Raw genomic sequence first — 144,179 nt, 5'->3', positions numbered from 1 at the left:
AAAGAATAACATGCAAGTACTCTCATGTTCTGCCCTGGGCCCTATTCAAACACATTACCTTCCCTCTCTTTAACATGGAAACTGCTAAGGTCATCCAAGTCTAGTTGGCTATGATCAGAGAAGATAGTTTCTAGTCAAGTTGGTCCTACAACATACGCAACAGGTAAAAATGTTTCTTGGCATTCCAGCACAGAAAAACCAAAGTCACAAAGAAAAGGGGAAATAAGGTGTAGTAAATTGCTACATTGCCAAAACCTAGGTTTTAAGATTCTGCTTCCAACCCTGGAGAACTGCCACGTTCATTTACAACACAGTGTTTTCCTTGGTATTTTGCTTTCCTACTACCAGGTGCTAAACGGGATAGGCTTCACATTTGCCTCTCACACAAAAATCTTGGATCTTTGAAATAATAATGCATGTGTTCAGATGTTGCACAAATAACCGTGTTGTGTTTGCCAATTATTCTCTGCTTGTCTGTTGTTAACAAACCACACAATTTCTAGTTTCCTGTGATAAATTTAAGTGTAATTATCTTTCCATCTTACAGGTATAAATGTAATTAAACCAGGGAAACAAAGTAGTAATTACCAGGTAGATACCCAACACACTAAGTTGATCCCAAGTGCTTCTGTATGACACCAATCATTTCACATGGTATTTTTATTTCTTTTATACTTCCCTTAATATCTCTGAGAACAGCCATGTGAAACTGATTATCTTGTACATTATTTACTGGGGCCTTCAACTTAAATTGACTTTGCAGCTTGCAAGGCCATCACAAATCTTGCATGGTGGCAGAGATGTGACAATTTTATTCCTAGATAACAATGCAGATGTGAGACTAAGCTCTGAATAACAATTATAGTCACTCACACCAAAGTAGATGCATGTTAAATTGCATTGCTTGGTGAATTTTTTGTAGCAGAGATTCCTATGCCCTGCATTGACTTCCTGACAGGAAACATCATCTGCCAAACTTCCTGCTTGCCACAGTGGGGAAGAAGACAATAAGCATTTTCTTTACTAGGGCCATTGCATGGCACAGGACACCTGTGGGGAACTTCTCCCAGATGAGCAGGAAGAACAGTGAACAAACAGCAAAAGGGGGTCAAAAGAGGCAAGTACAGGGAGGAGGACAAGTTCAAAACATGTGGGACCTCTGAAAACAATTCACCTGGACATCCCTTCCTTTCCTAACATAGTATGAAACTGAAACCAACGTGATTTTGTGGGTATCCTTGTACTTTCCGAAGACGTAGGACAGTTCAACAAATAATAGTTTTTAAAGCCCACAGAAGTACCCATATTTTACAGGAAAAATAGGGACTTACAAAACATATCCTGAGATACAGTAGTAACATGTCTTCCTAATAGGCAAAGCCAAAATGTCAGAGCTGTTAGGTCACATAGACTTCTCTATAGCGAAAGGACAGAAGATAAAGGCCTAGTGCATCAAACAGCTATTGCTGATGCAAACACACATATGAAAGCAGCAGTTTTGTCTAACTGTTAACAGAAGCTCTGCTGGCTTTTCTTCTCCCTGGAGCTCTTTCCCACTTCATCTGCTAATATAGCAAGTTACACTGAATTGATTCTCTTCAAAGTTTGTTGATGAGGATCCAGACTTTCAAGCTGGCAGCAAGCCTTGAGTATGGATTTGTCACAATCATAAGCAAGGCTGGGATATTTTGAATAAACATAGGCTCCCCTGGTGCAGTACCAATTTGTCATCTGAATATGAGAAGTATAGTTATGGGTAGTAAATGCCAGGATACTAAAAGCTTGGAGACTTCTGAAAACTGTACTGTGAGTCAGCTCCCCTATCCTGTGAGCCTAAGCAAAGCAAAGGAGAGAAAAGTGCTGGATGGTATTTGCATTTCAAAAGCATTTGCATTTAATTTAATAATATTTGTAATGGATTCAGTGAATAAGCTGCAGTGAATTTCAACAAACCCTTTTATACCTAAGCAAACCTGGGCTCCCAAAGGGGCTACCAGCTCAAGTTAAAGGCCCAAGAAAAGCAGACATTTACATGGGGAGCAGACTGCTGCTGGGGCAATGACATGGGCCTGTTGCCCACCATTTGCAATGCCAGGCTGCTGCCTGCTGCTGCCCACAGGATAAGAGAGCTCCACATGAATGGGGCAGCTGTAACTGCTGTCTGGGAAGATTCAAAGGAGGATGACTCCTTTTTCAGAAGTAGCCACCCTCTCACGCTTCCAGGTTGAGAAGGGAAAGCAATCCTGGCTTTCAGAGACTCACCTTTGCATCCTCCCCTGTCTGTGTACCCCATGGCACCTCTCCCAGGCCTTGGTGTCTCACCTCCAGGGCAGCAGAATTCACTGCTACCTGAGCAGCCAAACAGGAGGACATCTGTTTAAAGGTTAAATGCCCTCACACTGGTAATAGGTGCTATTTGTATAGCCATACAAATAAAAGTGAGCCTATAGAGTCAGTGAGGATTGCATTGGGTTCTGGTTGTTTTGTTGGCAGACAACTGGTTTTTGAAGGACAGCAGATGCCATGGCAGCATGGCTGATGCAGCGTCTGAGGTAAGGCCAGAAACAGGGCTCTTCAGCTAGCCAGTGTTTCTCCTTCTGTGTTGGCACTGACGAGCCAGTGCCTGAACCCCAGCCAGCCACTGACACACACACAGCACCTCCTGTAAGTACCAGCTGCAGTAAAATGTCTCTGTGTACCATGGGGTGCGTAGGGTCCACCATCACCCAGAGCCTGGAACAGGATGCACCCCCTACCCCAATGGCAGTGAGCAGTAGTTTATGCCCAAGGTTATCATCAAACCTGGGAGATGCCAGGCACACAGTAGAGGAGGCTGAACACCTCACACTTGACAGTGCCTTGCCCATTAGCAGCTTTCTGCGAACACCCCAGATACGAAAAACCTGTGTGACTTTTTCTGAAAACCCAGCTTCATTTCTTACCTTCTTCAAGGCATCACAATGTGCATATTTCAGTGCTTAACCTCTGACAAGACCCAGCAGCATGGGGGATCCTCTTTGGGCCCTTGACTTCCACAGGATTCCCTCCTGCCCTGAGCACAGTTGCAGGTGCCTCATCCCTTCATGGCTCACCAGAGCTCCAGAACTGAGCTCTTCCACTCTGTATGTGCACAAAACCTAGATTTACCTAGTAACGGCCTGAGAATTTTCTCATGTGTAGGCACACCATTTAGACTCCCACAAAAAAAACCCCACCTTGCTCCCAAGAGCAAGGTTTACCTGCTCTAGTTAGCTAAGAGAAATGACTTCTCCTTAGTGAGAGGAAAGAAGTGACTTTCCTTAGGAGAAGGGGCAGCAGAGAACAAACCTGGCTTGGTACAAGATTTCCTGTGAGGTTTTGCTGTTGCTGCTAATCCCTCTTCTCTTGCTGCCTCCCACAGGTAACTGCTTTTTGTCAGGATTGGCAACAATCTCATCTTCTAAACAGTGAGTGCTGGACAAAGGATTCATTTGCCTGGGGAAAGTGAGGATATGTGACCATTCGTCAATCCTAGGGGATAACTTAGTGAAGCTAAGCTACGGAGCCATCAGCTGCTGCTTTCACAGCACCTCAGGCCTGGATCTACAATGCAAGTCCCTGACTGATGATCTCTAATGAGACTGATTTGACTGATGTCTCTGATCCTAGTTCCCTTTCTTTCCTGACATCTAACCTATCCAAACCGTGAAGTTTCATCCTCCATTGCCTCACCTTGCTACAGCCTTCACAGGCTTGGCCCAAAACAGCCTTGTGCTTCTTGATCCAAGATTACAGGCTGGTCTGTCACCTTGACTCAGGATGAGATTTCTGCAGTATCCTCAAAGTGGTTACTCTTGCTCTTCCTTCCCATGTAGGGAAAGGCTAGCTCTCCCCAGCACTTCAAAAGTTCATTTATTAAGTTTATTGAATAGTGAGCTGCAATAGGAATAAAAACCTGCACTATGAACTTTCAGTAACATAATGGAATTCTTTCTATCAGTAACCAGCCATACCTAAAGCGCACCATGTTCCCCATGGTCATAACGCACAAACTGCTCTCTGCTGCGAGGTAAAGTCTTGGTTCAATTTGAACAAAATCCTTCCTCACTTCTAGTATGAGACTCTCCAGAGGAGAAGAGGCAGAGCTTTTTTCTGATGCAGAACAGCTGCTTCAACTCATTGATTCACGTGGGACACCCAGAAACCTGCACAACTCTGCTTTGTTACAGATGCTGTAACACAGAATGTAAAAAGCAGTTGCAACACTGCATTAGCACCTCAAAGTTTCTACCAGAACCAGGAGAGTGTAGTGAGGAGGCTGGTAAAAATCACATCACAGGATAAACTCTTCACTGGTCAAATGACAAACTAAACATGAAAGGCAGACATTATATTGAGTTATTTTGATGTTTAACTAGAGGACAACTGAGGTGGAGTGAAGAAAATTTTCCACAGCAATGCACACAATGCATTTCATTGCATGTACATGGGTCTTCAGTTAATGTATACCGATGCAGTTCTTGTGAATTAGATGCAAGATGCAAGCCTACTTTTACCTGAAAAAGGAGCATATGGAACAAAACCTGTCTTCAAGCACTGTAACTGAATGTTGCTACCGTGTAATCCCCAACTTCAATGCTATACCAAGCATGGGCAGCTCACACGTAGCTGATGCCACTGCCTCATGTGTATTCAAAGAGAGAAATTAAGCCTTAAGTAGAAAGGTCTGTGTACCACTTAAGCCCTCAAAAGACACTTTAGCTGGTCCATATATCTAATGAATGAATTGCACTCCAAGACAGAGTGTATCAGCACCAAAGCCTCGATCTAACAACTTCATTCCTCCAAAGGAACCCCAAAACCCAAGATGTCAAGAAGCAGCTTTTATTCTTGGCTAGAACATGATGATAAATCTAAATCCTGATGAAAAATTGCCAGAGGCCCATAAAGCTGCCAAAGTACAGTAGGCAGGCTTTCACATAATTGCAAGTCTTATTTTCTCAAATGCCCAACCTGATTGACCAATTAAAGTGTTTAATTCTCTGAGAAAGAGTCTATCATTAACTGCAATTTGTTATAGTCTCACTGGTCCTTTCATGGCTGCCCTCTGGAGAAAGACCCGTTATGTATTATCTCAATCTCCATATTATAATGTGGATTTTTTTGATAGTTTGCTATAAATAGGGATTGATTCATAAGGAGAATAATGAATTCATTGCTAGTCCTCTACCAGCTACTTAATGACTGTCAAGATACATTAAACATCCTTAGCCCTACACTGGGACCTGAGCTTATACTTGGCTAATATATCTGACTGTATTCTGCACTTAGGGCATTAATGTTAAGTGAAAAATAGTCTCAGCGACTATGAATAAATTTTAGAGTGCTTCATTTTGTCATAAATATTGACACTGATCATTATAAATGCCTTCCAAAATAGGTGATCATATTGACTAGATAATCTATCATCCTTAAAAAGAAAGAGAAAAAAAAATGCAACCAAAAAAACCCTAAGCCCCCAAGCCATTTCAACATATCATATTCTCACCACGCTCTCCTGGTTATTCTTATGTGAAAAAGCTTGTCACCATGCTAGATGCTGTTCAAGTTAAAGGTGCTTTTCAAGCTGTACTACTTGCTGGCTGATTAGCAAGATAGTACAAATCCATTTGTATCTTTACTTTTCTCAGACCTCACTTCCCTGCAACAGTGTAATTACCAAAGTGCATTGAATACCACATTTAACTTCAGTTGCTCAAGGGTCACACCTTGTGAAGTTAAAGACCATATTCCTTGCTCTTGCCCTGTCCCTCCTTGCAAAACAGAATGCAAAGATTGAGCCTGGAGTCTGAGAGGACACACAAACTCCTCGATCTTCTCTGCTGTACAGGTGCTTCCTTATGGTAGGCTCATGGGTCTACAGGGAAAGGTGCTGCAAAGGTGTCCAAAAAAAAGCCTAAGATCTGCCCATTGCAATAGGGAAAGCAAAGGGGACAGAAAAATGTTGTTGAAGGTTGTGTGTCTCTTATTACAGTGTTCATTTCCAGATCTTGCATTTACAAGGCCCAAGGAGTATCTGTTATACTACAACACCATAAATCCATAGTACGCATTTTTAAAGAAAACAGAGTAGAGCTAGGCAATATGGTCTACAGGGAAGGTCTATGATGTACAATTACCCTACAGAACATTAGCCTGCATAACGTATATTGGTACTGGGAAAAACCTGGAGGCTTGTCTGTGATTGTTTATGAATTCAGCATGAGACCTCATTATTTGTTATGCGCACTGGGTACATACAGGAGCTGAGGGACTTAGGCACAAGTTACTGAAAGTAGCTTGGGAAGTGATTGCTGCAGCCAGGCAACTGCTCCAGGAAATTTTGCTTTGACCATTCCTGTCTTTTCTCACAGGGCCAGTGCCAGCTCTACCTGACCTGCCTCCTATCTGCTCACGCTCAAACAGGGTACTCTCTGACCTGTACCTCCTTTTCTGGGAGCTAATCGCTTGCCCAGTTCCTAACAACACACAGTGGAACCTGGCTCCTTACATTTCTTCTAAGGTCTCTCCTCATCAGGTCATAACAGCATCAGATTTGGGCAAAGAAGAACATCTGTCTGTGACTTCCACATACTCTTGCTAATGCCCACAATACACTTTCTGCTACGGTACTTTTTCTCCTACTGATCTGATCAATGTCAAATTAAATGTATTCTTGCAATATTTAATGAAATTCATCCGTGACATTTGAACATGGTACAGACAGCCAAAGCTTTACTTTGCTTAGTTCTTCGATATATCATGAAAAGATGGAAATAATAAACCTTGTAACCTGGAGAAAAGACATATACCATTTACCAGTCAAAGAGAAAGGAAAGTCTTTAGTCAATATTCCTGAGGCAAAAGCATTAAAAATATATATTACCTTGTGTATATTGTATTTTACACAACAAGGAGCTGACACAGCTTGCTGGCAAGTAGCACTAGAAACATGCGTGTTAAGAGCTACTGTCTCAGTTTATTGAAGCACTCGTCCTTTCCTAGATATAGTCACTAACCATTAATAAGCCAAGAACTGTAATCCTAGTAAAAGCCACAGTTTGTTAAATTGGAGAGTATCACATTCAAAATATATTCTTTTGTAGCTGTAACAGGCCCCATATCCTACAAAAGCCGCTTGCATATACCAGCAGTACAAATAGGAAGAAAAGATTGGAAATCAAAGTATTCAAATCTGATTCAAATGAGGCTGAGGAAGGCACAGTAATTAATTATCTCAAAGCACAAAATGCACTTTTATAGAAAATCTGGAGTAGGTAAAGAAGCAGCAGATAGTGTGAAAACAGATCCTTCCTGGTGCCCCTCAAAGTGGAAATTTATACAACAGACAGATAGGGTCTAATGTTTACACAGGCACTGAAACATGATGTATTCCAGCAAAGCTCATTTAAAATGTCCAGAGACTGTTACTGTAACAAAGATTCTGATTGCTAAATGCCATTTATCTGACAGGGGGATACGCAGGCTTCAATAACGTCATTTGCATTTCCCTCTCCTTTCTATGACTTCTTAAAGGCAGTGTTCAGTACACAGTAGCAGAAGAAAGATATATGACCCCAAATAATACTCCTCACAATTGCAATGCCTCAGTTTGCAGCAGTATCTTTCCAGAGGAGGCTTAAATCCAAAAAATATCAGCATTTATCAGCGGATATGCTATTATCAGGTGAAATGTCTATTCTGTTCCAAGAATAAAGACTATTCCCAATATTGGAGCTGTCTCAGGAGCACTGATGAATGTCTTTTTTCCTGCAGAGGGGTGGGAATGGACAACAAGCTCAAGCATGAGAGTGGATGCCAGGCAGCAGGGCTCTTCTGGGCTCTGCCACCAGCCTACTGGGGCACGCAGGGCTAATCACTTCATTTGTCTGAACCTCAGGTGCCTTAATGATATGACAGAGCTAAGAATTAGAACTGCCTGAAAGCTGATGAAGAAAAAAAATTTAAAAAAAAGAAAAGAAAAAAGCCTTGGGTAGAACAGATGCTGTTTGCAAGAAAATTCCTATTTTTGTATAAATGTTTTGGCTGTTTATAATAAAAAAACATCACACAAGCCAGTTTGTTGGGCTTTTTTTTTTCTTCCAATTTTTGGCAATGAAAATCTAAAGCTTTTCAATGAAGACCAGGGGAAAAATAAAACCTATTTTCCTTCCCTAAAATTTTTAATTCTGTGAAAAAAAAAAAAAGACAACAATAAGAAAGTAAATCTTTGACTGGCCTTAATGAATCTTGCTCATCATAGAAAAACACTGGCTGAAAGGCAGCCAAATAAGAGCCAAATACTGTTGCAGGTCAACAGTCTCTTGACTGTATAGTTATGCTCAAGTTGCGGTCCATCTGACAGCATCCTGACTTTCACAGGTCATGTTGGTCACACAGGTGGAGAAAAGGTCAAGTTGTGTTGAAAGTACATTAAAGTCCCATGTTCAACCATTTTGCTCCCACTTAGACAAGATTAAACTGAGCTGTGTCAAGGTTAAATCACTATTTTGTTTGAGTCAGTGACTCAGACATCAAATAAAATGGAGAGATGATGATACCTAAAGCCTCTTTTTCATGATGCCAGACCCCTGCTTATTAAGTACTTGTTTAAACACCGTTGTCACTAGCTTCAGTTTCAGGCACAGTGAAGGCTTCTAAAGGAGCAAAGAACCCAAGCCTGTCTCAACAGACCATTAAAACCAAACATAATCATGTCTTAAACTGCTTTCCTCTTCCAACACAGAAAAGTAGCCTTACTGAATGAAATACTACAGCAATGGCTACAGCTACACAACATTGTTTGCATGTTCAGACACCCAGCAGCACTGAAAACCTATTATTAGCACTGGGGAGGAGAGTCAAAGGGGTCCTCAGACATGAACACATATTTCATAGCACTTTCCCCCAAACAGTTTTAATGGACGTGGTGGTTAGATGTTCTTCCGCCCCAGGGATTTCATTTGGATTGCCCAGAGTAAATGAATCTGATAATGAGGGTAAATGATTCTGATAATGTTTCCTCTGCTTTTGGTGGTTTCTAATAGAGCTATTATTTCCAAATAGAATTTCCAAATAACAGTGGAGATGAGAGCCCATCAAACAAACATCTGCTGTAAGCCTCGGGGATGCTAACTGGAAACAGTATCAGAGGCATTGTTCAAATAGGCAGTCAAGAAAATACCTATTTTGATAAATGTACAGGCATTAGTCTCAATCATAACTTCCTTCCAAAACAAAGGTCTTGGAAACTAAGCACTTGAACCCAGCTGTATACACTGCTTTGGACCTGCTCATAATGTCTCTTTCAAAACAGATCTTGCTGGGCTACTTTCTTTGACCTGTCCAGAAGAATGGACAATAATCTGAAGTATCCTAAAGGCAGATAATTGCTCTAAACTGTATCTAGGCACAGAACAGCAACAAAAGGTATTTCTCTTTCCCAGTAGAAATCAGCTACAGGAATTATTCATGTAGGGGAGAAAAAAGTGTTGGTCATTTAACATAAATAAGTTGCCTTTGATATTTGCAAAACAGCTGAAGAGCATAACTTATGAGCAGACTGAAATTACAGCTGAATAAATTTATAAACTTGTTTTCATTCATTTTAAAATGGGATTGTAATGTCTAAAAGCAATCAACTGCTGGGTTTGGTCCACTTCTACCTAATCACTGCTTCAATTGATGCATCTCCTAAAAATACTTGAAATTGAAACGGTCAGATGTTAACAGTATCTCTTTTTCTGCCATTAGATAATATCGAATCAGTGATTAGGGGCAGCAAAGAAGCTTCTTAATTCAATGACTGCACACCATCTATCTTTCCCATTTTGCTGACTGAAGACCTGTTTCTGGTTTATATCAGTGCACTCCAAAGATTGGCAAGTATAGCTAAAAAGCTAAAAATAGGAACACTCTGAATCCCACATCAGTCACCCTTTTGTAGTACAAGAATTTCAGAAAGTTCTTGAACGGGACAGAAATACAGAATGAGATTTATTTTTAATACGCAGTAGACACACTGATAACTGCTGTTATACATTTTCTCCAAGTGACAAAAAATGACACCCTTATTGGTGGATGGGTTGATCCTTGGGTTACTTTGCCTCCAAAGGAATTATCCTGTACAGGGAGATTCTTTAATCCTTCTGCAATCTTCAAGCCAATACCTGCCTCAAAGTGGTTTAGGATGCTGTCCATGGAAACAAACAGGTCAGCAGGTTTCTTTCCCTCTGTCATAGCTTCTTCTGTAAGGCTATGTTCACTGTGAAAATTTAAATTAATAAAGTAGATGGGAAACTCACATCAGAGAGAACAGGTTCACATTGATTGATACTGAGATCTGTGCCTTTCTTGATGAGAAAAGTGGTGACACACACCACATCAAAGCTTAGGTAATAATTTCTGTAACCAAAGAGTCTTCCTACTCTATGGATCTCACTGGTGGGATGGCATAAAGATGAGTTAGTACATGTTGAGCAACCTGATCTAGTGGAAGGTGTTCTTGCTCATGGCAGGGAGGATGGAATTAGATAATCTATTAAGGTCCCTTCCAATCCAAACCATTCTATAATTCTATGATTCTATGTAGGTTTCAAAATGACTGTACAGCAAAATCAACTCAGAGTTAAGTAGGCCTGATATGAGTAAAACAAACGTTATTAACTTTAAAATATCTTAAAGAAGCGTTTGAGCACTGACTTGCAAGAGCTGAGAACTGTTTTATCCACGGTGTATGCATGACAACTCTGCACACTGTATTAACTCAAGGCAGTTTGTTTCAATCACTGTTATTTTTAGATGTCTGTAAATAGGGCTACTTGAAGCAGTGGCTGTGATTACTTTATGCATTTATTCAGCGTTTATGTGGTATGCTAAGTTCTGATGGCACATGTGCTCCTAAATCACCATGTTCATCCATGAACAGCCACCACAGAGTATTTGTGTTGGTACATAAGTTCATGTACAATGAATACAAACCTGAAGACCTGACCAAATCAATTTTTGTTAGGTCTCTGAGGGCACTGCCAGCCATGACAGCCCCTGCACAGCCTCCCTCGAGTCTCCCATAAGCCTGCCCAGGTCCACATTTCAGCCCAGCTTGAGGCCATCATTCCCTGCCCCAGTGATACCAGAGCAGTGCCACCACCCCTGCTGCCCCTGGTAGTTTTATAATGGGACATTTTGATGCTGTCAAAAGGAGGGCACACAATATCATGGGCAATGCTCCACAGCATGGTCCTCAACATAGGGGCTACAGGAGGCACAGCATTAGAGACTATGAGTGCAGTGTTGATGCCTCTTCCACTTTTCTGAGTACAGGCATTCCTCTAAATCTATCTGTAAGTCAAAGAAGCTGCTCTGATTTATGGCACACTGCTAGCAGCTTTTCTGGGGTACAGGTTTCTGGTCCGTAGTGTGCTCAGGTCATTCCCTCTCTTCCTCAGTGAGAAAGCAGTGTGGAAAGCTGATATGTGCTTTTAGGTGGGGAGATCCTCCTAGGTTCTTCCAACCTAGGTTCTTCCAACCTCCTTTCTGCTATAAACAGAGACCAAAAGGGCTACAGTCTAGCCTAAGGTACTTTATCTGACTTGTCTCTTAATAAATACCACAGTCCCAATAGCAAATTCTTCCAGAGAACTATTTATGGTCAATTCACAGCCTGAAGAATAAATGCCATTACAGAATTAAAATGCTTTTGAATTACAAAGCTGAAGAAATTGTGTTCTGCTTTCAGGGAGGCCACAGAAACAAACAGAACAAAAGAAGCTGCCTTCATCACACAGCCTTTACTTGCAAACTCCTCTGAGGGAGAAGGAAAAGCAACACCAGTTCTGCTCCCAGGGATCTGCTACAGGATCTGCCAGGTCAACGGGGTCCATAGGGCCCCCAGAGCCTGCCTGGGAGCACTTACACTTCCCAGAACTTGCTTCTGCCTAAACTGGCTTCAGTCACTTCTGTGCCTGTTGTTTGTCTCTTGTGGCTGGTTTTCCTTCTTCAATCCCTGCTGGGTGTGGATTTACTACCAGGAGCAATAATACTGAGCAAGGAATGTAGCCCAACATTTTATTGCACTGTGTATGTTTGTGCACACAGATGGATTGTCAGCTCAATCTCCTTTTATTTGTATTGGTTTCCCACCCTGAGAACTCAGGATATGATTTGGGTAGGACTGTCATACCTGCATTCCCTGGATGTGACCAGATTTTCTAGCCAGAAATTTTATCTCACAGGTTAAAAGCAGAGATCAGTCATATTCCTAGGATCTCTTTCCTTTCCTAGGAATGAGTCAGAACAGCATCTGTTTCTGTCCTGATAGTCTAACTTGACTATGCTGCATAGTTGGTCACTGTGCATGTACAGGTACACTCTATAGCACATTACTAGTGGGCTCTGCACATCTTGATTATATCAGAAATACTGTGCATGCACAAACCCTCCATGTAATGGATGTGCAGTGCCTTCAGCACCTCTACAACATGCTGGAGTCTCCACATGTATGCAGCCCTACACAAATGCTTACTAATGAATACTTATTCAGAAAATACCAGAAAACAATATAATAGCCCCCTCCCCGCCCCAAAAAAAAATCAGAATAAATTTGGAATATATTTAAAACTATCTGAATGCAAGTCCAGAGTGTGGATCTATATTTCCCTTTAAGTCTAGCATTCTTGGGTATTCATCTAGCATATTGGCACTCAGACGGCTAACACGATCTACCTATTAGTCTCTGTCCCAAGGACTGTGTGGCATGCAGAAATATGCGAGAAACCAGCACTGAAACTAGGATGACCGAAATATGGCAGCTCCAATTCCCAGAGATCTGTGGGGCCCTCTTCACTCGTCTCAAAACTATGGTAAAAATAGATCTGAAATAACTGAATTTACCTGGTTTCCATAGCATGGCTAAAGGACTATCTTCATTGTTAAGTTATGTTGTAGGGAAACAGTTCCCCCATATGAAGGAAAGCCATGTTTACTTGTGCTACAAAAAGATGAGTTCTCAGTACTAGGATGACCAAATGTGAAATTGGTATTTTCTGAATTGGATAGAAGGGTTAAAGCTGCTTTAGCTCTGCCTGCTTCCTTGAATACCTGTTACACAGCAAAGTCCCTCTGTCCTAGGCTCAGGTTTTCCCTAGGTCCATGACACTGATCAGTCCAGGTCTAGATGCTAGATGTATACTCTACATCTGCTAGACACAAGTGTTTTTCTCCATTCCAGCCATATTTGAATCCTTCACATGGAACCATATGAAGCTTTGTGCACTCATAAATTAGCCTTTGCTCAGATGAGATTTTCCTCAATTATTAAATGTGCTTTTGTTTTCCCCTCCCTTTTTGATTCTTTTCTGTCTTTATGCTCCAGGGAGATTTTCAGAGGTCTTGTGTGAGGATTACAAAGGCAATAAGCGGATTATGGAAAAGTAGCTTTTTGATGTACCCAGCATAATACAAATTAGAATTGTTTGTAACTTTATTCCTTTATCAGTTATTACTGACTGTATGCTGATGTACTGTGAGGTCTCTAAATAAACCAAAAGGGCCAAAGGTAACTGACTTGTTTTAACTGGCACATAACTGAACACACTTGCTGAAGAAGAGACCATGTGTACACTATTGCTAATAAGCAAAGTTTGTCTTATTATCAAAAGAATCTCCAGAAAAAGGGGCACTCCGTGTAGAAGGACACAGGACTAAATTATCTGTTTGTGAAAACAGGACTGTCCCTGTCTTTGATGGCTTTCTGGGGTTTTTTAGGTTGTAAACTCTTTAGAGCAAGGAGTACCTTCTCACCTAGCCCAGCAGAGTGAGATATGAGCTTTTTGGAGACCTCCAAATATTCACCCTTTGTTAATTAAGAATAATATTGTTTAGCATTTCTCCCTCTATCTGTTGGGAAATCTATTGTTTATATTCACTTCATAGTACATCTAAATAACAATAAAAATTCTCCATCCTATCACCAGGAAGTCCAAAGAATGCAAACATGGGCATTTTATTTTAGACTATTCTCCTTTTGCCTCTGCAGTACCTGCTATGTTCAGCGAGGATGTTGGTGCCCAGACCTACCAAATGATAGACCAGAGGATGCAGAACCTACTCAGTTCCTCTGACTTCAGGCATTCCTGTATCTTTCACATATGTGTAAAGAGAGAGGGGTGGAAATTAAAACTTAATTGCTCTGTTGATGGAATGAATATATACGCTGGTGTTTGATTGCCCAGAGGAAGTGGTCAGGCAATTATTCTGCAGCGGTATTCACATTTCTGAGAATGTCAATAACAAGGTGCAGTGTACTGCAGTGTTGGTTTTACTAACGAATTGACAAGAGAATTATTTTTAGATTGTGGATAAGTGTGAGAAAGTGAACTCTAAAGCTGTTCAGGGGAGAAAAAACAACACCATTTTCAGGTTTACTGGCACTGGATGCCATTCCCCTATCTCCTGATAAAAAATACAAGTGTAAATGTCAAGCCAAGCCAGTGATGACCTCTGACTTCTTTGAAGATGCTGTGATTCTTTCAAAAGAGCACTAGGAGAACAGGCTGAATGACTAAGTGGTAGATCGTGCCCTCTGGAAAATCCTAAAAATGGTGTTGAAATTGCTGAAATTCCCCAAGGGCGGGCTGAGTTGTACTGAGCAGAGATGCTGGGATGTGCGCAACAACAGCTCTGCCTCGCTCTATCACCACAACAGGGTCCTTCTCTCTATCTGACACTCAGGGGAGGAAAGGAATGAAGAAAAATCATCCTCTTTGGCTTTCTGCTCCTTGAAACCTGAGCTGATTTTGAAGCGTATGTCCATGTTTTCCCTTCTTTTCCTCTCTGCTCCTTGTTTCCAAGGGCACAGGTGTTAGCACAGGGGCAGCTGCTGAAATCCACTGTCCTGACCTAGGAAAACATTTTGGGTTGGGAGGGTCAGAATCCATAATCCCTTTGCTGACACCCAGCCTCAGAGACTGCTGCACTTTTTTAGACCCTCTCTGTGGGAGGCAGCAACTGGTCCACGGATAAGGCTTACAAATGAATGCAATTCTGTGTGCATTCCTGTCCATCATCTTGCAGCTTCATTTCACTGTGGCGTGATGGGGCAGAAAGTGTTCCTAGATGAGACTGGAGAGAGCACTTTATGCATATCAAGGATTACTTGGCACAAATATCAAGAATGAGACATGGTTTCTCAATGCAAATATACAAATAGCACACCCACCTATACATATACTATAAATAGATAAACATCTCATCTCCTGTCAAGGTATTTAAGGTTTTACGTAAGAAGTCAGCAATAATAACATTAAAATATACTATAATTCAGGCTGTTAGAAAGGCTGACTGTGACATTTCCACTCCTGCAGATTTTTCAACCAGAAGAAATCTTGCTGAGGACTGCAAGGCAGGCTGTCCAGTGTTAACGACTGGCTTCCTCTCTACTCCCTCAGCTGAGACGCACCTCAAATGAGGAACCTCCTGGTCATTAGCTTCCAAATTGGCTTAGTGTCTCTTTCTGCTCTAAGTGACAATGACTGAGGTCTAGCCAAGCTGGAGAAGACTTCTGTCACACCCTGCAGACATTACTAAATATTTACTATCTATCTGGAAGCCCCTACAGGTTAAGTCTTCCTGATGCCAGGAATTCTCTGCTGAACATCCATGTAGTAATAACCATATAACCTCCATCCCTGCGGCTCGCTTGGGCAGATTTGTTGTTGGTTGCTAAAGGCAACTAGCTCTGATTGATGGTTTCCATGAACTTTCCACCAGCAGGGTGGGGCCTGGGCTATCGTGTTTCCAGGGCTTGGCAGATCGAGAGAGGCAGTAGGAGAAAAATATGGAAACTGGAAAATGATAAAGGTACCTGCCCTAATGGTTCAAGTTCTTGTGAGTGGCTTGTAACCACTGCAGTGAAGGGTGACAAAGATTCAGTGTGGAAGTTTGTAAGTGATACTCATTGCACGCTGAATAAAGTAAAACAAAGCAGTTTGTAAAGCTCTTTCAAACACATGAATATTAAATCCCTGTTCTTTTCACTTTCCCATACTAAAGTCATCCTCGTAAGACAAATCTCCTCTTAAATATTTATCAGAAGAAAAGAGAAACAGTATGAAAGAGATTTGCTCAAACCTTGTTTATCAGTACTGGGTGTGCGAGCTTATCTATCAGCCCTTCCGTGACTCTTGGCGTAGCTCTCCCTGTCTAGCTCATATACTTCAGGTGATATGAAAGGATTTCAGTGTGCTCTTGAAACATTTTTCTTCAGATTTATTCGACTGGCATTTTTCTTTAACATGCTTATTTGTCTTTTTTAAGGTCTGCTTTACATTACGTAGCCTCAGACTCTTTGTACTCTGTGCAGATGAAAAGCACATGCGTTTCCACTCCTCCCTCCTTATAATGCTGCTTTTTGAAGAAAAGCATCTCCTGTTCTAAAAAAAAAGGCTGTTATTACAAAGTTTTTAAAAACCTGTTGATGACTCATTGGGAAATAGTGAACACCACAATTTTCCCAGCTTTGCCTTATGCCCATTCAATCTCAGATCTTTCTGCCAAAAGGGTGCAAACTGCTTCTTGTAGGTGGGGCTGGCAGCTCTATTGTTAAGATTGCTTAAGTACATTAACCAAACATTAGATATTTTAGCTAAAATTTCCACTCTGAATAGTTACTTAAACCTGAATTACATGGGAAACTTCAGCCAGAAGTTTATCTCTAAAACCAGAGCTAGGGTATATTTTACCTTGGCAAAATATTCAGGCAATCTTTCTCAGAAAGGCTTTAATGCCCTTAGCCGTTGAAAAAGGGAACACGAAATTTGCCTCTGTGAAAGCCTGCCCCAATTTAGCCACATTATGAGGCTTTGAAAAACTGCAGGCACCATCTGACCAGATCCAGCAACCACACCTCTCTGACCAAGAGGCTCCAGATTAACAGAATGGGGAGGTCCCTGCTTGCTCCTTCTCCAGGCCAGATTGTCTCAGCCCTCTCCACATGTCACTTCTCACTCTTATCACACCCCTCCGTGGGTTTCCCTAACTCAGCACCCTAATCCCATGGACAGTGACTGGATTAGCTTTCTGCCAGTGATCAGAGGTAGTCCTGAGGGACACAAGAGCCAGTGAAAGATAAATGGTGGCAGCAGACCCTCTCAAAGAGGAGGCAGGGAGACCTCGCACTTGCTGGCAGTGATTTGTTAGATCAACATACCTAGGCTTGTAAAACCCAGCCTCAGTAAAGCTGCACAGCTTGCTTTTCTAAAGTTCTACTAAAGCTCATCTGACCATCAACTGGCATCCTAGGGGCAAGCAGGCCTTTAGTTGCAGTTCTGGCTCCTCTAGTCTGTGGATGGGGCACAGGGGAACTCTTTCCCTCCTGCTTTCTCAGGTTCTCTCTGCTTCCAAACATACTCCATGAAGTAGGAAACTACCGAACTGTACAGTGATGTGAGAAGGAAGATGGGGAACAAGAGGAGGAGATTGGACTGTGAGACAATACTTGGGGCAGAGGACAGAGATTTGAGGCTTACAGAGATTGGACAGGTGGTTAGGATAGCAAGAGGGGACATGGACATGACATGGGGAACAGGACATGGGACGAGAGTCTGGTTGTCAGACTGAGATTTGGGAAGAAAAAAGATGCTATGACTGGATGAGAAGTTGAGGAAGGGTCCACGGCATGGGCAGGTGGGCTACACCACCAATGATTATATAGAGAAGAAAGATGGCTAGCAGAATGATAACTGGTGTGAGGAAAAGACAGGACTACATGTACATATATACTGCACACACTATTTCCATTGCCATTAAGGAAATCAGGAGTCCGCTGATTTTCTGCTGTCAGCAAATACCTGATCCAAAGTGCATCGTGCCTCTCCAGTGGCAAGTTCATAGTCATTCTTGGCATTCCATAAGCCCAAATAGCAGAAATGCTTGAGCAGAGGAGAGGATCCCCCTCCTGCTGCTGATCACTCAGGACAGTCATGTGGCACTCTGTTAGCAAGGCTTGGAGGGACAAGGGAAATGCTAATCCAGTGTAAAAATAGGCATTTGAAATTCAGAAAACTCCATTTCTCAGTATATATACATAAATAATCTTATTTCATGTTCTTTATGCATATTACAAGGTTCATTAGAGTAAAAGCTTTTCATTTCTGTCCTTGTGACCCTTAGTACACAGAGAATGGGTGTGATATAGGGACCAGTTTGTTCAGGTTTATTTAAAGAGGCCATTGCTTTTCTACAGAAAAAGAAGTACAAGGTCATGGAGGTAAAGATGTGGTCAGAGTGGCTGTGAACAAGGGACCAGATAAACGTTTCAGTGACTGTGCATCTATGGCCTTTCCTGGCACTTAAGAAATTGTCTTTTCTGCGTGGAAACGATCTTTAATGGTTTGTTTAATGTTTGTGCTCAGTCACACTGTTATGCCATACTGCCATATGACCAGTCCCCAAAGGCTTAAAAGCAAACCTGACCCCTAAACTGCCATGTTGGCTGCAAGTTCCCAAGATTTCCCTTAATTTCGTGGCCATGAAATGCTGTTTAAACTAAGCCATGGGACTAACCACTGAAACAAATGAACAGATGAAACAAGTGCTTATATGACCTGTTCCAGCAGTTCTGCTTACCTTGCTACATTTCAGCTGTAATACATCAGCAGGGCTGCAGAGTAGATTAATTCAATCATTTTCAAAACTGACCAAATTGGTGCAAATCAAAGGGCAGACCTCACCTGAGGAAGCTAAGCTAACTTTGTGTAGGCTACCAAGCATTTTCCAAGACATGGCAACTTTGGGTTTTTCCTCATCTGGAGCTGGGTTTAATCTGTGATTCAGAATTGGAAGTCTCTGTTCCATATTATTAACATCCTCAGCTATTTAACATTGGAGAAGTCTGTTTTTCCAAACTGCAACAATTAACAACTTCTTTCCAATGCCAAAATGTATATGTAGGCCTGTCTTTCTGCTCACCTAACCAGACAATGAACCCTCCAGCCACTTCAATTAATATTGTCCTCAGTTAAGGCTTTATTTAGAAGAACCAAACTAAAGGAAACAGAACAACCCAAGCCATTAGAAAAACAGCAAGGTCAGGTATTACCAACGCTTGGTGAATTTGGGGCTGAGGAAGAACAGAAAAACACTGAATTATTTTGAGCACTCCCTAGAGGCTGGATGTAGTTTAAATTAAACACCTAAATAATGCCCCTCACTTACCCCTCTGCCACTCTGTTTCAGGAAGGCCCTTGCTGCTTTCCTAAGTCCCTAAAACTTGTTACTGACTGCTACTGCAGTGTGTGACCATGGTGACGTTAGCCCTGTTGTGGCCAACCTGTCCACGGTGGAGTGACAACTCTTGACATGTGATTTTCAGTTCCCATATTCCAGCTGGAATATACTGCAATTTTAAAGAGATTTTTGTGGTGTTCTGTCTCTTTGCTTCAAACAGATCATTATCACTATCATCTGCTGCTCTTGACGATCCTATGAAGACTATTTCTCTTATGATCATGTCAAGCACAGATTTGGCACTCCAAAGCCCCTCAGTCATTGACTTCCATTACCTGCCAGGCATCCTCAAGGCTGATGCCTTCAGCCTTTGCCCTGGACCACCTCCCTTCATTACATAGCTCACCAAATCCTTCCTTCACATTTTTCTCAGCAGCCCATCAACTGCTCAGTGGCCATACAAACCATTTTTTGTGTTATGTTTTATTAGCTAATATATCATGCTGTAGCTATAATATGCAGAGTAGCATTTCATTGACTGCATAATTTCAAAACTGGATGCATCCATCTTTTCCCCAGTCACAGATCAGTAAGCTCCTCTGAATGGCTGGTTAGTGAGTCAAGAAGTTTATATTATAAGACGACATACCAAGGTAAAAGCTATAAACACAAAACAAATCGCTTATGGCCATTGTTCTTTCTGGTACCAAGAATAATACAACTTTTAAAGATGTGTTTGATGGCCTGTTCCTGGCTCACTCCAGTCTCCTCAGATAGTCATTCCTGTAGGCTTCAACAGAAAGCAGAGATGAGTTCAAATTTGCTGTAACAAAGTATGTCCAAGAGGTAAGCATGGATCTGGATCTCAAGTTTGCATATGTCTCTGCATTATTTTATAACGGTACATTTTGATTGTCCCGGACAGACTGCTGCCCCAGGTTTTCTATGGCACTTAGCAGGGAATTAGCAGGATGAATGCACCAGCTCCCCATATTTTAATGCAAAAATACATTTTTAATATTGAGCTTACAATTCAGAGAAGACCAACGTAAGACATGTAGAATCAGGGGAAAAGTCAGGTATGAACCATTACCAACACTGAACATTCAAACCCTGTAAGCTAGAGCTTAAAAAAGCATGTTATAAATAAAAGTAAATACTAAACATTAAAAGTTGTGTTCAGCTTTTTCTGAGCACAAGGAGTAGATGCTGCCTTTTGTGTACCGTTTGACTCCAGGACCAAGGGCTCTAGAGAAAACAATAGATATTTTGATATATGGCAAAGTTACAGTTTTTAACCTGCAACCTGTGTGTTCAAGGGGTGTTTTTAAGGGGTCTGCAGAGGGTGACTAAGAAAAGCATACCCATTTTCTGCAGTATGTCATCACTATACAGGAACTGACACAGCCATTGGAATAAAAAAGAAGTTTTAAGGTGCAGCAAATTGTAAAAGGTTAAGCATGTTTCTGGTGATTCTGACTCAAGCTTTCAAATTTAAGTGATGTGAGGGCCCCAGTTCTACCAAAGTTAACTGGGATTTGTTGTAAATCCCACAGGTACTTCAGAAAAGTTCAAACCTGAGTTTCTGGATGAGTGGTTTCAACTGTGTATAATGTGCAGAGCTCTAAACTTTTTCCTTTTCCCTTTCTATTTTTTTTCTTTTTTTTTTCTCCAGTGGAGGTGTAAATCCCTGCATATAGAATTTAAACCAATGCATAGCAAGCTAGCATTTTTTGATTACTTTCCGCAGACCCCTTCCTGATAGTCCAAAGCCTTGGCATTTCCAATTATACAGACTGCCTCAGCTTTTAGCGACTTGCTCCTGTCCTTCAGCTAATATTTCTGGAATGGATTTCAGTGATCTTTTTTGGCTTGGGAGTAGTTAGTTAAACTGTCAAGGAAATGATGAATGGAATCTGCACCCATGTGTTACCACAAAGATGCCTTGCAGACATTTCCTCAGAGTTTAAGGCATCTGGCTAGGACTTTCTTACGTCACCAAATACAATAGAAGAATAGTAATGATTAGCAGTTGTATAACAGTATACTTCTCCAAGGCCTTTTTGCTTGGATGTTTATAAAGCTCTGCGGGAAGGAAAACAATAATTCAAATGGGAAAACTAGGGAAGAGGTGAAATTGAAGTTGCTCATTTAAGCCACAAATCCATCTCAAGACAGAGCCCAAAACACAATTCTGATTCTGTGCTTGGATCAAAACTTCACAATAGAGGCAATTTTATTTAGAAATTGGGAAAAGATACTTTCGTTCCAAAGCCCCAAAAATTTTTTTGACAATAACACTGAAAAGAACACATTTGGTTCCTCCAAAAGCAATCTTACAAATCAGAAACTATAAGTATTAATTTTCCTGTGTGTCTTTCTCACATTAAAAGTGACTAGACACCAGAAGATAAGGATGTGAAACAGTCAGGCTCATCCCTAAACCAAAGCAAACCAAAACAAACTTGCGCAAAAGGAAAGCAATACAAATGATTTCTTGGTGTTCCTTTTCAGCTCTTACGCCTAAGGCCAAATCACTCCTTTCAAGGAAACATCCACAGGAAGGGCAAGGTTGCTCACCCTCTGAGTCAGGGTCTGGGGCTGAGTTGCTGCTGGCTAGCTGCCCAAATCCTGCCTCTCTGCTCCTCCTGCTCCTAGGCGGGGCAGGAGGCGGCTGGGTGTAACTCATAGTGTAGGATGATGGAGTCTTGAGTATGTCCTGCAGGAAAATATCCTTGCTCCAGCTTCTGGGACATGCCTTTCACGCCCCATAGCATTCCAGCTCTCGGTTCACAGTGATGGCTCCTGCGAGTAATCAAAACCAGAGTGGTTGTGGCTGTCCCTGGCAGTGTTCAAGGACAGGTTGGATGGGGCTTTAAGCAGCCTGGTCTAGTGGAAGGTGTCCCTGCCCATGGCAGGGTGTTGGAACTACATGGCCTTGAAGGCTCCTTCTAATCCAAACCATTCTATGGTTCTATGACACTATAGGAGCTTCCCAGCCCCTCTCAGGGGTTAAAAACAGAGAATATTTGGGGAAAAGGTTTGTGCTGATGATGCTTGTTACAAGCCAAAGATCTGGAAATGATTTGTGGTCTCAAAACAGTGGACATCAGGTAGGGCATTTAATGCTGAACTTTACGAATGTTATTTTTAAATTCTTTGGACTGATTTGGAAATGCAATAATTAACAAAATAATTTCAGCATAAAGCATGTTTTTGTCATGTTCCTTATCTCATCCTTCTCCCTCTAGCCTAGTTTGGCGTTCACATAAGGGAAATCATTGTGTGGATTACCCAGCCGTAAGAGAAACTCAGCCTTTACAACGATAGTGTCCCCTCCAGCCCCCAGCTCCACCTCCCTCCCCAGCCCTGGAGCGAGCCGTTGGCAGAACTTCCCTGCTTACACAATTTTGCTGATACATACGCCAAGTTCAAAACAAGACAAACTTCCAGGGCTTCTCATGCTGCCGTCACATCATCAGGCTTTGCTCTTTCCTCCTTACTCTTAGCCATAGGTTTTCTATCACAATTGTCTCTATTCAGGTCCTTCCTTTACTGCTGCAGCAATCTCTTCAATTCAGTGTTAATTCCAAAGGGGATCTTTCCCCCTCCTCGTGCTGTTTAACAGCTCTGCTCTCAGAGTTTCTTGGTGAAAGCAATGGACCTGCAGGGATAATCCCAGCACACTCAGCAAGGCTAAGGGACCAGCCTTCCTCCAACTCACATCCCTCACCATGCCTCTGCTGACGCTGCTGCTTTCCTGTGTGTTGTTTCTCCAGGGCCTGTTACACTTGAAGCACCTCACTCCCCAGACAAGTCACTAGCCTCAGTGTCTCATCGTCTCACTGATGGTAGCCTGTGTAGCCTTCAGGTTTGACTTCTGAAACTGCTGCTCACACATTTTCTTTGCTGATGTCACACGGGCTGGGAACACGGCCACTCTCCCCTACCACAGCCACTGTGATCAGGGCACTTCCATGTTTTCACGGGATCATTTCAATGGCAAGCATTCATCAAGAAATAACTTAGGAAAGGCTTACATTGCGAGCCTTCTCCAGGTCTCCTGACAGGCTAGTTACTTGATGGGGCATCCACACTCGCTTTTTGCACATTGTGATTGGGAAAGCTTGTTGATACAAGAACTTTTTATTTGCACATGGCTGGACAGCATTTGGCACATGCTAAGTGAAGTTAGCGGCTGCTTTTGTGATATGTTGCAATGCTACCCAGCAAATAAGGTTTGATGCATTTCCTTTTCTCTGTGTAGGCTCCACTGCTGTGTCTCTCCATGCTACCTTCCCAAACAATTATTGCCGCCACACTGCACCCCTTTTCCTTGGTGAACAGGCAGGTCCATTAATGCAGCTGCCTTACCATATGCTGTTATCAACTTGACTCATCACAGCAAGACCTCTAAAGCCTCCCTGGAATTTCTGGCAGATATTATCTCTTCCTAGATGTAATACATTACCTTTTAATAAATTAGTATGTGCCTAACTTTAATGACCCAGGAAAACGTAATCTCTAAATTGATGGTTTCCTTTTAAAAGAACTTAACCAAAGATATGTCTTATGTAAATTGCACAGGGTATTATAGTTACATCCACCTTGAAATGACTGAATGGTCTGCCTCCAGCTTAGAGGAAATTTACAATTTTTAAAGATACAGCATAGAGAACAACAGTTCCAACTTTCCCCTCTCATTGCTTCATACACTGTAAGGGGGTGCTTGTGTTCACGTCACCTCTCTGGGCTAATGTGCTGCTACATAGTTAAATAATGTAATTTTGGAGTTATGTACTGTAAATTCACTCAGCCATTCTCACTGCTGCACTAACAGCACTGCCCATTTAGGGGCCATAAAACTGCCCTCAGTCACAGTGTGTGACTCACGTGAGTCCCACTTCTGGCACCGTATTGCCCTGATCGTGCTACGAGCTGCAGGAAACTCGTAACAGATCCCATTCCGTGTATTGATATAAATTTGTCAACCAGTAACTGGTATAATGGTGTTTGAGGAACATACCGTTCATTTGTTAGGTCTGTTTAGTTTGCTGGAGTCAATGAAGGAGTTTAATTTTTCATACCCTTCATTAAAAGAGACCACAGGGAGGAGAAATGAGTAAGTAGTACCACAAATACATTACAGATGTGTGGAGTTTTCTTTGGGGACTCTAGTAAGAAATCATTTGGCCAGAGCTGTCTAAACTTGCACTACTTCTCCTGTGTTGTAGCCGTTACACAGAGGGATTTCTCTGTTACATGGAGGTAAGGTCACAAAGGGTGCATGTACAAGGCAGATGTGAAGGGTACCTGATTGTACCAGCAGACTTTGCTAGTACCAGAAGAAAGCAGGTATTTTCTCTCAACAGCTTTGAAAAATAATACTGGTCTTGGGGGTTTCTGTGTCTACACAAATTAGGAAGATGGAAACATACAAATTCACTCAGCAGAAAGCACACGGTTTTGCTGGCACTCTAGGAATTCTCATGACACTGAGTGAAAAATATTTCCTTGACATCCCAGATGACGCCCTGCATTATCCTGCCATGTAACAAAACGAATCATCACATGCTTGGGCTCTGAAACTACAGCCAAACCCTGAAAAAAGAGTAGAAAAGGTGAAACTGCCCCCTTCATTTCCCAAAGACCAACGTGATAATTGTACGCTGCGTAAGCCCTCAGATAATGAGGCCTATCAATTGTCACACATTGAACATGAGACTCGCAGACTGGCCACTGCTTCACACCCCTCAGCCCCTTGGCTTCTTTCTCATGCATTTTTACCATAGGTCCTTGGCCTTTCTTCTTTTTTGGGACCATGCCAGGCATAGCTGTTTGCCCAGATGTATGATCCCAGCTGAGCTGTACCTGCTCCAAGGGGTCGTGGATCGGGGTGATGAACTACAGGACACCTACGGAGACTTCACAGGGACAACAGCCGTGCCCTGAGGCACGCTTTGTGTCTGCACAGATAGATAGACTACAATCTTCAGTTGTAGTCTGTCTGTGTAGGCATCTCTCATGGGATGATCAATAGCAGCACTCTTTCACCCACTTGGAAAGCAAACAGCAATGGTGAGAAAACAAATTAAAAAGGAATACCTGCCAGATATGCAACCCACCCTACAGCAACACACACATGAGGCTCTACTGAGAACTCTTTACACTTCATTTTTTTCCATGGAAGAGATGCCAGGCTAGTCCTGAGGGGACACTGGGTCTTGTGAGTATCTACAAGCTGCTTGTGCGGCGAAAAGTGGGTAGGGAAAAGAATAAAACAAAATAAAAACCATCCCAGATGCTTCACTGTAGCAGTTCTAACATAAAGCATTGATTTTTCAAAGCAGTGTCTGGTTTAGTAATTTTTTTCCAAGGTTATTATTCCTTTGAAGTATACAAGCACTTAATACTGGAAGAGAGAAAAACACCCCTCATTTGTCCCAAAATTATTTAGATCCTTGTTTTCATGGTGAGCTTCTTTGGCACAGCTTATGAAAGATGAAATATTCACACACTGCTAACCATAAATAGGTGCACGACTCTGCCAAACTTTCCCAAAACATTTGGTGTGAAACAGGGATGGGAACATTGGTTTAGGAAGAGTGCCTTCGGATGAAAAAAAGTAAGCCCTCAAAACACAAAAGCAATTTTCACAGCAGGGCATTACTGGCAAATACAAACAGAATCATCTTCATAACCCTCTCACTCTTAAGAAACAAAACTCTGCCTAAACCAGATTTCTTTACAGTTAGCCTGTCTCTCTGTGTTCCAAGTAACAAGGCCCTATTATTACTTTCTTTCATTTTATAGCCTACAGAAACTATTCTTGCTTGCCCAAAGTGCCTCTGACTTCAATGCCAGCCTGTTTAAGGGAAGCTGAGATGGAGCAGACCCCCAGCTTCTATAATTGGAGGCAGCCAAGAAGGTATTGATTAATAGGAAAGACTTGGGGGTGTTTGTCAGAAAATTTCTGTTAGTCTCAAAATGCATGTTTCAATATAACTTCTGTCAATGCTCCTCAGGTGTGGCATGCTTAAAATCAGAGAATTCCAAAGCTGGAGAGTGGGGATTCAGAGCAAGTTTAAAATGTTCTCTCTTATTTAAAGTGCAGAAGCAAAACAGGGCATTGGCCCCTTGGTGTCCCTCTCACTGATCTGAGCCAGCCTGCTCGCTTGGCAGGGAAATGGGGCCAGGCTGAGATGAGAGGGAACTAACCGCACCCCTGCAGACAAATGATGGGCAGAGTAAGAAAGACCCCAAGCTGCATTCCTGCTCTGAAACAAAAGGAGCAAGGAGTTTTAATCTGCCCTCCTTGTCCTTTGCCAAGGAGTGGGAAAGTGCAGCCCACAATTCATGTTATACGTTTCACTAGGCTGTAGCAGAAAGAATTTGTTGACATTTCTAAAATACTGACCTATTTCTAAAATATTTCCCACCTGAAACTAGGAAGAGCCTCTTTTGAGTCAGGAGATCTACACAGCATCTCAGAGAGATGCCTGGATCAGCTGTGTTATCCAAGTGCAAAGGGCTTATCATTAATTTACAAGCAGCATTTGTACAGCACAAATAAACAGAATGATTATCTTTATAGCAGCTTGACTCTTCCTTTGTTTCTCTCTTTGGCTGAAAGGCTGGCTAATTCACTGAGAAACCCTCTTCTGCTACAATACCTAAAAAATAAAAAGTCAATCTTATTCAAGACCTTCTGTTTTTCAGCTTTGCTTAGTATTATGATCCTTAAAACTCTGCTATCTGTAAGTGCAATTCATAGAAAACAAATTAAAAGTGACCAAGAACAAAAGATCATTCAATCTCTTTATTTAGGCATGACACAAACTGAGTGACATGAAAAAGCAAACAAACAGCAGAAGAAGTCAGGGACAGGTCAGCAAAACAGAGAGCTTTGATGTTACTTGCTATTGCTTGAAAGAATAAGAACTGGCCTAAATCAATTTACTGCGTATTTACTGCTTTCCTGCTTGGCACGCTGTTTACTTCTCTTTACTGACCAGACCCTTGAAAGCAGCTTGGAGCTGATTTTACAGCAATGAAGAAAAGTACATCCAGTATTGATCCAGTTCCTGTCAGAGGGCTGTACTCATATACTTACACCTCCAATGCTTACATTTCAATATAAAGTTTTAGTACACAAAATAAATGATGCCTTTGAAAATTTCTACACTGAATTTCCACCATGTCACAAAATAGAGTCCTTTTACAGTTGAGTGCTTTAGAAAAACATCAATAATTTAACAAAACTATTTTTCTGGGGTTTGACCACCTATACTTAATACTACTTTCTTTCCTGCCATTTAGCATTACAGCTCTTTTTCTGCTTTTGCACCCCTTTCATTCTCTCTTGAGGCGCTACGCTGGTGGGCTGTCTGACTAAAGATATAATAATAAAAAAAAGGTACATCAATAATCAGATTTCAATGAAATTCACTTATGTAGCAGACTGCCAAGCAAATGTAGGTACTTAAAAAAACAAACAGAGCCATTCTCTCTAAAGCTATTACTTTCTCTCTTCCTCCGCTTCCTGTAATAAGAAATTAAAATCCATCATGTTCAGGACATTGGAATATTCATCATTCTGTTCACTAGAGGGTTGTGCTGCAGGCTATAAGGAGCAGTGGGGAAAAAAACTGAAACCAGTGCTCACTTTTACTTAGTATAGAAAACCATAGATCACTTTAGGTCTTTTTGGATCAATGTTGGGAATGCAGCCCTGGACCCAAAATTTAAATTAAAATTACCCTTCTCCAGTCACTACACTTATGTGCATGGACATTTTCAGAGTTTTTGTAGTTATATTTTCACATATGAGCATCATATTTTCTCTTGGGAAAAAAAAAAAGTTACCGTAGATCTGAACTCTCTTGTGGATTTATATTCAGCAGAAGGTGCCACTTGCCCTTAACCACCAGCAGATGGTCTGAGTTTCCTCTGACCAGGTCTCTGCTCTTCCTTCCTCTAGGAAGGCCCCAGAAGACTTGTGTGCTCTGACATGAAGCCCTACCTCGTTGCAATAGGGGTGCACAGTCCCTACGGCAAAGGAATGCTAGGTGGGTGTTTAGATGACCACCACCGTGACGCAATAAAATAGTAACAACCCCCCTTCTGATAGCTTTGTGCAGTTTACAGATCCTTCCCAGCTACAAAATGATGCAGCTTTGTGAAGCTGCAGAGTGTGAACTGGCTGGGCAGAATGGGCTTGCTACTCAGCAATAGAGCTGGAGTTTAAAATAACTGCCCTAAAACAATTAGTATAGAAAAGAGCACATTATGTTCAGCTTATTTCCCAGAAAGGTAAATTAGCTTGCCCTGGTCTCAAGTCAGACCTCACCTTACAACAACACTGTTACAGCTATTCTGTAATGGCTTGGGTATCTCCCTACTGTACTTCAGCCTCTTGCATGAGCAAATCCATACCTTCAATTGGACTGAGGCTTTCTGCCTTATATTGGGATACTGGAAAATGCACTTTTCTTATGCTCCCATGAGACTAAGTGTTGGCTGCACAGAAAAGAGACTGTGGGCAGAAGGACCTCTGTGAAGTCAAGCCAAGCTTTGGCAGGCATTGGCCTTCAGTTGTGTCTAGAGCTGTAACTCTAGCTGTAGTTATGCTGACTGTAGAGCAGCCCAGTGCTGTGTAGCAGTGAGAGCACACGATTTCAGAGCCTGAAGCTGAGCTGCCAAACTTTGCTATTGACTAGCTGAGTGATTTTTAACCAGTCAAATGGTATTTTCAAACACTTGATCCAAGAGAAACCCAGATCTTAGAACTGGCCTGCTCATGTTATGGGTATAGTTCCACCCATCTGTAAAACTATTACGAAGTCCTAAGCAGTTTGAAGGCTTTACCTCATTTATAGTCTCCAAGATCATCTGATCTGCTGAAGTGAAGGCTGGGGAAACAGATCTACACTTCGTTACCCCTGGCAGCCCATTTGGTAGCTATCAACAGAGCTCTCTACTCCCTCCTGGGCCAGGAAGCATCAGCCCAGATGTGGGTTATGCAAAAGTACTATCTCTCCAGCCTGTGTGTGGCATTAAGAGGGAGGGTTGCACTGGAAAACCTCCACATGGAGCACTCTGGGAATCCTGCATGGCACAGCCTCTCCTAGGTGCGGTTCCATATGCTACTGCAAGACTGATCAGATCCATCAGTGCTCCCAATATAGGGTACCCCAAGGAGGACAAGGAATTAGGGTATTGCGCAACAAATTTGCAAGATTTGTGAGCTGGGGGAAAAACATGAGGCATGAACCAACAGTGAGAATCTCCCACCTTGATTCAGCAATAAACTAGGTACTTGCAGTAAATTTAAGAAGCCAATGCCCTTAAAGTTCACATAACTTTTGAAGATTTTGGACTTAAAAAGACACCATGTAAAAGGAAGAAGAGAAAGGACAAGAAAAGCAGCAGGAACAAAATTGTAAGCACAATAACAACCAGTTTATAATGCACACATCTTAAACCTTCTCACAAACCTGCTTTTGTTATTATCTTTGCTCTTTTTCAATTGTGTCTGAAGCAGGCAAAAATTAAACTTCTCAAAACCAAAGTCCTCGATGAGAGGTAACTACAGGTAAAGCCAGGAAAGACCTTTTCACAGCTCTGATCTCCAATAACTTACTTGTAAGGCATCGAACTATCCAATTATACTGAAATAGTCATCCAATTTGTTTCTCTGTGGGGAAGCTTGGTGCGCTCAGGTCACAAGGATCAGGAAATTAGTTCTTTGTTGAAAGTGCGTATCTTGCCTTCTCATGTTTCCCAACTAACACACCACAAAAGCAAGGAATGATACTGAGAAAAAGCCTTTACAAAACAACAGGGAAACTGATTTCAACAAAGAAATTAATCTGCTGAATTTGTGTTAAATACAGAGCTTGCAAAACAAAGCACCGATTTCTGCTGCAACAGATTTGCTAGGATGGCCTAAAACATCTATTATAAAGCTTTGAAGAGCTGTTGTACAGTGATGTTTTAGTTTTTATTCCCAAGCTTTTCCAAAAATCCATGAGAAGGAAAAAACTCTTCTTTTTTTCCCATGCAAACTTCTTAATATGGAAACCTCAGCAGCAGCAATACTTTGTTCTGGGGTTAGGGTTTTTTCCCTTCTCCATTTTGATGTGTACTTTTGAAAGCCCTCTAGGCATCTATTTGCATCTTCCAAAAGCTTTGGAAATCTGGCCCTAACTTACTTATGGAAATGGGGCCTAAACTCTGGAATTACTGAAGCGTTTTTGAAATTCTGAACTCTTTGTATGTTAAAGTATATTAGATTTGATTTTGCTGCTTCAGGGGACAGGTAATTTCCATCATTTTTGATGGAGATGAAGTACTGTGTAGGAGGGAAAATAGAGGTTTTAGAATTTATTGACAAGGGGGTTAGTATTTCTTTTCATGTGCATGATAGAAATCTTTAGTCTTTTGGCATACTTTTGCTAGCTTTATACAAAAAATAACAAAACTGTGTTTTATAAACAGAAAATGAATATAGTTATAAATGTATTTAAATATATTTAAGTATTTTCCTTATAAAGCTCTATCTTACACTGAAAATGAGAATTGTACTAAATCATAAGCAATAGTACCATGATAGGCCCTTCAAACACTGTTTTGTGAGCTTCATGGAGGGACATCCTAGTACATTAAAGCTTTGTATAGTACCTGGGGAGAGAGGGGATTCCTCTATGTTTTACAGAAAAAAAAAAAAACAAATAAAAAACCAAACATTTGAATCACAAAGATTTTAAAGCCTTTCTGTGTATTATAAAAGAATATTCTTGTCTAAATGTCCTTGCTGGGAGAAGGGCACTGATTTCCTGACATCAAGCAAATTAACTCCTGCACTAAATATACTTGTTTCAGGGGCATTCTTCAGGTTTCCAAATTAAAATATTTTTCTTGTTATTCATTCCTAGTTAAGTCAACTATTTTTGTCCCATCATTGGATTATTATTTCTTTTGTAAGGTGTGAGGTTTGTTCTATACTAAACCAGCTCTTCAACAGATGACACATTTTAGGTAGCTCGATTTTCAGATGGTTTCTCAGTCCTTGGTTAGTGTAGTGGTACTGTCACCATTCATCTTTTCTAGGGAAGACAGATGTGAGTTCCCATTGGTTTGTTTAGTTGTTACAGCTGATATCTGCCCATACTTTATCAGAGCTATAGTGAGTCATTTTCTCTCTTCTGAACTGCTTGAGATTTACAGTGATACTTCTTGCCAGGATTTGGCAAAAAAGATGATGCATAAAACTTAATAGGCAAAGCATTTAATTGTCATTCACATTAAAATCAAATGTCTAAAGACTGATATTGGCATCCTCTCACCCTACATCATATGACATTTATATTTCTTATTATTTGCATGTGGGTTTTGGAACTGTCAAGGTTCATACCTTTCTTGTTTTTCTTTATGATCACAACAACTACAAGCTTATTTTTTTTCCCGATGATCTATGGAAGACAGAAAAATATTTCCAATATCATGGTTTACAACTGATCATGCCAGATAATTATTGATTTAAACATCCAGTGAAAACTTTAAAACCTGGTTCACAGGCAGTCATCTGGATATTATAATCTCATGGCCAACGCACAGGGGTGAGATCCTCTAGTAACGTTTCATTTCTCTGAAACCACATCCCCCCCGCCCCTAGACTTCAGCATATTCCTGTGAACTGAGCTCTCTCTGAAGGAAGGAGACGACTTTCTACTAATCAAGGAAAAACAGAGAAGAGACATTTATTGATTAACAGAACCAGGCTTACCTGATTCCCATTCCTGTTCATTAAGCAGAAGATCGACATTCAGGAGTAATGAATATCTTGCCTGCCAGAACTGTAACTAACCCTGAATATACGCACACTGTGCTTAGGGTGGAACCATAAACTGGAAGAGTTACTGGGTATTACTGCTGCAACTGACAACAAAAATAAATATGAGTATGGGATTGCCCCTTTTACTTATTCGAGGCTAGCTCCCCAGTTAATGTGAGTTAACATATGTGGCCAGGTCAGGAAGAAGGGGAGGAATTTGACTGAGATTTTTTGTTTGTTTGAGATAATTTGGATTTCTTCCATGGAACTGTGTCTTGAAACACGCAAGTCTCTGGAAGCATCCAGAGTCTGCTGTGTAAAATGAAAATCAAACATATTTCGCATCTTGGAATACAAGTCTTTTGGATTTCAACCATTTTAAGACACAGATTGCATTTTTCTGTATATCTAACACAGCATGTCACTCAGACCCAATAAACAGCAAATAACAAGGCAAGATCTAGAAAACCCAGAGGAGAACCAACCAGGAATTACTGTCCTTCAGGCTCCACAAAACCAGGAAGAAAGAGCTTATAGAATACGCTTAAATTCTAATCTGATGTTTGTTTGCTTCCCTGAATTTCAGACACCAGCTCTCTTTCTTTTTTTCTTTCCAGAAAAAAAAAAAAGGCTCTTGAAATGTTCATTTTATAGTTAAGCAAATACACTGCGGGACATACATTAACCCCAATCCAAATCAGCTTGTTTTTCTGCTTGTTAAGTACCAGTTCAGATTTATTTGTTATGGACCAAATTCAACAAAGTACTTAAGCACATGCATAATTTTTATCATGCAAGCAGCCCAATTGAGACTATTCACATGCTTAAATATATGTACACAGCTAGATAATTTGCTAAATCCAGACCCACTTTATTTTTTCTCAAGTAAGCGTTTGCAGAGACAAAGTTGTTTTATTCCAGCCATGAAGAGTTCACTGCAAATACATGATACTGAAAGCTGTGTTGATAACTTGAAACTGGTCACACAGAGCTGCTTCTGTTCTCGGTGAGCCTGATTTTATAGTCTGGATTAAATTTAAAGAGCCCACCGAGACACTGGATTTCTCAAGGTGAAATGACAGTGAAAAGGGCAGCAGTAGCTGAAGACAGATCAAGGAGAGGAGGAAATTAAGGAACCCCAGAAATATTCTCTTCCTGGTTTTGGTCAAAAAGGCATAATTCTTGGAAAATTTACACAACCAAAAGGCATGCGGGCCTATTCTCTCATTTTTGTCCTCATTAAGAACATATGTGTAAGACTCTGTGTGTGTGTGGCTGTGTGGTGTAAGGAATTCCCTGTGCAGTGCTCTGTGCTTGCATCAAAAGGGTGTCTATCCCTAGGATACTTTAACTACCTCTTTGGCAAAAATGGAGCAGGATCTATATGGGAAATTTGCCTCCCAAAACATCCAACAGTGATACAGATCTTAAAACATCTCTGGCTATATCTTCAAGATTCCACGTAAGTGCAAGGCTGTGCTTAAATGCTCTACTGAATGCGTGAAGGAAGAATTGACTGAAGGCTAATGAAACACTTAGGATTACATATAATGTAACTAAATTAGGAAGCGATTGGAGTGGGCACAGAGAGCAAGGAACTGTCACAGCAGAGGCATCCTACAACAGCACAAGATGTATCCTTTGCAGGCACAATTTAGCATCACTCCAGAATATCTTCCAAACCAATTTTCTGGGGCAACAAGGCATCTTGTTCTTTCAGTACGGGTCAAAGAGCAAACAGGCTGCTATGCTACAGAAGGCAGGTATCTGTACAACTTTAGTCGCATTTTATGGCTGGATTTGAGCATAATTTCCCTCCTTTTTTTTCTTAAATGACCATTATCATCTTTCCTGTTGGAGATAGCCTTGGTCAAATTCTGCATGTTTCTGCAACCCCAGCAACAGATTTGATCTTCTCTTTTTGCCACCACCTCATGTTCTCAAAGAGTTCAATTTTTTATGTGAAAAACCACTCTTGAAAATTTATTTGATGCCCTCTCTGGACATACTGGCTTATCATCCTGTGCAAAAATTACTCTGAGAATTTCACATTCAGTATTTTGAAGCAGCAGAAATGTGTTGTCTTCAGTGCCTTCTTAACTAAAACAGAAAAGTGAAAAAGGAAACAGGCAATGCTAGAATATTAGAAGTGCCAAAGTACAAAAGCTCTGTCACAGCCAACAAGAAAATATCACTCCAATATGTTGCATAAACATTTTAGGCCTTGTTATGCATGTTCTGAACATCCAGAAATCTCTTTAATCATGACCATTAATTTAAAGGGTGATTTTCATTCACTAATGTAAACTTTCAAAGCCGAAATTGTATAGCAATTATATTCCTTGGGTTTGAGAAACTAATTGGCAGGCTAGCTAGCTTTCAATAGAAACTGTGGTGGTTGATCTTCTGGCCCCCAGTTCTGCTGAACACCTGGAGAGGTAAACATTTCAGACTCAATGACTTATCAAGTACCTGTTTTCAGTAAACCATTAACTCCTTGAAAAAGGTTTTTCACCTTCTAACAATAATTTCCCTGGGCATATAGTTTCAATAGTATCCCAGATAACTCATTTCACGTGAATCCCTGAGAAGCCTGGATTTTGAGAAAAGATCTTCAATGAGTTTTATAGCTCCTGATGTGTTTACAAGCTTCATGAAAACAAGAGGAAGCAGTGGTATTTGCAGCACAGTACTGCTCAGGATCTTTACAGGAATATTTGATTAACTATTTGCAACATACAATATACCTGGAAAGCACGCCCTTTTTTTCCTGCTTTTGTCTGCTGACACTCTTGAAAGTCATTGTAAAAAAATACTCAGTGCAAACAAATCTCAGCCAGTAGGTCGCTGCAGAACTGGTCATTGGCACCATTCCTTAATCCCAGATATCCCTTCAGTGTTGGGTTTTTTAAAGTCTCTTAAAGTGTGTATGCAGGTAGCTGACTATGTGAACCATGTGCTCCACAACAGATTCACCTAACTGCCATTTCTTCCTAATCATACCTAGTTTCATGCTGTGCTTAAGGTCATTCTCACAGATTGCTCAGCATCGCTTCCTGTCTAAAAAAAACCACAAACATAAAAAGGCACAGCAGATACAGGTCAGAACTGGAAGAGGCATCCTTCTATATCCATAAGATTTCTTCAGAGGCAACTTTACACCTCCCCAGGTGTGCTTATGGAAAATATCCTCAATTGTATAAAGGCATGGATCATAAAACAAGATCCAGACCTACTAGAAATACTTGCAGAAACATCCCCAAACCCCAATCTGTGAATATTTATATGCTTGCATTTCAATTGAAGCATCTGTATGCTCTTGAAAATATTCTTCATGTAGCATCGATAGAGAGTCACACAGAGGCAGAGTCCTGCTCTCATCTAAAGGCTCAGGACTTAAAACCCCAAGGAAAGCGTACCAAACTCAAAAGTCCACAGGAGGAACGGTAGAGGAATATTGTTAAAAATGAGGAGGACACAAACAACAAAATAAAGTTCTCTTGATTAGACTCTTCTTTAAATGACCAGCATTTCCTGATCTCTGGCCATGGAACACCGTCAGATTGGGAAAGGCTACCAGCTCAGGGAGGAGCTATGAGTGACGGCTGCTGCTGGCAGCTGAGGGTAGCCCCAGCACAGATGTTTGTAGCAGTGAAAAACGCCCGTGAATCACAGCTCTGAAGTTCATTTTCAAATAGGCTGGTTAGTTATTTTTTTTTTAACGGTTATTTTTCCTATTCCAAGTTTCATGACGACAAAGCTGATTAAAACTTCTTATTCAAAACTTTCTGCCCAAAATAGCCGTCTGCTTCAGAGTCTTTGCTGCTCTGAGGTTTATTTCTCTTCCCTCTCCCCCCACCCCGTCCCCTCGGGGAGTTTTCCATCACCAAAATCCAAAGCAGGAACAACAGAAAAAAACACTTGACTGCCGGCTTTGCACAATTCAGTTTAAATAAGCACCAAAGGCATTCCTACTTTTTCCAGAAACAACAGAAAAATTTCAGGGAAAACAACTAAAAAAACCCTTAACTATGCCTATGTCACAGCCGGGGGTCTCACTGTTGTCTTCCTTTGGGACCGGAGCTCTCCTCCAGCTCCCGCCCGGGATGCGGGCTCCTTGCCCAGCCCCAGCGGGTGCGGGCGGCCCCACGGTCCGCCTTGAGCTCCCACCGGCAGCGACAACAGCACCCGCTGCCCTCACGCTCCTCCTCGGCCCGTCCCGGGGACCCCGCCGAGGGAATATTTTTAGGCAAGGCTGTAGCGCCTCTTCTTTAAGAGGCTGCTGCTGCTGCTGCTGCTGCTGCTGCCGCCGCCACTGCTGCCAGTGCCAGTGCCACTGCCTGCCCGCCCCGCTGGCAGGGGCACACGCACCCTCGCCTGAGCCCGCGGCGGGGATCAGCGGCGGCGCTAGCGGCGGGGGGCATGGGGAGGCTGCGGCTTTAAGAGCTCCCACAATGCCGTGCTGGCGCCCCAGTTCCGTTACATGTCTCTCCCGGTGAAGGGGAGCGACTGAGAGGCAGGAAGGAGGCGGGGGTGGCTGCTTCGGGTGGAGGACACCCACTCGTAGTCGGGCGAGAGGCGGCGGTGGCTCGGTGGGGCCGGGGGAGGAGCAGGAGGAGCAGCAGCCGCAGCAGCAGCAGCAGCAGCAGCAGCGGGGCGCCGCGGAGGGCAGAGCTGAGCCGCGCTGAGCCGAGCCCCGGGGCGCTGCGTCGCGGGCCGTGTGCGCGCCGCCCCCCGCGGGGCGCGAGGCGGAGCCGGCGGCCGTTGGGGCCGTTGGCGCTGCCCGTGGAGCCGCCGCCGGCGGAGCGGTAAGTGCGCGGCCAAGTCCGCCACGGGCTCGTCCCGCCGGAGCCCGACCTCTTCCCCCTTTCCCTTTCCCCCTCTTCGGCTGCCGCTGCCCCGCTCCGTCCCTCCCTCTCCCGCAGCCCACCCGGCTGCTGCTGCCCCGCTCCTCCCTGGCGTCTTTCGGCTCGTCCCCGCTGCGGGGTTTGTGACCCTTCGCTGCCGCCTCCCCCTGCTGCCCCCGTCTCCCCTCTCCCAACTTTCCCATCTTTGTTGCCCGTTCCTCACTCCCCTCGGATTTACGATTTTAAGGATTTTGGGGGGCATTCTCACCTCTCCCGTTCCCCTTACGCGTCTCCCCTGCCCGATCGCACTTATTCCTGTCCTTTCGCCTGTTCCTTCGCTACTTCCCTGACTTCCTCCGGCTTTTCCTCTCTCCTGGCATTTTGTCTTTCTCCTTCGCGCGTCGTGTGGAAAAGTAAGGGTAATTCCTGTGTGTCCTTGAGGAGGGGAGTTCAGAGGCGGCTTTTCTGACACTGGGAAATCTTTGTAGTAGTTTCGTTTTTTTTTCCTCCTCTCTCTTACTACCCCCGAAAGGAAAATTAAACCCATTTTACTTTTTTTTCCTTTTTTTTTTTTTCCCCCCTTTCGAAGTGGACTGTTTCGGTCTCTCCTCCCCCCCCAGTTAATCTCATGTATTCCTTCCCCAACCCCTCCCTCTCTTTTTCCTCCCCTAGTAAGGAAAAAGATTAAAAGAAAATCTGTTTTGCCAGCAGACAGTAAGAGATTTCGGGGAGGAAGGGGGGGTGGGTACTGGATGGGATAAGAGAGTATTGATGAGAAAAGCTTAAGCAAGTACAGTAAATACAGTATGATGGGACGTTACAGTGGCGTGAACTTTAAAGGGTAAGAAAATGGATTCTTCTCCGTGGAAGGGCTGATCCAGGGTCCAGTTTGGGGTTGTAGCAGTCCGGTGTGTGCCAGCCTGTTTTCTCTTCAGCAAAGCGGTGTTTTAAGATGCCAACAGAATGGTGTGCTAAATCCCAGTTCATTACTGCTCATGGGTTTCATCAGTGTGGATGATCAGGAGGGAGGGAAGGCTATAGATTTCAGTGTCCCCTTTAAAATGACACCTGTCACGCTTTCCAGTCCGTAGCTGCAGATGTATCAGAGGTTGACACATTATCTGAATCGCCGGAAACTGTTTACATCCATGTCAAAAAGTGCTGTCGTGTGGTTTATGAAAGTCTGTTTTGGACCTCGCAAGCTTCTGCCTTGGGTTTAGCCAGCATCACGCGTTAAAATTGTGTGCTGGGCTGTGGAGAGCAAGTAAATCAATTGCCTAATGACTTCTGCAAAGACACCTGTTTAAGGATTTTCCAGCTCCCAGTTAATTGTGTTTGGTAGTGGTGTGATTGTGTTAAGTGTTGTAGAGGAGCTGTGTCTTTTTCTATAAAGAATATGCAGTTCATGACTAAAATGTCAGCTCCTAGGGTCAGAAGGAACCAGTGTGGGTCTAGGTTGTGTTACATTACCTCTTTTGAGAGATAGCATTTCAGAAGACCCCAAGTTTATGTGGCTAAGCAGAAAATAAAGTAAGCCCTACTTTTTATTTTTCCCCTTTCTTTCTTTAAAGAGAAAATACCATTTCTGATTGACTTCTGTTTGATGGTATCTAATTAGAAAGTAGGCTTGATAACTGAACTAGAAGTACTTCTCAGTATTTTACAGCAAAAACTTATTTGACATGTGATGAGTTGCTGAGGGAACTGAAATGACTGCTGGGTGTTACAATGATCAGTTGTATGCCATTTATGCCATTTAGGACAACTGACAGAGTTAGCAGTGGTTTGCTTCTTACACTTAAGTGATCTCCCTGGCCTTCTCCTTCCCCACTCCCAGAAGCCCAACAGGATTTGGTCAGGTGTATGATTTTATTTTTTTTTTTTTTAATCTTTCCTAGAAATTAACAACTTTGGGATAGAGGGAAATAAAAGGAGAAAAATAAGTCAGATTATCAGAAGTCTTTTAAAATTACCCAGAACTGTTTCTGGAAATGCCACCGATAATTCCGAAGAGCCAAATGAAGGTGATTAGCATCACTTTTTCAAATCCTTTTGAGGAAAGCCCTGCAAATGAACATGTTAGAAATAAGGAGGTTTGCTGCTGAAAGTGCGGAGTTGAGCACTGAGGATGGTGGGTTCTGTTCCTGTGTCTGCCATCGCATGGCAGTATGACCTCTGCCTAAACTGCCTTATGCCTGCACCTCACAGGATATGGAGATTTTCATGGATCTCTGTTAAGTGCTTTTACACGCAATTTTAAGAATGATTGTGTGTAATCGTATTGCTCCTTGTTTAGTTGTGGGTTTGAATGCTGGTTGGGTAGTAGTTCTGCTTGTGCAAATATTCATTCTTTGAAAGTTGTGGAGTAGAACTCTTGATCACCACCATTTATTTTGATAGGAGCGTAAGATTTTTGCATTGCTGTAATGGTTTTGACACTAGAGTTATTTTTATCCCCTGACAAAGTCGGTGCATGCTTCTTCCATGGTACCTTAACAGTCTGCCTCAAGCTGAATTTGAAGGGCACTGCGGCCTCCCCAGAAAGAAACTGTTAAATTGAATTGCAGGGTGGAAAACTGTCCTCTGGGCTGAGGACCCCCATATCGTGATGCATGCAGTACCTGCTATTTTGTTCTTTTTTGTGAGGTCTGTAATTATGAGATTGGCTTAGTACATGGGGGTTTTGTTTGCTTTCTAATTTAAGTTTTTTGTCTGTGTTTTTAAGTCTGTAAGATTTCTATCTTGAAATTAAATGTAAATGATGTGTGGTATTTTTTTTTTTTTTTTTAGAGCTTTTTTGAAAGTTCAGGTTTTCCTGTAATTTTTTTTTTTCATGCAGGGGTTGGGATTTTACAGTGTAATGGGACTTTTATAATCTCAGTGCCTGCCTTCCTGGAACATGTTGGACATGTAAGCTTTGTAAATGCAAGGCTGTACCCTGTTGGAGGTAGTTCTCTCTCTTCACTGAAAATGAGAGCCTTGATTCTGTGGAAACCTGCTATTAGGCAGCAGTGTCAGTTTTGTGTTATATCTTACTGACCTCTTGCATATGCACATAGCTAGCTCTGTGCTTCTGAATCTGGATGGTTAGTCTAGTTTCAAATTCAGTTTCATAAATAACTAATTCTTTCTGTCCTTCCTAACCCACTTCAAAGTGTGTGGTGATCTTACAGCTTTGACAAGAATAGTTTTCCTGTCTGATGAGAGGATGTTTGTTTTCTCCTGTTACTGTTCTGAGGGCTCTGTCGTCTTTGTACTGATAAACTATGGGGAGGGCAAGACTGGTCAGTGTGTGCCGAGCAGTGCTGTGCTGCTTCTCTCTCCAGTTAGTTACCTGTGAAGTTGAGACCGGGGAACTTGTGCTGCTTGGAAAAGGAAGGTGGGTTTGAGCTGTAGCTCACATGGGCTTGTTGTATCTGCCATGGGAACTGCAGACTGGACCCCTCTCTGTAAGCATCTAATTATCTGTGAGATAACGTAAGTGCGGAGAGCGCTGAATGTACCTCAGAGGACTTGAGGAGATAGGCAATGTAAGCTTTCAGACTGGAGGCACTTGAGAAATCCATTTAATTCACCTTTTTACTTTAGAGTTACTACTTAAAGAGGGGAGGAATCTGTTTACTTTCTTGTTGTGCTTGGAAAAAGATCTTACCCACAACAAAAGACACTGTAATGCTTTCTATAGTCCAGGATTATTGAACAAAAGTGTCTTGCTGTGCAGTGTTGTTGCTGCACTCAGTGTTGTATGATAACACATGTTACTCAGCTGTTGTTGATTCCTCAGTGGCACAGACTTCAAAGGAATGTGCTGAAAGAGAGCCGAGGCCAGAGAAAAAATGAGTTTTGTTCCAGTGGCCTGTACCATCCATCTGTTTAAATACTTTGCTGAACTATTCCAGAGTGTTCAGGCATCCAGTTAGGGCTGACAAGCAATTACAGCTGGGAATAGAGCCTACTGCAAAGAGACCACCTAGTGAAGGCTTAAAGGCTACCTCCCCTCCATGGGTCAGAGCCCCCCTGCTGTCCCAGCCACCAAGAAGAGATAAGGCTTGTCATTTAGGCTGTCTTTCAACATGACATTGTCTAATTCCTAATGCTATTGAGGATTTATTTATTTTTACTCTCTACGCTATCTTTAGCACAAGGAGAGAAGAACAGTAAAGAGGACAGTCATCTCTGTATTCTCCTCTTTGTATGCAACAATCTAGGTCTGTAATTTAAATGAGTAAATATTTATAGAAAAATAAGTGATTTTTTTTTATTATTGTTATTTATTTTTATTTTTTCTAAGATGCATGGGATAGTTAACAGCACTAGAGTGTCTGCCAAGGTAGCAATATACATTACCAAATTAGTTTTAGTTCCAAAACATTACTAATAAAGTTAAAATTGGAGCCAATTATACTGTGCTGTTTCAGATTGAGTTTGGGGAAACACTCCACAACTTAATCCACAGTAACAAATGAAAATCCCGTGTGTACTCATGCATTATGTTACACTAGGATTTTGACAATTCCAAGTATTACAATGTATGTTTTTACTTAAATTCTGATATTGGAATCCACTGTGCAAGACACGTCTCAACTTTTGATTGCCAACTGAATCTTCAAATCACAGCCTGTGTGCTCTCTGTAGCCCCACATACTGGAATTTGGTGGGGCAGGGGTGGGGAATATCAACAGGGAGACTACAAGTAAACTGTTGGTAACCTGTGCAGATCCTTGATGGTTTTCTGTATGGGACTGACATTCATTTTGAGGATTGGGGTGAGTACTGTAGATAAGAGTGATATGTGTTTCAGTTAAGAGGGCTTAACCATTCTTTATGAATGGAAAATGATCATGCAAATACACTAAAAGATATTTGAGCTTTGAAGAATTGTGGGGCAGTCCAGGATTTGGTTTTCACTTGCAAGCAAGCAGCACAACTCTAAAAGTAAGCTTGCATGTTGTACTATGTTGTAGTATTACTCCTGCCTTTGTACTGCACTGTGACATTTATGCCTTTGAAAGGATGGCTCTTTCTCCCTGTGTTGTGATGCCTTTTTGGTATTTTGGGACGTCAGGTTTTAATACCTTACTACCTCTTTGAGCGGAAAGGGGAGGGAAACTTCTAGAAACATGTAGTGTAACTGATTTCCATCCGGCTTCTGCCCTTGCGCTGGGGTTGACATTGTAGTTTGAATTTGTTTACTTGCTTTGAAAACCGTACTAGGTGTAACCTTGAGTCTTGCTTCCCTTATTGCAACAGTACCTGATGTGTTTCCAGCGTGCACCTCGCTGTATCTCTAGATCATCCAGTTTTAAAATGGTGAGGCTGTGTTCTTTTTGTTGTATGCTTCCCTTAAATCCTAAGATCTATAACTTCATTTTATTTCAACTGAACGGAAAGGGATTTTGCTAAAAAATTTTTGGACTCCTGAAGTGTTTGTCAGTGTTTTCAAGCCGTTATTCAAAGGAGTTTTGGAGTTTCCGGAACAGTCTTTTGAAACTTTACATTTTATTGTCAGTCAGCAGTTTTGTGAGCACTGCTAAGTAAAGGCTGTAATTCCACTAGGCAGCCAGATGTTTTGCGTCTGTGCCAAAAGTGCAGAGACAGTGTGGCTTTAGGAGTTGGAGGGTCTGTTGTTCCTGTCACTGGGCTGTTCGGGGATCTTCAACAGATCCTATCTGCTTTCTCTCCTCCGCCTTCCCCTCCCTCCTGCCATGCTTGTAATGATTGTGACCACCTCCTTCTAAGTAAAATGAGATTGAGACCAAAGCATTCTTTGTGGCTTTTTGAAAAGTAGACATTTTTGTTGTCAGCTGGTGTTTCTTTAATATTAAGTTTAAAGCCATAGAGAGGCTGCATGTAATTTGGCAATTAGTAAATTTATAGCTGTTATCCAGTAGATTAATAATGAATGTTAACTCTGACTAGTGTGGCATTAAATGAATAATATAAAGAAAGTGCTTCGAAATGCAAAGTGAGGGGAGAGTACTTTTAGACACAAATCCCCCAGTTCTGTAATATATTGCACTTTTCTGTTTGGCCAGTACTTCTTACAGACTTGTAAGATCCTTGGTGATCCTTGTCTTGATTCTCCTGCTTCTATGTGACATACAGTGGAAAGAAAGGAACTCATCAGGTGTCTGCACATGTCAAACTTTTCCTGGAGGAGAAAGTAGGAAGATGCTACAGCTAATAATATTTTAAAGTTGATTCTGGGAATGAAAATGCTAAATGCTCAAATGTGCTTTTGCACATTTATTAATATTGCCAGTATTAATATTGGCAATGTTAGCTAGTGCTTGGGATAAGTGACATCTAGAGAGAAACATGGCAGTATGGAACACCCTTGTCCTTGCCCATCAGAAAGTGATTTTGTTTTTTAGTTTATTTGCTGTGTTTGATTTTTAAACATGTTCTTGCTCATCAGAGCTGCTCCTTCTGTGATACGTGTGTATGTGCGTGTGCTTTGCATTTCATCTATGCTGCCACGTCAAAGTCTTTGCACTGGTTTCCTTGGGAGCAAGGACAGAAACTTCTAATGAATAAGCTGTGTGTTTGATACTATGTATTTCAAGTAGTGGAATCAGCACTGATGAGCAACAGGACTAACAAAGAACAGTCACTGAATACAATGCAGTGTTTTCATGCTCTTAATGGGATTGGAATTGGTAACTTGATACTCCAAAGAGATAACAAAGGCTATTTATCATACAAGAGAGCATTGATTTTCTTATTTTTTTTCTTTCTTTTTTTTTTTTTTTTTAAGGCATTGCTCAATAGCATAGTAAAATCTTCCACCAGAACTCATTCTGGTGAACGAGGTCTGACAGAAAATGACTGAATTAACAAGAATTTACACCATAGTCTGAGTAGGAAAGTAATCTTCTGTCTTATTACCAGTGTTCTTTCACTGCAATTCCTACGTTTGCTTACCAGTTTACCTGCTTTCCTCATGTCCTGTGAATTTAGCATTTGCTTCAAACTGAGACATACATAAAGTGTTTGGGTTTTTCTTCTTTTTCCAAGAATAGAAGACTTAAGGGGATGACGAAAGGGAATGTTCAAAGTTGACATAACCAATACAGTAAGTGACTGTTCCATTGTTTTCCAGGAACAGACCAAAAGGCAACAAAATACAGAATACCGTAAAGGTACATGGAATTAAGTGTGAGACTAGAGAAATCTTTGTATGCCTTTTTAATAGACATAGGACGGACATCTACAAGGGTGATCTGGTGCAAGGAAAGTCAATCTGACCTCATAAGAATTAAGATAATATTCTACCTTAGGCCCTGTGCTTACTAGCAGGAAAAGCTGACTACTTACCTCCACTGTGTTTTACTTAAGCAGAGGAACTTGCAGTCTCTGCAGGAAAGGCCAGAAGGTAAAGGGAGCATACCTATAAGAGGTGATGTATGCTGTAGGAGGAGGCTTGATTGTGAGCTTGCTGTTGGTGAACTAAAGTTCTGTGCGCAATGGGTTGGTCATGTTCTGTAGGAAGGATCACTTTCTGTGTAGGATCACCTTCCTACACAGGGTGGAGGGAGCTGGGGTCTCACCAGCAGCCAAGAGTCACACTTTAAAAAGCACTCAACTGGAGGCTTTTCTTTTACTCTATTTTCTTCTCTCCCCCATCCCCCCCCCCCCCCCCCCCATTTTTTTACATCTTCTTGTGGCTGGAATGGGTGGCTGGAGAGTGTTGGTGGGAGAGCTGTACCATAGTGTGAGTCTGCAGCCTTCCAGACCAGTGTCCTGCTTGGAGGCCACCTGTCTGTCATCTGTGGGTGTCTCTGTGGTCCAGAATATCCTCTCCTGGTCTCAGTTGCCAGATCTGAATTTGCAGTGTGCCTTCAAAATACAGGGCTCTTCTGAACCCTGTGTTGCCAGTTGCCTGCTGTCTTTCTGTTAACACTTTCAACTAGTGAATTGTTCATGTGCTCCATATGTGTGATGGCACTACCATTTCTCTCTGCTCTGCCATAAGGCTTTTTAAATACTTGTTCATGAACTAGTGGCTTTCTTGGAGTTTCTTTGGTTGCAACACAGCATTTTCTTTTTGATGGGAGGGGAAGATACTGGGACTTTCTCTTCCTATCTCACAGCTGCAGATATAGAGGCATTCCTCTAATTCCTTTGCTGCAAGCTGTTTGGAGCCCAGGGGTGGGGGACACTTGCTTGGCTGTTCCCTTGTCCAGGAGTTGGGTTTAACTTAACACAGAGCACCTGTCCTATTGTGATCCTGACATCCTGTCAGGACTCAGCCCCCCTGCTCCCTGGGAGATAGCATGTTTGTTTCTGGCAGCACTCTGCCCTATGCTTATAGGAAGCCCCAGCCAAGAATTTTCTAGAATTCTTCCCCTCCCTCCTGTTGTCCTTCACTGACCTTTAACCAGGTTTTTATCTTTCTTGACAAGATTCTCAGTTTCATTTATCTGCTGCTTCTGCCTTCACTCTAAAGCTTTGATTATTTTTCCAGGAGGTGCTTAGAAACATTAACCATTACAGATGTATAGAACAGTGATATACAGTCAAATTCCTTAGCTGTGTGTCTTTGATTGGTTTGGGGTTTGTTTGTTTGTGGGGTTGGTTTTTTGTTTGGTGTTGGGTTGGGTTTTATGTTATTTTTGTTTGGTGGTTTTTGTGATTTTTTTTTTTTTTTTTTTTTTTTTTTTTCCTCCTTTTAGCTTGACTCTAATACTAAAATACCTATAGCAGGTAAATATTTTCTATGTACTAGTCAAGACAAATATATGCATCCTCAGCAGAGGGTAAGGAACTGTGTCTGTATTTCCATATTACAATATCTGTTGTAAGAGCTTTGTGTTTCCCTCCCTGAGCATAAGCCACTAATATAGCAAGGGCACAGAAGATCAAACTTTGTTTTGTGTGGGAAAACATTAATGACTTACTTAAAAATATATTTATACACTGTAAGATGAAAACGTGACATAAAAAATGGTGAATGTACTTTTCTGTCTTAGACCTGTGACTGCCTAACAGCTTGAGAAATGCTCTGTCACCTCTAGACAATACTATTAAGTTTTAAAAGACTGAAATTGTTTACCTCAACTTTAGTAAAAACATACTTGTTGGGTAGCAGAGGAGAGGTTGGCTGGATTTATTTAGATACATGCCGCAAAGGTAATTTTCCTATTTTGTAGTTCCTTCATGCTTGTCATTCTACATGCATATGTAGAAGCCTAAATAATTAGAAGCCTGTGTGCTTCGTGACCATGATTTACTTCAGTAGTCCATAATGATCTCTGGATAAACTGTATTTTACTTCAGAAGACAACATTTTAAACTAAACTCTGTTATCTTCAGCTTGATTAGTATGAATGAGGATAGTATTCAATGTATACACCATTTTTAAGAATAGCCTTTTTCTTCCATATGGACATAAAACATACGGTAGGCAAGAGACATTTCTGGTCTAATGGAGTACAAAATGAAACAAGAGAAGATTGTGGTGTAGTATCTGAAATGTCCTCCCTACATTCCTGCTGTGAAATGTTCTCTAACATTAAAAGGGAGGGTAATGGCTTCTCAAGACTTCCATCAGAGGGGGTGTTTCTTATCATTCCCTAGTTTTGAGAATGGATCCTATTGCTCAATAGAGCAACACGGGTAGGTGGCTTCTGTGAATAGCTTCCTTCATATGTACACCATAACCCTTGTGGCGTCCCAGGCCCAACATGACTTCTGTTTCAGCTCTGGGGCTTACAAGACGAGGTTGGCTTTTGAGCCCTGCAATTAGGAAATGAAGACAACGAAAGTCTGGGCACCATCTAGAATTGGGATCTCATGGGGAGGGGAAAAAAGAAAAAAAAAGTAAAAAAGGCTAGATTTCTAGGTCAGTGGGTGGTGGTATTTGGATCCCTTGTGATGATCATAAAAAGTGTGATGTTGTGATGTATAGCAGTACTGTTGAGCCTCTTCTTCTTTGCTGCGATTCCAAGCATTGGGCAGGTGAGTATCTCTCTGGTTGGATTTTAATATTGAGAAGGGAGGTATCCGAGATGCTTCATTCATAGTGAAACCCATAGTAGAAGATTGCAGAGGAAACTTTCTTTGGATATTCAACCACTACTTCTCAGTGGCATGTTTTTCATGAAAAATAAAAGTTATAGCCATTAGATAACTAGTTAGACCTTAAACCAGCAGTTGATACATGCATGTTCCATCCTGAGTCAGGGAGACTTGGCAGTCCCAGCAAGATGTCACTATAATGAAGTCCTGCTCTGTAAGCAAGTACTTGATTAACTTGTGTGTCAACATGACTACCTCTGTAAGTATTCTGAAACAGTCAACAGCAAGATGCCATTTTGAAGTTGCAAAGGCATAGATGTGAAGTTACAATTGTCAAACAAGTTGCCACCTGTGTGCAACTGGAACTGTTAGTACCTGTGTGCTCTAGCTGTCATGTAAGTCGGGAAACGTCTAAATGTTAAGTTAACCTGACTTACCTAGTGCCTCGAGAGGGGTAACAGCATTCATATAAGCTAAACTACATCATTTCTGCTAGCAAGAAGCTCAAGCAAAGAGAAACCTAAACCTTGATGTTTTTAATGGCATACTTAAAAGGTTGTTCGTAAAGTACTGGTTTAAGGAGCAAGCATCAAAGGAAGGTTTTGTCTTGTAAGCGCACACAGCTATGGCGAAAGTGCTAACTAGAAGAGATGGTGTTTGTGTTACAAGCTTAGTTAACTGGTTTCAGAGGTAGTGGTGAATTGTTAGCTTACCTTGTTGAATCTCGTAGTTGTGAAGTGTGTACGTAAAGTGTAATCTAGCAGTTGGTACCTAGATGCTGTGTGGAAAATAAACTACTGGCTACTCTTAAAACATCTTTTCCTGCAACCTCTACTTTAGCTTTTACTACAAAATAGTAACTGTAATGACCAGTGCTGTAATACAGAACTTTTTATGAGGATTTGTGTGTACTTATGCCTGATAGAATTGCAAAACAATCTTGCTGTATATCGACTGTTTTCGTCTCTTTCTGTGTTTTCCCTGTCTTACTGACTTCTGCAGCCAGTTTTAACAGAGTGAGTCCTATGCTTGTTGAAGCATCATTAGAAAAATAGAAATAGCTATATGGCCAAATATGACATGAGTCATGGCCAATATAAGTCCTTTCTACTAAACTTGATGTTTAAGTGAGACATTAAAGCCAAGGCAGATCTGGTGAGTAATATGACTTCTGTGTATTTTTATAGCCCTTTTAAGAAAAAAAAAGAAGTTTGTCTTGGGCACACGATTTCCTGCAGTGTATTTATTCCTGATGTTGTGAATTATTACAGACTTTCAAAAAAGATCACAAAATAAAGAACCAACTAATTTACAAGCTTTTACTGGGTTTTAATTCCAGTTGTAACCAGTTGTGCTTTAATAACAAGCATGACCACCGCTCAGACCCTGGCAATGAGCAGTGTAACTGAAGCAGAGAACCAGCCTGTGTCAGTATTAGTTGCCCCTATATGCAAGAGGAAATGGAAATGAGAAACAACTCATTTAGGGAAGGAAGATGAAGAAGAGCCAATACCAGAACTAGAGGAAGAGGCAGAACATGAGGTAACTTGTCAATCCCTGTCCTTGACTAAGCTATGGAATATGCAAAAAGATTTTAGCTGTCATCCAGGTGAGCACATCACCTGGATGCTCCGATGCTGAGACAGTGGGGTCAACAGTCTCTAATTAGAAGGTAGGGAAGCCAAGCAGCTGGGATTACTTGCTAGGGAAGGGAGAATTGACAACGTGATTATGAAAGAAAAGAATCCTCAGTCTCTGGATGCAGTTCTTGGCAGCTGTGAAGGAAAGGTATCCCTACAAGAAAGATGTTATATGTTGCTAATGCTAGTGGCCTTCAGTTCCTGAGGGAATTAGCCATTCAAGAGTTGATGTACTGTAAGTCGGACACCAAGAAGCCACCCAAAAATCTAGCTGAAACTGAATATACACAACTTGTGGCAGAAATTTACATGGAGAGTGCCATCGTCATGTGCCAACAGTGGATGAAATGAGTTGTCAGCTCCAGGAGTTTGAAGTCAAGCTCTCCCCTTCTATCATTTCAGCTGAGGAAAAACTGTCCCAGTAGCTCCAGCAATTGAGAGATGATATATCCAGCTCCCCACTTGCACAGAGCAGCATCTCGGATATAAACAGTAAGCACCCTGTTCCTCAAGAGGGAAGATATAGAAGGTATTTACGTAGCTTATTCATATAAAATTCAAGTTGACTTATTCCACTTAAAAGACACTGGTCCCTGGCTCTGAGAAACATAGATTTTTTTTTTTTGAGTCAACACTGGTTATATTCTGAGACTCCAACTATGCTTGTGTAGATATACCTATGACTCACTTGCAAGTGAACATGACTTGCGTAAAAATGTATTAAGCATTAATAATGAGGTACTTTTTGCACTGTAAGAAAAGCTTTTGGAATGCTTTGGAAAATGGGAGTAATTCAGATGTTCTCAACTTCATTAACCGTAAAAGTATTTAACAGAGAAAATGGTCAAGATTTGTCACTGGCTTAGGGCTAGTCTGAGTGAGTGATCTCTGAACTGTTATTATTAGTGACTATATGCAAAGAATTGGAGGCTTTCATTTTCTAGGGATATATCTTCATACTCTGAGTCAGATTTCAAGACCCAGCTGGTGAAAGCTGGTTGAGCGTTTGCCTTGCTTTGAGCTGGACACTGGGCTCCTGCAGGTCCTTGCAGCCTGAGGGATTCTGTAATTTTTGTTTATTTTTCTTTAAGAAATGTTTGTACCACACAAGGGCCATCAGCTGTAATGGCATTGCCTTGCTGATACTGCCAGCAATTAAACCAGACGTGTAAATAAATCCTTGCTCTGAAGTGATTTTTTTTTTTTTTTTTTTCTATTTTTGATAACTATTTCTGCTTATCTTTACAGCACTTCTGTCTACTGGATGAATGCGTAACAGCTACAACTGTCTTTGTATGTCTCTTTCTGGCCACTGCAGAATCTTTACTTGCAGAGGTGGAGCAGGGAAAGTTGAAGTGACCTTTCTCTAAATTCCAAGTTCGCAGCTTTCCAGAAGCTGAATTTTTAGATGGAATCTAATGGTTCTGTACTTGAATGCATCAGGCAAACAAATTATGCTTTAGGGAAGGCTGTCACAGATGTATAATGCTGAAATTCCCTATGGATTACTTAATGGGGGGGGAAAAAAAGGCTGTAAACATACTGAGCGTTAAAGAAGATAATGCAAAATGTATTAACTAAGGGGGAAAAAAAAAAGGCTGTTATTCAGGGTACTTGTAACAGAACTTGATTTATACATTCACCTGATGAGACCTGTAATGAGGAGTTACCCTTGTTAGGGTACCTTCTAATGAGCAGTTACCCTCATTGACCCTTTTTATATAAAAAGAGCAATAAGATCTTTCTCTTGATTGGGGTTTGTAGGAACCTGAGTAAGGTGCATGTGGAAAAAAAATATGCCCGTTAGTGGATCCAGGATTTCAGGTCTCCTTGTTCACACACTACTTCCTTTGTGAAAGGAATAGTAGAGTAGGTATTCCTTCGTGTATTTAGACTTGTGCAGCCTGTGTCACAGACTAGCCTGTAATTCACTCATGGTAAATCTGAGACTTACCAAAACATCCCATTCTGGGACCAACATGATAATAACCTTTAATTGCAAGCTTTGAAGTGGGAGCAGAAGAACAGATTTTTAATGAATTTGAGTGGGAATAATTAACTAATACCCTGTGCTTCACTAGGTGCTACATCACCAGAATTTTTTCTTGCAATTAAATCCTTACTCAAACCATTCTACTGTCACTTTGTTGAGGGAAAGGGTTCCTTTTTGGTTCAGTACTGATGTACAAATTTTGTACAGTTGATAAAATCATAGAATAGTTTGGGTTGGAAGGGACCTTCCAAGCTCATCTAGTCCAACACCCCTGCATTGAGTGGGGATACCTTCAACTAGATCAGGTTGCCCAGAACCACATCCAGCCTGGCTTTGAATGCCTTCAGGGATGGTGCATTCAGCAGCTCTCTGGGCAACCTGTCACAGTATTTTACCACCCTCATTGTAATGAATTTCTTCCTCACATCCAGCCTGAATCTCCCCTTTTAGTTTAAAACCATCACCCCTCGTCCTATTGCAACAGGCCCTGCTAGAAATTCTCTTCCCATCTTTCTTAAAGGCCCCTTTTAAGTGAAGGGCTACAATAAGGTCTCCCCAGAGTCTTCTCCAGGCTTAACAACCCCAGCTCTCTCAGCTGTTCCTCATAGGAGAGGTGCTTTATCCCATAAAATGTATGTCAAGTAGGTTGCTTGGTGTACCTTTTTCGTGGAAATCTTTATTTCTTTCAATGACCTGATTTCCCCCCCCCCCCCTTCCCCTGGTAAAACAGTGCTAAAACATGCTACCAAGAGAAGGGGGGGGAAATTAGTTCTTCGCTATTTTATTTGCAGATAAAGTAGTCTTGCAAGAAGGCAATAGATGGAGTAGGGGTGGATGGAACTGTACAGGAGTAAGAATACAAAGGAAACTCACTAAATGGTCATTTGTGCAAAAATACTCTGCAACTACAGTATCGGCTCTTGGGAAGTTTGGCAGATAACCTGGGCATCACAGTACATGTTCAGTTACTTATGCATAGGCACTTGAATTTCAAAACCTTGAGTTTCTTAATTTAAAAATCAGTAAATTGAAAGTTCATTTAATGGAGCATAAACTGTGAGTCAGGGGAAAGCTTTAAGGGAAATCTTGGCATCTTCTGCTGATTGTGTAGCTATTTGTATCAATAGTTATCAATCCTAATGATAACTTCTATTTTCAAAATCAAGAGTAGGCAATGATCTGGAATCACTGCAGTGTCTCCGAATGGTTTCTTGATGAGTTTTTGCTATCTCTTTGCTTCCTGCTCTGGTTAAATGGTAAGTCTTCATTTAACTGCTTGATAGCTTGTGTTGGAAGCCCCCTAGTTTAGCACCTTAGTTTATTCACTAAAAAGTAATGTATTTTGAAGAAGTGACTAACTTTTGAAATTTGAGTACAGGACTCTTGAATACGCACACATTACGCTGATTCCAAAGTCAGTGACTCGCTGCTAGTTGAGGTGGGCTGCATTAGAACTGAGCCACTGCTGGGTACCTTTGCAAATACAATTATCCTTGCTGTGGAAAGATGCTGTGCAGTGAGCACAGGTTATTGTGTGCAGGAGGGAGAGAACATGTAAATTGCTCGATTTGATTTTGCGATTCTTCTTGTAGAAGGCAGATGGGAAAAGAAGAGTTAATTGCAGTAGGCCCTGTGCCTATAGGGATATGTAGTTGTGATGCTTTGATTTAGAGTTGAAATACTGTAGTACTTCAGTGCTACCCGCCTTACAATAGTATGCAGGCTCATTGCCAGAGCTGTTGTGAAAGCAGTTGTACCGGCTTTTGTAAGAAGGTCTTGGAGGTCAGTTAAGTGTCCGTCTGGAACGAGTAAGCTCTTATTTATTGACTGTTGTAGAAGTAGGACATACTAGTTCTTGGAGAGCCTACTGTAGTAGTACCAGTTGCAAAACACAGTATTCATGATATTGGAGGCAATGTGCATGGAAATTCATCAGTACAATTGGAACTGTTGTTTTTTTTAAATGGCAAAGGGTGTTTAAAGATTTGGGAACTGAGTTTGTCAAATGTTTTTGTAGCATACTTTGGCCATATTTTAGCCACTTATACTGGTAGTCTGCTGAAACAAATGGCTTCTTGATGGTGTGCTTCTCTAAAAGTGATCAATTGATTAAAGTGTTTGTTAAAAGTTCACTTGTCAAGCAACACCTATAAATTCTGTTTTCTTTTGATGCAGCTTTAAATAACAAAGTAGTTTTGTGCTTGTACATATGTTTTTGAAGGTTGGGGGGGAAGCTTCCATACTTTCACAGCAACTGTACTTTAAAAATACAGAGAGCTTTCTAACTGCATCTTTTCATGTAAGAATTTTGCATTTCCTTCACAATGACGGTTTACAGTGGTAGAGCATGCTTTATTTTTGGCAGTCTTCTTAAAAGGGCCTAGATTAAAATCTCTGACCTACAGCTGTTGTAAATAGAAGTCTTTTTGTTATAAAGCCTTTTAAAGTTGTTTCCTTTCTGTGTTAATTGATTAAAATATGTACTGTGTTGGCATGAGTTCCTCCTGCTAATTAAATAAAATGAAACCACAGACGAGAGAAAAAAAATCAACAATATACCTTCCTTGTTGGAAAGGTTGACTGTTGTTTTGATGGGCTCTGTTTGCCTGTTGTGGGCGTGTATATATGTGTGTTTTAGCCCCAGGACCCCTGAGACTGACATTCTACTTTACTAGGTCTGTCTGCCTGAATGTTACAGAGCAGATGGTTAATTCAAAAACAAGAGTATTAAGTCTGAGTAGCTAAATCTGATCCCCTAAAAATGGGGTTGCCAAAACAAGCTGCTGCATTTGGTGTAGTTGCTGAATTGGTCTTTTTACTTGATACAAAGGTGAACCTTAGTTTGATGCCTAAAAGCAAAAAGGTTGGTAGCTTTGGTAGCTTCATTTTTTAATTTTTTTTTTTTTCAGTTTTTAATTTCTCTCAGTGTAAGTCGAAGCAGTAAGTTGCTAATATATTGTAGGGCTGTTGGAAGAGGAAAAGGCTTACTTCAAATCCACATGTGGTTATTTTTTCTTGGGCTTATCACTGTGGTCCTGGGTTTTAAAAGTAACGGAGACAAATGGCAGCAGTGAAATAAAAAAAAAAAACCTGATTTTTTACTTGCCATGATTTGAGGTTTTGTTTTGTTTTTTAGGTGGTAAGTGAAATGAGAAGGAAAAAACAGTTTTTTAGGAGAAAGGTTTTGCTGTTTTTATAGACAAATTCTTTCTCTTGGTGTCAACAAATAAGATAATTTGAGATGAGTGTTGTGCCAGAAGAGACCTTGGGGTCATCTAATCTGACCTTTACACTACAGATCAGAGTTATCTCTGAAGTGGGCCTAGTAGTAAATGGAATTACACACATGTACAGAGATGCAAAAGGGATTAAGGCATTTATTTTATGCATTCATCCTGTTGGGATTATTTCTTCAGGACACCATTTCACACTAACCTACTTTCCTACTTTCAAATGAAATGGGTGAGCAGGCTGATGCTCTTTATCTCGGTCCTTGAGGGTTTAAATACGTACAATTCCCCTGTGAGCTGGTGGAAGTTGCAATCGCTTTTCAGGAATCTCTGACCTTGCAATTCATTTTTCTATTGTGAATTGAGTATTTGATCTTTAAAAGAGATCTGTACGTGACCTTTGGGGGTCTGTTTTTCACTTACGTGATGCTGTAAGGTGACCTATTACATTTAGAATCACAGAATGGTTTGGGTTGGAAGGGACCTTAATGGCCATCTGGTTCCGACCCCCTGCCATGGCAGGGACACCTTCCCCTAGACCAGGTTGCTCAAAGCCATGTCCAACCTGGCCTTGAGCACTGCCAGGGATGGGACAGCCACAGCTTCTCTGGGCAACCTGTGCCAGTGCCTCACCACCCTCGCAGGGAAGAACTTCCTCCTAATGTCTAACTTAAATCTCCCCTCTGTCAGTTAAAAGCCATTCCTCTTGTCCTGTCCCTGCAGTGCCCTTGTAGAAAAGTCCCTCTCCAGAGTTCTTGTAGGCCCCCTTTAGGTACTGGAGGTCTGCTGTAAGGACTCCCTGGAATCTTCTCTTCACCAGGCTGAAGAAGCCCAGCACTCTCAGCCTGTCTTCATAGGAGAGGTGCTCTATTTCTCTGATCATCTTTGTGGCTTCCTCTGGACTTGCTCCAACAGGTCCACATCCTTTTTATGTTGTGGGTCCCAGAGCTGAATACAGTAGTGGATGTAGGTGGGGTTTTGTGGGACTGGGGGAGAATCGCCTCCCTCAGCCTGCTGGTCACGCTCCTTTTGATGCAGCCCAGCATACAGTTTGCTCTCTAGACTATGAGTGCACAATGCCTGGTCATGTTGAGCTTCTCGTCTACCAACACCCCCAGTTCCTTGTCCTCAGGGCTGCGCTCAATCCAGTCTCTGTCCAGCTTGTATCAGTGCTTGGGATTGCCCTGATCCAGGTGCAGGACCTTGTACTTGGCCTTGTTGAACCTCACAAAGTTCACACAGGCTCACCTCTCCAGCCTGTCAACTCCCTATGGGTGGCATCCCTTCGCTTTCAGCATGTCGACCACACCATACAGCTTGGTGTCATCAGCAGACTTGCTGAGGGTGTGCCAGTCCCACTGTCCATGTCACTGACAAAGATGTTAAACAGTGACAGTCCCAACACTGACCCCTGGAGAACACCACTCGTCACTGGTCTTCACTTGGACCTTGATAAGTTGACTGCAACTCTTTGAATGTGGCCATCCAGCCAACTCCTTAGCTGCCATTCTGTGAAAGGTAGCTTGATCATCGTATAAAAGTTGGAGAAAGCAGGGAAGTTGTCTGCTTCTTCCTTGATAAATGCCTTAAGGGTAAAAAATGACAGGCTTTCAAATCTTTATTTGGTTTTGCTGGTTCTTTTAGTTTTTAATTCTGGATGAAGGGTGTTGGGCAGACAGGTGGAAACAATCTGTTCTATGTGATCTACACTGCAAAGTTTTGCAGGTACGATTGTGCTTTCTGGGTAAGGATCTCAAATTTGTGTGGTGTAGCCCACTGTTTGCTCTAGAGAGGATGTTGGTTTACTTGGGTGCATTTTTAAATGCTGGGTGAAATCTTGATTTTTGTGGGGCATTTGGGCTTTTTAAATTCTGCTTTTCCTAATTGGACTGAAGATCCTTTTTATTTCAGGGATTTTGATCACTGTGTTGAAGCCGTCAGCCATATCCTCAGGCTTCTGGAGGTGATGGTCTTGAGAGGGAAAGTCATTGAAATGCCATCTATTTGTCTGATATTCTGTGATCAGAACGTAGGGTTAGATGTTCATACCTCAAGCTCTTGCTCACAACTTGAAATGGCCACTTCAAACCTGGTGAGAGAACAAAGTTCAGGAACTAAAGAAGCCTTGGCAAAGCTTGGAAAAAGCAATACGTTAGGGAAGAAACTGGCAGAGGCACCAAAGCATCTGAGAGCAGATGGAGTGCTGTCATCAGATGCAAAAAATAAATGTAAATATTTCCAGAAAATGACTCTTCCTCTGCTCTTGCCAAATGCAAGGAATAGCAGCCATAAATACCATTGACAAATTGTTCTAGCTGCTAGTGAGCATCCTACAGTTGTAATCAACAAGTTGGAATTCTCCCTTGCAGCATTGGGTAGTGGCTGTTGTGGAGCCATTGCATTAGTGGTGATAAAATAAACCTTTTTGCTTTTTGCCTAAAGACAATGCATTTTTACAGTTAAAAAATGTCACAGTTCTGTTGCTGTGCTATGCTGTGGGTCGTAGCAAAAATTAGGTTTGTGGGGTGGTGTTTTAATTTCCCCGGTTGTTCCTTGTGGCTGTGTTGTATGGTGCGATTTTTCCTGGTTTAGTGTGGTTCAGCATTGTAAAGAGTTACGTGTTTTATCATCACATAATTATGACCTGATCTGTCCTCCCAAATGCACAGTTTTGGGATACTGTTATGTTTATAAAATGTGGATGGTTGGCTGTGTCTAAATCGACCACTGTGGTGCACGGCTACCTCTAAATGAAAATGAGGAGTTACAAGCCAGGATGAGTTACTAGAAGACTAATGTACATGACATCTGTATCTCTCTGAACCCCTTGTTACCCAGGAAATAAATCTCAGAGTAGAGAGGGTAAGATGGAACATGTTTGGTTTTAAGTTCTGAAATCTTTGTTTGTACTGATCCGAATTCCATTTCCATGGAAACTGGCAGTTTAGTACTCTCGCTTGTCAACTTCAGCTGCTGCCTGGCTTTAGGGAGACTAAATTGTTCCCTTACACTAAGCCTTTTAGAATTGTGTTGGTATATTAGCACCACATATTTTGTGGAAACTGAGAAATTATAACTAGAATTATTTCCTGCATTTATTTTCTGAGAGATGTTTTAACTGCTTACAGATCAGATAACCTGGCATGAGCTGTCAACATTTAGGTATCTAATTGTTAAATCATCAAGTACATAATGTATAAGATCATAGTTTCTTTCCTGATGGGAGTAGTTTCTTCATTATGGTGTAGTTTTACAGATGATGAAGAAAACCCAATTCTTTTATTAGCTGACTGTGCAATAATGCAGGTGTTCTCTCAGCTGTAGAATGCTGTGCATGCATCAGCTGCAGCAGCAACTGACACCTAAAGACATCATGAACCCTTCACTCTTAAGTGACCCTGGAGTTCAACTGCACCACCTCATTAGGAATATTTTCTAAGTTCTGGTTATGCTCTTCACAGCAAGATGAAGCTCCCAGGGCCTGATCTGTGTGGAGTCTATAATGGCAGGATGGCTATCTCAAACCCAGGGGGAAGTAGGTAAAGGCTTAACTTTCTGGAAGAAGTCCTGGAGGAATTGATGACTTTCCCTGTTTCTGAGTGGAATGGGGTCATTGAGAAGATCATGGGAAATACAAAGAATATACTGCTGTGCTGTATTTAAGACAGAAGTTGATATGAGAAACTTGCAGTCCTTTGGTTTGAACAGTAAGTGTTCTCTCAATTGTGAGAAGGTAACTTTCATGTTTTTGAGGCTTTGGCTGGTTAAATCAAACATTTTTTTTCTCCTGATAAGTTAGACATACTTAATCAGTGTTCCACTTTCACTTAGGGCTGCTTTGGAGAGCATTATAATCACTGCAATTACTGTCTGAAAGCAAGTACTCTTTATGGATTGGCACTTCTGTATTTCAGTAACTTGTACAATTCACTTTAATGAACAGGAATATGACAGTAAAAGTATATTGAGTATATGGGAAAGCAGCATGTTAGAGACTTGTAGCTAGAAATGTGTTCACATGCTAGGGATGGAGCATTCACAACCTCCCTGGGCAACCTATTCCAGTGCCTCACCACCGTAACAGGAAAAAATTTCCTTCTTATATCCAACCTAAACTTCCCCTGTTTAAGTTTTAACCCGTTCCCCCTTGTCCTGTCACTACAGCCTCTAATGAAGAGTCCCTCTCCAGCATCACTATAGGCCCCCTTCAGATACTGGAAGGCTGCTATGAGGTCTCCACGCAGCCTTCTCTTCTCCAGGCTGAACAGCCCCAACTTTCTCAGCCTGTCTTCATACAGGAGGTGCTCCAGTCCCCTGATCATCCTCATGGCCCTTCTCTGGACTTGTTCCAACAGTTCCATGGCCCTTTTATGTTGAGAACACCAGAGCTGCACACAATACTCCAGGTGAGGTCTCACAAGAGCAGAGTAGAGGGGCAGGATCACCTCCTTCAACCTGCTGGTCACGCTCCTTTTGATGCAGCCCAGGATACGGTTGGCTTTCTGAGCTGCAAGCGCACACTGAAGCTGGCTCATGTTCATTTTCTCATCAACCAACACCCCCAAGTCCTTCTCTGCAGGGCTGCTCTGAATCTCTTCTCTGCCCAACCTGTAGCTGTGCCTGGGATTGCTCTGACCCAGGTGTAGGACCTTGCACTTGGCATGGTTAAACTTCATGAGGCTGGCATCAGCCCACCTCACAGGCATGTCGAGGTCCCTCTGGATGGCATTCCTTCCCTCCAGCATATCAACAGAACCACACAGCTTGCTGTCATCAGCAAACTTGCTGAGGGTGCACTCAATCACACTGTCCATGTCAGCAATGAAGATGTTGAACAAGACCGGTCCCAACACCAATCCCTGAGGGACACCACTCGTTACTGTTCCCCAGCCAGACGTAGAGCCATTGACCACAACTCTTTGTGTGCGGCCATCCAGCCAGTTCTTTATCCACCAAGTGGTCCACCTATCAAATTGATGTCGCTTCAATTTAGATACAAGGATGTCGTGTGGGACAGTGTCGAACGCTTTGCACAAGTCCAGGCAGATGACATCAACTGCTCTCCCCTTGTCCATCAGTTCTGTAGCCCCATCATAGAAGGCCAGCAAATTGGTCAGGCCGGATTTCCCCTTAGTGAAGCCATGCTGCCTGTCACCAAGCACCTTGTTGATTTTCATGTGCCTTAGCATGCCTTCCAGGAGAATGTGCTCCAAGATTTTGCCAGGCACAGAGGTGAGACTGACTGGTCTGTAATTCCCCGGGTCATCCATTTTCCCCTTCTTGAAAATGGGGGTTATAGTTCCCTTTTTCCAGTCATCGGGAACTTCACCTGACTGCCATGATTTCTCAAATACGATGGCCAGTGGCTTCGCAACTTCATTCTCCAGCTCCTTCAGGACCCGTGGATGGATCTCATCAGGACCCATGGACTTGTGCACGTTCAGATTTTTAAGATGGTCTCGAGCATGGGGGACACTTCCCCTGCTGTAAGGGCTGGAATTCGGTTGGAATTTGCCAGTGTGAAAACTAGGAGCTGGTTGCAAAGGGCAAGCGTTTCTGTTAGAACAGAGGTACAGAGGGATGGGGAGAAAGCCAGAAATAAACATGATCGAGTAATTCTGTTGCTACCTGTGAAGATTAGGTGTAGCCGAGGAATCTTGTTTGTAATAAAAAGTTGGCCTTATGTTTGAAAGGTGTTGCCATAATGATTATTTGGCTCTGAATTTTGTTCTCTGTTCCAGCAGTCAGTAAATCTAAAAGCTAAAGGCAGGTTTTAAGAAGGTACATGTACAAGGTAAACCTTTTACCTGGGATGGCAGTAAGGGGGATGGGGAAGTACTCCCAACATAGCTGCAGCTAAATGCAGAAACAGTGAGCGACCCAGTGGAGCTTCTAATCTTCTTTAAAATGTTGCTTGAAGAGATGCTTTAACGTACAATAATCTTTTCCTCCTGCTGGTGCTTCCTATCTTGCATGTGAATTTAAATGAATAAATATAAAAGCCTCAGGTAAACTTGAGCACTTTCCTTTGCATGTAGCAAGTGTTATTTAAAGGGCCAAGCCAGGATATCTGTGTGCAGCGTATCTGTGTGCCCTTTTAGGCAGTTGCCCAGCTGCTGCTTATCTGAGTAAAGAGGTTATTCAGCTTCTCGGTTTTTCCCTGGTGTTCAGTTATCCCATGATTATTTGACTTCTCTCCCCTTAAGTTAGAGATTTAAGGAGAGGGGAGGAACAAACAAATAAAACCACCCCTCACAACCACCTCCCACAACCCACCCAAAAAAAAAGCCAAACAACTAAACAACCAAAGCCCCCCAACCAGCCAACTAAACCAAAAAAAATCGACAACAACAAACCCTTCCAAATGATGAAAAAAGAGACCAGTGGAAAAGACGAGTATTATTGTGTAAAGGCCTTGTGTGGTGCAAAGGTATCATACCTGAGTGATTCAAAATCTTGAGGTCTTGTTCCTCTCAGAGTGGGAATAATCTTACGTTGTTCTCACTGAAAAAGGTTTTCTGTTCGTGTTGTGCAATGGTCATGCAGCTTTAGCATAACAAGTAATGTTTACTGGGGATTTTGTTATTTATATGCTTTGTTCAGTGTAGGTATAAAGCTAAGATGGAGCTAAACAACTTCGGAGATACAGAAATGCTGAAACTTCTTTCCTTTTTCCACCTCCCTGTAATATGTTAGATAACGGATATAATCATATAAAAACGTAATAAACAGGATAATCTAGTTTCTGGTGCTAGTAGTCAGTTGTTGATACGTATAAGTAGCTATCTCCTCCACCCAGAATCTAAGGACTGAGATCTTATTCACATCATTCTTGGACATAATTTGCTTACCAATGGTTATACTACTTGCATTATACTATTTATTTTTAGAAGGCTTAAGCAGTTACGTTGTAATTGAATTACTGTGAAGAGTGATCTGATCCATTACCTAGCACATACTCAGTCCTCATCAAATGGCTTTTAATGTCATTGAATAATAACCTTGCTAGTACTAGGAGTAGACATGTTTTCTGCAGTATCGTAGTTTAAGAATTACAAACGCAGAAAAAAAAGCAGTATCTTATCATCTTGCAACACAGCTGCATGCAAAGGTAAGCACTTGAACTGCTCAGGTTTGTAAACATTTGGCCATTGTATCCCTAAAGTTGACAGGGGCTTGTACTTGCCTGTGACTGATTTTAGTTTGTGTGAAGACTTCATTTACTGTGCTGTCAGTGAAAGCGAAGGAAATTAAAAGCTCTTTCATGCTTCTTACATTACTCTAGAACATGTACAATTATTAGCAGTGGTACACCTGCATTTCTGTTTGCTTTCAGAAGAAGATGGTGACTTCTGTCCTCTTGCAGAGATGAAAAGTTCTTTTTGCTGAAGAAAATAGCACTTATTCACTCTTTGGATTAATAAACTGCTTTTGTCTTCATGACTTTGCTCTAAATTTTATGTTTCAAAGATTTATGTAGACCATAAAATCATGCTATGAAAACAGCTTTTGGTTTGCTTTTCAGCTAATATACATAAGAAACCAATTCTGAAGTCCTTAGAATAGTAATTGTGCTTGGTTTATGGGCATACTTCTTAAACTGGCAGATCTCCTCTGCACCCCTTTATGACAATGTGCAGTTCTGTGTGTGTAGTTTCAGATTTATTTTGGCCAATATGTATTTAATGAATGTGGTTGGATAATAGACTCAACCTCTGTGCCCCAGATATTTTCGTCTTAATACCTATTCTGAGGTATTGTGTTCTATTATGTTTTTAATATGAAGCATTCTTAGCAATTAATATTGATGTGAAGTCGCTGATTAGACTGTTCTTCTCCTTCATAGGGCACACAGATATGGGATTTTTCCTTCTCTAACTGCATTGTAACCTGGAACCTAGTTGATCCTATGATTTGTATAGTCTCAGAGACTTGCATTGCTTTCAGTGAAAGGTAACTGCAAGATAAGAATGAATTGGTTTGCAGTTTGCGTAGTCATAGAGGTTGTGTTAAAACACTTAATGGCTGAGGTATATTTGGTGACAAACCCTTCAGTTACCTTCCCCAGCCTGATCCATGTAAAAGAATACACTTTCCTGTATCTTCCAATCTCTGTGAGCTCCAGAACATTGCAAGGTTCTCAGGTAGCTCTCAGGTGAGGCTTTTTGCAGGTATGTATTCTTGCTGTGATTTTAAATAAGAATAGGTATTAGTCTATGTATATGAGTAACTTTCTGAAATCTGCATTCAGTCTAGTTTTTGCATTTCTTTTTGGATAAAATGTGCATAAGAGATTTATGGATTCATTGCTTTATTTTTGGTGAATGATTTTTCAATTCTAAGTAATACAATGAAGGCAGATAGTTGCAAGGGGAAATGGCGGTGTCAGTGTGTTTTTACTCTTCAGGTTTCCCTGTGAGGCTGGCATCTATACATCAGATCTCATCTATAGCAAACCTCCTGCTGTAGGGCTTTTCTAGGACATAAGGTGACACATCATTAAATACTGTGGAATTTTTATGAGTACATGCAAATTATAGTTCAGCTATGCAATAATAACCAATTGATGGTGTACTGTTACAAGCAAGTGACAACAGTCTTCCTTTTTTTTTTATTGTGTTAGTCAAGTAATCATAGAATGGCTTGGGTTAGAAGAGACCTTAAAGATAATCCAGTTCCAGCCCCCCTGCTATGGGCAGGGACACCTTTCCCTGGACCAGGTTGCTCAAAGCCTCGTCCAACTTGGCCTTGTGGCTGCCCCATCCCTGGCAGTGTTCAGCTTCTCTGGTCAGCCTGTGCCAGTGTCTTGCCACTCTTGTAGTGAAGAATTTCTTCCGTATATCTAATCTAAATCTCCCATCTGTCAGTTTAAAGCTGTTCTCCCTTGTCCTATCCGTGCAATGCCCTTGTAAAATGTCCCTCTCCAGATTTCTTGTGGGCCCCCTCTAGGTACTGGAAGGCTGCTGTACAGTCTTCCCAGACCCATCTCCAGGCTGAAGCCCAGCTATCTCAGCCTCTCATAGGAGAGGTGCGCCAGCCCTTTCATCATCTTTGTGGCCTCCTCTGGACTTGCTCCAGCAGATCCATGTCCCTCTTGCACTGGAGGCTCCAGAGCTGAAGGCAGTACTCTACCAATTTCAGTTAGTGTTAGGTAGGAGGTGAGTTTGAAACTAACTTCTTAGTTGGATTGCTGTGAGCTTGCTACGCTGGCAGTACTACGGGAGAAATGAAATAACCGTTGGTCTGCTAATGACAAGCTGCCAAGAAAATGCTGATGCCGATTTTAATGCAGTTCAAAAACTTATTTATTAACAATTGCATAATGTATTAACAGTTGTTAACTCTGCAGCTTTGGTAGTGTGGGAGGCTTCACGCTAAAAACCTATTTATTTATTCTCTTCATAAAGAACTCCTTTGAAGGTGACTGAACCAGTGGTTTTGTCCTGTCTTCCATCTTAAACATTTTGTGTAACAAAAAAGTAATCAACAGAATCACAGGATCATTAGGGTTAGAAGTGACCTCTGGGGATCATCCAGTCCAAACCCCTGCTGAGGCAGGGCCACGCAGAGCAGGTTACACAGGAACATGTCCAGGAGGGTTTTGAATGTCTCCAGACGGTGAGACTCCGCAAGCCCCTGGGCAGCCTGTTCAGTGCTCTGCCACCCTCAGCGTAAGGAAGTTCTTCCTCATGTTGAGGTGAAACTTGTATTGTTTTAGTTTATGGCCATTGCTCCTTGTTCTGTTTGCTGGGCACCACTGAAAAGAGCCTGGCACCATCCTCCTGGTACCCACCTTGGAAATATTGATCTACATTAATGACAGAGTTGCATGATGATGCCTGGTCACTTTTTATGAAATCTAAAATTGCTCTCATAAGGGTTGTTATGTCCTATGTAAAGTATATGCTTTCCTACATCAATTTAATCTCAAGGACAAGAAGGACAAAAATGACTGGCATAGAGTAGAGAAATAAGCTTTATATTTTCAAATGAAAACCAGGGAATGTCCGTTCTAAAATGTATCTAAATTAAAGTGAATAATAAGGGTACCAACTGGTGGGATATAACTGCTGGGGTTTGATGGTTTTTGCTCTGCTACACATCAACTGTAGATAACTCTTCTTGTTCTTTTTGCTTAAAAAGTCTAGCTATCTCTTCTGAAGATCTGGGTTACCTAAATTTTCATTCCTGTTCTGAAAGTGTTTCTGTTGAAACAAACAAGTAATGTTTTTCTCTGCTGTTGGCTGGGTGGCTGGAGACAGGCCCTTTTTTTTTTTTGCCTTCTGGTGGGAAAGGCACAGCAAGTATGAACATGCATCACATATATGGTGGAGGTGGGACTCCTGATATGTTTTGCTGAAGACCCTGGATTTCCAAAAGGCTTTGCTGCCTTGCTGACCTCCTCTGCTGTAGCTGGGAGTATTGCTGGCACAGGTGGTGCCTGATGCCACTGGGCTCTTCCCTGTGTCTGGTGATACATGAAGAAAAGCAAGTTTCTGACTTATGCAAATACCAGTTTTGATGCCTGGTGGTTTTGAGGGAGTTTGTGTTGTTTGTTTGTGTTTCTTTTTTTTCTTTTCTGTTTTTTTTTTGGTGAGGGTTGTTTACCATTTTGACACCGTTCATGCCTTTTTAACATTTGACCTGTTTTGACTACGCGTGTGCAGTGTTGTAAAAGCTGTGACAGTAACCCCTGTGAAAGTTTTTAAAAGCTTATTGAATGCTTTGCTGACTGTGTTTTTCTAGTCCTTCTGCAAGAATTATTAGCTTTCCTAATTTGGGGACCAAAGCGTGTTTCATGTCAAATGATACTCTTTGGTTGATTCTGCCCAGCAGTGTTACCCATGCTTTCTTTCCACAGAGCATTCATTTGGCAAGTGGAGGTTAGTGTTGCTGCCCTTGTGGCTGATTTGTAGAACTTTACTCCAAAATTTATTTAATTAGCATTAGTTTCAGTTAAACTCTGATACTGGAAATTAAGAGAAGTCTCAACACACGCAGTTGGTGCTATGGCAGAAAACCACCCTTCATTCTGCACTATGGAATTATTTAGCTGTACTTGATTAGGTGAAAGATTAATCCTTTTTTTTGTGCCTCTGTCTGCAAAGAGAATGCTTAATCTCTGCAGCTGAATTTAATATTGTGCAACTGGTGTATTAAATTGTAAAAAGAGCTATAGGTTGATGCTTGTGATAGCTTTAAACAGTAACCACGCTAATGCTAGGTCAAATGAGTGGGTGCATTCTTAACATAATGATTAATCCTTAACATTAATAGTTGAGTTGTAGCTCTGAAAAAAAAAAAAAAGAAAACCAAACCCCCAATAAACCACAACCAAAACCAAATGCAGACACCCCATCCCCCCACCCCCCCCCCATGATAATCTGTATTCTTTCTTCCCAGTGGAAGTTTAGATGCCTATATGGCATTTTCATGAGGACATAGTATATGAAATAATGCCTATTTGAGGGCATTATTGCAGTTCTTTGTGGGCATTACAACTCCTTGCGTGATTTGGGAATGGATGTTCTCTTTGGAGGTAGCTTGTCTTATGTCACCATGGGAATTACTGTAGGGAAGGAGGAGCCAGCCAAATTCGCTTTCACTATGTGTCTGTGTTTTTTTGGTTTGTTTTTTTGGTTTTTTTTTTTGTTCAGATCACAACTAAAGAAGATCATGGATACTGGGGGGTGTTTAGAAGTACAGCCAAACTTCATGATAAAGTGATTTGCGTAGATAAGAACAGTGTGGAGGTGGAGTAAAACCACCTTGTCTAGCATGTGGTACACCACTGATGTAGGGCAACTACAGATTGTTTTGGAAATGCCATCGGTAATGCTCCTTGTTGCTCTTGCAGCATTATAAACTGCCTTAACCTTGGAAGAAGTGAATCTGAATTAGACTGAGGGAGGAGGGAAGAGAAAGGTATTATAAGAAGTAGGGGATAGAGGTGGTGAAGTGTCCTTCAACCAAAGAAGTTACCTTCTTGGAATACAGGGGTGAAGTACCTCTTTTATTACGTTATCTCCATAGCATTTCAAAAGAGACTTGAGAGACTTAAGGACTGACACACTGAGTTACAATAGTTTAACAAGCTAATACACATCTGCTGATCTGTGGTATTGTGCAGGTTCTAACCCAATCTCATTCAAGGTAAAATGCTTTAGTATAAACTTCTTTTCTTGACTTTAAGCTAGTATATTTTACCTCATACTTACAAAGGGCCAAATCTGGCAACTGCTAGCTCATTAATACTCTACTTTCTTGAACTTGGCGTTTGTCTCTATGCATAGCAAGTTAAAGTAATTTTGAAACTTCAAAGACTTCACCTAAAGACACATGAACGTGAGCCTGTAACCCTTTCTAACCTACCTTATTGAAAGAAGTCCAAAGAAATGTTGTCCAGTGTTCATGTAATTCATACCATGGTTTGACTGTGAAACTGCTTGTGGTTAAGCTGTTAAATTCTTGACACAGTGTCTACCTGCAATTGGGAGACTACTCTGGCCAGCGCGTGAGATGGGGTACTGGGTTAGCTGAATGTGGTCTGACCTACAGCTAGCTTTTCTGGTGGTGGTGTTGGAAAAAGCAAGCAGTAAGTGTTTAAGGTAGAGCTTTCTCCCTTTTTGTTTTGAAACATTTAGACCGGGCATAATTGAAACACTGGCTTCAGCCCAGTGCTGGTGGAAATGCCAGTGCTATGCTCAATTGCATATTCCCTTTAGCAGGAATTATATTTGTGACCTCACTTAAATTCTTCTCCTGTTAACTTCTCATCACCTTCAGGTGGAGCAAAACCAGCATCTTGTATAGCATAGTGACCATGCGCACGCAATGTTAAAGACTCCTTTCTAAAAAATTAAAAACGAGGTGCAGCAAGATAGGAATGAGTGTTTTGGGTAACAGATGGGAGTTGAACAGGGGAACAGAAAATTGGATGTCTGAAAGCGGCTAACAGGCATGATAGCCTTTATTACTGCTTTTTTCTTTATCTTGAATCTTGTGTTTGTTCTGCTAATGGCAGGAAGATATGAATCCTGCTTTTGAACTTTGAAGAAAAGCTTTCCATTTCCTCTGGCTGATGTTGAGCACTTAATTTTAAGTAATGAGCCTGATCCCCTACCAAAAATAAAAAAAAAAAAAAACAAAGTAGTAAATGGCTGTTTGACTGTAAGAAAGGTCTTTGATTAGAAGTGGTGACCTTAATTGAATATAATTGCTTGACCTGACTCTGGAGTTACTGTGAGACTTCATTAGTCAGAAAAATTTAAAAAAGAGAGGATTTCTTGACTGGAAGGCCTTATGAAGAAAAGGCTTTAGGGACATGAAGGTTGTCTGTTTTCCCTGCTTGGAGAGTCTGGTTAGCCTAGGTTTTATTACGCTTATCTTCACTTCACTATACAACATGCTTTTACCCAACTCCACCATCTTCTTTAATGCAACATACCCCTTTGTGGTTGGTTACATTTTTATTTGATCTAGTAATCTTGAGCAGTCATCCATAAAAATAGCATCTCCCATCCCATAACTTGCATTTACCCTGAAGTGTAATTGTTTTGTTTTTTGGTTTGGTTTTTCTTCCCCTTTTCAGAGAATTAAAGTATTAAATGGTAGGGGTCATGTTTGTGTCAGAAAACTCGGTTTTAGTGTTTTCATTATGACCACAGTAAATTTTTTACATTTAACAGTCAGGGTGCTTTGAGATGTGAAGAGGTTGATTTAAGCGATAGCACCAGCCTGTACCATAAGCTGAACTGTAGAACCTCTTACAGGAGAGCAGAAGCAGTGAGTTAATAATATGCCAGATTCAGGTTTATTTTCTCATAGTGACGTTATAAAAAAAATGTAGCAACTTGTGATCCACCTTAAACTTCTGCTTAAGTGAATGCCATCTTTATACATTTAGGGTTTGTTTAACTTCGTAGAAATATCTTCATGATTGGGTTCTTCCTGTAGGCAGAATGTCTTGAGATTTGTCTTTTTTTGCCTTTCTGAAATGAACAGCCTGACATTTTCTCTAGTAAATTACTGAACACATCTGATTTTTCTGTACTTTTAAGGTAGGATCTTTAAAATTAGCCCTGTGGTTTCTTGGTGGGTTCCCCCCCCCTTAACTGGGAGGGAGAAAAAACAGTAATTCCAGGTGACCTAAAGACAGTCATCCCGTTGTTGTGAGCAAGAAACATGTTTTCATTCATTGTAAACCTAATGTAATCTTGAACTATAAAGTGTTGCTTTCTTCTTGATCGCTAGCGCCTTTTAAATGTTGATTTATGTTGCCAATGACATAAATTAAGTTTTGTAGTAGATAAAGCCATACTATTTACCTTTATACTAGCAGAATAAATAAAATTCAAAGACTTTAATGGTATAAATTGCCTCTTGGGCATTTCCTGGTCACTGGTGCTTAGTTGGCCCTGGTTCTACAGGTTATAACTACCAGTAAGCATCTAACTAGAAGTCGTCATTAGTTCTGAAACTGTTGTGGGACTCTTCCTTTCTACAAGGTTTCTCCTAAGTTAGTGTCTTTACTAAGACAAATGCTGTGGTTTTAGTTACTGCTGTGTGAGATGGAGGTAATGGCTTGTGATGGAGAAATACATTTTTCTCTCTCTCATATTTGTCTTGCACCTATGTGCAAGGTCCAGGCATGCTTGAAATTCATCTTACTGGGAGGATTGCTTCCAGAGGATTGATTAAACTCCTTATGAAGGAGTGCAGCAAAACCAGCAAAAATCAGCTTTCTGTTTGTCTTCCATTTGACTCACTGCTAATTGCAAGGAAAGTGAAAGGTAGTTTGGCTTCTATTGACTACAGAATGAAGTAGAAATTAAAGCTCAAAACAAAAAGAAATCTGTAATTATGTGATTGTGTAAAGGCAGTAACTGTTCTAAAATGTTTATTCCTTTGATTAGTAACAAGAAAGAAATGGTGTATTGTAACTCCACTAATAACATCTTCTCACATACTCCGGGAGGGGGAACATGGTGACAAAGGATACACAGATGTTGGTTGAAGGTCTGATGGAGGGTACTCATTTTCAACAAGGACAAATGCTTGTGGAGGAAGCTAGAAATCTGCAAACTTTTAGGCCTAACTTTGCTCTCTGCAGGTGTCGTCTGTGACTGGTTTTACAACCAGGAAATGCACAGCAGCTGTATACTTCAGTATTTTACCTATTACCCACTGTGTGCTTTCAGTTAGAGACATTTGAAGTTCATTTTATAGAAGCTGACTATTTACAGACACAAGTGACTAGAAAGTAACTGCTACTTGGAGAACTTTCTGTATTATTCATATACTGAAATTGACTCTACGTTGAGCATGGTCCAGCATATACAAGAAGATGACCTGTTGTCTTCTACTTTTCATAGGCACAAAAAAACTTAAACTAGCATTTTTTTTTAAAACTTCTTTTGAAATAAAGATCTCTTAACATATTGCTGATAACATAGAGTCTGTTTGTCCCTTGAGCACTTTACCTGCAAAGGCACAACCAAGAGGTGGGCTTTCTGGCATCTTTCATGATTGGAAATTTTTTGTCTTGGTGTTGTCCTCTCCTTGTAAATGAACATCGGCATGCACTGGGAGGAGTTCACTGGTTCTTTTTATCCTCTTAGCAGTGGTGAGCCGTACAGAATAGCTTGCGCTGTAGTTTCATTGGCTCGTACATATTGCTAGGCTGTGAAGTTTGAACTTTTGGCTCTTATTAATCTGGATTTGATTCCTGACCCATTCACTGTAAATTGAGGGGTGCATGGAGGACAGGAAGAAATGGAGGAAGTAGGTAAAATGGCATAATTTTTGGTTGCAGAGGTGACTTCTGTGTTAATGTCAATGGAACTACATGCATTTGAAATAGGGTAAAGATGTGCTTGTGCAATCAAATATGACAGCTGTTGTGCACTGTGTGCAAGATGGCAATCACAAAAGAAAGCACTGCAGGCCTTCAGAAAAGGGGAAGGCTCTCTCTCCTGCCAGTTTTTGCCACTGCTGAGCACTGTTTTAAGTAGTTCATTCGCTTTTTTCTGTGCAATTATAAGAAGGCTGGAGTGTGTGTATTGTTAGGAGTGGCTTATAACTCTTTTTGCCAAGGAAAGGTAATTGAAGTTAACATTTAAACCCTCTGGGAAATTCTGTCTTGAATAAGAATTTTCTTGAATTGAAAGGGTTAGTTGGAAATGCAAGGTGATGCCTAATACTACTGTTAATGTTAAAGACAAAACTGAGTTGAAACTGGATTTTGTTGCTGTTGGTTTGGGTTAATGCTAAACTGAACCAATTTGAATTTACAAATAATCTGCAGTGACTGTTTAGTTCTGATGTATTAATTATTTTCTGTTCCTGGTGTGGTTTCTAGAAACTGAACACACTTCCTGGTAACTGTAAAACCCCCAAAAGGACAGTAGAGGTTTGAATACACAGAACTAATCCTGATTTCTGCTAACCACCACTTGACTGTGTTACCTCAGTTTCTTTCTCTTCTTCTTCAAATATGCTTTGTCATACATGCTTTCCTGAGAATCGGTGCAAGCTATTTAGTAATATGTAGGCATGGCAAGAGTTTGATGCTGTGTTTGAAGAATTAATACTCAAGGGTGAATTTGTAGTTTGTTTCAAATGGTAAGGTGGGCATGTAAAGCGGTGCAGTCTAGTTGTACTTTAAATCTACAGAGGAGGTTTTAGCCGATTGTGAGCAGAAAAGACTATCGGCAAAAAGAAATTTTCAACAAAGCAAGTTCTTGCTGTGACTTCCCATCTCTGCTTTTGTTGCATAATTACCTTGTGAAATGAGCCTGAATGCATCTAGCTACAGCTCTATAGCCAAGGCAGTGTTATCTAAGGGGGTCTCTGATCAGAAGTCTGCAGGAACCTTGCACTTCTGGGACTGTTGAAGGAAGCAAATAAAAGCATGCTTGCTGTCAGGAAGCGTAGCATGGTAATGCCTGCTACTCAAGGAAAAACTTGCTGTCGAGGAGAAAACTACCAGTTTCTGTGGCAGAAATTACCCTAGTATTCCTCCAAATGGAGTTGCACAGAATATGTGAGGAGGTGAGTGAGTAGTGAGTGTAGTATGTGCAGCCTGTGGATGAATTCTTGATGGCTTTCTGTTGTATCAGCGTGCCCTTTTGATCTTGGGGTAGTTGTTACAGTAGGCTTTAATGACAGGGTCAGAGGAAGAGAAAACAAGGTGGTCTACCTTGAAGGATGCTACTTTACAGGAGGATGTCCTCATAGCTTATGTGTTGGGGGTCTCTTGGGTATGTTGTTTAAACAGAAAGAAAATAAATCACTTCAAGTGTTTTTCTTTCTCTTTTCTCAAACAACTGGAACTATAAATGTTTAAAACTGTATTAAATGAATTCAAGCCTGTTGTTCATGGAAACTAAAGTATGGAAAGCGAGTGTCCTTCACATACTTGCAAGGCAAAAACTGACAGGCAGAACTTTAAAGATCATGGTCAAGACTTCTTTTTTTTTTTTTTAATGTATATATCAGGTTGCATTATAATTTTCATTTCACTCTTTTTGATCTATATATCAGCACAATTTTTGTAGCATTGCTTTTCAACACTTCAGTAGACCTCAGAGAACTAGGATACCATGTTTGTGGAGTGAAGAGGGAGTCATTTAGGGTTGGATTTGAAGAGGTTATTATTCAATTTTTTTTTTCTCTTCTTGAGAAGAGCTAAATAATAGTAACAAACAGGCAACCTTTTTTGACTGCTACAGAAAGGGATGTTAGTGGTGTTGCTCCTAATACCACAGGATATGGTTTGAAAAAACACTCAAAACAATGTCAGAATCACAGACATAGGCTGCTCAGTCATATGTGACCATAGGCTAGTGGTAACGTAGACAGGACTTGAGTGCTCCAGACAAAATGATGTGATGAAGTCAAGGTTGGAAGATTCCTCTGACAGTTCTGTTTAAGGTGTTAAGTTGCTCTGGGGAAAAGGAGGAATAAACTTTTGTGATCTTGCTGTCACTGGCTACGTACAGTTAAGTGAATACATGAACAAGTGACTGCTGTTAGTGAAGACACATACAGATAGATGCTCTTTTTATTCTCCTAATAATGTGTCTCGCTTCCAGTTTGGACCAGTCTTGTCCCCACAGGTAAAAGCAGTAGCCAAAATAGACTGATACAAATACTGTTACTTTGGGAGCACATGTTTATCGATAGGGTCAGAAAGGACAGAATAGTGAGATCACAGGAGAGAGTCATTTTCTCCTCTCCACTGGTATACCTGTAAGTTTTCTTGTCAACCTTTCCTACAGTCCATTTTGACACTTGATGTGAAGAAACTATCTCACACCTGCAAACCTTCATACAACAGGTTTTTTAATAAGACTTCAAGCAAGGATGCTGTTTGTACTAATTGATTTGTGACAGGGAAGCTTTTCTTATTAGGAGCCAAAAGCCAATCCCAGATTTATTTTTACATAGGTCATTATGTAGTTGCTGAAGGATAACTTTTGATTAATGGCAATTAAGATAATTGGGACCATCTGACCCAGATGTGGTGAAAGGCCTCCCTAGCTTGCAACACCTGATCTTCCTCACTACTCTGTCCTAAACAAACATACCTTTTGACACTACCTAAAGGCATTTGCAAATCCATCTGAACTTTGGGCATGATGGTGTAACTTTTCAGGTTGTGACCTCAAGGCTAATAATTCATAGTGGTAGGCTCCATCTGGTATCTCTGGTCTTTCAGAATTGTCATTACCTTGATAGAAACATAAGCTAACATCCTGTATCTCCCGTTACCCTGAAGAACTGACCAGAATGTTCTGACCTTGTTAAAACTACAGATGTGTCTCCTTGGAGATAATGACTCAATCTTCTGAGATTACTTTTTCCATATTTTTTTTTTCCTTTGTGGCTAATTGCTACTTTACTTCAATAAATACAGAAAGGGCTTTCATTTGAAAGGTTTCCTGCTTGTAATCAAGAATGCTGCTTTCCTGTAGCTTTTAAAGAAAAGAAGAAAAAAAAAAAAGCCGAACTTGTGAAAAGCCAGTCCTTGTTTAATGCTGTGTCTCCTTAAGGCCTTTTTCAGTGTCATAAACTGCTTTGCGTTTCTCCCTATTTCAGCAGAGGATTACTTTGGTTCACATTAATTGTGACATGGTTTTAGTCTTCCAGTAAGCTATGGAACAACTGTAAAAAATGAAAACAAAGTATGATTTAAGATAAAAAGTTTTTGTTACCATGCCAGTGCTGTTTTCCTTCCATGTTAGTGAAAGGGTCACAGTTGCCTTAGAAACGTGAAACTGAAAGAGACCACCTGAGTTTGAAAGTATTATCTTGTTCCTCCCAGTCCTTCTTCCACACTGCAGACTATTGAGTAGTGAAACTTTAGTGAAAGAAGTCTTGGAAAAAAGGTCAGTGAGAACAGATCCACAGAACAGATACTTCGCGTTTTCATATTCTCTGAAGTGGTGACTGACACATGAACCTTTGTCCAGTTTGCTTTGATTGGTAATGCCATCATACAAGCAGATGGGAAGTTGTCTTTTGGTTCTCCCTTTTCCATCATCACTAGGAAACCAACCATGGCCTTCTTTGCTGCATAGGCTCCAAGGTGTGATGCAAATAGTTGGTTTTGGATAAGGATAACAGACTCCAGGGGTATCTTAAAGTACACGAGTGGTCTGATGTTGCACTAAAGAAAAAAAAAAGCTTGTTAAACCAAAGAAAATTAGGTCTTTGTTTCTTATCTCTTCAGTGCTCTTGAATTCTCAGCCTTGTATTCTTTGATCCTATTGATCAAGTAGGAAGAAAGGGAATGCCTTGCCATACTTTGACTTTTTTTTGTTTGCCCAACAGCGTATATATATTCTTTATGAACAGAGTTTTACCCTGCAGCAATGTGAAGCTGCAGGGCATATTCCTGTACACACTGGCACTGAGCAGCAGAACTGAAGCTGAGCACTCTCAAGTTTGTTTGATTAGGTGAAGTAGTGGCACTGTTTCAAGTTTGGTTTTAATTCTCCTCTTCCCTCTCCACAGGAGAGTGGTATTGTCCCAGCTGCAGGAAAGGGAGTTTCCCACCTGTAAGAGCTGTTTCCTACCTGTAAGGAATCTTCTTCTTTCTGTGCTTCCTCCCTGCTGTAGAGTTCCTTGCATGTGCAGTGTTTATTTCATCATGATCAGAGAATAGCATGATCACCTTATGATTACTTAAGAAATCTGGGGAAGTCCTTTATTGTAGTATCTTGCAAGAAATTCTTGCTTTCAGCTACTTGTGGCCTACTTCTGGTATTTGCATGTATGCACCTCCTGAGAGCCGTGTAGGAATAGAAATTACTTCTAACACCTTTCTTGTTCTACTTACTTCTGTTAATCAAATTAAAAAAACGGCAAACAACAACTTCTGTTATTTTGTTTCTTGACGCAGTATTCTAGGGAGCCTCAGTAGCAGTTTATACTGTATTCTTACTAACAGATTCAATGAGGCTGGCTCCTTTCTTGTTGGCTTGATTGACTTCTCTATTCCCGTATCTTTTTGCATTTTAACATATCAGGATCTCCTTCTACTGAAAAAGTATGTACTGGAATCAGGGCTGCAGGGTAGGAACAAAGGAGACTTCAGTATTTTGCTTGTGACTTTCATAAAATAAAATACATAAACCATCTCCATTAGAATGTCTGGATTGATGAAGGGAAGGAAAGAAAAAAGGAAAGACTTTTCCTCCAGCAGTGGCTTGATTAATGGGTTTATTGTTTGTACAGTTTGTCAGGAAGCCATATGGCTTGAGGAAAACAAAGAGGAAGTGGCTGATGTTGGGAATCTGATTTAATAGGGGTCCCTAAGGACAGAATGTGGCTCTTATCCTTATTCCTTCCCACTCAGTTTGCAAAGTGGTCTGAGAAGAGCTTTACTGCTTCAATAGAGCTAAAGAGAATGTGTCTTTGTCTGAGTGGACCCTGCTGCTGGACCAGCATCACAGCTACTCCATCCTAAGGTTAAAAATCCACTATTCTCTGCCTGTTGTGTAAAGCATTCTGGAGTAGTAACAAGGAGCAGTAATGGTGTACTTACTTGTATCTGGCAGTTGATTGGTTTCCAATAGATAAAGACAACTTTAGCATCTTGAAGCTGAGCTCTTGTAGTTTGGGGTGAGATATTCTCTCCTCACTGCCTCTCCCTCCCCCAGCAAAATTCAAGCATATATGTCTCTGGATTAGCTGAGTCACCATCTGTATTCTACAACCAGACTTATTTTCTTAATCTAACGTGTATGTGGGTATTGATAAGTAACTGGAGTTCAAGCACTGTTGATTTAACCTGACGTGGTGGATTAAAGAAATGGCCAGCATTTTCTAAGACCGTTTGACTCTAGTATGCAGTGAATACACCCAAGCAGAAAATCTAAAGCAATATTCTATAATGTAGCTGCAAGCAAATACATTAAGAATGCTTAACAAGAACTTTTTCCTTGTATGAAATCACAGCTTCTCAGCTGAGAGGCATAAATTCACCGAAAACTGGTTATGGTAATTTCAGAGTTAAAATAAAAGGCTCATGTGAACCACTAGTAATTGTTAGTAGGTCCACAGAGTGCAAAGCACAAAACATAACACAAAAACATATTCTGATGCCTCAGGAATTTAATGAGTATTGGTTTGTGAGTGACAGCCACATATTCAGCCTGTGATGGGGAAAATTATTTGATACGTACCTGAGTTCTCTGGAGATCCTGAATATCCCATTTTTGAGAAGTAATTCATATAGGGCTTTGATGCACTGTGTGTGTGGTGTAGTATTTTACAACAGGCAAGTCCTTTCTTTTCCAATCTTTAAGAGGTTTTTGTTGTTTTCCAGACCCTTAAAACATGCTTATGACAGAGTTGGTGCATATTGGATCTTTTCCTATAGTTCTGACAAGTACTAGGAGAAAAACAGTTTGTCTTGTGCAAAATTCAGTGGCTGATAGCAGTGGAAGAGGAGATGCTGAAAGACCAGAGGAAAGATTTTTCCTAATTTAGTTCTATTCTTCTATGCTTCTGTCAAACTGAAAAGTTCCCATTTAGTGTTACACTTTCAGATACGTTCCTTTAAAATATAATTCAGAAAGCATTTGGTGGTGAAGGTTTAAAAATAACCACTTCTCACATGTTGTTCCTGGCTTTGACATAGTACTAGGCACTGTTTGTAAATCTGTCACAATGATGCTGTTAAACATCACTGTAGTAAGCATCCCTTCCAAGCTGATTAATATTAGTCTTAATCAGCAGTTTGGGATTTGTTACCCTTTGCCTAGTTTGTTTGACTTCATGTGCATGTGTTGGCCATGATTCATTGCAGCAAGGGAGTCAGGGTATGCAGTTTGAGAGCTCTTGGAGGTTTCTATGTCTGGAATGCCTCCAGTTTGAGGATTATTTTCCTTAAAAAGAAAATTAGGGAAGAAGATTATTTCACAGTCTCCTGTATTTACAATTTAGCAGTGATACATGCTTGTGATTACCTAATACAGTGCTTAGGTTTTTTCTGATGTTCTGGAAAGCTGTTGAAATGTTGTTTACCACATTTAGTTATTTATAGTAGGAAAGTCACACCAGGTATAAGAGATAGCAAATTAAGTGCAGTATCCTAGATTGCTTTTGAACCCACTTTTAACAAATAAAATACTGTTTCTATATAACAGGCTATTATATATCTAAACCTGTAGGTGCTAGGTGAACACTGTGTTTTCCGAAGCATTAAAGGGAGGAGGAGGATAGGGCTTTCTTTACCCTCAAGAAGGCAGTTTTAGTAATGTGTAGTGATGTTTCAATTTTTTCTTCTAGCAGCTGAGCTTCTCAGCAGCAGTGACACCTATGCCTGGAGTGGGAGATTGCGCTAAGCAGACATCTCTGTCTATCTTCATCTGCAGGTAAGAAGTTATTACCAGAAAACTTCAAATAAGAGTTTTTCTTCTTCCTTCTGAAAGTAGTTGCACATAAAGCATGCCATGAGCTCTAAAGCTTAAAGAACTTCATAAATACATACTCATTACTCCCCTAACCTGTCTCTGGGGAGTGTGCCCTGAATGAGAGGAGACTCTTGACCCTGGCTTCTCTAATTTTCAGGTCTTCTTGGGCAGCAGCTCTCAGTGCCAGCAACAGCTGCCATGTAACTTGTAGGTTAGACAATCAGCACATAGGTTTGGGGATTCCAGGCTGCAGCTGTACCGTAGATGTGCTTGGAGCAGAGGGCCCCAATCCCTTTTGGTTCCATAGAGTTCCTTGCTTCATCTGGGGAGAGGGACATTTTCTTCCCCCTTCAGATAAAGTTCTGCAGAAGTAATGTGACTGTTCAAAACACCCCCACCCCAAGCAACCCTGCAATCCAGCTGTTTTATGTTTTTAATGTGAGCATTCACTTGAAACACAGTGCTGGATATAAGGTAGTCTGATAGCTCAGCGAGTCAGACATTGCCAAAAATCCAGACGAGATGTCAGGGAATGAAAATAGTAGCAGGTAATATTTTTCTTGACAAAGTGATTATTTTCTTATACAGAAGAATTATCAGAACTTAGAATTCAATGCTATAAAAATATATAGTATCACATTATACAGTGGTATTACTTTTCATATTGCTTTGATTTCTTTTCTTTTTATGATTATTTTTTTTTTCCACAAGTTCTCTGTTTTATGATGTACATGAAACTGGTGAAGCTTGTCTGGCTTGTCCCTATTTACAGACCTTGCTTAATGCTATCTTGTCCTGTGTACATATGTCATCTTTTAAGTAGGTAGACTTCTCTACGAATCACACCTCCTTCTGTATTTTTGTCTAGAATACCATCTTAGAACTCCCTTCTATTGCAAACGCAGTATTTTTTAGTAGTGTTCTGTTGATAATTAAAGCAGGTAAGGGACCGATACAACTAAATAGAATAATATACTCTGGTCATCTGCCAGAATGATAGCTTGTCTCATGTTCAAGTTCTGTGTATCAGAAGTAAAGACAAGCATAAATAAATGTACAGTAGTTTGTTCTTATTACAGGAAAGGCTGAAGCACACCATCACTGGGGCGCATCCAGCCCTGTAAGGACAGGCAGTTAAGATTGCATGACTGAAAATATTTACTTTCATTGTCTTTAATAAGGTGTAGAATGTTAATTGATAGAAATATATATGCATATATAGAATGCAGTCTGTATGCTATATAGGAGCTTTGCTGAAGTGTAGCATGTGTGTGAATGCATAGATATATATGTACAGCATTAAAAATGCTGTGTTGCCTTGGAGTCTAGCTTTAGAGGCTAACACTGCCTTAAATTGTCTTGTATTTGGGAGGTCTTTTAGTTATTCATTAAAGTACTTTCAGTCTTGCATTCTAGGTGTGTTATCTATGTGTTTCATATAAATCAGTTTAGCATTTCTAAAGCAGGCACTTACAGAGTATTAATTGCTGCCCACAACCAACAACATATTCCTGCTAAAGAATACGATGAGTCTATATGGTGCAGTAGTACCAGCAATGAAGATAATCCTGTTGACTTAAACAGCATGCAGAATTTGTAAGGACACTGGTCTCTGTATTTTTCACAGGATGGTGCTTGCCTAGGGGGAATGTTACTTACCGTCACTTGTATTGAGTAACCCAAGGTTTTCTTTATGAGCATCGCTAATCTAATTTGCTATTATGTAACTTCTTTTTGCTGTCTATTTTGGGGCATAAAACAAAGGATCAGCCTGTAGTATGTGGTTTATTAAAACACTTTGCCCAGCTGAAATAATTCAAAAGAATCCAGTTATATTCATTGCCAATCAATAAATAAAATCACAAAGAAAAACACTATTATACCCATACATAAATCTGTGGTACCCACGTGTTTTGGATTGGCTTTGCAGTTTGGTTCCTTTATCTCAAAGACAAGGCAGGAGAACTGAAAAATGCTTAGAGGAGAGTAGTGAGAATAATGAGAGATGTGAGCAATTCAGCAACCTAAGACTTTTCAGCGCAAAAGAAAAACATCTCAATGTAGGAGGGAAGCCTACAAAATGATGAACAAGATGAAGGAAAGCAGGACGTACCTTTATTCACTCTGACAACACAAGAACCAGTGGACATCAAATGAAGCTGTAACAGAAAACTAGTTCAGAGCAAACAAAAGGCAGGTAATGCTTCATAATGCAAGATTTAGATCTGTGGAATTCCATGCCAGAAAGCTGGAAAGACTAAGAAGTGGAAGAGAGATCCTGGTGAGGCTAATGAATGTAAGTCATGCCTGTGAATACTGGGGTTGGAACCAGACAAAAGCTCACAGGGCTTTCAGGAGATCCTTGCAGTCTTTTGTCTTTCCCTCAGCATTTGCTGTGACACCTTGTTCTCTAAAATTCTTAACCCATGAAAATAAAATGTCTAACATTTCTCATCTTCTAGCTTACTGAGGCAAGGTCTCAGTCTTTTCCACAACAGCATCAGCCAGGGTTTCATGTGCTGCTCCATGTTCCTCCAAAGAGGCACTACTCTTCTCACTTAAGCTGTTTCTTCATGGAAGTCATGTGGGAGAGCTCCTCCATTTCTTGTGCTGAGACTTCATAGAGGTGGAAACTGTTTCTATAAGAATGCCATAGTCACAGTTGTAATTGCTTTTGAACTTCTCACTAGCAAAGGTGAGCTGCTGCTAGTCAAAATAAATGTGCATGTTATGACCAGATGGTGAAGAATCTGTCACCCCCAAGGGGAATGGGTTTTCCCTCAGCAGCTTGAAAAATCTACCGTATAGTCAGTATTAGTGATGAATAGATGGATTTATAGGGCTGGGTAGACGTTTGGCCTTGGTTCAGGATGCTGCCTGTTAGGATCTTCTGGTGTTGTAGATTCTCTGGAATTGTCTGTACAGCTTTGGAAAGTAGTAGTTCAGGACACATTGAGGGTTTTTTTTTTTGTGAACCATAGGTAGTCCAGAATCCTTATACTTTTCCATAAAACTTTCAGCTGATAAATCAGCATTTCAGTCATGTCTCTATTTGATTTCAAAACAGAGGAGTGACTTCCTTTGAGAAGTTTTTTCTTATTCTACTCCTTAAACTTTACATATGAAAAGTGAACAAAAATAGACCTGCTTGAGAATTTTAAGAAAAATTCTTAGACTTTTTTCTTTGTTCAGTGTGGATCTAATGGCTTTCTAAAGCAATTTAACTTGCATGAAGTCTTAAATACAGTTGACAAAATGTTTGTTCTGAGAGACAATTCTGAAGCTTTCACTAGTAGCAGGTTTTTTTTTTTTTTTGGAGCAGTGATACTGTGTTGTTTAGGAAGTTTAAAAAGCAAGAAAACTAACTTTGTTGGTATTTCATCATAAAGACTTTATTTGTATCCTGCAGCTGTGAGTAACTGCTGAAGTGTTTTGTGGCCTGTGTTCTTCATGATGGATTTGTCTTTTGACCTTCTGGAGCTGGAGAGATACTTCTGCTCCTGGATGGACTAAAAAAAACACGAGTATGCTCCCTTCCAGAACCATATTTTTGCCATGTAAGCAGGGTGGAATTTGTCAGAATGTCCCAGGTCATGAATTGAAAAAATACCTCATTCATAGATCTCACAATTCTCCCCTGTCATCTTTGCTGGTAGTATCTTGAGGAATAAATGAAGAGATGGGACAAGTTCCTGGGTGCTTTCTGAAATGATCTGTAGTTAGGGGAGAGTTTTTCTCTGATACACCAGGAAGTTCTGATAGAAATAATCTCAAAGGAAACATGCTTTTTTCTCACATTTTCATTACTTCTCTTGCATATTTCAACTTTGTGTGTATACACCTTTCTCATACTGTTTTTTGGCTGTGTCGGTGCAAGAAAAAAAACAGATTGCTTTGACAGGGTTATCACTGGGACTCTTGAATTTTCCTGCATTCTTTGGATCACAAGAAATACTTTTCATCTATTCTGTTTCTGTGTTCCCTGCTCCAGAGCTGAACACTGCACAATGTACCTCTTGTTCCCTTGCTATCTGTGCTACAGCTCTTTAATGACCTTGCACTTGTTCAGACTGGTGGGATAGCATAGCTGAAGTTGAAGTTACCATGATGTGTGCATCTGTTTATTTCCTTTTCCTCACTTGTTCACATTTTTATTACATGTAGCTTCTTGCTTTCTCATGTAAGGCTTCTTTTCCTACCACCTTTTATTGTTCTGTGTAAATCTGTCCTTGCATAAAACTCAGATCTTGTATCAGATCTAAATAGTTTGTTTACATTTGCAGCACCAGTACTTCAAGTTTCTGGAATGCATTTTAAAGTTGGAGACTATGACTCTCTTTCTGAGGAAATACACTGGAAAGAAAATTTATTCTGTCAGTAGTTTTTCTGAATTAGGATTCGTTGTTCTCTTGCCAACCAAACTGAGAATGGAGTGTACATGGAGACAATATGTCTGGCAAGAAGGACAGAAGTATTGATAATAAATGATGGGAAGGGTGGTGTGTGGAAATGCCACTTAGATGAAGAGACAGGAAAGCTCAGCTGTCGTGCTTCAGAAATGTTTGATTCTTTCTTTACCACTTGAGTCATGGGTCCAAGCTATGTCCAAGCCTTGGGTGTTGCAGGCAAACTCTTTCATCCTTTTTTCATTAATTTATTGAGCTTTGGCAAGGTTTGCATCCACTCACTGCTCTGCTTGCTGGGTTGGCTTTTTCTGTACAACAGTGTAAAGAATGAGATCTTGTGTTTTCTGTGGACTTTAAATTTAAAGTTAACCTGGCTGACCTTTTTGAGGTCATAGTTTGGTTTTTTTTTAATTAATTTATTGAGCATGAGGGAATTCTGCAATATCCTAATCTTTGTAATAGCAAGATGTAGACCTGCCCTGATGAGTGTTTGATAATACACAATCATTAACCATTTGAGAAAAAAATATGTGCGTATTGCCCAACATCTAACAACAGCTCACAGTTTTTTCCACTTGATGCTTGCATATGAGTAAATAAAAATGTAATTTTTCTAGCCCGCAACTGCAAAGATAGTACTGAGTTTTGCACTATTTGCAACGCACATTAGTAATTTCTCTCTCTGGCAGGAAGGAAACTCTGCTTTTTTGGAGCCATGTCATTCAGGTAGAATCTCTTTTCCATGAAGGTTTGACAATTCTGTAGACTGCTTCCTACAAAGGATAGCTGCACAATGTTTAAAAAAGAGAATTTCTAGACTTTGTTAAAGAACCATGCTTTAGTAATTGATATTTTGAAATGAGGGAGAGAAAACAGCAGTGACATGGCGGCAAATTTAAAGCATCTCATTTGTCAAATCTGCAGAAATCTCACTTTCAGATACCTTCAAGTTAATATTTAGATCATTCATCACTAAATAGAAAGAGAAATACGGATGCCTGTCTTCACTCTTCAAGTGTGGCTTTTGACTTTTAGAAGTAATCTCAGATTTCTTTTGTGTAACCTTTCCTGGGTCTCAGAAAACTTCTAATTGGAGTCTTAAAACTTCTCCAGGAAGCTGTAGCACCACAGTGGTTGTCACAGAACTGGCCAAGCCTGACACCTGTCACCTGTGACAGAATTATTATGTTTTAGACAAAGCATCCCTTTGAATTCTATATAGCAAGGCTTTGTTTCTTCACAGAAGAAGACTGAAGGCCTGTGTGCTTTCAAACAAAGCCAAAAGGTTAAGATTCCAGATTGCTTCTAAAACAAAAATACTCTGTGGTTCTATGTGCCTCTCTGTGCTAGATGAGGAATTAGTCTTTTCAAAGTGTTCTTTTTCAGTTTAACAGCAAAGTCCTTTTCAAAGAAGAGAAACAAAAGGAATTTTACAAGTCCCCTCTACCTCCTTTTTTCCATCTTTTTGATTCATTCCCTGGCTTTCCCATCAATTTGGGTTATTAGGAAGGAAGGTAAGCAAAGTGTTAGGCTGCCAGAACCCATTACATTATGTTTTTGTTTAATAGATTAGCAGTGAGCACGCTTCTAAATAAGGTTCAAGCCTCTCCCTTTCCAGAGGGTGTTTTGAACTGACATTTCTGCCCCAACCAGACTGCAAGATTTCCTAAGCTCATTATTCTTACCTGGATACATTGAGACAGTTTGCCCGTCTCTCTTGAGGGCCGTATCTCTGGGAGATTCCTGGAGTTCATGTACCCGCTGTCAGGAGCACCTTAGTTCTGCATGTATATGGCAGGGTGTCTGAAATGGTTTTCCTCAAATCCTGTAGCGTGATGATTAACACAATTTCTTAGGGCATGGCAGATCCTCATCTTGCTTTTTTGGATAAAGATATCTCTTAAAGCAGGGTGTTGGCAAGGAATTGATGTATGCGCTTGTGTACTTAGTGTTTCGCTGAGTAAAGCTATGTTGTTTTAGCACACGTATTTGACGTGAAGTCAGAACATAGTTTGGGAGGTTTATAATTTTATTTAACTTCTGCTGTGATTTGCAGAAAGGTCATACTTTTAAAGGTGTTTGTAGTCAGATCCTTGCTCTCAAGGGGCATTTTGTCTATGCTTAATTTTCCTGTGAATCTACTAGTATGTATGAAGTGAAGCCCGTGGTTGAACCCCTGTTGGTTTGGGGCTCTTTGTTTATGAATGGAAAATATGATTTTGCAGTCCATGATGGTCTTCATAGATTATGCCAATAAAGATCGGCAGTGTGTGTTCCTCTACCATGCCCAAGAACCTTACTTGCAAAATACAACTCTAGTATCATAAAATTTATCACCAGTAATTTGCTGTTATTAATTGAAACAGAGACATCTTATTCTGGAGAATGCTTGAACAGTAGATGCTTAATTTTGTTGGCAACCTTTTCAAAATAAAAGGCAAAGAGACTAACTAAAACATAGCTTCATGTGTACACATACTCTTCTTCCCCGTGCTGGATATCGAGACAGGAAGACAGATAATGACTCTGCTCAAACAGGGTTTTCAGTAAATGGGGAGAGGAGTGACTGTACAATGATGTTAATTTGTGGATAGGTTTAGGTTTTATTTTTCCCTCTGAAAATAATGTTCTTCTGTATGTTTTTGCCTTGATTTAGAAAAGTGAGATTTCAGAAATGCACTTAATTTTGAGAAGCTTAGACAGGGTCAGATACCTATAATAGTAGTAGAAGAGAAAATGCTGTTAGTGCCCTTCCTGTAGCACAAACAAATTGTTTCGATGATTGGCTCTGGTCAAATAATTATGTAAACATCAGAAGACTTGCATCTGAAATACATACATAATCAGGAAGTTGAAACTTGTTGTTCTAGTGAGGATCGTGTAAGGATGAAGCTTATTTACCATTTTAAAGTATTTCCAAGTAAAATCTAAAATAGATTGAAGAGGCTTGCTAGGCTTTTAAATATAGAAACAAAGGCTTTATTCACTAATGTAATGTAGCAATTAAGATGGCCTTGGCATTTCAGTGTAACCAGTGGTGATAATGGGTTGGAGTTTTTTTTCCTGATTGGATGTCTTGGGAGAAATGGGAGTTGCTCTGTTTTGGAGGTTGGCAATGATTTGGCAGTGACTTGTTTCCCAGCTAGCTGTAAACACAGTGTGCAGCATGTGTGGCCTGTGCATCTCCTTCGTTCCACGTGACTGCACTCTCCATCATTTTCTTTGGAATAGAAATCATGGCATACAAGTTAAAGCAAGAACCGTGAGAGATATTAAAATCTCTTGTTAACTTTACTTAGCTCTCTACTTAGTGTGTCAGTAAACCTGTATGTTTTTCTTGACATCTGTATATGAGCCCTATTACGGGTGAAGCACTGCTCATACTTCTCTGTTGAAAGCACTCTGGCAGTCCATGTCTAAAGCATGTGTAGGCTGCTTTTGCCATGCCATGCATTCATCACTATCACTATGATGGATACAGGTCAATAGGCTTGTTTGCGCTCTAGCTCAGCTCCTGATTTTGTGTATGTGTAGATAGTACAAGCTGAAGCTACAGATGAATGTGTGTGGTAGTATAGATTGTCAAAGATGTGACAAAAATGCTTTTGCAAACTAGTTACATATCTTTACATGCTTTATGTGCATGTCAACAGGGTAGTTTCAGAAGGACCTTTGCCAAACATAGTGTTATCAGAGATTTTCAGAATGGTTTGCATAATCTAGTTATTGATTCTGAAAAGCAAAGTGTGTGAGTCCTTGTCGGATAAAGTCATAAATCTTTCCCTACTACTCAGGACATGCAGGCTACGTAATTCCCTCTCCCCTACATGCACTTCCCACCTTTTTCACATAATTAAGTATTGGCTGGAAGGATCCTTGGGCAGTCATGTAGTCCAGCATCCAGCTTAAACAGAACTGTCACCAACGCAGTGTTAATTCAGCTGTGGGTTTGGTCTGGCCGTATCTTGAAAACCTACAGGGGTGGAAGCTCAGAACCAGCCCGGGTAGCCTCTTCCAGGGCTGCACTACCCTCCCAGAAAAGAAGTTATTTGAATCTCCATGCTATCCCTGGTCTTCAAAGCTCTTTAGATGCCGGTTGGAATGTTCTGTTCTCCCACCCTAGCATGCCGGGGTCTTGGGGGAGTTAGTACTAACTTCCAAACAAAACGTCTTAAGGCACCTCTCTCAAGAGAATAATGACTAAACAAATATAGTAATACTGCTTCTGATGAGAACGTATAATTAAAGCTTTTTGGTAAGATTTAAGAATATTTTACATCTTGGTATTGAAATCTACTTCAGAATTCGGTGAGGAAAAGAAATTGCACTTCTTCCTTGTTTATTTAGCATCTGAAAGACTGTAGTAAAAGCATAGTGGTTTTATTAGAAGAAAATGAGGGAAAAAGACCTAAGCAATATATTGTATAGCTGACAATTTCTAGATCAATCTCTTGAATGTAGCCTTAAAAAGTTTCTTTAGAGGGTTTGTTTTGGGGAGAAGGGAAGGGTAAAGGGTGGGGACTAAATCTTTGCTATCTTCATAGGTAAAGAAGCTGGTATTTCCTTTACTGAAGCATAGCTCTGCAAAATACAAAAATTAAATGGTAATGCAGGAAACCCTTAGAAAAACAACTTGTAAGTAACAGTAGTTTCCATCTACTCATGTGATCTGAGATAGAAGAAAATACAGATTTATTTGGGTAATATATTAAACTTTCCATTTTCAATTCCATAGTGTATGGGTATATAAATCTTATCCTACACGTAGTTGATGCAAAAGTTATGGATGATCTAAAAAGAGAACTTTATCTAGAAAATACAGGTGATAATGCAGTTTTACAGTGGAATCTCAAATGCCCGTACTTTCCTGAGAGACGTGTCAAAATTACCCACAGAATTATTTAAATCACCATCTTCTTTTTGCTATCTCAGTACCAGTAACATGTTATGGAAGTGCTTTACAGGTAAAGAAAAATAGAGGCTTTAAAATAATACGGGAAGGGACCTGTATGTCATAGTCTTACTGCAGTTGGTTTAGATTCTCTCTTTTTTACTGTGACATGTGAAGTCTGTTCTGTTAGAGATTCTAAATTGCATCTGCCAGTTTTGGTTTGGTTTGGTTTTTGATGTCTGAGTTATGCATAACATTGGTAAAATATGTTCTGGAGCTGCAGTAGGCCTCTTTGGGGGGGGGTGTGTATAAAATGGGTGTAAAAGCATGTGTATACGTTATAATAGCATAGCCTTTTTTTAGCTATACCAGCAACACTTTACCTGTTGAGTTTGCGCAGAATTTAGGGAATAATGAGATAAAATGCTTGCTAGTCAAATGGATGTGGTATTCACACACTTGAATGGTGGAAGGAATGTATAAGGTGGTGTGCTTTTATTTTATTTATTTTTTTTTAATGTAAAGTAGCAATAATTCCTCCTTTAGTGTTTCTAAAACTACCTTCTGTCTTTCTCTATGAAACCGCAGAGCTAAACTGGAAGTTGAGTTGTGTATACATCTTGAGAAGCTTTGGCAAGTGGTTGTGATGATGAATTCTCTAGTTTTAAGCTAAGAGGATTTGAGTGCCGCAGTGTTCCCTTAGCAGTTCTGTTCGGTTTTCATTACATTCAGTGTTTAACAGAATTTTTGTCTCAATACTTTATCCTACACTCTGCAATCTGACATTTGGCCTACTTGGATAGTTGTGGAAGGTTGTGCCTGTTTGACAGTTTTAGATAAGCTCCACTGGCAGTGGACTGGATTTGAATTAAGGTTTCTTATTTTTAATTAAGCTTTACATTGTGTTTTAGTGTTTTGCATTTTCTTCAGCTTTGTCTTCCTGTAATGATCAAACACCTGTGTGATTTATTCATGAGCACCTGCTAGCTGATTTTTATGTTTTCTCAGGAGCAATGGAAGGGATGAGGTTTAGCATTTTTTTGAGTGCCAGTGCTGGGTTAGACTGACCTGTGCAGTTGAGACTAGATTGATCTGTGCAAGAGATTTCCTGTAGTCTCTTACACAGGTATTGCTTTAGGCCGATTTAGGGATCTTGGAGCCTGAAGCTTAGTCTGTACCTTTGCTGGTGCAATTTTAGTCTGTTCCCACCTATTGTTGGCAGTGAGCTGGCGCTAAGGTTCAAGTTTTGTGCAGATCTCCTAAGCTCTTTGTTAACAAAACTTTCTTTATGCTTGACGATTTCAAAAGTTTTTGGGGAATCTTTTGTCTTTCAGTGAGAGTGGACAAAAAAAAACCCTTCTGTGGTAGACTCCTCCATTTGAGAAAATGAGCACTTTCTACCACTGCATTGGAGCCAGGGCAACATCTTTGGCACTTCTGTCTGACAGAGACAACTTCAAGGTTAAAACTAACTGTAGATTAGATAACTAGGGTTGGGCTTCAAGGTGAAATCCTGTTTCATAAAGTACTTGAAGGGCAACTTGACCTCTGCAAGAAAGTTATGGGCTTTTTTCTTCTTTTAAAAGAAAGGACAAAAAAAAAGAGACTGGAGTCTGAACATTATCTGCCAGTTATACTGTACTGCACTTTACATTTCCTCTCATCTTAAACATCACAAGAAGTGTCAGCAGAAGCAAGAAATCCTAATAGTTACCTGTTAGTATAACATAAGGTTTAACTCTTCTGACTGCTGCTTGGATGCTGAATTCAGAATTTAGAAACAGTTTCTGGTGCCGATTCCTTTCAACAGTCAATCTTACTTGATCCATGACTCAAAAGTTGCTTCAGGTAAGCTAAACATGAACTGTTTAATTTCATGGTTAATATGCATTTATTTGTATTAACCTGCCCTTATATGTTGACAGGCAATAAGAATCAGAGCAGCTTAGGATGGCGAGAACTTTTGAGACTGGACTGAATGATCCAGCATTTCTCCAAAGCATGTTTTAAAATGAAGATGATACTCTGTTTTGTTTTAGAGTGTGCTTTCTTCAAAATTTGCTATTCCTGCCATGTATTAAAATAGTGGAAAAATCTAGAAGATTATCAGTGATTATCGTATTTTCAGTTTATTGTTTAGTGTAAAGGTGTGTCTGTCTTCAGGCTTTCTTTCCTCCCTTGGGTTAATGCTTTCAGGATACTAAATGTTTGAGTTTGGGGTTTTTTTTTTGTTTTGATTTTTTTTGTTTTTTTAATAAAACTTTAGCTTTCAATTTTTTTCCTATTACTGAATAACTGATCTGGTCCTGGTTTTAGTCACTGTTGGTCTTTTAGAGTGTTTGAGAGATTGCACTCGTGCTTTACCTTCTGAAAGTTAATCTAACATGCACTTAGTGGTACTGTATTGGAGACCCTGATGCGTGCTTTTCTCCCTGTGCTTTGGAAAGCCTACAGCATGAGCTTCCAGAGTTCTCATGTTTGCTGCCTGGGCTGTGTACACATTTCTATGAGAGGATTATTTTAGGGGGTTTTAAATCAAAACTCTGTAAGCAGAGTTTAAAACTGAAAATTGTTCCATACCATAAGAATGCCTTTAATTAGCAGATTTGCAGAGCTAAGATCCCTTGTGGCTTTTTCTGCAGTCTCATGTACACTGGAGCGGTTTTTTGGCTCAAGACAAGAAGAGGAATGATACATGCTATTATCCACCATAATATCTATATGAAAGTAAAAGATGGGGGTTGAGGCCCTTCAAACAAAGGAAAGTCTAGAACCCTGTTCTCCCACTTCAGGGGTGAATGTTCTGAGCTACTACATGTAGTCTGCTCCTTGTCTATGGATTTAGCATTTGCATCCAAAGGAAAGAATTGGGTACTAAAATTCCTGAGCAGGAATTTGAGCTCTGTGTGTTCACCAACCTCACCCAGCCTGACTGAAGAGCCTGAATGCGAGAGGTGCATTTGCAAGTGCCATCTGTCTCTGAGGGTTTTGGGCACACTGTCACTCAGTGCCTGTCCTCAAATACTTACCTCTTTTGCTGCACTGAGTAGGAGCTCTGGTGCTGCAGGTTTTATGAAGTCCGTTCCTGGAGCTCAGAAAGAATGTAACAATGTCTAGCATGCCTGTAAGGAAGTCTTCCTCTTGGCCTGTTCTCACCAGAGAATCTAACCCTACAGAGTTGTTTCCAGTCGATGTCCTTCATTGCTGCCTTAAATACTGCTTGTAAAGCTTGACTGTCTGTTCTGAAAGTTAAAGTACTATCAGCTAGAGCTTGGCTACAAGCCTGAAACCATGCTGCTCACATATCTGTTCTGACACTGTTATTCTAAATTATATTCTTCAAAGTGTTCATGCAGCAATGTATTTTTTCTGATGCATAGGTAAGAAGAACTCATGCTCCCATTTGCTTTTGTATTTTTGCAAGCGTAATATTTGAGGGGTGCTGGCATGTAGAAGAAAGCATTAGAACTCAGGCAGGGCTTGTATTTGATCTTTTTTCCTGCAGGTTTTCTTAGCGTGTTTATCCTTAAAAGTATGTTTTGACAGAGCACAGCAGTTATTGTGAGGCTGACAGTGGATTACAGTATTGTTTGTTTAGGATTCAGAAGCCTGGTATTAGATTGCTTCTTGTCAGCACAGTGCAGGATATACCACATGGTGTTTGCGCATGGAAAGGGTACGACCCCAGCCCTAGCAGTGGAATTCAGATTAAGTGATACTGTTCTCTAGCCTTTTTTTTTTTTAACGTATTATAGTATCTCTGGTAAGAGGCATGCAGTTGTGAGTACAGCTTTATGCTGCAGTCGAGTGTGCTTTAACTTTGTAAAAGCAAGGATTTCAGAAATAGCTTGGAGTATTCCACTCTTATCTCTGAATACACCTAGTATTAAGGTGCTGCTAAAGCAAGAAAGCGTATTACTAACATTGAAAGCTCTTGAGTTTGGTTAGTTCAGCCTAAATGTTTCAGGTTCCTATATCTAGGATCCCAGTGAGCTTTTGTAAGTTGGAAGGACTGCAAATAGATGAACAAGCAGGACTTAACTCCAAAGTTTTTTTTTAATTAAAGGCTTTCTCTTCTGCGGGCTGCTCCCACGTAGAGGGCTGGAAACTCGTAAGTTTCTATGCCTAGAATTTTTCTTTATTTCCCTGGGAGGACAACGGACTTGACCAACTACAAAGGATGCAGATATTGCAGTAAAAGCAAGCTGCTTCCTTTCCAGGCAGAGATCAGTTGTGAATGAAAATAAAAGCTGAAAGTTTTGATTGCACTTTTCTTGCAACCCGTGTGCAACATGATTTCATTTTACAGAGAAATCCAAACTACTGCTGTCTCCTATTGACTGTGGTGGTTGCATACACACAGATGAATTCTCAGGCAATGCTAATAGATGTTCTAGATCAAATTTTGGGCTGGTCAGGGTGTCAAGGAGGGAATTGCACTGAAATTCAGGTTATGGTGAAAATACATTAAAAGTGACCTTACTGTGATCTTTAGGTCAGGGGACTGGATTTCTTCCATGAAGAGAAGGTTTAATCCTTTCTCTTCAAAATGTTGCTGAACTATATTGCTTTGAAAAGCAAGAAGAGAAGACCAATCAAAACTTTGTGACTGGAACATTGTGAAGAGCTTGTTCTTTTCTTATCAGTTATTATAATTTTCTTATCTGTTGTGCTCCATTGGATCCCTCAAATTTATAGAACAACATACTCTCTAAATTAAGCTTCATTTTATGAGCTCATCGCAAAAGGAAAAAAATTATAAGCAAGGGCTCAGTGCCCTTTGTATAGACTAGTCTAACAGGTGAATTTACTAATTCATCACTTAATGAGTTTTCTGACTCAAGTTCTGTCATTCATAACTCGCACATATTGCAAGTTATGGGTTGCACCTATGAGCAAAATGGTTATCTAGCCAGTGGTCAGAGTTCTCTTCCTTTCTCTTCCATCATGGTGTACGCGTCACATGAATCGCACCACAAAGCACAAAAGCCTCGGGAATCAGCTGCTGTTGGATCCGCTTCAAAAGCTTTTTGGATAAGCTGACATATTTGTACCTTCCAGCCTGGAAGTTTGGTCCGTACTGTTTCTTTCCCCAAGTCAGCATACTCTGACGAAACTACCAGATAACCAGTATGCATGGATTATGGCTGCTTGGAGACAGCAAGCTGCAGATGATAATGACTGCATAATGACCTTTAGCTCTTTCTGGCCACCATGTCCTGCCTACATGTTGTCTTCTCTTTGACCTAATGGTGCTGCTGCCACCATACATCAGGTTTTAGCATATGAGCTATGTGTTAGCCAAAATCCAAGCAGGGATTGACTGAACAGTCACACTACCTTTAGACAGCAGAGCTGAAAGTGTTTTCTAGGGGCTCAGGAACAGTTTGGGATCTCTCCATTCCCAGTGGAACGCCTCTTCCAGTGCCCACCCTTCAAAGACATGCAACTGCATCTCTACAGAACATGGCTGTTTCTGAATAGTGAAACACCTTTCCAAGGACTTCAGTGTGGGGTTCCTTTATGTGCACAACTTACTACTCACGCAAGAACATTCCATTCCAAAATTTTAAAGGTTTGAGCAATTCCAGTTCTCCTGGTTTTGATTGGATATGGGTGCGTGGAGGAGCAGGATCATGAAATGCAAAGAAATACCTATGCAAATTCTGTTAAAATGCCTAATTTGCCATATTTGGTTTCTTAATGGGATAACCATTAAATTATTGTAACTATCGTAATATGTTCCCTGTATTGTGTACAATAGGCTTTATACTAAAGTTAATCATAACAACTGCATATGTTGTCTGTACAATTGTTAAACTGCACACAGTATGTTTTCAGTTGCCTTATTCTGCTATTGTGGGGGTTACTCAGCTATTCCTATGCCAGTGGCTGCATTGTTTAAACAACAGAAGAAAAGAAGAAGAAAAGGAGAAGGAAGAAGATCATGAAGACTTAAATCAGTGCTGGTTCCAGAACCTTGTTCTTTGTATGTTGGACTCCGTTAAAATGCAGTCATTCTGTGAGGAGGGATGGTGGCTCTAGAAGCTCTTTCTATAGCTGAGATGAGGAGTAGGAGGGTTCTTTAGCTGACTAAATTGCCAAGGATTCCTTGGAAAAACTGAAGTTCCCTCAAAGATTGTCTGCCCTTAAAATGAAGATATGCAATGAGAAGGCAAAAAAGAGATCATAATTTTGAGTCACTGTAGTATATCTGTTTTGGGCCGCTCCATTTGAGGTGTTTGAAGTGATTGAAGTTGCAGAGCCTGAGGCCTCAGCAGTTTCTGGAAATTAAAGCCCCTCGAACATATGAAACACATAGAAACATGTGCTGTGTGAATAATCTGAAATTAGTTGCTGTTGAAACTATAGGCCTTTATTATCACCTCTTCCATAACACAGATGTCCCAGAGACTTGCACAGTTCTATTGGGTCTCTGTTTTTTAAGCTGGCCTGCATTATATGCATATAACGTAAAACTCTATTATACTATCTATTTTGCATGGAAAACCAAGAAAACTTAATATACAACTGTGCTTGTCCAAACCACAGAATCTTGAACTGTTCTTAAGGATTGCTATGCCTAATACCTTCTTTAGAAGAATTGATACCTTCTTTTTGATAAAGGTGCCTAGAAGCATATGGGCAATTTGGACATCGATGCTTAATGTGCACATCAAAAAAAGGAAAAAAAAATTGCTCAAACAAATTTGCTCTTAAAATGAAATACTCTGTCTCTTTTCTGATATAGTTATGTAATTGTTTCTTATTGAAAATTTCCTTGTTTGAGTGTCTGAACGTGTTAATGCTTTCTATTTTTTAACAGCTTTAGGTCTTTATTTACTCAGTAGTTCTTGATTAGCAGAAACCTTCTGTGGGCACTCCCCTTTGAGTTCTTTCCAGGATTTAAATTGCTTGCTAGGTAATTGTGTTTAATAAGCCATTCTGGTGTCCTAATGTTACCTGATATTGTACACTTCCATAGCTGCATGTCAATAAAGATTAGAAATCCCAGCAACCATTTCTCATTTAAAAGCAAACTGGTCAGAAAGAAACCAAAACCAGGCTCTTTTTGGTAAGGTCTGTTGCACAGTTCTAAATCCTTAACCCTGTCTATTAACTCATTCACTGCTGCTGGTGGCTAATAGCTCTCCAGATTACACAGCTTCTCCTCTATGTTTCCCTGGAGAGGAGAGCTCCACAAAACCGGATACTATTCTTTAAAGTTTGGTAAGGAAGAGCAGTGGAAATTAAAAATGTCCTAATTGGATCTCTGATTTTTTCCTGTTTCAAAAAAGAAATGCAAGCTGGACTTTGTACTTCATAAGCCGTATGATGGTAGTCCGGCGACTACATGAGCACCTCAGCTCCTTCATGCAGCATCACAGAGCAGCTGAGATGCTGGTTTGTTTAACTTGGACTTCAGTACTGGTGCCTACCATCCCAGCTATTGCGTAATTAATTTCAGAGGTATATGGTGAAGGTCCACCATGATACCAAGAATATTAAAATTCCTTCTGGAGGGACAAATATACTCCAAAAAGCCTTAATTAAGTTGCCAGTCTTCTGGATGCTTAGCAGGAGCTCTTTAGGCAGGTCACTGTTTTTCTTAGCCTTTCTAAATGGCAGTAGAACCCCCCAAAAGAAGGCACATCCTGCCCAAGGTATGTAGGGCATGTTTAAAGGAGTAGATCAAGATCAGTTAGCATGAAAAGCAGTAGGGTCACAGCATGCCGCATGTTGATCCATTGTGTTTTGGTAAACACTGTACAGAAGTATGTTTAAGGGAGATTTTGAAGTAAGATGATGATGAGATTTAACCAGTAACTTGGTGGAGTTTCTCTTTACACACATGTCTGAGGTGACTTTCACAAATGAATCATAAACCAGTACAGCTCACTTGGAAAATGTATAAGAAATAAGAACAGCAGAGATGAGTGGAAGGACTTCCTGAATGAAAATAAGTAGATTATGTATAATGTACTAGAGAAGGGTGAGGGCTGCTTTGCACTTGCTGTTTTTGACAAGTTTGCTGGCTCCAGAAAAGTGTCCTGACATCATTCTGGGCAAATGGACAAGATGGGATTGCTGAGGGTGCAGTGAGGAGGAAGATGTAGTCATTAAGACTTGAGATGAAAGCTGTTAACTGCATGGGCAGTAATGAAAGGCTGTATATTAGAAGGTACAAAATGTAGACAGTGTCTGAAAATATGGGGGAGGGGGAATCAAACCAGTAAGTGTTAAAGCGGTACTGGCTCAGAAATTGTTGCAACAGAGGAATAAGGCTGTTGCAACAGAGGAATAAGGCTGTATTGAATTTGATCTAATATCCATTTTCCATTGGTGTTGTAGACTGTGACTCTTATTTAATGTCAGGGTTTTTGGCAGAGAATCCTGTTTTTCCTGAAGAGCTGTTTGCTGGGTCATTCTATGAATGCCATATGTGATCTTTGTAAGGCTGCTTCCCAAGGAGATGTGTGTTTATATTGATGTTACTCATCTCTACGCTTCTTGCTCCTCCCAGTGAATTTTAGCCAAACTTACATTCTAAACCACTAATTCTCTTCTATGAAGTTCATAATGCTTTCCCTAAAATTATCAACTGAATAGAGTAGTGATACCTAAGTGTACTCGCCTCCTGAAGTTGTATTGCAATTCCACATCCATTTTGAGGTAGGGTGGCCAGTTGACCAAAGCAGTGTAGATCTGGCTTGGAGCCAGCTATAGCATCACCACAGCACCAAAAGCAGGACTGTGGGAATTAAGTAATGCAGTTACAGTATTTTAGTCCATAAGCTATTGCTGTGTATTATGATTACCTCAGATGTTGCTCTAACAAATAAAATTATCCAATGTCATAATTGCCTAAAGAAGGGCAATACTAAGTGATCCAGCTGAGTCTTATAAATATGGAATAGAAAAAGCAGAGAAGTTCTTTCATGTCTGACGAAATATGGAAATAAGCATAACAAAATGGAAATTTCAGAAAGGTTTGGGTTCTCCCTGCTTATTTCTTATATTTGCTTAACTGTTTAAAGACTCCCTGTAGAAATACATTGTCTTGCAGACTTTTCTAGGTTGCCAGGAGAGTGCCTTGAAATTCCTTAGATAATATTTAATGAATAATGTAGCTGCTCTCTGAATAAAGCTTTTGAGATTATAATGTCTAAAAACAGTTACATTGATTACGTTGAAAGTGCCTCACCTTATTTCTGTTTCAGGAACTGTGTTTAATTGCAGTGAGATTTCTTTTCAGTAGTCATGTAATACCATAGCTTTAAACCATATTCTTAGCTGACTTTAAAAACCTCATCTAATTCAAATTTAAATAGATATTTCAGTTGTAAGGTGTATTTTATTTCCTACATCCTTCAGGGAAGTATGGACATGAAGAAATGGGCTTATTTGCATATGACTTTCCCAGAAATATAGTGAAAGAGAGTGTTGTGTTTTGGTCCATATCTTGAAATGTGGGAAGTACAATAAGGTTTTTGTATGTTTTTCTGAGCTTTATCAAATTTGCCCTTGGCTCACGCTTGGTGTGCAAGGAACACCTTGCTTTGACAGCAGTGACTCAGTGTGGCTGTAGTCAGATGACATAAGCCCAGCAGATACTGCATGTGGGTTTGACTGAAGTACAAAGAACAGACTCAGCACTACAAAACCAAGAGTTAAGGCAGTTCTTGCCAAAATGGAGCAGATGACCTCACTGCTGCTAGTGTAAATATAGGGAATTGCACACAAATGTCTTCAATCAATCCCTCAACTTGCTGTAAGTGTTTGCAGACAAACTGTAAGGGGAGAGGGAAATGCTGAATGGGTGGGACCATGTCTTCCCTGAAAACATCTGAGAGAATGACCCATTTTCTCCCCTTTAAACTAGGGCATCTTAGAGGTGTAAAGCAACTTTGAAGTAAGCTGTGCGTATTGTAGCTTTTACATAGATATTTCTCCTATAGTGAAATAGCTTGCTTATTCGTTTGCTCTTTGTTTTGCTTTCTTTCACTCCCACACAGTATTTAGACCATATTAGAGATGTATAAATGTGACTTCCACTTAATGTTGCTGTTTATTAATAACACTGTGGTTGCTATTTTCTCAAATGTGCTATATGTTTGATACTAATGAAGAGCAAATGCTTACAGGGCTTTGGAAGACGTTACAGTGTGGTAAATATATGCCTGTTTACTTGAGATGATGACTCATGAGATGTTTGTTTAATGCATTATAACTTTTCTTGAGCTGCTTGTCATAGAATTTGTATGCAGTGCAGTCTCCTAGGCTAGCATATCTGGAAAAGGATATTCATCTGCCACAGAATAAAATGCATCTACACCGCTGTCTTAACCTCTGACATGCTGCTACCAACTATCCAACCCTTCCTGTAACAGTGATGAGCAGTGAAGCTTTCTGGAATGGGTCCATTCAATCCTACAATCTGGTAGAATTGTGATGTTTTCTATTGATAATTTTGTATGTTAGTAGCTGGCATACAGAGTGAAGAAAAGGAGTACTTCATGTAAAACCATCTGTAGATGATACTTCAGTCCTAATGCTGAAACAGATTCAAGGTTGGGATTTAGTGATTAAGCCTGCTTGAACCAGATTCAGACTTTTATCAAAATAAATCCTATCTCAAGAGCTGAAAGTAAGTGCTGCATCAGGTATTGTTTTGTTTTGCTGGTGAATATCCTTAACTTAATACTTTTCAGTTTTAAACTTCTGCCCTCAAATTGTCCGAGTGAAATCTGGTTAGTATAAGCAAGATCCTTAGAATTGTCTGACTTGAGAGCTATCACCATCTCCAAAATGCCCTTGGGTTTTTGTACCTCGAGTCTATGTGGAGTTCAGATGCTTTTTATATCGCATCTTATGGAAATGAGAGTATTAATTTCAGAGTTGTTGTTCCTGCTGTATTAATTCAAGTGTGAGGATGTGAAACTTACTGTTCACTGTTACTGTTTAACTGCATTACTGTTAAAAATGCAAGGTTATATTTTAACAGTGACCAAATAAAAAGAAACTTTAAGAAGCCATCTGTTTCACTAACACAGCTGCTGGTTTGGTTCCTTTTGAGGTGATTTGGAGATGTTAGAGAACACAGTTGAGTCAAGCCTTGTGGTTTCAGAGTTGTGAGTCAAGATACACGGTGTTATAGACTGCGATGGGATTTGAAAGCATTAGCACTCCAGCACCAATACACATTGTGACAGTGGCTTGGAATTTAGTTTTCTATGAAGGTGTGTGTATTTTAGATACAATTTGTCATCATGAAGTTTTCTAGCTACCTCATTTCTGGTGGCTTCCAAGCTGGTGAATCGTCTTTTGTGTTGCAGTTAAATTGTTGCTAAATGGCATCTCGGGTTTCTTCAGTTTTACTCATAATCATGAGCTAGATTAATGAAGAGAGCTGATGATAGAGGAGGAAGAGCACTGATGCCCTATTAATGAATTTGGGGGTGATCTTGGTATACTGGTGTGTCCTTCAGCTTGCTGTTAAAGGTCAGTAAGGGCAGCGAAGACTTGGATTCAGCCCCCATTTCACTGAGTAGGAAAAAAAAAAAGGAGGGAAGAGGGGGAGAGACTAGTTGTGCTGATGTCTTTGAGATAGCTGTCATTTGTTTCTGTGTGTCTCAAAAGGAAACAAATTGCACGTTGGACAAAGATGTTCTAAGGCGGCTTAGAACAGCAGGCAATGAAAAATCAAGAGCTACAAGGGTTGAGATTAAAACACTGTGAGGGAAGAAAATGCCCTAAAGACAAACATACTGAAGTCAGAGATCAGACCAAGAATAAAATATTGAAGCTAAAAATGTAATTTTCAAGGTGGAAGAATTATTTCAACTAACAACTCGCTTCATAGTTGCCAGTAATAAAATCTGTCTTTAAAAGATACTGCGAAAGGTGTGGATCAATTCTTTATTTTCTCTTATGACCAATACAAAGAGAAATGAAACTTCCAACTTGACTTTTTTTTTCCTGTGCTGTAAAGATCGTAGCTCAATGAGGGGGATGTTCTGTATTTAGGGGACCTACCTTTTGGCCTCTTTGCTTCAAAAGAGTGTTCTTTTTCTCATTTCCATGCCTCCCCCCCCCCCCCCCATGTTGTTAGCTGCATTGTACAAGAAGAAACTGCAAAAGAAGCAACAGCTCCTGGACTAGGCAGTTAAGGGTTCTTGGATGCAAGTCAACTAGTAATTTGTGTGGGAAACTGACTTTGGGACTTCTGGGGAATTCTGGGTTATCTGGAGGGAACATTTCTAGCAGCCATTGTTGCTAGAGACATCCTCTCATAGTTCAGAGTTTGTATAAGCTCACGTAGTGGTCCTGTCATCTCACAGGTAGTTTGTGTGTTGCTTGGGTATTACTTGTAGCATCTGGATTTTGGCCTATTTCACATGGATGCATTGGACCATCTTCTGGCCTGTTTCACACACACATGTGCTAGACCATCTTTTGGCCAGTGTCATGTGAGGAAAATTCTTTGGTGCTTAAGCTCTCTCAAGCTCATTCTCAACACTATCATCTTCATGGTTTTGGGATCTCTGGTTGGTTTGTTTTAAGCAGCGCTTATTATCTCTGAGTGTTCTTGTGGAACAGCAAAAGAATAACACTCCACAAGAGGAAACCACTTAGTCCAACTAAAAAACTTTAGAACACTCCTTCTGCATAAACACTTTCTTTACAAAGAAAGTGATACACAGATTTCAAGGCCACAACCTGTACCTTTCTAATATCAAGTGAAAATCTTTTGCATGAAAAATTTTGTCTTGAACCTGCCATGAAAGGTTTGTTGCCCATTCATTGGTGGGAAACAGTGCATCTTGCAGGATATTTCTCCTTCATCAGTCCAAGGAGGGAGGCTTTTAGGTAAATGCTAGTTAGCTTGCTTCCAGTAGCCAATTCTTCATTTGCAGTCATCTTCATCTGGAAAATGTTGTTTTGCTTTATACCAGGGTTCTTATGGTAGGGAGGAGCTGTCAAATGCCTCCCTCTTCACAGGGGGTACTGTCATGCTCTTCTGGATGGTTTTGTGAGTTCTTGTTAGCTGAGCTGACTTATTTGTGCTCTTTTTAATTTTTCTTTTTCATTCCAGTCTTGCTTGCACTAACTGTTCTTACTAACAGCTTCAAACCTGGGTGCAATAAGCTGCCTCTTTGTCCAGAGCCCTATTTGGTGTCATAATATGGAAAGGCACGGAATACAACTTGGCTATAATGCACAAAGAATAAGAAATAAAGGGAATAGTGCCAAACTTCAGATGATGTTCAATTATAGCTAATTATGAATGAAAGTGCTCACTTTAAGGTAGAATAAGCAGCACACTGATGATTTGTTGGGGAGCAGAAAGTTACTGAAGTGGTTGGCCAAAATTCTGTAGTTGGCTTCAGCTGCAGCAGGGTTCTAGCCCTGGTTTGAGGTGCATTCTGCTTTCAGATATTGTGAACCTTCTGAAGATTAGAAGTGAGGTGAAATCAAAATCTTATTTTTAGCTCTCAGGGATGCTCATGACTTAACACTTAAGGTTAGATAGATTTTTCAAATACAGGGAAAGCCGTTTGCACTTTGTCAGTTCTGCCTGTCTTCTGTGAAGCTGCAGCCTTTTTGTAGTTCATAAACTAGCTGCGAAGAGTAGCATATACGTATGTGTGTATGTATATATACGCGTTTTTCTTTATACTTAAAACCTGAACAAATACCTGAAGGAATAAGTTATCATCAGCCAATCAAAATATAAGTAGAATTTAGGGTTTAATGCATGGCAAACAATGTAATTGAGGAGGCTTCAGGCAAGGTAATGGAGAACAAAAAGCACATGGGTGAGAGGTGGGGGGAGGAAGAAGCTGGTGGATGTCACTTTTCCAGTGCTTGATTCTATTCAGAAATACCTGTCAATGTGCAGCTGATCACTGCAAAACTGGGGGAGAAGCTGTGATCAGAGGGATGCTTTGGCTTGTGTGCCACTCCACTGTAAATTAGCTTTGCATTCCTATTCCCAATCGTTGCTAAAATAAGTTACGCATAAGGTGAACTAGTTTTGAACTTATGGGATTGTGAAACCTCAAGTGAGCTTTTTTCCCCCAACCCTTTCCATTGGCTTCAGGGATAAATTCATATGATATTGTAAGATATTTTGTCATCTTTATTGCAAAAACACAGTGTTCATTCTGGACGCAAATTTCAGGTTGAAAAATGTACCTGGGGCTGTCATAATGGTCCTCAGTGAAAAGGCAAATAAGCTATTAATGGTATACAAGAGTTATCTGTCAGCAAATAAAGAACTGAATACATATGAAGAAAAACCAAACCAAATGCTAATAACAGGGTGTAATATAGTTACAGTTGGGAAGCAGAGAGAGATCAAAAGGTTTCTGGTTTTCAGACCTCTCTGTGAACTTCTACTACACAATCCTAGAAACCAAACAAATCCTGGCTATTTTTTATTATTATTATTTATTCTAGATTAGCATTGCTTAGAAACTATAATGAGATGCTGATTTCAGCGCATTGATCTTATATTTCTGGAGTCTGCATTAGGTTCTGGTCCTTGAAAGAATTCTGTTAGAGTTTATGGGGCACACAATCCCTTAATTCAGCCCTGTGTGTTGGTCTGACGGAAGCATGTACCACAGGCTGATTTCATTGGTTCGCTCTCACTCTTTAGTCTATTAAAACTATTTGCCCTGTAAGAACTGAATGGGAACATTTCCCCTGAGCTCAGACTGTTTCAAAGACACTCTGTTCGGATCATTTGCCGCTTTGGTGAGCGCTGTTTTCAAAATCGGAAGTGTCAGCAAATATTTCATTATTAAATGATGCCTCTCTTTAGTAATTTTTCATTTCTTTTTTTGAAGGTGGACAGTAGGAAAACAGATGACCAAAACTGATCTGTACTGAAAGCAAGACTCTACACTGCATGCTGACTGGGGGGAAAATACACTTGCTGGCTTGCTAAAATGAGATAATAGTTTGGATGTTGACAGACAAAAACAATTAGAGCTGTTGGATGCTTTGCTGACGTGTGCATTGTCACATGGAGAGGTGGCTTGGTTGGTGCCAGTAAATCTGAACTGTTCAACTCTCAGCAAGATATTAAGTTAATTAATAAAATTCCTTATGGCTGTGCTTGGAATGTGAGGTCTGTTTATTTGTGAAGACAGCTTGTCCAGGAACAAACAACGGAGGTCACTGAGGGGGCCCATTAGGTGTTTCCTCAGACTCTGTGCTATTAACAGGCTAGTAAAAGACTTTCTTCTGCTTTATTTCTTGGTACATTAAAACAGTGTTACGTGACTGAAGTGTTTCTGTATTTGTACGCTTGTGCGGATAATAGTTTTCTTTAAAGTATTTAATTAAACATTGGAAAATGTTTTATTAAAATTCTTTGAACTCTTTGGGTTTTTAGGTGCTTACTCATGTTTCAGAAGACTCAATTTCTCTATACACTATATTCTTAATGCCTATCACTTTTTTTTCTTGATTAATTATGCAAGCACGTTTGAAGTCTGGTTTTACATATGCATTTGAACTTACTTACGTTTCTTTTGTTTTCTGAATGGGTATGTTTGGACAGGAAGTTTGGGCTCTGTGTGCTGAACTGATTTCATAGCAGCCTTGCTTAGTGCTCCTCCACTAAAGCTTGTTCTCCCCATGTGGTGTGACCCCTCTGGCTCTAATGGACTTTGGGGTGTTCTGCTGCTGACTGCCACAGCTTGCCAGGGACAGATCTGTGTTTCTTCTGGATCATGTGTCAATATTTGTCAGCTGTTCAATGAAGCATTTGGTTGTAGAAGGGAAATAATCTTTTCACTCTAGCTTGAGGCCTGCACCAATACATCTTTTCGATGCAGAAAGAGATGTTCACTTCACCAGCAGGAAGCAGCTCTGATTAGACTATAAACATGTACTGTACTAAGGATTTGCTTAGTTTTTCCTGCTCCATTTCTGCCTTCATGTGCAGAATCTGTTAAATCCATCAGAATCATCAGATTCCATGTTTCTTGTGTAACCCTACCCTGCTTGCCTTTACTAATCTCCACTAAATAGCTTTCAGATTTCTTTTACTTTATTCCTGTGTTATCCATTTTGCCTTGTACTTAATTTTTAAAAAGTATTGTCTTTAGTTTATAATTTTATCCACGTTGGGTTACTTGAATACATGAGCTGCTTTTTTAACTTATTGTCATGATTTATTTTTCCTCTATCTGCTTAAATATCTCTGCTATCTCATTAGGGGCCTGTTTTGTTTGGTGGGTTTTCATGTTGGCTTTGTTTGTTTTTAAGGAACAATCATTATTGGTGGTTTATTTTTTGTTTCAACTGGGGGGGGGGGTGTATATTTTTAAGAAGACAATTCTTGGGAGGTTATACTTTGAAATATTTGAAATTCAGCATCTCAGCAGTTCTGGTTAGAAATGAACTTTTGTGAGCCATGATGCCGGTGGATCTGCTTATGCAGAAGAAAAACAGCTCTTGGGAAAAGCTGAGCCCATAGCAAACCCACTGGAGTTGACATCAGTAATTAATCTAGAAGCTAGCATTAGATGAACCTTGATTAGGTAAACTTGACTGTTGGTAACAAGATAGCAGAGGGCATACGGCTGCTTGTTGCGTCCTAATCTAGCTCTCTAGGTTTGTAACTTTATTTCTGTGCTTGAAAGTTTTTCTGGTATGCCGGTGCAGGAGACTTTTGGACTCACGGGATTTCTTTGTATGAGAAAAACCAACCTTCTGACCTTACCCCCCAGCCCCCATTTACAGACTTGAGGAATTTTTCTATTTTAAAGTTAAATTGGGAGCTGGCAAACTGTATTAGCTGCTGTGACAGCTGTTATTTCAGCAAAGGCTATAGAACTATACTCAAAAGCAAGAACCGACTAGACTAGATGGTATGGCTTGTTTTATTTAGTATTGCAGTGCCTGTGGAAGAACCTCAGATAACATTAGTCAGTGTGTCTCCTTACAGAACCAGCACAGTGTTAGCAGGGTTAAACCACCTCTGCAACACTTCCCCTGATGCATCTCCATGTTTTAGCGAAAGAGAGAAGCAATCTGCCTGATTGCCTTACTTTCTGGCCTTACCAGCATTGAGACTAAATGCATATTGGGACTAGGAGCCTTCAGCTGCTTCTGTATGCAGAGCAAGGTTGGACTGTAGTTGAAAATGTTTCCCCCTTGGTTTTTTGTGCCACCACCTGCTAGTAGTTACTGAACAAACACTGAAAGCATCTATAACCAGTCCCTTGAGACATCCAGGCAATATATAAAGAAAGAGGGATACCTGTTGCTGAAAACTGTTATGAGTTTATTCTGGAATTGTTTATTTAATGTTGCTGGAAACTGTTATGAGTTTACTCTGGAATTGTTTATTTGTGCTTTTTTTGTAATAACGTTTAGTATTTTAGGAAATAAACTGTAACGGAACTTCTGGTATGTCTACAGAATGGCTAAACATTGCTAAAGCATGGGATGTTTGATTGGTGTTAGTATTTTTAAAGAAAGGCCGCTGTGTTGCTTCTTCTGTCCAGTAAATGTTAAGGTGAATTTGTTAACTTTTAAAACTGGTAATGCCTCACTATAAACACCAGGATCTTTCTCTCTTGTAGTTGCTGAGAGAAGTCTGCTGCATTACCTCTAGTACAGCTGCAACTATGACTTGACTCATTTGCATTCATGGCTCTTGGATGATCTTGTGAACCATGGAGCTCAAAGTATGGGTGGATGGAGTCCAGAGAATCGTGTGTGGGGTCACTGAAGTCACAACATGCCAGGAAGTTGTAATAGCCCTTGCTCAGGCTATTGGTAAGTAACTGTCAGGTGGGTGTCTGGGAACGGGGGTGGGAAGTTTGTTTTACGAAGCCAAACCAAGGGAAGGTGGGGTTGCACTGAATATCAGTAGAACCTGAGATAACCTTGCAGTGTAAACTTGCAGCATTTGATTTTCAACCTGACAGAGATTAAAAAGGAAGAAAAGAAACACTTTGAAATCTATAAACTTTTCATTTAGTACAGATTTATTCTCTGGATAATAATACGCTGTCATTCGTCATTGTAAATGCTGCCTGTACTGCAGGAGGAGCTAAGCTGTCAATGTTTTGAGTACCAAAGTAGTATAAAAGCAGTGTAAAATAATAGCTAAAAAAAAAATGGCTTTTCACAAGCTAATGATGTTCATTGAAATTATACACATTGTAGCTATATTGGGAACAGTGTAAATCAATTAAATAGATAGTTCAAGCTCTCCTCTTACTCCTGAACCTCGCATAACTCAGTACTAATGAAAGGGTAACTTGAAGTCTGCTCAGCGTTAGCTATTTGCTAAACACTTTAGTGGGGAAAAAAAACCCAACCAAATTTAAAGATCTTTATGGCTCCTTCAGGTTTGTCAGATCTCAGTGACTGAAAGCATCCTGAATAAGCCTCAACTTCATTCCTTCAGTGCTTGATATGCTGAATCTTATTCTTTGCTAAAATGGTATAATTGACTTCACATACTATTCAAATTTATGTGTTAAAACATATGTCTTTCCTAAAATTAAATTGATAAATGAAGAGCTTGCTTTTGCAGCTTTCACTATTGCAACAGTTTTGCAAGATTGTGTTAGCGGTCTAACTCAATTGCAAAATAATGATTTTTCTAATAAAAACCAACCTGGGGCCATGAATGACAACTAGATATTGTACCTGTAAGCATGAAGTCTGTTTCTCTGAATTTGTGATGCTTATTTAAGTGTGCACTTCTGAACGTTATTTACATATACATTCATCTGATGGAGTAGAAGGCTGGCACTTTTTTGGTTTGTATCTTCAGGGGATGGAGCATAATGTTAGCATGTGTACTCTATCTATGCCCATCAAATACCTTTTAAAGTTTCATTTAAAGAAAGTCACTATGTCTCAAATCTTGTATTTAATGGTTAACCAATAAGTATGCTTTTACTGTTTGTGTTAGCTGCAGCTCTTCATTTAATGCTAATTAGTTTATGAATTGCTTGCTTCCATATCTCATTTTCTGCCTATAGGTCTTTCAAGGCACAGTTATGGTATCATGATAAGTTCCTAGTACTGATTAAGAAGTGTTGCATAGAGAAACTAAACTGGTTGTGGTAGACTTCTGTTTTTTTACTTTGTTTTCAGTCTCTTTCATCTTATTTCCTTTCCTTTCTCTCACGAAACAAAAAAATGCTAAACTCCAACTTCTAGACAGTAATTTAATATTCTTCTATGTAACTTCTCTCTGTTTTTAGTGTATCCTCATTTATTATCCTCAGCTCTGAAAAGACTCCATCAGCCTTGGAAATGCTTACAGTTTTTCTCAATTCATCAGACTTCCTTTTCTGTAACACGTCACCAGTTATCTGAGGCATGTGACTGGTTCCACATGGAGATAAATTTCAGTTGCAACTACCGCCAAATTAAGATAACTTTGGAAACTCCTTCCTAAGGGAAATACCTCTTTAGAAAACACCTCTGGTAATGGTGCTCCAGTTTCTTACTGGGGCAGCTAGGACAGTATTAAACACTATATAAATAACACTTGCATGTCTGGCAGATAGCACTTTCCGAACTCCTCTGTCAGGTTATTCATCAAAAAAGCAACCATATGTCTGCTCCTTTGATTTGGCTATAGGTACCAGCTTACCAAGAATAATTGTCACTAGAATTTGAATGGGAATCTATTAAAATGTATCCCTGTAGCTCTTACCTGACATTTGGTGGTGGAAAGAAGCCAGTCTGAGTTGGCTTCCTCCTCGGTTGGCTCTGATCTTATTTTCCACTTTGCAGTCTGGCTCCTTCAGCAGTCGCATAGCTTAGCGGGACTCAGTATTATTTTGTCTGTCTGTTGGTCTGTCTGTAAAGTTTTTGAGATGCTCCTTTTGTTTTACCGTGTCTCTCAGTTTATTGCTAGATCTTTGACTTAAAAAGTACAGCACACACATACGGTGTGGTCATCTTCACTGAGCCTGAAATATGAACTGCAATAGATATATTACTTGTGTTGAAGTGCAGTGTCTGGAATATCTGCAAATTAATGTGTTTTACAGCTGTATCCACTGAAGAAAGCACAAGCCAAAGATACTTGGAATAAGACACCCATGGTTCAAGAAGCTTCTCATGGATAAACTGAAGCTGCCTTTATTCTAGAGCTGCGAAAAGTAAAGCTTTACAATGTATTTCAGAAATAGGAAAATCAAATGTTTATCGAATGGTCTGTGGTTGGAAGGCACCTCTGAACATCATCTAGTCCAACTCTGCTGCTTAAAGCAGGGTCAGCTAGAGAGTGTTGCTCAGGGCCAAATGCAGTCAGGGTTTGAATATAGCCAGGCATAGAGACTCCACTACCTCTGTGGGCCATCTGTTCCAGTGTTCAGCCATCTTCACAGTAAGAGTGGTTTTCCTTATGCTTAAACGGAATCTCTTGTATTTCAAGAAATTTGCTGTCACTTGATCAAACGCAGTGCCGTGTCTCCTGATTTCCCACTGTGATAAGAGCAACAAAAAGGTTTCCATCTATGTATTTTCCAGCTTTTTTTTTTTTTCTTTTTAATGCAGAGACGGGAACTTATGTTCTAGGGCCATTTTAGCCAAGCAAAAATAGCAAGTCATACTGGGCTGCGCCCCTTTTGTAGGAGCTTCCGCTCCATACCCAAAGTATAGTCTGATCCTTCGGCAACGAAGTTCTGTCACTTTAACTTGCCTGGCTAACGCTCCTTGACCTATTCCTTACAGATAGCGTCTGCCACCATTACTCTTCCAGTGGAAAGGCCTGCTTGTCTCTCTTCCTTTGGAGCTGTACACCTGATAGGTAACATTTGTGTTACCTGTTCTTGCACTTGGGTCTCCTTTTCCTGTTGCCCATCTCTTGATCATTTTACAGAAAGGAAATAATTTTACTCCAGGTTTATGTACAAATTAGGGTTTTTTTTTAATTGCCATTTGGCTTGAAGTTAAGGGGTTTCAATTAAATCTTAAATAAACCTCATTCATTAAAACAAAAAAGGAGACTTGTCTCCTTTGGCTATCCCAACAAATCTTATTTTAAAAATACATGCATATAATTAAAAAATGTGAGAGAGAATAATATCAATTGAATATAACTTTGGATACTGTAATTGATTGTGTCTAACTTGGAAAAGCCTTAGCTGGAGGGGGCGTCCCTGAAATTCTTCTCAAGACAGACATAAAACTACCCAGTTACAGGTTTCAAAAGAGTGAAGTCACCTCCCACTGGGGTCTTGAAGAACACTTGATATTACCTTTTATGCGTTTTATCCAGGGCTGACTTTTAAAAACAAACAAACAAGCAAAGACCCACCCTCAAGCTGTTCACAGATTACAAAATGTAAGATTTAGCCTTAAAATACAAATAAGAAAAGTGCTCATTTCATCATGGGAAACTGAGTCCTCACCAAAAAGGAAAAATATACCACAGCTTACAATTTAAATGGAGAGCCATGAGTCTTGTTTTATAACCATTTTTGCCAGGAGAGATAAGCTAGATTTTATCCCATTCATTATTGTCTATTTTAAAAACATTTGGCAGCAAATTCTGCTTGTTCTTCTGTGTCAACTAGCTTGTCTGTGCATTCTGTGAAAATCATGGCAGAATGGCTTCATACAAACATTGCCTTCTCATTTGGATTCCTCTTCTTAATCTGAGCAACTTGAAAAACAAGTGAAACAAAAGGTATTGATAATTTTCAACTGTATACATGGTGAGATGGTTGGTGGATCCATAGTCTGTTTTGCTAAGTAGTATATGGGCTTATAGAATCACAGAATGGTTTGGGTTAGAAGCAGCTTTAAAGCTCATCCAGTTCCAACCCCCCCGCCTTGGGCAGGGGCATCTTCCCCTAGACCAGATTGCTCAAAGCCCCTTCCAACCCGGCTTTGAACACTGCCAGGGATGGGGCAGCCACAGCTTCTCTGGGCAACCTGTGCCTGTGCCTCACCACCCTCATGGTGAAGTATTTCTTCTGTTGTAGTCAAGTGTGTGTGAGCATAGTGGCTCCTCTCAAAAAATCATTGTAATACTGAGGGGGAAAACCAGACAGTATCCTAGAAGAGGGTGAGTTCATTGCATTAGCTGATAGTTGAGGCAAATGTAGTTTATAGTTTGGTTTTTTTTTCAATTGGCTTTTACTGATTGTTTTCCATTCAAATCTAAAAAAAAATAAATAATCTTCCAAAGGGATATGGTGATGAATAGCACGGTTCCAAATACACTTTCCCTGTTTCTTCAGAAGTGTTTTTCTCCCAGTTCCAGCCCCTGTGAAGATTTTTACTGCTCCTGTTGTGATTTCTTTTTCCCTCTGGAGACTAGAGTATGCCTCCTATTCTCAGAATGACATGGTTGTTTCCTAGAAAAAGAATATTTCAGTCTACAGATATGAAGCTTGAATTTCTTACCAAAGTGCACTTTTGCATTCTGCCCTCCTCTTAGTTTTCTGTGACAAATAATTAAAATGGCAGACTTGCTTTAAATAGTGCTGTGGATTTTGGTTTTCTGGCTGTAGCACAGTATCAGGAGAATATGAGCAACACTTCACTGAACAAGGAGTACAGCTGTCTCTTTTTAAAATTAAACAAATGCAGCTGTCAGTTTTTTTATTGCAGTTCAGTATTCTTCCTCAAAGATAAATGGGGTGAAATTTATGAAAATAAAGCACAGATTTGTTCATGCTTTTTCAGACATGCAATACAGCATTGTGAGGCTCAGCCAGAGTTGTATCTGGAAAAATCACACCACTTTATTGATGTCTCCTCTTATGTTCTTCCCTTCCTCCATATAACTTGCTAAAGCAAGTGCCAGAGCTGGCTGTCAGATACTTGGAGAGAAAGAAAAGAGTATGAGGTTGAATTGAATCAGAGTGATGAGTCTGAAGAGGATTAGAAAAAGGGAACAATTCTTGTGTATGAACTAAGGTTTTTAAACATTTAAACTACATTAACCATGTAGTTTACTGCTAAGATTCACTTAAAACTTGTGTTATTTTTGACCCCAGAATTTCATTCGCTGCTGCTTTAAATAGCAACATTAAGAGGGATAATAAGCACAAGAAAGCTGCATGCTGTGGTGATCCCATGGAGTGATCATAAAAACTTTCTGGTTCAGAAACCTCGTGACAATAACCTTGCTGAGAGGCACGGTGGTTGGGTGAGATGATTTGTTGTCACATTTAATGGTGTGGTATGTCTAGCCCAGAGCTGCCATGTGCAGCAGAGACCTAAGCTGCTTGATCTGCTTTGCCACATCTTGCTGTTCAACCTCGGCCAAACTGCTCCTCTGCATTGTTTCACCTGTTCAAGGAGTGGGTCTAAAATAAGTGCAGTACCTCAGGGTGCTTAGATGAAGGCAGTGGAACAGATTGGACTACTGTAAGTGCTTTCTTTTGTTGGGTTGAGAGAAACTCTTGTATGCCTTTTCATTCTGACTGAAAGGATGATAGTAATAAACTAAGGCTTCAGTCCTGGTAAAGACATCATGAGCACAGCTGTACCTGGTGAACTAAGCAGACCTTGGCTATGATTGCACTTAAGTCTGTATATCTCTATGGCCATGTTTTCCTAGGACTGGACTCCTACGCTGATTCTCATCTTTTTCTATGGTACACATGCATGCGAGTGCAAAATACGGCATCAGCTGAGAAATCTGAATAATGCAAACACTAACCTCTGTTCTTTACTGTGAGGGTGGTGAGGCCCTGGAACAGACTGCTCAAGGAAGTTGTGGATTGCCCATCCGTGGCAGCATTCAAGGCCAGGTTGGATGTGGTCTTGAGCAACGTGGTCTAGTGGAAGGTGTCCCTGGCCATGGCAGGAGGTTGGAACTGGATGATCTTTAAGGTCCCTTCCAACCCAAAACATTCTATGATTCTGTGATTCTATTTTGAAGGCTTTATTACTCTTAACCTTTTTTGTGTATTTAATGAGTTCTGAGGTAGCTAGAATTAATTTCTTTTATTTGCTATGGATGTTAAGTATCATATAATGAATGAAATGTAAGCTTCATGTATCAAAGATACTGAGTTCAACTCATACTTGGTTTATTCAAATTGCCAGCAATTACTTTTCTGTTGGTGCTGTTAAAGATTCAGGAGTTAATGCTGTTGCTTCTTTGGTTAAGGCAGAGCACTTTTTCCCACATTGTTCCACATGTTAAGAGTTCTTACAAGATTTTACCCATGTACAGTTATTTCTTTGTGTTGCCTTGTTAAGGCAGACAGAATCCTTCAGCCTAGGGCTGGAGAGCTATCTCGAGGAAATCAAGTGGGTGAAAAAGCTGTATCCAAACTGGGGAGTGAATGCATTTGTCAGTGGCCCCAGAGCTCTGCCCAGTCTGGGTTTGGCTTAAGCGTGTATTGCCATGCCTTGCTCTACCTCTGTGGAAACCTGTGCGCAGACAGGCAACTGTATGTATGTTCTTACTGTGCACTGTTGTGAGTTTGGGGTGCTAATTCAGATTCAGCTCCAAGAACAGCACTAGTACATCTTCCCTTTTAGCTTGTTCTTCTTAAAACTTCTGTCTCACATGCAGACTTGATTATTTTTGGGGTTTTTATTTAAGATTGTCCAGAATGCCACCTTGCAGGACAGGTCTTTGGCACAGCTGCTGTGCAGCAGCAGAGGTGGTGGCATCCCAGGGGAAAAATGGGAACTAAGAGTATTCTGCCAGGCAATTCCCCTGACACCAAGTGCATCCTGATGGTCCTGGGGAAGGAGGAGAAACTGGGCACAAGACTGCATGACCTGTAGAGATAAAGGCCTGCTCTTGCCCAGCCTCACCCCTTCCCTAGGGAAGGAGAGGTACCCTCATGTTTCTAGCCATCTTTCCTGTAAATTACCTCAGACCAGGGCAGTGACTCACCTGCTTGCACTGACGCAGTGCTGCAGATCCTGTCTGTGCAGCATGAGAGACACTTAATGAAAAGATGGATCTTGGTGCCTGAAATAAACTTTTGTAGCCTGACTGGAAAGTTAGGGCACAGAGTTGGTTTTAAATGGTGTATCGTGCTACCTACCAAAAACGTAGTCCCTGTCCCTGAAATGCTTTGAATGTAAAGGATGTTGCACTTTGGGGAGGGAGAAAAGGGATGAATCTTTCCTGTTCTGAAAACCAGTATCGATGAGCTGTCAGGTTACAGTCCTGCCAAAAGTGTTGCATGAGAAACACTGCTACTGCTTCTTTCCTTTGGAAATTAATTTTGACTTTTGGCAGCAGAGGTAGCCGCTCATGTCTACTATGTCAGCTGCAAATACTAGAGCACACAGAGAAGCTTAAAGTGAATAATAGTTATATGGATCCTACTGCCTTCATGAAGTGTAATTTAGAAGTCTACCTCCTGAGAGTCTTAAAAAAAATAAAAAAGTTCAATTACCTTGTTCCTATATTTCATTAGTTTAATCACCATTCACTGTAATGGAATCTGTGTTTAAATTACCAAATTACATCAATCCCAGGCTAAGACTACAGTGGTTGGGCACATGACATGGACACTCAGGCCCAGAGCTTGCTGTTTGGTCATAGAGCAGAGCAGTGGCTGACCCAGGATGCTGGCTGTAGTTAGCTCTTGAATGTCTCAGGGATTAAGTTGTAAGTGGTGGCATTAGAACCAGGTTCAAACCACTTAGGACAGCTAGTTGCAGGCTATGAGAACATCAGTGTTCCTTTTTTGACCTCTTTCTCACTTTTAAAATAAAAGATTGTTTTGAATGTCCCTGCATTAATAGAGCCTGTGATAAGTTTGTATGTTTAGGTAGCTGTAGGTGTGAATTTGACCTGTTAACCTTGGCACTGGCCCTTTGTGCAGTGTGCTTTATATCTATAAATATGTACCTACTTCTGTTCTAGCTTGTCATTTGCTGTCTTGCAAAACAGATATAAATAGATACAAATTCTTGACGCTTGTTTTGCGATGGTAATATTGTATTGTCCGTTGCGGGGGGGAATCATTATACGGTCAGTGGGTCAGCACAGAGTATTAATGAGAAGTAGCTGGTCTGTGAAGCGGATGTAGAGGCTCTGTGCTTTGTCCAACCCCTGAACTGCTGTTTTCTGAAGATGGAAACAGGGAACACAGCACTGCTGGTGCTTGTTTGGGGCTGGCTGCATTGTTTTCTCTACCATTCTCATAAGTGCAAGGCTTTGATAGAAGTATTAAAAGAGAAAAAAAAATCTGGTATGTCCTAGTCTTGACATACTCTGAAAGAAAAGCTTGATTTCAGATGTTGTAAAGGATCCACTGACAAGGCACATGCCCATTGTGAACATCAGTACAATAACTAAAGCTGTTCTTTGGCAGCTCCTTGAACTGACTGCTTAACTGCTCATCCAGGTTTACCTGGAAGTACTTCATAAATCTGCATGAGATTCAATGTGTTCAGTAAGCAGCTGTGAAAAGCACACTATGGTTTAATGAGTGCCGTGCCTTGCTGATAAGGAGAGCATTACATGAATATAACAGTAACTAAATTTTAAAATGATTTTGCATGAATGAGGTAGGACTGAGTTCTGCCAGGTGCTGTAGGAGCACAAACAATCTCTTGTTTTAGAAAGCTTATGGGCAACATACAAGACAAGAAGCAACACGCAGGTGTTGAACTATTCTTTGTCAACAACCCAAGCAAGCTGCTTTCTCCTTTCAGTGGTAGCACATCAAACCAGCTGTTTGTTACAAGGATGCCTGTGTTCTGAAATATTCTGTCATTAGTTTTGAATTAAGTCAGTCTACCTTTCATTTGTGAATTAATCCCTTCTAATGCAAACAAACATCACAGTTGTGGTTGTCCAGGTGATGTCAATCTGCATCATACATAGGCTGAACACACAAAACCTAAGTTATGATCACAGACGAGGACAGCTTTGGTTTAGACCAACACTGAGCTCCAGGTGTGGTAATTGAACTGTGGAAGTATTACTTCTACAGAACACTTTCTTTTATGTGGATCTTGAGTTCTGAGGTCATTGTTTAGGGCAGCATGTTGATTTGGAACCCTGAGCTAAGATGGAAATAGTTCTTTGCAAGTGTTTTGCTTAATACCTGAATTTACTTTTGATTGAGATTGTTAGCTTTACTCCCTCTCCCCTCCTTTTTCTCTCTTTCTTTCTTTTTCTTTTTTTCCTTTTCCTTTTTCTTTGCCTCTTGTTAAATGTCTTCTAAGTAGTGCATTTAATAGCAAAGTGAGAAGAAGGTGCACGCTGATCACTCCCCTAGTGGTATGAACTCTTGTTTACAATTTCAAGAATTTGAACTTGGCTGTTTCTGACACAAGAAGAACATTAGTATCATTACCATGATTACAAGCTGAAAGCCAAAAGCTTTTAAGATTAACAAAGTAGAGTGGTGAAGTGCTGCAACCTTTGTCCTGGGTTCTGTGGTATGTTTTACTCCATCTGTCTTCTCTGAGATTTTATTGTTAGTGTGCTATGGCAAGCAGGACTAGAGTTATTTTTCCTATAACAACACTGATGCCTACTACAAACTATAAATCTTCATGGATCAATGAACGATATTGTGGGTTGGCAAAAATCTCTGACTTTGTATCTGGGCATAGTCAGTTTGGTTTTGAAGTACTTTATTGTAATAAACCTTAATCTGTTTCTGAGAGTGTTGGCCAAGCATGTTGGTATACTGTTACTTTTTTTTTCTCCTCTTTTTTTTTCTCTCACTGCTTACCTCAAGTAATTTATTTATAGGGCATTGGGGTAGTGGATTGCTGTTCTCATGCTGCTTGCCTTGTTTTGCTGATTGCTGTCAGTCAGATCTTCATCTTCTTTTCCAGCTCTCGCCCCTAACTTGGAAGTGGATATGGACATTTTGGTCTCTTACTTGGCCAGCTACCTCCCTCGACTATGAGCCAAAGCAGCCTGTTCTCTAGGTGTTGCCTGAGCAGCTGATTTTTTGTCATTGTTTTTCTTTCTATTGGGAGCTAATTTCTAATGGTGAGAAAGTGAGATTAGAAGAACCATTTCCAATACAGTAGTAATATCCCAGGGAGCTCTTTATAAGGCTGGTCTGACAATATCAGGTTTTAGGGGGCCACATTGTGCATTAATCACCATGGTGGAGCTTGTCTTCTGCAAGTTTGAGGTGGGGAATCTGTGCAAGTGCTGTGGTTGGGGGCCAGAGGCAGATCTCCAGCCTGAGATTAGGGTATTTTTGGTCTTTTGGAAGAAGTGTGGTGTTTGGGTGAGCGGTGTAAGGAAAGAAAATGCATCAAATGGTTTACCACTGATATTTATTCTAACTCCTCCACACCATAGCTGCATGTGCGACAGGTTTTGTTGGCATTTCTGTGCTGAAATAAATCCTCATTTGAATTATGATCTATCATGGAAATGGATGTATGTAATGCATTAAAATAGCCAATGGTGTTTTTAAGGTTAATGTCAATTGTGGAGCTGTTCAGAAATTCATCAGGATCATATGCTTTAAAAGCAGTTGATCTTTCACATCTTTTTTGTACCGGTGTTGGAGCTTTTAAGTGAAGTTACTTTCACAATAAGGGAAACTCATCTGCTTTTGGAGAATGCTTTAGCTCAGAGTAGTCAGTCTTTAGAAAAAATAAAAATAGTGGAAAACCTCAGCTGCTGTATTTATGTAGCATTCAAAGCGTCCCATAAAGGGTGTCAGTGGAAAAAGACTGCTGATTGAATTCTTAAATATGTTTGGTAGCAGCACAAATGAAGCTATAAACGTAAGTTGTACTTCCTCCTACCCCAAAAGCAAACCATACTGTGTTCATTGTACGGCTAGATGCCAATGCAGATCACACAGTCACTGAAGGACTCAAGCTTCCCCCTGAAGGCAGGATACGCCGGAGGGGACTCGTGAGCTGCTGTTATGGGTGCAGGAGTCAGTGCAAGAGACCAGATTGCTCAGTCCCAGTTCAGGCAGCTTCTGCCGCTCTCGGCAGCCCCGTGTTCTGCTCCGTGAAACTTTTGTCAGGTCAGCAGCGCTGCCGCGGCCCCGTGAGCTGCTGTAATGCTGCTGGGGCCTGGGACGGCTTCCTCCAGTGTCCAAACTGACCGGGGGCACTAGATGGTGAGCTGAGGCTCAGTCAGTCACAGTTGCCTCTCTGACTGATGGTACTGTTTAAAAGCAAACATTGTCTCCAAATTCTGATATGTGGCTGTATAAAAGATGCAGAACTTTTCCTATTATTTTCCTCCTCCAGGGATGTATATTTCGTGTATTTCTTTGCTGTCAGCACCGCTTCAATTTCAGTGATCAGATGTGAGAGAAGCCCCGACGCCGCGCAGCTTCACTCGGGTGCGCAGCGCCAGCCGGTATTCGCTTGCTCAGCGGCTGCGCTGTGCGGGGAGGGTTTTCCTGAGGGAAGTTGTAACGAGCCCCTCCAACCGTGAGGGTTTTCCTCGTAGCTGGAACAAGTAGCGGGCAGGCCCCGTGCCCGGCTCGGCGGGCTCCGGCACGGGACAGCGCGCCGGGAGCGGTCCGTACCTCAGCGCCTCTGAGGTACCCGGCCGCGCCGCGCGTTCGCGCTGTACGGCAGCGCCCCCTGGCGTCCTGCCGCGCTGACGGCCGCGTTTGCCCCCGCAGGCCGCACCGGGAGGTACACGCTCATCGAGAAATGGCGGGACACGGAGCGGCACCTGGCGCCGCACGAGAACCCCATCGTGTCGCTGAACAAGTGGGGGCAGTACGCGAGCGACGTGCAGCTCATCCTGCGCCGCACCGGGCCCTCGCTCAGCGAGCGGCCCACCTCGGACTGCGCGGCACGCATCCCCGAGAGGACTCTGTACCGGCAGAGCTTGCCGCCCCTCGCCAAGCTGAGGCCGCCCGGCGACAAAGCCATGAAGAGGAGGGAGCCGAAAAGAAAGTCCCTCACCTTCACCGGCGGGGCCAAAGGGTTAATGGACATCTTTGGGAAGAGCAAGGAATCTGAGTTCAAGCAAAAGGTGCTCAACAACTGTAAAACGACAGCGGACGAGTTGAAGAAATTGATCCACCTCCAGACAGAGAAGCTCCAGTGCATTGAGAAACAGCTGGAGTCCAACGAAGCCGAGATCCGCTACTGGGAACAGAAGTATAATTCCAGCCTGGAAGAAGAAATTCTCAAACTAGAGCAGAAGATCAAAAGGAATGAAGTAGAGATTGAAGAGGAAGAGTTCTGGGAAAATGAGCTGCAGATCGAACAGGAGAATGAAAAACAACTGAAGGAACAACTTCAGGAGATGAGGCAGAGGATCCTGGAGTGCGAGAGCAAGCTGAAGGACTACGTGTCTCAGATCCACAACATGGAAAGTGGCCTTGAAGCAGAGAAGTTGCAGCGGGAAGTTCAAGAGTCTCAGGTGAATGAAGAAGAGGTCAAGGAGAAGATCGAGAAGGTGAAGGGTGAAATTGATATTCAGGGTCAGCAGAGTCTGAGGCTGGAAAACGGCATTAAAGCTGTAGAACGGTCCTTGGGCCAAGCTACCAAACGGTTACAGGTAAGGCTGTCTTCTTTTTTTATCCATAGGAAAAGGAAAGCCAAAGGCATGGCTGTAACAAATTTGTCTTTCACAGGCTTGGAGAAAGCATGAGAAAGTCTCCACAGGGAATTGGGATAAAAGAGAGAAAGTGTTGGCCTCATTTTCAAATTGCATTTCAGACTTTTTTTGTTTTAAGGGCAGACAGTTTCGATTTTATCTGTGGGTATTTTGCTCATTCAAACCACATGGAAAAAAAAGAAGAAGCAGTAGTTAGTTCTTTGTCTCCAGGTAAATCAGCAGATGTTTGGTGGATGTGTTCCTGACCATTCAGGGTGGCCTGCAGGGTTAGTACCAAGTGCCACAACACTTTCCATTTATTTACATGCTGCCTCAGTTTCTTCCCTACCAGTCATGGCTTTAGTTTGCTACCATTCCCTGACTGCCTGGTAACCTCTGAGAAATCACTCAACGCCTGTCTGCACTGTGCAGCAGTCCGTGATTGAGAAACACCAGAGCCAAAGTAGCTCAGGGAAATATGGCTGCACCCACGGCAGTGCATCTAACTGCCTCACCCTGCTCCAGAGAGGTGCTCTGCACCTCAGACAAACAATACCTTCTGCATGAACACTCAAGGTTTGCAGGGGATTGTTGTACTGCTGGGTGTTAAACAGGACCATAGTGCTCTCAGCCTAATGCCTTTACAAGTATTTGTCTTCAAACCCCTGTATTTGGGGATAGACATTTTGAGGATTTAGGTCCTAGGTTTTGGTAGCTCCAGTGCTTCATATTGTTGAATTTCAGGGAAATATACACCATCACAGCCTTCCCTGAGGCTAAACTGCTGATTTCTGCTAGATTTGTCCGCCACCAAAATAGATGCATTAAAAAGAACAGTCCAGAAACAGTACCTGGATAGATAGATGTAGAGCTAAAGTGTTAGCTTACAGGGCTTTGTGTTAAAGAATAGCATCTCTTCTTTCAAGTGTTCAGGATTTCAGGTGTTCAGGATTTTATTTTCTCTACACCTCAGGCATTTGTGGTTCATGTGTGTCAAATGAGAATCCAGTCTGTGCCTCCTTGCTAAAAGTTAATGGTGTCACCTGGAACTTGTGTTAGAGCACAAAAGAATAAATGTAAATGGAAGTCCAGCTGCTAGCTGGACGAGGTGAAAGAAAGATTATGGCTTCTGGGATTTCAATGTGCCACGTAAGATAGGACTGAGGCACCACATACCAGTTTGAGTTGCGATTGTTGCTGTATTCGTGGCACTCACAGTTACGGTGTTCCACAGTGCTGCAGTTGCAATAAGGCGATTCTGCTGGTAAAATGCTAAGGGATTTTATATCCTTACTCCTGAACACCTAAAAACATGTCAGTATAAGCTGGTTTCACTAAATGAGGAGGGGAAAAAATCCAAAGCAAAATGGATGAAAACTGTATGTAGTTTTGGCCTTATTTAGCTGTCTCAAGTTTCCAGGCACACTGTGCTTAAGGATTTGCACTAACAGAAAGCATAAAGTCTTCTTACCCTGTCCTCAGTAACACACAGTGAGGCTATGACAGTGTTCAAAATCTTTATGGCTTTATTTTTTTTCCATTTGCTTTCTTGGGAAAGTTCCTGTTAAATTCAGTAGGTTTTAAGCGCTAAAACCAGGAAGGCAGCATTATTAGTAGCTTGGGAGAAATCTCTAGTAGTTTGTGCTACCTCTTCTCTTCCATTCCTTTTCTCTAGCCACCTCAGTAACATTACTTTCCAGCAATATGAGGCTATGTGCTGTTAAGGATCAGAAGCAGCACTTTGCTCTCCCTGCTTTTAGACAAAGACTTAAAGAAAATAAAAAAAAAAAAAACACAACCAACCAACAACAAAACAGGGCAAACCCAAGCAAACAAAAAAATCCCACCCTGCTTCTTCAGGTAAAAGGTTTCACTAAAGTTTAACAATTAGTTATTAAATTGGAGCTTAAACCTGTAAGATTTGGAGCGATAGTTAACATTTTTTTACCTTATTTCCTGTGGAGGTTAAGTAATGTGAAAAACAAGTTATTTATGATGTTAGTTCTGCCAAACTGGGTACTTCAGCGATTCAGACCTAAAAAACAATAATTCTCTTCATTGGCAACTTTGTAACAATCTCATAAAGCATGGAGCTGTACTAAGTACAGACAGTTAAGAATTTCCTGTCTCCACGTGCCCAGCTGTGAAGTCTCATGGGCCTAAAATAAATTGGAGAATTTTTCTGTAGAATTGTCTTGAAATTTGGGGGGGGGGGCTGGCTTCCATTTCTCAGTCCAGTTTCTGCAAAAGCTCATAGCAAATGAATGGGAACACAAGTGTATCACAGAAAGCTGAGGCCAGCTGCGTGATGTGTGTTCACTGAACGGGTCAAACACATCAGTGGCAAAGCAATTGCCATTTAAAAGGTCCTAATTCAGATCAATTGTGTTGGTTTTCTTACTGTTGGATTCAGCCTCAACTGTAACTTACCATAAGCTTAAAGTGGATGAGGGCTGTGCTATTGGGGACTACTCCTAGATCAGATCTACAAAACTATTCTCCCCCAGTCGTAGTGTGAGTTTGTGTATAATTCTGTTTACACAAGATAGTTAGGGGAAAAAATTATGGGGGTAAAATATCTTTCAACTCTTTCATTTGCACCTAGATTTGAAAGTCAGGGACTTCCTCATCAAAAGGCGAAGCGTTAGTTGCCCAATTGCAAACAGTCTTGAAAAGCTGTTTTAGTGTTCTATCCACTGCTGCTAAACAGATGTTTTCTTTCCTGGCAGGACAGGGAGCAAGAACTGGAGCAACTGACAAAGGAGCTGCGACAGGTTAACCTGCAACAGTTCATCCAGCAAACAGGAACGAAGGTCACGGTGCTGCCAGCAGACCCTGTTGAGGTGGAAGCCCCACACGTGGAGCTTGAGAGAGGTGCAGCACTCATAATGTTTTTGGTCAGCGGGGAAGGGAATGGCAATGCGTTTACCTGCTGCCTTAATGGTAGCAGTCATACATTAAGTGACTGCTTTGTTAACAAAGAAGCTAGTGAAATACTAAGAAAGCACAGTGTCAAATATTTCTTTTCATTCCAAGAGTTTAGCAAGCTATAAATACAGCACAGTATGTAGGTAACTTCTGTCCTGCTGTGCATTGGCATACGTTTGACCCATCAGTAACCCATTAGGCCAGTAGCTTTCAAGTGCGGCCTCTATGGCTGCAGGCACATAAGCTGGCACACAGAATGATTGCATGCCTGACATTGCTGTTCATCTGGGATCATCTTCTTCTGGTGGAATGTGTAGAAAAAGGAATGCATCTGGATCTTAAGAAATCCCAGACAGCAGCCACGTGGGAATAGGAGCTAATCCAGCTGGGCTGCCCGCCATCCAGAAGTCCTACGCATATGACTGCAGCATGTGCAGACTAACTTTGCCTCTAGTGAGATCAGTGCATTTTGCGCATGCCCACATCTGAATTCAGAATTTCCCAGGAGCATGGGAGCACTTTGAATGCGTATCAGAACTGTGACATAAGCAGAAACTCCCTTGGTGCATGGCTCAGCCTCTGCTGTCTTGTGCTTATCCAGTGCCTGCTTGCAAGGGGCCTGTTTCTCTCAGCATTCTCCTTGGCTGACTCTGACCTTTCTTTTAGAAAACTTTCTAACTGAAAGGCATTGGGAGGGTAGGGAGGGGGGAGAGGAAGCAGCCAGGCCTTTGAAAGTCAGTGTTTGCATGGACTTTCTCTTTTAAGTGAGCCGGAAGCTGAAGCTGTGAGTGACATGTAGGCTCAAGCACTTTCTGCATGTTACTGTGTAGATGTAATACATGTATCAGTGTGTATCAGTGTGCATGTTCCTTCTGGGAGGGCAGTTACATTTTGCAGGGGTATCCTGTTTTGAAGTGAGTAGGAAGTGTGCGTCTTGGATTTCATCACATCCCAGTCAGGCGTTTAACTGTCGTTGTATACGGTATGTAATTTTTCCGTGCCGAACTAAGTACACACTGCACCAGGCAGAAAGAAGTGTTCTAGAGACACCACCTTGGTGAGGACTTTTCTAACTGCCGTTTTTCTTACACAGAGCCAACATTTCAGTCTGGGTCACTGAAGCGCCCTGGCTCATCGAGGCAACTCCCCAGTAACCTTCGGATTCTACAGAATCCCCTGTCATCTGGTTTTAACCCGGAGGGCATTTACGTATGACAGTACATACCTCTTCTGGAGAGGACCTAGCAAGGTACCCTGGACAAGATACACTTTTGTTTTGTTCTGCCAATGATGAATGGAAGAAGATTTTTTTTTTCCTTTTTGTTTTGTTTCTTTGCTAAGCCACCGTATTATTTTCTCTTCTTCCTCCAACACACCACTTGGAGCCATACCCTGTGCACTGATGCTAAAGAGACAGAGCAACTCTCTCAATTCATACTTGGCAAGGATGACCTTGCTGTCAACACAGCTAGAGTGCAAAAACCTTCATTTGTTTTTGCCACTTCAGAAGTGTTTGGGAAAGTATTGTTCCTTGTATAGGCATAAATAAAAGACTGAGGGTGAAGGAAAACACATATGCAACTTACCTGAGGTTTAATTTATTCACTTTAATCAATGGACGTGTGAATGTTGACCTTTTATATTTTTATTTTTAACTTGTGAATAATCATGTATGGCTATATGTCAGTCTGACAAGGTGACTTTAGTCTGTGGGTACAAACATCCACCGTTTGATCAAATACAGTGATTTGCAGTGCAGAGTTCTGTGGAGTGCCGAACCGTTAAAATGGTTTCTCACCGCTAACTCTGTTAATTTCTGTTGTGGGTCATATTATGTCATGTTCCATCCATAGCTACCTTCTAAGGCTTGAAAAGTGAGCTTGTGGGATTTACTTGCCATTGAATCTGCCTTGAATGAACCACCTAGTGTTCAAAAGATTTATGGAATTTAAACCTTGGCTTGGTAAAAGTATTTCCAGTATATGATTGAGGATGCACTAGTTAGATGATATTTTATTATATAGAATGTATATTTGAAATATTTTGCCACATTGTATATGCCTTTTGAGAAAAGAACAGTGTAAGAAGTTGTCTTCATATATCTTACCAAAAGAGAGTAGGAGGCTTTCACTGTGTGTGATTTTGTACTTTATTTTTTCCACTAGCCATTACAGTGTTCTTGTTTTGCGGTAACTCTTGCTGTTGGGGGAGAAAAAAAGACCAACAAACACCCACAAAACAAACGAGTATCCTCTTCCAGCCTTCCAGAATTCATTCATGTTTTGTGGAGGGAAGAAACCTGGCAGAGTCCCCTGCCCTGAGTTGGGGCCAGGATTTCATTCCAGGTCCCCAGTCTTAAATGGCTGATGTTTAGTCCCTTTGGAAGATGTATTGCTGCTCAGTCGCTTACAGTATATAAAGCTTACAAACAGGAAATGCACGGGTTTGGTAGTCATTTTTTACAAAGCACATGAAAAGAGAATATTATCATATCTTGATGTCACTCAAATACGATCAGAGCTGAGCAAGAATTAGACAGAATGGCTTTATGCAGAAAGTAAGACACTACCAAGTAGCATTTTGGCTACAGGCCTTGAAATTAGATTGCTGGAGTGGACCCCAAGTTCGTAGAGAAAGTTACTGGCATCAGTGGAACACACCGTATATGTTAAGAGTCTGGCCTCGTGGATGAGAAGGGATGGGCTTTACGCAGCGGCATTCAGTTTTTCTGCTCTAAGAGCAACTCATATCCTCATCCCCACCTGGAGGTGAGAGGGGTCACCATGCTTTTGCCACTGTGTAGAATAACCTGCACTTCAGTTAGTGCCAGAATGACAGAACTCTTGATGCCCTTGAGAGGGTCAGGATTTTGCCACTGGTAGGAAACGTCAATCTTTTTGCCATAGAAATTACTTAAGAATTTTTAACTCTTGGCATCCTCTTGTGTTGGTTTACTGATATGCAGATAAATGTTACATGAAGTTTCCTTTTTTTAAAAAAGGAGCTTCCTGACAAGTGGAAGTTTTATAAGGTGTAGTAGAAGATGAAGGACTCTTGAGTGTTTAACGCATTTTTTTTTTCCTTTTCCACTTATTAATGGCATCATATATTCTAAAAATGCTGCTGTATTTAGACTAACAGCACCAGATAAGGCTGTGAATATATAAAGGACCTTTCCAAATGAACTCTGAATTTTTACTGTTTAACTTATCAGGTCTTTTTTTAATTATTTTTATTTTCCTTTGTGAGCAAACTGGAAAACGAGATGTTCTTACCTGAGGAATCTTGGCAGTGCTCACAGATTTTACTGTTCATTTATCACAACTCTCTGCTCATGTCCACTGTGCCCATAACTTTGTATTAAAAAAAAAAAGAATGTGTGTGTATATATATATATATATATATATATATATTAAAAAAAAGAAAGTAAAATATACATAGTTTCGGGACAATATCTGTCCAAGGTACTTGAGCATATATGCCTTACATTGTGAGTTCAATTTACAGAAATGAAATGGCCCTCTCCAGTGGGTATCTTGCATCACCTCTTGATGTTAGAGAACTGAGGCACTCAGCACCTTGCAAAGTCTGGCCCAAATTATGCTGCATGGGGATGGGGGAAAACACAAGGAAAAGTCTGTTGCAACTTCAGTCCAGTGCTGAGGTGAAGTATTTTTAAGGCAGATCAGCATACTTTTACCCAGCTGATGTTTTTGTCATACTCTGTGGCTGGTCCATCTCCCACAGATGTCAGTCTGAGCTGAATTGGACTCTTGCATCATAAAAACTGCTCTTTTTCTCTGTCATGTTATTCTGTAAGAGGGAGGGGGGAGGAAAAGGTTTAAAAGGAAGGGTAAGAGCAGCTTTGGAGGACTTGAGTTATGGCTTTGTAATAGAATCAAGGAAGGAATTTGCTGTTTAAGTTAAAAAATAGCACCTGCTGACTGCAGCAGCTGTTTGATGGAGAGGCCAGCCTGGAGCTGGCTCAGGAGTAGCCACCACATCATCTCTGAGTGGGCCTTCCTTGTCAGGGCTTTAGCATATGTCAAGGTGACCTGGAAAATGTTTACAGCTTCAGCCACTGTTATGTCAAAGGAGAGGCTTTGATACCCAGACCTGTCGTTTGTGAGGCACTGACAAACTCCCTTGCCCCTCACCATGCTCCTCTTGTTAAATTTCACCCAGGCTGAAGTTCTGTAGCATTTCCACCTTCTGTGTAAATATACCAAAAAGAAATGGCATGCCCTTGCATTAATGTGAACTGAACAATGTATTACAGTTATAAGAATTCCTCACATGGCATTAAGAGTTTTGCTTCTGATCAACTGCAGAACCTCACTCTTTCTTTACAAATGTAGAAAAACACGTTTCAGAAGTGTTTCAAATCTGCTTATGGGGCATTAGCAGCAAGGAAGCTACACACACTAATTTTAACAAGTGCCATATGGTTTACTGGGCAGCATGATAAAAACAGGGTGTTTTGCTTGCGTTAAATAGTTGACTACACAAGCACTATTTTCCAGTGCACAAGGAGTTTATGTGGAGAACTCCTGTAACTTACTACTAATGGAAATTAACTGTGTTACCTCTCTCATCCATGAGGATACAGTTTATTCTTGCTGGTGATGCTATGTTGTTAGGGAAAAGGGGGGCTGAGAATGGTGATAGTTTGAAAAGCCAGTAGGTTAAGGCGAGCATAAATGTTCTGAACAAGGGAGAAACCTGAGTCCCAGTCTGAAAAATCAGCTAGGAACCTGCTTCCCATTACCTTTGGGTGGGACTTGGGTTCCCAAGTGCCTGAATTGCTTCTGGAAATGGTCTGTTAGCTTTGAGATTACTTGCTTTTCTGAACCCTATCAAGTTGGAAGGAAGCTCTTGAAGAAGAGAACTACCACTAGCATTAGCAATATGCACAAATGCTTTTGTTGTGAGGTAAGACAGAAAAGATCCTTTAGTGAAATAAAAGTCTCCTCTTGGGGCAATAATTGCCTTGTTTTTAGCATGAAGAGTATTGCGTTATTTTAGTGAACTGGGATCATATGAGTAAAAAACCTGATCTTGTAAATTTTAGTGAGTTATCTTGAAGCATATAAATTCCTGATGTGCATTAACTTGAGCGAATTGGGCCTTAATGATCCATGTAAATAACGAACTGTAGTCAGATATTTTTTCCAGAAAATAGTCTCTAATGGTCTGTACTGTATTAAAATAAGTATCAAAAGTGTTACTTTTATATTCCTTTTTTTTTTTTCTTAGAACATTGAAACATGCATGTTTATTCTATTTGCTACAGTATTTTAATGTTTTGGATGAAGGCCATCAGTTGTATGGAGATGACAAAACAATCATTCTGTCTATTTATTCAGTATTGCTGCTTTAAGTTTTCAAAATAAAGCTTTCAGTGCCAATATAGTGACTGATTGAAAGCTGTTCTAGCTCTCTCCAGCTGTTTTTTTCTCTGTTTATAGAAAACTAAGTGAAACTTGGTATATAAACTGTTATACCAGCAACAAATTATTGCAATAATATTGTGGGGAGGGGCTGGTGTTAAATGTGTGTAGTATGTACATAAATGTATGCATGCAGTGAATGCATTTAGGTCTCAAGTAAGCGGAGTGCTGAAGAATGTTTGAATCCTTTGTGGTCTTGAAAGCAGCTTACCCATGCAATCAAATGCTGGTTAGTGCTTCATGTCAGTGTGCAGTGCTTACGAGGTGGTCCCAGGTGGTCCCAGAGGATCAACTGGGAGCCCTTTGAACCAAATGGAATTTAAGCACATTCTTGAGTATTCCATAGATGCGATTCTGAACTGGGCCTAAAAACATATTCTGATACAAAAGTCTTTCAGTTGCAGCCAGGGTGACTCGTTTCAAGTGTAGCTGGTACCTCTGGAAATTTATGTGGTTCCAAGATGTATCCAGTATGCTTGCCCTATTGTTAAGGGTATCAAAATGCACAGAACATTCACCCTCCTGATCACCCTGTGAAACTACTGGTTCTGACTGGAAGATTTGAGTTGCTGTTCCTTAACCTAGAGAAGCAATGCAAACTAACTGTGAAAACACAAGTGAGCATTTTATTACTGCTCTGCTTCAATGCAAGATGAAAATCTGTACTATATGTAACTATATTTTTGTCATTTAAAAAGCTATTTTTTATTATCCTCATGAATGGTTAACAAAATATATTGGGATATGCTCCCACACAATAAATTCCCCTCTGAAACTTTGGGTCTTTACAATTCATGGTTTGCTGGAATTGCACTCACTGTTCATCTCGCGTGCATCTCATGACAGCTACTGGAACTCTGCCTGTCAAAGAGCACTTGGCCTGAAAGCAGGCCAAGGTAAAGTTTGGTGTGCCTGGAGCTCAGACACTTTCAGAAGTGGAGATGTGCCAAGCATTAGGGTGCAATGAACCCGCCTAAATGGCAATTTATGTAGAGGTGTGAGAGACGCAACTGGTTGATGTAGGGCGTTTTGGCAGACAGGAGAGGTCCTCTACCATAAACTGTGCACGTGCTGTATTTTTAAGTAGATACAGCCCAGGAGCTGTAAAAGAATGGAATTGCAAGCTTGTTTTCAACTGAGGAACTGTTACTAAGATTAGTATTAATCCTGAAAAGATAGAATTGATCAGTGACTCAGAGGCAGTGTAACTTAAAGCAAAGAGGCAGGGCTATGTTTGGAGAAGATTGGGGGTTGGAGCTGAACATACAGGATCATCACACAACAGATACAAGGTGCACCAATGTTTCAGGGAGCAGGACAACATTAAGCTTTGAACAGGAACTGAAGACCTGATTCAGGTACTGTGCTGAAGACTAGAGCGCCTGTGAAGATCATTTGAGTTAATCAATACAGGGAACTTGCTGCAGCTGGGAACTTGTGATTTTAAGCCATCCAAATGCAGTCCTTAGTCTAATATCCCAACAGATGGATTTTCCTAAGACAACTGGAGCCTAATCTCCTTAGATGTGAAAGGAAAAGACCTCACAGTAGTAGCACTGTTGACTGCCAATGCGATCATGAGTGTCGTGAACTTTGCTAAAGCCCTAGCACGTGACATTCATATTGGTGGTGCCACATAAGTTGCAGAGGACCTCTGCTCTGGAAAGGTGCCCCTTCCTGCTTCCGTGTTGGGGTTTGTGGTAACTATAGTTTCCCAGCATGCTCGGTACAGCTCACAGTTCTGATCTTTTTCTTCGCCTTTAAAGAACAAAGTGGTACATTTGTGCATGACTGCTGCAGCACTAATTAGTTCAGTGTAACTGGACCACTAATGAGTTGCAAAACTAGACCAATCAATGGTCCATTTCATTTAGAAAGCTGTACTGAGTTGTTCTGCCTGTCACATCTCTGTCAGCTAGGTGGTATTTCTTTATAATTCAAATTTTTAATGATTGTTTCAACTACATTGCCTAGTGTCTGAAGTAGGGCTCTGTGAGCAACACTCCCTATTACTTGAGAATTATATATTTGCTACCTTTGGCATTGCAGTTAGTGTTAATGAATATTTTCTAGGTCAGCCACTGCTTCATCATTAGGTTTCTCCATAAATACTGGATGGAGACAATCTCAGCTGGTCTTGTTCCATTTTTCCAGGTGAGTATGCAGTGCACTTTTTCCCATCCTTTGCAGTGAGTTCCCTGTTCTGTGTGCTGTCAGGTCAGCAAACTGCAGGGTTGTACTGTCCAGTGGGTGACTTGAAAACAGCCTCTGCAGCAAGTGCTAGTTCAACGAGAATTAGATGCAAGCAGAGATGATAATTAGGCAACTTCACCACTTGTCTGATCGACTCAGAGACTGCCGGTGTCTCCATGCCACTTCCAGTGGGTCTGTCTGGTGCCTCTCCAGGGAAAAAGCCTCCTTGCTGTCATACAGACAGTCCTGGTGTTTCTCTCCTGTGAAGTGTATTTGCTGTGCACCAACTCCTGGCTAGGACAGATGTTCATCCCTCATGCAAACTAAAGTTTGATTTCTAGAGGCTTTTCTGATCTGAATCCCTGGCTGTGGAAAAGCTGCAGGAATTTCTCAATCTCCGGCAGAGTGCAATAGTGTCATCACTGCATTATCATGCTTTTCTGTTCAGTCATATGGAAACTGACAGAGGTGACATACAGCTACGGAAGAATGGGTTTTCAGCTGCGGGAGATGGCCACTGGGTTTTAATCTCCAGTACTTGCTTCAGTCCACATGGGTTAAGAGACTTTGATTTCAGTTTCCAGTCCTCTGAGTCACAGGTGTATTAAGGAGAAGTGGAGTTGAAAACATGTTGGCCTGCAACATTTATAAGCTCTGTCCCACACCCCAATCTCATAATGTAATTACTTTATTAATTACCTATGTATTGGCTTGTTCCCCAAGAGCATGCTTTCATGGATACTGTTCCTGCAAAACACAGAATGATGCTGTTGTTCAAGCTATAGTTTTTCCTTTCTGTACATCTTTTTTGCATTTGCTATTCTGTGCTTGCGCTTTGTCTCGCTCTTCTGCAGAAGGAGGAAAGCAATAAGTAATTGGAAGACTTAGTGAGAAAATGCAATATAAAAGATCTAATGTTCAATCCTGGGTCAAGGTGGAAGGAAGAAAAGTTTTCTGTGATTTCTTTTTAATGAGCAAAAGTTTGAAGAAAAATATTCAGAAGAGCTCCATCTGGGCTTATGAAAAGTCCACTTAAAAAAAAACAAAACACCTTACCCGGTGACATACAAATGAGTGCAGATAATTACCTGCCTGGGTGTTTTAAAAGGGAGGGCTTCTGGTTAAAACAGTAAGAAAAAAAAAAAATAAAATGGACATACACCAAGGAAAACAACTTTAACCTCATTCGTATTTGCCATTTGCCCTGGAGTCCCTTTCACTACCCATGTGATGGAAAGTGAAGAATCATGGAGCTTTAGAGCCAGTGACATGGTATCCCATCCATAGCTGTTGCTAACATAAAATTCAGGCCAGTCTTTAAGTGGGGAATAATAGGAATTTCTTTGTTGTTGCCTGTGGAGCTTGTCAGAAATTACTGCCTGTCACAACCTGCAATAGCATATCCCTTTTATCAGGTATACCAAAACTGCTTTCATTAAGTGTTATGTGCCTAGAAAAGATGATTTGACTTCAGCAGTTACAACCAACCTGAGGTGAACTTTGATCAGTGAGGTAGGACTAGTCCTTCTGGAAAGCTGAAGAGAAACCCGATAACAGCAGCTGACCTTTAAGTACGTTTTGTTGCTACAAGTTGTCTTAACTGTTCTCTTGACCTAGCAAATCTGCATCATGGTTACCAAGACTATGACCTGGATTCTCCATTCTCGTGTAGTTTGTCTCATGTACAAAACAAGCGTGGGCCAGACAGTGACACGGCAAAATGAGAACGGTAGCCATGTCCATTAGCTGTGCGGCTGGTGTGAAAGGTTACTGCTACACGCAGGGCACCAGATAATTTTGTCACCTTAGCTCTGTCACAACGCTGCAATTACAACGAGGTTTACACGAGAGGGCAGCAATACACACCGCCATGCCTGGAGCTGCGGAGGCATGCAGCTAGTTGAAAAGCAACTTTCCTGGCATGTATAGCACATAGTAAAGAATCATATAAAATATGCAACTTGCCATCTTTAATTATGCTCTTTTAGAAAGGACGCAGTAATACTAATAAAGAACCACATCCCACTCACAGCACGTGTGTAGCTGATGCACAAATTATGCGATTCCTGCAGTTTTGATGAGGACTCAGACCCAGTAGCTTTCTGAAACCGGTACGGACTGTGGGCTGAAACATTCCACTTTAGAGATTATCCTGTGCCTGGTGAATCGGCCTGTGCCTGGGAAGCTCTTGCTTCATTTCCCAACTCTGCCACAGATTCCTGTGTGTGACCTTGGGCAAGCTATTATAATCCCCCTGGATTGGAGTCCCCCAGATGTAAGCTTGAGATAATACTGCTTCATCCCTTTGACTTTGTCTATATATACGACAAGCCCCATGGGGAAGCACATCTCATTTCCTATTTGTTTGGCAAATAGTACTTAGCACAATGTGGTCCTGATCTTGGCTGTCTCATCTAGCTACTACTGCAGTTAAGCACGTTTTTATATTGCACCAAGAGGATGAAAAGAAATTGCCCTGAGTTACTTTTACCTTACAGTGAGAGCAAGATGCAGGTGTGCTGAAGGAAGCTAGGGGGTTCTGAAGGTGAATTGTTCAGCTTTACATGTATTTCTCTTTCTAAAAGGATAAAAAGGAAAGGCGAGTAATGGAATAAAACCTCTTTTAATTCTTGCTCAACTCTATTTTTCTTGCAAAGTGATGCTATTAAAATAGGCAGCCTAAATCCCTCTGCAAGTGCTGCTTGGGAGTGTGTTGCACCTCACTGACAGAGAGCAGGCTGACAGTTGCTTGGTGGTCCTGATTGTTCCAGCGTTTTCACAAGTCTGATGATGTTCTAACAATGTGCATGCAACTGGTAATCCACTGTCACAGGTTGCCATTTCACACTTTTCTGTAGACTCCCAAATGCTGTTTGGTATTAGGGGCTGAAAAGAAAATGCACAAGAGTTAGAATTGTAGGAGGGTGCCTTTTTTTGGTTTTTCTTAATTCCAAAGTGTTTTCTACATGCTCTAAATCATTTTAATTAACTAAGAAACACCTCAGCTGTGCTTAGTCTGGAGACCTGCACAGAATGAGCACCCTTCAGCACGCCTTAGCACAGAGACTCAATCCTAGTGCCCAGTTCTGAGATTAAAGATCATTTTAAGATGTTGCCATCTGAGCCCATTTATACATGCACCCACATATATACTTGTATGCAGTAAAATCATTAGATATCGTTTTCGTTTTTGTCACCTGGGAAAACTAAGGCCCAGGGAGCTGCAGGGTCTTCACAAGGAGTACATGCTCTTCATCTCCATGTACTTACTTTTGTATAGGGATCTTTCACTATAAAGTCTGTTCTCATCATACAGAAATACAGTTTTCCAACAACAGTTCAGTCAGGCTAGAGGGCCATCTGTCCTAGCATTCAGCCTCTGGTTTCATAGCAAGGATTGGATGGGCACAGGCAGCTCGATAGTAAACAGCACCCTTTGTCTGGAGTTTCCAAAATAACCTATTCAGAGGGAAACCTTTCCCTAACCCCTTCAGTCAGAGGTTAAACTTCCTGATAGCAGAGGATTTATCTCCCTTCCAAACCGAACAATCTAAGCACTTCAAAGGAAGTGATTCTTAATCTCTCCTTTTGCAATCTTTGAGCCAGGTTCGACCAATAAAGCTTTTGCCTTTGAGATCTAATTAGTCTGTTTTAAACTTAAAGCTTTACTCTGCAAAATGAATGTCTTCATCTGCCATTGATTTTAGCACGCTGATTTCAGTATGTGCAGGAGTTCAGCTCCTTGCAAAATTAAACTTGTTTAAGTTCTTTGGCAGAGACTGCAAAGTGGGGAAGCCAAATTAAAAAGAATATCAAGATATCTGATGTTAAAGTGTCAGGTTTGTGTTTTCTTGTAGGTCACCACGAGTCCAGTTACCTCCATCATTTTTTCACCTTTGAGATATAAAATATTCTTAGAGCCTGAACTAAGAATAAGTGAAATCTTCCTGGCGTTGTTCTGTCCCATTTTGACTACAGAAATGCATACACACTCTGAGGGACAGGAGATGGGCCGTGTTTCTCTGCCTCTGTGTCTGATTAAAGCTGGAAGGTGAAAAGGTAACTGGGGTATTAGTAAAAGGAACTCCATCTGAGCAATGCAATTCTAGGGTGGCTTTGGTGTGTTTGGGGTTAAAAATATGAGTCTGTTCTGATTTCTTCTTCAGGTAACCATACTTGGCTTATTGCTTCTCTTGTCAGCATATGCAGGTAACCTGCTTTGCATGGTAACTCTAGATTTAGATTTGCATTTAGATGTGAAGGTGTCCAAGAAACTACAGTGGTTTGAAAGCATACATCCAGAAAAGTTGGCATTTCATAGCAGTGTCCCTGCTACAGTTCACTGCTGCATGGCTGAATTTCAGTGCCACCTACTTTGTGATATTGATAACAGAGATAGGTCAGAAGGAAAAAAGTATTCCTGTCCTCAGTTTCGCAGCAGGCAATTGTGAGGCAGTGGTTCTGAGCTGCCTTTCTGCTCCTTCTGGCCCATCTAGAAGCATGAGACTCCTGTAATGCAGAGATGCCTTCAGTCAAGGGGGCAGGCTTGCATCTTGAACGCACTGCCACATGGACTCATTGGGAGCATCTGGGGAAGGGGAGATGCTCTCTTTACAGGTTTGTACAAATACAAATTACTTTACTGTACCCACTAGGGAAAATGCCACTGTAGCCCTAAACTACCAGAGTGCTGTCCCAAGCCAAGCAGCTTTGCTCCTGAGGAAGGTATAGATGATCTCTGAGTAAAACAAAAGGAAGGGATGTGCAGCACCTTCTCACTGACCAACAGGAGCTGAATTGCCCTCTATCCCTTTTGAATGCATTGTCCTGGGGTTACTAAACTTGAGCCAACCCCATGACATTACTGTGTACTTTTGAAAACAGTTATTGCAGACTCATTATGTTCAGCAATCACAACAGCCAGACTCTTGAAAGTAGCTCCAGGCCTGGCAGGACACTGATGGGAGCACACTTCCCACAGATGGCTCCTGCACACAGATGGCTCCTGCACACAGATTACTCTCAAAGGTCATTTTAAATAACCGTACTTACATTGTAATTCACAACACCAGAGTTGCCCCTGTGACCAGTTGTGTTAGGCATTTTGCAAAGCCACTTCATGTTTTGCAGACGGATACATCTTTACTTTCTTATCCGCTCTGTAGAACAAATTGCAATACATACATACAGCTTCTTTCTGTTGTGCCAAGGAGAGGAAACACTTGCAGCTCAGATTCACACTAACACATTTATTTTTACAGGTGAACTAGGAGTGCCCATCAGGATTATCTGATGATGGCAGATTGTTAGGCCATGGTATTTCCTTCTCTCTACGCTGTCAGATGTTGAGGGATGCATAGGCAGCCTTAACTCCGACCCTTGCCCACACACATTCCCATACTCCTCAGTTACCTTGGCAGCACCAGTAATAAGCAATTCTTGCCTATTCTACACACTTTTCCTACATTTTTTTAAGTGGTGTGTTGTTAAGCAGGTTTTTTCCTACTCATTTTGGTACACAGCCCTCTACAGATGTGTTTTTCCTGACTCTCAAGTCCCAGTTGCAGCACATTCACCATGACGGACCCAGCAAACTGCCTGTATGTCAAAATCGGAGCACCTCTAAATTTGCAGTACTTGAAAACACAAGCCAACCTCCACATTAATGTTTTCAGTCCCCTAACTCGTAGCAGCTTCTCTCTAGAACAACAGAGGGCATCACTCTTCACATAAAAAAGTTGCAGCTGGAAGAGGAACAGCCCTGCGTTTGAATGATGGTTTGGTAACCAGACCATTTCTCTCTCAAGCAGTGATTCGTATTGAATATTCTCCCCTCAAGGAGGTTCACCTCTGCATCTCCTGCTCCCTGTGGGAAGGCCATGGCCAAAACCTGTTCTCAGACATGCATGTACTGTTTCTCTTGTAGATCTTGGCCTAGTTTGCACAAAATGATTAAGCAATCACTAAGAAATGGCTTTAGCTAATTGATTAGCGTCTTCACTTGGGGGAAGAAGAAATCAGAGTCCAGGTTCCTACCACAGCTCCTGTGAAGATCTGTTTTTATTCCAGTGGGTTTGTAACATAAACATGCTGCAAAGCAGGTCCGGAATCTTTTAAGTTTTTTCTCTCAGATGGCTGCATTATCTTCTGATCATCCTGTGCTGTCCAGCAGGAGTTCCCAGCCACAGCCTCCCCTGCCACCTGGTAAGCACTGCTGCCATCAACAGTTTTGATATAAAAGGTAGCAAATCTAGTTCAGCTGTTGAAAAACACTGATTTGTGCAGCTACCTCTGTGGAAAGCTTTAGGGCCGAGATCCAAGTAGAAGGCAGGGATAATAATGTGAAGCCCAGATCAAGCAGGGGGTACATATGTGTCCAGTTAACTAGTTTGTATGGCTCTTCTGGTCCCACTGAGTGTGGTGAATTCATCTCCTGGGCAGCTGTCTGCAGGGTGGCTGTGACTCTCATGCAGAACCCAACAGCTCTTGTGCCCGCAGTGTATCATGTGAGCAGCAGCAGGGTTATTCTTGGCTAGGACTGATGTGTGCTCTAGGCCCCTCGGCTGTGGTAGGAAGCAAACTGGCAAAAGCTGCTGAGGCTGGTATTGATGGCTTTCCCTGGCCCAGGTGGGAGGGTTCATGGGATGCCATTCAAGGTCCTCCAGCCTTGGGCTTTCTGAGGTATGGGAGGACAGGATACCTGACAGGCAGGGTAAGGGAGGACTTGCAGCTCCTAAATAAAGGAAAAGTTCAGGTATATAAAATGTGTAGCAGATTCTGCTGGGGGAGGTTAAGCACTCTTGGTTCTAAAGTCCTTTTGTGAAGCTACAAAAAGGTTGGGTGTTTGAAAACTAGGCTGGTTTTCTAGTGGCATCTGCTGCGCTAATGAAAGGTCTTGCCTTCCCCTACAGACCATGTTTTACTTACATCCATAGAACTTTGCAGTAACATTACTATTTGAGAAGAACCGAAGTGAAAAAACAGCCTCTATTAAGGAGTTCCCCAGCCATGATTTATTATTATGCCCTCAAGGGCTACAAACCTCCTGGTCTTTGTTATTTTCCTTACAAGAAAGCAGAATTGGTCCATACCTGCAAAATATCACATTCTGTTTGCTCAAAATGCATTGGGTAAGTCTCTTGAGTGCCAGGACTCCAAATCCAACTTGTTTTAAACCCTTGGGCAGTGCTAAAACTTATCTCCCCTAATCAGCAGTGATATTGCTAGCATTATTAGCTCTACACAGTGGCCACGGGTGCCACTTTACCTCAGCTGCTGTGCTCAGAGGGGTGCTTGAAGGGATAAAGGCAATTCAGTTTCTTCAAAACACCGCAAAGGCCACACCGGGCTGCCAAAACCCCGGTCCTCGTAACAGCTTTGCCTGCGGGACGGGGGTTCCGAGTGAAGCTGCACCGGCTTCGGGTAAGCCCTCAACCAGTGGACGTTTGGACCAGCGGCGCTTTCCCGGCCGTGCGTACCGGCATCCGCCTTCCCGCACCCTGCGGCTGGCTGAGGCCGGGGGAAGCCAGCGCCCGGCTGGGAGCCGCGGCCCAACGGCTGCCCCTGCCGGCGGGGGCGGGCCCCCGGGCCTGAGCCGTTGCCAGGCGACCGCCGCAGCTCCGCCGGCCCCTCCCCTCAGCGCGCTCTCCTCCCCGAGCCTGCGCGGCCTGCGCGCACGTGCCGGGCAGCGTGCGCCGCGTCACGTGGGCGCGCGCGTGACGACCGTTGGCTGCCTCCGGGTGTCTCGCGGGCGGGCGCGCGGTTTGGTGTGCGGTGAGGCGGGCAGAGGCGGGCTCTCGTACCGCCCCGCTCCGCTCCGTGCCACCCCGGGGGGCTTCTCCGTGCCGGGCCCACTCCCGGCAGGGCTGGCGCTGCCCTTCCGCGGCAAAACCACTGTCACCGGCCTTCTGGGTGCCTGCGTGAAGCTCTACAGGGAGCGCAGACAAAATAGCCCAAGCGACCTCTTTACCTCCTCAGGGTCCGCCCCTGTGTCTCCCAGAATTGCTGTCCAGCACTAAAGCATCTGTACGAGCACTGGCTTTTAAAACCAGAGGTAGGTGCGCAGGCAGCTGCAGTTTCACTTCTACCATCTGCACAAATGCAGATTAGCTCTGTCAGGCCGTCTTTTTCTTTTCGAGCATAGCATAAAAAGTACGTCATCTTTAGAAGGCACGTTCTATTCGGCCTCTCAGTCACTTGCAGAATGAAAGTTCAACCTGCATTTAAAAAAAAAAAACTCAAAACCAACCCCTGAAAAACCCAAGACATTTTGTTTTTCCTGTTTCTGTTAGTCCTGCAAATGCATTTGAAGATCTGGCTGCCAGGCAAAGCCTTTTTTTCTGCACCTCAGGCTGCATTATTGATACAAAGTCTGCCCTCAGTGGTGTGATTGTTCCCATTTGGTTTTGATGGCAATACTCATATTCCACCAAGGGAGAAAAGTAGATCCTGCAGTTGGAACCTAGGTAAAGGTCTTACAACATTCACTGGAAGCTGTGATCTTTAAACTACAGAAATAGTGATCAGGGTCACTACTCAGAGGATCCAAGCCTGAAGTCAGTTCAGTGGGTTCTAACCAAGTCCAAAGCCCTTGATGGACTAGGACCATGCAGATGGACTACTGCTTCTACATAGATGTGCTTCTTTGCACATAACGTTGCATGTGAGCAAAACTGTGTGCCTGCCTGGCAGCAACTGCAAAGCTGGATTTGTTGGCAAAGTACTGTGAAAACAGAATCTGCTGCAGTATTTGTCAGCTCAGTTGGCTCTGTAGTGCAGGTACTACTCCAAAGACACTTGGGGAGCCAGTTTTCTGCTGAGTAAGAAGGTGCCATATTTACATAATTCTTTTTCTTAGGTGGTTCTTCAGAAAATGCTCAGTTTTGAGACTGGCTTGGCCACAGAAAAACAAGCTCAACCAACAGGCCTTTGCACAAGGCGGAGAAAGAGCTTTTCCCAAACCCCCATGGCCCAGTAGAGCTGCCTGGAATCACAGTCCCTACTTTCCAAACCATGAGGTCACATCTTCCCACCAGCCACCCTGGGATGTATCGGGAATGCCAGGCAGGGAGAGGCATTCCTGCGCCCCAGGAAAGGGCAGAGGTGGCAGTGGCAGGTGTGTTGCCACTGGGTGCTCCTGAGTTCAGTAAGGCAAAACAACTTCTGCTGCTTGGCCCAGGGCAGGGCAGCTTTTGGCAGCCAGCGTCACTGCTGTCACTGAGGCTGTAGTGAGTTTAGTGTTTGTGACAGATGGCAACCCAGAGACTGAAATGCTGTAGCCATGGGAAGGATGCAGAGGGAAAAGTGACAATGGCAACTCAGCTTTGCTCACGTCCTGCCCAGCCACTGCTAGTGGCAGGTGAGCCACTGGCTTCTCTCTACTACTTTGCAGTGAGCTACTCTGAGGCTGCAGTATAACCAGAGATAATCACTTAATAGGGATTCAGACTTTCCTGAGTGCAACCAGCAGTAAAAAATCCAGCTGTGGTTAGTTTCCTTGTTTTGTTTTTTTTTTTTTTCTTTTGTGGAGAGGAAGTCTGGCATTTTTGTTACTCCATAGAATCACAGAATGGGTTGGGTTGGAAGGGACGTTACATGTTATCTAGTTCCAGCCCCCTGCCATGGGCAGGCACACCTTCCAGTAGACCAGGATGCTTTCCTTGAGGTCATACTTTCGTGTTCATTTCTGCAACTAGCAGGCAGGAAACTTGTCAAAGGCAATGGTGATCACATGATTCCAGGAGCTGATATTTGAGAGGAAATGGAAATACCTTGTGAGACCCAGGGTACGGGACCGACTATAAATTTGCCAGTGCTGAAATGCACATTGTTCACAATCTCCAGGGTTGCTGAATGTCAAAGACATTCAGTCTTCCCTGACTAAAGGTGAAAATTAAACAAGCCCCAAAACGTAGACTTAGGGCCTACTCCAAAGCCCATTACTCAAGAAAAGGACTCCACTGACTTAATTGGTAGGTCAGGCTTTTCTTAATAGGACTGATGATCAGTTTGAGTGAACCTTCCAAACAAAACTTCCATGACCTAATGCATGGAATAATAATACATGATATTACCTTCCATTGGCTTAACAACCTCAACTGTGTTTATTTAATGCACTGTAATGGAGCCTTTCATGTCACTATAATATACTGGGTAAATAAGACCTGTTTTCAAAGTTTATTGCTTAAGAAAATACATTTTACCAGCTTACATCCTTTGTCTTGTGGTTATGAGAAAATAAGCATACTCAAGTGTATACAATAAATGTAGCACCCAGTCCTGCGTACTTAGTACTTGGGAAGTGCAGACGAAGGCCCATATATCATACAGTTATAGAAAGCAGGTAAGAAATAACAAGCTGATAATACGTATTTGTACATAGGTAAATGTATATTTAAACCTATCAGGTTCTTGTCCAGTGTTTGTATGATTGGGTTTTTTTAACCTTGGGAAAATATGAAATGTAGTTCATATATAATTTGACTTAGGTGCCAAAGGGATTTGAGGAATCCTGGGATTTAATAATTAAAGCTGACACTAGGGTCCCTCCTGTCAGTCGCCTTTTGCCTGCAGCAGCAGTGGGTTATCAGCCTCAACTACAAACCTTTCTTTCACGTGTTTGCTTTTGTTAGGCATTAGGATTGTCTGAGCACACATATTTTGTCTTTATGGTTTATGTGATAAAACTTAATAGACTCCACTGATGGGGCAACTTGGCGTGAAGTCATTGGGTACGTTTGATTCAAGGACTGATAAAAATAAGCTTTCCTGTTATTGTACTTGGAAAAGAACTGAAATTGATAAAACCCTGTGAGGATCTAGGTTTAGAAGGATGGAAATTTGAAAAAGGCATAAAGACTGGCCCATGCCCAGGTTTCAAACAACCCAAGTGTTCATGATGGGTATGATTCTTTCGAAAAGTGCTCATGGCTCCACCCTTTCTGGGTGCATAGTAAACTGGTAGGAAGGGCTTCCTTCATGCACAGTAAGGCAAATCCCCTCCCTTAGCATGAGGAGTTGGAGTGTATGAGCATGTTCATCCCTGTGTAACTCTGGCCACGTAACACGTGTTGAGCTGTTTAAGTATGCAGGTCAAAGTGAAGTGATTGGCAAGATACGGAGCTGAAGGGCTGAAGCCAGTTCACTTTCTTTCCTGAAATAGCGTGAGGTGCAGGGTGGGATTCAAAGACAACTGCAGTCAGACACAGTTTTTTTTCATTACCTTTAGTAAGCTTTGACTTCAACCCATGAAAAGTTGGCTTCAGTGGGTATCCTGATGGAATGTAGTGGCGTTTGGTCCATCAGCATCATTTTCTGGAAAAAGCACTGCTATATGTCCTCTCGTACTTGTACAGACAGTCTGCCTGTATCTCTGTCTAACAGGAGTTAATTTTACTAAAGCTTCCTTATGAAAAGACGTATACCTATTTCTTAGTAATCTCACTTGAACAGTTTTAAAGGAGCGCTTATTTTTCACCCGATTTAGAATCCCTCCTCTATTTTAAAGGACTGCTGGAATCAGCATGAGTCTTAAGTTTTCTGTTACTTTTGCGCTCCAACTTCATGCCTTGTGCGCGTAATCATTGGTATTGAAGAACCGGCAGAGGGAGCATGAAACGCTTCCTTTGTGTTGCGCTCTTACATAAACATTGGCTACTGTTTGAAGGTTTCCTTAATTTTATTTCTCTGGAGCAGGAAGAATTTTTGAAAGGAGAGGTGATGCGGCTTAGGTATTAAATCCGCAGAAGTCTTTCGGGTGCTGCACTTCCATGCGATGAATTACTTGCCTGTTTCCACCACTCTCTTCCCCCTTCTGCTTACTCCCCTCCTCCCCCTCCAAATGTTCAGTTTTCGTTGAGGGTTTCCAAGCTGGGACATATATCATTCCTCCAGAGCTGATGATACGTCATTAGATTGTCAGGCAAATCGTGAAGTTTGCTCATGGTGAACAAAGACAGCTCCTGTGCAGCACCAGGGCTGTGAAGTATTCATTGCAAAGATTATTATTTTGCAAAAAGAAGAAGAGAAAAGTAGATGTCAGGAAGAAACATGCATGTTCCACAGGCACGCTTTATGCTTTGTGAAACGCACATACCTGCAAACACAGTTTGCCACAAGGAGTTAAAGGAAAGCAAAGAAATCCAAACATAGATTAAAAATGTGAAAAGTCATTAAAACAATTTTCATCGGCCACACAATCATACGTTTTGAAGCTCAGTGCACCCCTTATCATGTCTTATCATTAGATTTTTAATTAGAAGACAACCCCATTTTGTGTATTAAAGTTTTTATTCCTTAGTAAGAATTTTTTTTTTAATCACAAAATAGTGTGGAAATATTTAGATAATAGAATTCATGGAGTGCTGGAAAATACTGAATATAAAGATTGATTTCTAATATATCACATACTAAACTGTTCTAAACCAGCTGGTTTCTTGCAGACAGGATTTATTTTTTTTTTTAATAATTTAAGACAGCATAAGCTTGTATCAAGCATAAGCATTGTAACAAAAGTGCAACTTTTTCAGCAAACCCTCCCCAGAAAAGTTTTTAACTCAAAATATCATTAACACATATTTTCTCCCTACAAAAATAGCATGTCAGACATCATTAATTGAATGTATTAACAACTTATTTACACACAGCCACTCTGTAGGCCAGTAAGAGGGTATTTTTTTCCTTTTTTTTTTTTTTTTTTTTACTACGTTGTTTAAACACAGCGTTTGAGGCAAAACAGTAGCAACAGCAGCAGTGGATGCACCAAACAGACGGACAGAGCCCGCACGGACGGACGGATGGACGCGTGCTCACGCCTCGCCAGGCTGTCATGTCTCACCTCTTACGTAACATTCAAGTGAGATTTCTCACAGTGCTACCTTGGCAACAAACTAAAAATATCTAGGCAAGGTCTTGGTTTAAGCCTTATTCTAAAAGCTTTATCCGTGTGATTATCTGGCAGTCTGGTTTGTCTCCGGGAAGGGAAACGGCGGCATTTGAGCTCAGGATGAAGGGGAGAACCCACTTGGGAAACTTACCCAACTGGTCTAATCGTTTCTGATTGCACAGTGAGGTGTGTTACCTACGGCCTCCGCTTTGTGTCCCTCGGATTTAGGATAAAGTGAGTGAGGAGTAGTTCAGGCTGACGAGTTGCTCTGTGTTTTCTTGAAGGGGAGAAAGAGGAGGGGGGATATTTTTTGTAGCTCAGTGCAGAAACATTCATTTCATACAGCAAGGTTCGGGGGGAAATCTCTCGGGGACATACTGAATTAAATAGAGGGTGAGTACAAATGCACTTGCCACACCTGTATACCTTAGCCGAAAAGAAATAATAATTATAAAATAAACACAAGGTTACATAATGGGTCTGCCCCTCCTTCCCTTGCACACCCAAAACTCGCCGGAGCCAGCGGCAGCCCCGGGTGCTCAAGGCACTGCAGGTTCGGGCTCGGGGTGCTGCCGTCTCTCTGCGCTCCTGCTCTCAGTAAAGTGCTAGCGCGGGTGCGGGGGCCTGCCCTCCTTCCTTCTTTCCATCGCCTCGCTTTGCCCCGCCCGCACCCCGAGCCCACCCGGGGCTCCCTGGCCGCAAGTGCAAGTTCTTATGAACCCATTGCAAATAAGGTGCAACATTTAAGTTACCTTAGAAAGAGAGAGAGAAAAAAAAAACTATCCTTACTATTTCTTCTTCCTTTTTCTTTTTTCTTGTTTTTCCTTATTTATGCATGTATAAAGCCAAACATTAAAAAAATACTGAGTAGCAAATTTTCTCCTTGACGGTGCTCTGCGGCACACCGAGGCTCCCCTCGAGGCGGTCGCTCCCCGGGCCGGACGCCGCCATCCCGCAACCGCCAGCTCCCGGCTCGGCTCGGCTCGGCCGGTCCCCGGCTACCCCTTACAGATGCCGCCCTGCCCTCCATAGGAAACCGGGGGCGCAGGTGCCGGCCCGACGGCCCCTCCCCGCCCCGCGGCGGGGCGGCCAGTCCGAGAGGAGGGCAGCGGCGGCGAGGAGCCGGCGCGTGGGAGCTCCCGGCCGGCGGCGTCTCAGGGGCCCTCGGCACCGGGCTCCTCAGCAGTGGCGGTATCGGCGTCCTCGCCGGGCTCGGCGGCGGCCATCCCGGCGGCGGCGGCGGCAGCGAAGGGGTGCGGGAGGTGGGGAGCCGGGGGCAGCCCGGCGGCGGCGGCCACTTTCTCGGAGGGGCCGAGCACGGAGGAGAGGCAGGGGAAGGAGGAGGCGGCGGCAGCAGCCGCGGCGGCCGCGGCCTGGGCCGGGATGCCCGGGTAGAGGAGCGGGATGGGGGCTGCGGGGTAGAGATACTTCTCCAGGCTGCCTTTATCCAGGAAGGGCTGCATGTAGGCTGCGGCGGCAGAGGGGGAGATGAAGTAGAAGGGCAAGCAGAAAGGGGCCGCTGCCGGCTGTCCGAAGGGGACCCCGCCGCCGCCCGCCCCCAGGGCCATCAGCGAGCCCAGCAGTGCGGCGTCGGGTCTCACCAGCGCTGCCGCCGCCGCTGCCGCCGCAGCCGCCTCGGCTCCCCGCGCCGCCAGCCCCGGCGGGGTGGGCATGGGGCTGCCGCCGCGGTCCAGCTTCAGCCGCTTGGGCGCAGGGGGAGCCTCCTCCCCCGACGGCTCCTGCTTGATGGCCAGGGCGGGCAGCGCGCCCCCGGCAGCCGCAGGGCCGCGCTCGGCGCGCGCCTCGCCCTCCCCGCCGTAGCCGCTGTCCGTGTCCGTGTCGGTCTCACCGCTGAGCTCGGCGGCGTGAGTCCGCTGGATGACGGGCACGCAGTTAGCCTGGCCCTCCGGCTTGTGGCCCGGCGCGCAGGGGGGGGCGGGCGTGGAGGAAGAGGAGGAGGATCCCTTGCAGAGGGGGCCTGGCGGCGGGGAAAGGAGCTGGGGGCCGGGGAGGAACTGCGACGAAATGGAGTGCAGGTGGCCAAGGAGTTGGGCGCATCGCTGCTCACGAGGGGTCCAGCTCTCGAAGCGGGAGAGGTACTGCAGCACTTCCTTGGCGCACGTCTGAAAGCCCGAGTGGAAGGCGTCCAGGTCGGCCTGCACGGGGGACTTCATGGACCGCTCCCCTGCGGGGAACACGGAGAGGGGACAGCGTTTGCAAGCGGTTCCACCGTGGGGTGCCTCGCTCGTCGCCTTCCCCGCACCCCCCCGTCCGCTCCCAGTGCCCCCCGCTTACCATTCTGCAAAGCAATGATCTTCTGGTGCTGCTGTTCCGTTAAGGCTGTTAACGCTTTCAAGTGTTTCAAAGTCAATTCCAGCACCACAGCTTTCTCCAGATGTCCCAGCGTCTGCAAAGGCAAAGGAAGGGGGCAGCTTGGCTGGCTAACTCCCGGCATGCTGTGGCTACTGCCGAACGCCCGGCCGCCTCTGTAACTTAGGGAAACTGGTCCCCGAGGGGCCAGTTACGGGCAGGCAGGCAGGCAAACGGGCAGGCGAGCGAGCGAGGCAGCACGGCGTCCCGCACTCCGATGCCCCTCGGGCTGCGCAGCGGGCAGGCTGCCGGAGCCTGCATCTGCACGTACATCTGCGCCCCTCTGCACCTTACCGTCAATTTCAGATGCTCGGGCAGTAAATCCTTCAGCTGGGCAATGCATTCGTTAATCCTGTCTCGCCGCTTCTTTTCTATCAGTCTGTGTGGCAGTTTGTATGTTTCCTAATTAGCAAAATCCGGAAAAGCCAGGCGTTAGACAGGGTCCCTCGGAACGCCGACCAAAACCAAAACAAATGTCACGCCGACCACATGCCGCGCAAATTATCACCAAGGCACCGCTCTCCCAGCCGTGCCAGCTCGCTCGGAAACCCGCTTGTACTTCGTGGGGGAGGAAGTTAAAGCGGAGCCGTCCGGGGATGCTCCTGGGGGTGCAGCTGCGCCGTGAAATGTAGCGACCCCCAAATAAGCGCTCGAGTGAGAACAACCCCAGAAACTTACCTTGCTCTCATCCCTCTTCACGCCTCTTTTGGGTTTGCACATATACAGGGAAGGGTAGTCCAGCCTGGAGAGAAACACAAAGATCCGGCATCGGCAAGAGCCAGGACTAGAGGGCAGACAGACGGAGGGCCGGGGATCGGGCAGGGGATGGCCGAGAGGACGCAGAGGGAGGCTATCCCCGCGCACCGGCGGGCAGACGGCTCTGCTGCCAGCGCCTCACAGCACTTTCTGCAGGGGACGAAACGCCGTAGAGCCCAGGAGCCGGAGGTGCTGCCCTGGCTCCTTACCCTATAAAATCCCTGTGCTCCAGTAACTGCCTCTCCGGCAAGCGGGAGATTCCTTCATCCATGTCTGGCAGCGGCTGACGTTTCGTCGCTGCTTTTGATGGAGCCGGCGGGATGCTGAGATGAGTCCGTGGAGATCCGCGAGCGACGCTGCGCACATGCAGCCTCCGTTCCCCCCTTCTCCCGTGCAGTGGCGAAAGTGTGCGGCGGCTCGTCCCCGTTCCTCCCCCCCCTTCCCCTCCTCTGCCTCCGCCGCTGCCGCTCCCCCTGCCCGCCTCGCTCCCGCTCCCCGCGCACCCGCCCGCAGCACACGCGAGGTTGCACCCGCTGCCGCGGGGCACGCGCGCCGACAGCCAGCCCCGCACACGGCTCACGTGCGGCGGGCGCCGGGCGGGGGGCGGGACCGGGGCGGGGGGAAGGGAAGCGGTGGCGGGGGGAGGGGGGGGGGATGTCCCCGCCGGCGGCCCAGGGTCCGCCCTGCCAGACACCGGCTTTCCCCCGTGTTACCGCTGTTGCTGTCATCATCGCTGCCGTAGTTATTACTACTTGTGCCCTCATTACTTTTCGTAATTTTATTATTATTATTGTAATTTTATCATTTTACTTGCACTTGGGGAGGAGAAGCCGCCCGTGGAAAACGTGCCCACGGTGGGGGGATCGAGACCCTCTCCTCGGAGAAGAGGAGTAAGTAGGGGGGCGGGTAGGGCGTCACGTTTGGTGTACGTCGTATATACATTTGAGGGTGCGTGAGCACGAACAGGCGCACACGCGTAGTTGTTTTGCGGTGCCGCAGCTCTCGCCCTCCGGTGATACCACTCGGCAGACCTTTGGACGGGAGACGGGTCCGACTGCAACGCCAGACCGCGGCAACACC

General features: G+C 41.8%; 2 protein-coding genes and 1 long non-coding RNA gene across 5 annotated transcripts; 2 read left to right on the top strand and 1 right to left on the bottom strand.

Moving 5' to 3' along the window:
- The first annotated feature begins 36,770 nt into the window (after positions 1-36,770).
- RASSF8 (Ras association domain family member 8) lies at positions 36,771-121,959 on the top strand. 3 transcript variants are annotated; one of them, XM_057427945.1, is made up of 6 exons: positions 36,771-36,885; positions 76,608-76,693; positions 103,636-103,831; positions 115,591-116,480; positions 119,249-119,393; positions 120,541-121,959. In XM_057427945.1, the coding sequence occupies exons 3-6, from the start codon at positions 103,729-103,731 to the stop codon at positions 120,660-120,662; spliced, it is 1,260 nt and encodes a 419-aa protein (XP_057283928.1). In that variant the 5' UTR covers positions 36,771-36,885; positions 76,608-76,693; positions 103,636-103,728; the 3' UTR covers positions 120,663-121,959. The 3 variants fall into 3 exon arrangements, with proteins under 3 accessions (XP_057283928.1, XP_057283938.1, XP_057283945.1); XM_057427955.1 differs by having other exon boundaries at positions 36,827-36,885; positions 76,611-76,693; XM_057427962.1 differs by lacking the exon at positions 36,771-36,885 and adding an exon at positions 37,322-37,337.
- A 13,050-nt stretch (positions 121,960-135,009) lies between these two features.
- On the top strand, positions 135,010-140,737 carry LOC130609212 (uncharacterized). Its single transcript, XR_008974734.1, has 3 exons — positions 135,010-135,143; positions 137,578-137,667; positions 139,810-140,737. It is a non-coding gene; the product is annotated as an uncharacterized LOC130609212 (long non-coding RNA).
- A 221-nt stretch (positions 140,738-140,958) lies between these two features.
- BHLHE41 (basic helix-loop-helix family member e41) lies at positions 140,959-143,684 on the bottom strand. Its single transcript, XM_057427924.1, has 5 exons — positions 143,309-143,684; positions 143,022-143,085; positions 142,638-142,745; positions 142,269-142,380; positions 140,959-142,158 (listed from the first exon to the last, which is right to left on the bottom strand). Exons 1-5 carry the CDS (start codon positions 143,368-143,370, stop codon positions 141,128-141,130), a joined length of 1,377 nt encoding a protein of 458 aa, XP_057283907.1. The 5' UTR covers positions 143,371-143,684; the 3' UTR covers positions 140,959-141,127.
- Between the last annotated feature and the right edge of the window lie 495 nt (positions 143,685-144,179).

This window comes from Pezoporus wallicus, unplaced genomic scaffold (genome assembly GCF_028554395.1).
Source record: "Pezoporus wallicus isolate ANWC-B61680 ecotype Strahan unplaced genomic scaffold, APGP_CSIRO_Pwel_v1 scaffold_3294, whole genome shotgun sequence".
Lineage (NCBI taxonomy): Eukaryota > Metazoa > Chordata > Aves > Psittaciformes > Psittacidae > Pezoporus > Pezoporus wallicus.
The sequence above is the reverse complement of the archived record's forward strand: the minus strand, read 5'-3'. Positions and strand labels throughout refer to the sequence as shown.

What these genes read in the sequence shown, in the direction of transcription:
- RASSF8 (XM_057427945.1), top strand. Translation starts at nt 103,729, where the DNA reads ATGGAGCTCAAAGTATGGGTGGATGGAGTCCAGAGAATCGTGTGTGGG. An exon ending in AGCCCTTGCTCAGGCTATTG is followed by an intron (nt 103,832 to 115,590) that starts GTAAGTAACTGT and finishes TTGCCCCCGCAG; the next exon opens with GCCGCACCGGGAGGTACACG. An exon ending in AAGCTACCAAACGGTTACAG is followed by an intron (nt 116,481 to 119,248) that starts GTAAGGCTGTCT and finishes CTTTCCTGGCAG; the next exon opens with GACAGGGAGCAAGAACTGGA.
- BHLHE41 (XM_057427924.1), bottom strand. Translation starts at nt 143,370, where the DNA reads ATGGATGAAGGAATCTCCCGCTTGCCGGAGAGGCAGTTACTGGAGCAC. An exon ending in GAGCACAGGGATTTTATAGG is followed by an intron (nt 143,086 to 143,308) that starts GTAAGGAGCCAG and finishes GTTTCTCTCCAG; the next exon opens with GCTGGACTACCCTTCCCTGT. An exon ending in TGAAGAGGGATGAGAGCAAG is followed by an intron (nt 142,746 to 143,021) that starts GTAAGTTTCTGG and finishes TTTGCTAATTAG; the next exon opens with GAAACATACAAACTGCCACA.